Here is a 123,507-nt window from a genome sequence, read left to right as displayed (position 1 = left end):
GCTGCAATTGTGAATTGTGAGATGCCCTGTGACTCCGGAGAAGAGCAACATGTAAATCAAAAATTAAATAATAAATAGATGAAAATAAAGAGTTGGCAGGCTTGGTCCTTTACGTCTCTGTAGGGCCGTGGCCCCCAATCAACAAGCAAATTTCTTAAGCAGAGTAGACTTAACGCTACCTGTTAAGAGATCAGCCCCTATGGGTCAACTGTCCATTGAAAGGGGCCCAGTTGTAGTTAAATAGAATTTACTGTTAAAGACGAGCATTTATTTATTTTAAAAGCTGTACAAAGCAGAAGAAAACAGTTTTGCATGCATGTGCTAATCAGGGGTAGGGGGAAAATAACATTGTTGGGATGTGCGTAGATGTTAATAGGCCAAGGAATCCCCCCTAAAAAAAGACACCAAGGGGTTTGCAGTAAAATGGGGACAGAGTATAAAAATAAACTGAGCCTGTTCTGTGTTCCTTCAAGAATCTCATTTGATTAACTCTGATGCCACTTCGCATTTGAGAAAGAAACTAAGCTATGCCTATTGAACATGACTTCTGAACTAACTCATGCCACGGCAGGGGGGAAATGGAGTACAGAAGCAGATCAGCTGAAAAGATCTTGCCTTTGCTTTATCCCCAATCCTTCCTCCCTTTCCCTCTTGTCCTCTGGTGTCTCCCTTTGCCCTCCCTCCTTCCACTGCTGGGGGAAAATTCTTGGGGAAGCCCATATTTGTGGATATAAATGCTTTGCCAGGGGGTGGGAGAGGAGAACCCCAGCTGCTGTTCTCTCGGCTCAGGCACTGAGGTGCAGAGAAGGAAGTCATTGCAAAGAACAAAATGAGTCACCCTAGCCTTGGCCTCACTCCCTGACCCTTTTCCAGGCAGTGATGTGACCCGATAAGTGGCGGAGGAGATAGCTTTCCTCCATATACTGCATGCATGCAAGGCTTTATGTCATAACAAGCCTGCCTCAGAATAATAAAACTGGAAGGTCTTCCTGTTTATGTGGATCATGCAAGAGTAACCATCTCTGCGTTCAAGTGGGTAGCCGTGTTGGTCTGAAGTAGCACAACAAAAATACTGAATAAGTCTTTGTTGGTCTTAAAGGTGCTATTGGACTCTATTTTTGTCATTTCTGCATTTGTTCTGTTTATCCAGTATACTTTAATTCTGCCTTTCTTCCATGGAGCTCAGGGCAGTGTACTTGGTTCTCCCTCTGTTGTTTTCCCTCCCCCCCACAACAACCCTGCATGGTAGGCTAGAGAAAACAACTGGCCCAAGGTCGGCCAGCAAACTTCAGAGCAAAGGGCAGTTTTGAACCTGTGGGGTAGGTGAGGCTGAGAGAGCTCTGACAGGACTGCTTGGTCACAGCAGCACTATCGGGGCTGTGACTAGCTCAAGGTCACCGAGCAGGCTGCATGTGGAGGGGTGGAGAATCAAACCCGGCTTGCCAGATTAGAAACTGCTGCTCTTAACTACTGCAGCATGTTTGTTCTCAATGGCTCTTGCTTGATCTCTCCCCAGCAGCTCCTTCTCCTGCCTTTTGTCTGCATACAAAGCAAACTAATTGTTACAGCCCATCTCCAGACAATGCAGCTCAGATCCCCTAAAGAAAATGGGTGCTACGGAGGGTGGACTCTCTGGCATTGTACTCCACTGAGGTCCATGTCCTCCCTAAATCTCCCCAAATCTCCAGGGGATTCCCAACCTGGATCTAGCAATCCTGCCCCACCCTAACCCTCTCTAAAGTAACCAAAGACTTCTGCAAGACATTTAATACTCAACAGAAAACCCTGTGCAAGCATCAGGTCATGTCTGACCCTTGGGGTGGCGCCCTCTAGTGTTTTCATGGCAGACTCAATACGGGGTGGTTTGCCAGTGCCTTCCCCAGTCATTACCGTTTACCCCCCAGCAAGCTGGGTACTCATTTTACCGACCTCGGAAGGATGGAAGGCTGAGTCAACCTTGAGCCGGCTGCTGGGATTGAACTCCCAGCCTCATGGTCAGAGCTTCAGACAGCATGTCTGCTGCCTTACCACTCTGCGCCACAAGAGAAAACTAAACAATACAAGTAACTGTTGACCCACAAGTCTGTGGTCCAGGGCGACTCTTTCTTCCATGGGTCCCACAAAAACCTTCTGGAATCTCACTCTAAAAGAGACACTCCTTGACCTCTCCCTGCCACATACACAAAACCTCCTGGGGCATTGCAAAATCAGCTTGGGGGTGGGATGAAGCTTGCACTGGCATGCCTATCTGTACAAAATGTCCTGACTTCTTTTAATGTCCCCCTGCATACTGCTGCCAAGATGCTTTTGGGGGGAAAGATCACCATTGCACCCCCTCCTCTCACCTCCTGGAGATTCCCACTCTTGCAGTAAATGCTCTCAACAGAGGGTACAAACCTCTTCAAACAGCACATGCACATGCGCACACCCCATATGCAGCTTTCTCTGAGTGTTGTTTTTCCAACCAGGGATATGAGTCTTGCGAGGCTTCCATACTTCACTAGACATTCTTTTTCAATGAAATTAACAAGATGGGGAAAGTAAACAATGGTGAAGGGGGGAGAATCTTCTGCTAAGATGGCTACTGGACAGTAAATGCAGCTGGGAGACTCTTGTCTTACGATTTCAAAAACATACCCAGCATGAAACTGACCAATAAGGTGGCAGAGGAGGAGGAGGAGAAGGAGGAGGAGAAGGAGAAGAAGAGTTGGTTCTTATATGCCGCTTTTCTCTACTCAAAGGTGTCTCAAAGCGGCTTACAGTCACCTTCCCTTTCCTCTCCCCACATCAGACACCCTGTGAGGTTGGTGAGGTTGAGAGAGCCCTGATATTACTGCTCGGTCAGAACAGCTTTATCAGCACCATGCATGTGGGGGTGTGCAGAATTGAACCCGGCTCTCTAGATTAGAAGTCCGCACTCTTAACCACTACACCCAACTGGCCAACCACATGCTCTCCCCAGGGCTAAGAGAGAATCTGCTTTTTCTCATTGGTGTGCAGAACACACACTCCATGATTCCAAAGAATAATTTGTTTTGTTTTTTTTTAGTGCAAATTGCAAGCACACGATTCTAATTAAAAAGCATACCCAGTAGAATTCAGTGATAATCTCAAATAAGATGTGCATGCAGAAAGGGCCAGAAAAGCACAGGGACAAGCCCACAGCCAACACTGAAGGGAAGCAAGTAGCTCTTATTCTGGAGTGTAAAAAAGTCAAGGGAGTGAAGTTCATGCCCCCAAGCTCGGTTCTGACCTTTTCAGTAGCATTCTTTACCATGGCGAGGGACGCTTCTCTCTCTCCCAGCCAAAAGAGGCTCCTTGGCATGGCTTCTCCAGGCCTAATTCTCTTAAGTCAAAGATCTTTCCAGCTGCAAGGAGGACACGCATCTTACAGAGTTGGCAGTGAGGGAGAGGGGAATTGGCTTTATAGGTTGCTGCCATCTAAAGCAGGGGTAGTCAACCTGTGGTCCTCCAGATGTCCATGGACTACAATTCCCATGAGCCCTTGCCAGCATTTGCTGGCAGGGGCTCATGGGAATTGTAGTCCATGGACATCTGGAGGACCACAGGTTGACTACCCCTGATCTAAAGGTCAATTCCCTTCCACTCCTCTTTCATGGGCCTCTTGCTTTTCTCTTTTTGAGTCATGGAGTCCATCCATCGGTGTTCAGCTGCACTTTGCAGTTCTACCAAGGCCTTCTGGCAAGATGCAACTCTACATTTCTGTTCTGGGCACCATCTGCAACTTTGGTGAGTGAGTTTTCCCCCACATGTCGTCATCTGGTCTCTTGGGTTTTGCCATTGCTGGAGACTCCGTCACAGCAGAAACCCATCTTCCTGGGCGCAAGAAGATAAAGTCTTGCTCAGCTAGAAACGTCTACTGGTGAATTTAATTATCCTGCTCTATGAGATAAATACATAGATGAACTATCTCCTTCTGAATAAAACTCAGGCATTCTGAGTCAGGGTCTGTCTGTGCGTTCTACTCCTCCGCCTCCTGCTTCTTGCAAGCAACCGCTACTTTTCGGTAACTTCTCTGCTTCGCTTTGAGCCATCAAATGTTATTATTCCAGAGTTAGTTATTTTTTCCATTTACATTAGTCATAAGGTTTGGGAGTCTGCTCCAAGAGCTCTGTTCCCAGATTCCGTGGGAGTTTTAGGACCAAACGGCAATGAAAGCGTTTCTGTGATGGCATTTCCAGTCTGGCATGTTTTGCAGGAGCCACCACGAAAGGGGGCCAGGGAGAGACAGTCCAATGGACAGAAGGGAGAGAATGGACTGGAGAGACAGTCCAATGGACAGTCCAATGGGCCAGGGAGAGACAGTCCAATGGACAGAAGTGGCTCTGGGGACTGGGAAGCCAGGCATTGTCCCTACCCCATTTCCCTTCAGGCTTCAGTGACGGATAGGAGCCTGTCTAGGAATGCATCATTCTCTGCTTGTATGACTTGAAAACATAGCAAGTGTCCTTTGATAACTGCCTGAGGGAACCTGTCTCTCTTGGAATGGGCAGTCCAGAGGAAACCTTTTTTTCCCCCACGGAATCATGGCGGCTCTCAGCAGCTATGAGTTCAGCCACACAAGCAGCTGTAAGAAGTGCTTGATATGAGCTGGGTGTGTGGTGGAGGGAGGGTCACTTTTTCACCCTCTGTACCAGGGGTAGTCAAACTGCGGCCCTCCAGATGTCCATGGACTACAATTCCCATGACCCCCTGCCAGCGTTTGCTGGCAGGGGCTCCTGGGAATTGTAGTCCATGGACATCTGGAGGGCCGCAGTTTGACTACCCCTGTGCCTGGTTCGAATTTCGGCACAGCTTTAAGCCCCGGGAAAGGGAGAAATCCATGCCCGTCTTTGTCCAGTCTCGGGACCTGAAGCAGGTGGGAGTAGGGTGCTTGAAAGAAGTTGTACCCAGCAGCTGCTCTACATCTGTGGAGAACAGACAGCCCCAGGGAACCTGAACCTAACTCTTTAGCAAACAGGAACATTTAGTTTGGACTTACAGCAAAGCTGTGAAAGGAAGATTGTGCTGTGGATCTCTCACTCGTACATCAGCACTAGAGGAGCTTAGTGCGCAGAGAGGGTTATCTTCTTCCTTGTTTTGGGGGTAAATAAAGGAGGACACCCCCTGCCTTCCTTACATTTTCACACTTTTGATGTCATTTCTTAAAGCATTCAATAGACTTCCAATTAGAAAAAAATGTAAGCAAAGCTGGAGACCGAAGATCCTTGTTGTTGATTCTTGTGGCAATGCGGTTTTTGTTGTTTTGAATTTCACCGTTCCTGCCTGCTTTTCTCCTCTGCTCTCCATTTTATCCTTGTGACCAGGGGTAGTCAACCTGTGGTCCTCCAGATATTCATGGACTACAATTCCCACAAGCCCCTGCCAGCATTTGCTGGCAGGGACTCATGGGAATTGTAGTCCATGGACATCTGGAGGACTCAGGCTGACTACCCCTGCTTGTGAAAACACAAGGTTAGGCTGGCAGAGGGGGACTGGCTCAAGGTCACCCTGCATGCTTCACAGTTAGAGGAAGAGATTTTTCTCCTCCTCAGTTCTTGTCAAAAGTCTTAATTAGTTGCATCTCTTCTGTATACTGGCTGCCAAATTTGCCAGTATAAAGAAGTCTGAAAGATCTGCTGGCTACTGAATTTCACTACATACATTTTGGTGTAGTACAAAGCAATGTTATTAGAATAGATATTAGTGGTTGGTGTAAAGGTTGGCATAGTTGGTGTAGAGCCAGTGTGGTGTAGTGGTTAGGAGTACGGACTTCTAATCTGGTGAGCCAGGTCTGATTCCCCACTCCCCCACATGCAGCCAGCTGGGTGGCCGTGGGCTCACCACAGCACTGATAAAGCCATTCTGACCAAGCAATAATATCAGGACTCTCTCAGCCTTACCCACCTCACAAGGTGTCTGTTGTGGGGAGAGGAAAGGCAAGGTCTCACTGGCAGTCTTCAAGCAAAGGCTGGATATACACTTTTCTTGGATGCTTTAGGATGCTTTGGGCTGATCCTGTGTTGAGCAGGGGATTAGACTAGATCAGGGGTAGTCAAACTGCAGCCCTCCAGATGTCCATGGACTACAATTCCCAGGAGCCCCTGCCAGCGAATGTTGGCAGGGGCTCCTGGGAATTGTAGTCCATGGACATCTGGAGGGCCACAGTTTGACTACCCCTGGACTAGATGGCCTGTATGGCCCCTTCCAACTCTATGATTCTATGATTCTAAGGTGATTGTAAGCTGCCTTGAGACTCCTTCTGGTAGAGAAATGTGAGAACCAACTCTTCTTCTTTTTCTAATTCAAATTTGCTTGTTTATTTTGAAGGAACCCTAAACCGAGTATTTGTTTCAAGGCAGTCACTAAATTCTGCAACAATTATGACTGTTAACCATTACAGCAGTCTGTGGTCCAATTTTACCGTCTCCGGCATTCCACAGATTTGATTGGATTTCTCTGAGATTTAATTTTGTCGATGAATTAATTCTTTCCCTGAATCTTAATTAACTCTTTCACTGTAAATATAGATTTTTCTTGCTTTCTCATTTCCTATTGAATAGCCTCCCGCATGCTGTTTAATATCCTTTCAGATCTTAGATCTCAGTTTCATTTTGAAGTTGCTCTTATAATCATTAGCATCTTTCCCTCCAACTCTTTTACCCACTGTCCAAACTTCCCTGAAAAAATATTAAACTTAGTAACAAATAGTTCACCTGTGCCACCCTCCAATGACTCATTCTGCTTCTTCCCCATTTAAATTTGCTTTTTAAATTTCTCATTTCTGTACCCTTCCATGTCCATCAAATATCTTCCCCAACTTTCTTTCTGGTCATTTGTGCAGGGAATGGCTGTCTCATACAAGCTTAAAATGAATCAGGATGATGAAGGTGAAAGGGTGCCTCCAACCAGTGGTTTTGATTTGGAAGCACAGATGTTCAAACCCAGAATTTCCTACAATCTTCCTTTAGTGTCCTCCTTCTTACCGTGGAATGCTCAGAATAGCTACATTAGCCCAATTCACTGCCAAAGTGCCCCTGGGGAGACGTGAACTTTAAAATAAATGGCAATTGTTGCAATATACTAGCAGTCACTAGAGGAAATGAAACATTACCATCCAGTCCTAAGGAACTGTTCTAACTGCAGAAGCCCTGCGACTGGGGTAAGCCCTCAAGGACCCACAAAGACCAAAGAAATGAACCAATAAATGGAAGCTTTTATGTATTTATGTAGTGCTTTAGGACTACTAGGCTAAGAATGTCTCCAGGATCAGCAGGGTGCTAGTTCTAGTTGCTGAACAATTCCAGGAGGAACAATGTCTGGAAATTGGTCCGCTTGTTCCCCTTCTCCTTTGGCACTTTCCCTCCCTCAAAGTGGAATATGATTTTTCTCTCCACAGCATCTGAAGAAGTGAACTTAACTGACAGAAGCTTGTCCTGGAATAAATGTCATTTATCTTTAAGGTCCCACCGGTCTTCTGTTTTCTTTCATCTATTGCTCTCTCCATCCCACCTTTCCTTTTAAGAGGAATTCTCTTTTGAGGATCATGGGAATGAAGCTCTAACTCCCACATTTTATGGCCACTTTCCGGGTCCCTTGTTCTAGTGTTTTGGACCACTGAGGAAATCCTGGAGCAAAAATAAGCACAAGTTGTAGCTGAATGGATACCCCTGGCAATAAGGAATGGGACAAAACACAGGCTAGATGAAAGAGTGACCATTCCCTAGAGCAGGGGTGGCCAAACTTTGACTCTCTGGATGTCCATGGACTACAATTACCATGAGCCCTTGCCAACTAGAAATGAAATATGGGCAAAATTCTATGGTTTAACCAAAATCCAGAGTGTCCCTGGATTCCGCCAGCAATTTATATACTTCTGAAGAGGAAAACCTTGCTTACCAAAGTAACAGGGGCTCATTGTAGTTGTAGTCCATGGGCATCAGGAGAGTCACAGTTCCTTGCCCTAGAGAGTTGTGATGTTGCAGCTAAATGGGGAATTTTCACGTGGGGCCCAGGCCGCTACTAAGCAACTAGGTCTCTTTTGTCAGGAAAAGCTGCTTAGAAAGCCCCTGACTTAGAGCTGGGCCAATTCCGCACTCATAGGATAATTCACTCTCAGTGTGCTTTGGCAGCTGGATTTTCCTGTGCAGAACAGGAAAACCTACTTCTAAAGTGCATTGAAAGTGCTTTATCTATTGTGTGCAGAATAGGCCCTGGTCTGAAGAGATGGATGGTGCCCCTTTTGCTGTAACTTGGGGTCTTGTAATTGTAACTTGGGACCTCAGCAATGAATAACGGGAGAGACACAAAAACAAAGAACTTCCAAAAGTCATCTGGACAAGCCTGAAGCCCTTGAATTAAAGTGACCTTGAGTCTTGGACGTGGCAACCAGCAATTATCATGAATAAGTAAATAACCCGCAAGCCTAAATAGACAGGAAACTAAAGGCAGCTGAAAAGAAACCGGAGCCTTCAATGAGTGCTGTAGAATCAATCACAAAACCTCATTGGCTGAGCTGACTTGTGTTTGGGCTGTTCAGGCAGCGTGAGGACACTGAGGTGATGGCTCAGAGGGGCTCTCAGTTTGCCCTGCATCCTTTTATGCATCTCTGAGGAGAAAAACCTTGCTTAACCCAAGAAAATAGGTTGACCCTCAATAAACTCATTCAGAAACTCTAGGCGGTCTAATGCAAACTGGAAGCCAAGACAGTTTTTTTATTGGTGAATAATAATCATCATAATAAGAAACAACATCAAGACTTTCAGAGGAGGGAGGAAGAATTCTTAGCCAATCTCACCTGTATGTATATGACCTTCTCTCTTCCATTTTGTCCTCACAACAACCCTGTAAAGCAGGTTAGGCTGAGAGAGCAGGGCTGGCTCACAGCCACCCAGTGAGCTTCCATGGCAGAATGTGGATTCGAACCTGGGCTTCCCAGACTATTGTTGTTGTTGTTGTTGTTATTGTTGTTGTTATTATTATTATTACCTATCAGCAAAGTCGTCTCGCAGTGGTTACATAACAATAAAAATCCCACATAAAACTCATTAAAATTATGTTTCCCAGTGGCAAAAACCTATCCTCCCCCCCCCCAAATCAACTAGCTCCCCCACTGTGTGCCATGGAGGTAATCTACAGGTGCCATCTGGTCTGCTGGTAATCTAACCTGCAAGGGCCCATCTGATCTTCCATGCCATGCCCTGACCGCAACCGTAGACCTGGCAAAAGATGCCGGTCCAGCTCCCTTAGCCACAGCACCATGCTAAGCATCGCTCCCGACATATCCTCTGCTTTTGAAAAGAGGACTGATGTAATGGGTGGGGACCCTGCTTTCCATGTGGAGGTTAGAGCGGCTACACAATGCATCTGGTCGCACATAAGGCACAAGTGGCTCATAGCTTCCTTGCACAAAAGCAATAGCTCGAGGGCCAGATCACAAGTAACTTTTCTCCCAGGTCTGTGTGATCAAACACTTATTTTTTTTCCTAATATTACTATTATAATTTCCTTGCTGGGCTTGTTTTGCCATTGACAGGATGCAGGATTTCTAGGTCCCTAAAGTGCATCGACATGTCCTCCTATTTTTAGGAATGATGTGGGTGACTCTCGACTGTTGGCACCCAATACAGTCCTGGGGGGTCCTTACAGGGGGTGGAGGTGGGTGTTGGGCGCATCTGACCCTTGCAAGCCACAAATGCCCTCAGTTGAGCCTACCGTTGTCTGTTTGCAGGTAGGCAGGGGTGAAAGGCCATCCAATTAGCCTGTCCAGTGATTCATTATATAATGATTGTCATAGGATTCCTTCGTGTTCAGATGACTCCACTCATATTTTCACTCTCCCCTAATCAGCTCCACTCCCCTCAGCCAAGCTTGCCTTCAATTAGCCGTGTGCCCGACTGTGTGTTTTGAATTCGGAGATCAATTACAGTCCGGAAATGTATGGCTCTGCAATGAAAGCATGGCCAAGGAAGCTCCCAAGAGGCGAAAGGGGGTGTTAGATGGTCGTGATGCTCTGCTATCGCTTTAGCAGTGGCACAGCTTTGCAGATAACAAGAACTGCTTATTTGACAGCTGGAGACATGGCTCTCCCCAACCGGGCAAGGAACTACAGCACATTTTGGCTTTAATCTTCGGGGGGGGGGGAAATATTGGCTTCTTCCACATGGGAGCAGGAAAGGGTGCCCTCGCCGTGGAAGGGGGAGCAAGCAGAGAAGGAATGGGTGGGGACTGTGCAATCCCCCCCTTCCCAGAAGGGCCCCAGTACCTTTTCATTGCAAGGTTGAAGGCACTGTTGCTCATGAGAGTCCATGAAACTAATCAAATTTGACGACAAAATCATGCCAGTGTGGGCAAAAGAGGGCAAGCAGTTGAGATGGAGAAATGAACCTTTTCTCAAGGACTGCAAAATCACCAAAAAAGGAAGGCACAACTGAACATGCTAATTTTTTTTTAAAAAGGAGAGTTCTGAATCAGTCCTATTTATGGGAATGACTCTTGGAAAGAACATTTCTTCTTTCTTGGGAAGTAGGTACAAATGCCGTGACTTTCAGTTTCAGATTTCTACGTAGTTCCAAGAACTGCCCTATTATGCTTGAAATAATCTCACTGTAACATTCCCTGGTTGTTTCTTTCTTTCTTTCTTTCTTTCTTTCTTTCTTTCTTTCTTTCTTTCTTTCTTTCTTTCTTTCTTTCTTTCTTTCTTTCTTTCTTTCTTTCTTTCTTTCTTTCTTTCTTTCTTTCTTTCTTTCTTTCTTTCTTTCTTTCCTCCCTCATCACTCAATGGATTCAATGTTCCAAGTGCTTAGTCCAACTGTCATCACATTTCATTGCTGCACTTCTTCCAAGGAACCAAGGCTAGCCTGATTGCGTCAGTTCACAGAGCTTAAGCAGGGTCAGCCCTGGTTAGTACTTGGATGACTTGCAGAGGCAGGCCAGGGCAAACCACCTCTGAACCCCTCTTCCCTTCTAAACCCTACAGCAGGGGTAGTCAACCTGTGGTCCTCCAGATGTTCATGGACTACAATTCCCATGAGCCCCTGCCAGCAAATGCTGGCAGGGGCTCATGGGAATTGTAGTCCATGAACATCTGGAGGACCACAGGTTGACTATCCCTGCCCTACAGGGGTCACTCTAAATTCCCCCCCCCTTGCAGACACCTCACACTTTGATTCCCCTGCCAAGCAGCCTTCCTGCTAAGATCTGCTGGAGATGGGCGGTGTGGGGATACAGGAGACTGAACCCTGCTCTGGGGCTAACAATATACTTTCCCCATTGCCTGGCCCAAACAGCTGCATCACTGAAGGTGGTGCCAGCAGACGTTGAAAGCTCCAGGGAACAAGACACTGTTGCTGGCGACGAGAGATCACAAGCCAGAGTCTCTGCTGAGCACAGGGCTCTAATCTCGCACCATGGGAAGCAAGATAAGCTCTGCCCTTGATTACAGCATATCAGCATTTGCAATGGAAAGTCCGCTTGGCCTCCGTCCTCTCCCGGAGCCCCTGTGCCTGCAAGCAAGCGACGATAAAGCTGATTCCAGCTGGCACTCACAGGTCCTTTTATGGCGCTCCCACCCTAGCTTGTTTTGCTTCGGAAAAGTGAAGCCGACGGCCGAGGAAATCTCATGTGAACAGTCATGCAGCACAAGCTGAGATTAGTAAGAGCGGGGCCCTCACTGAAGAATTCCAGCACACTTTGAGGCACTGAACTCTGCAGGCCGAACCCGGCAGGGCTAAGCGCATAAGGGAGCATAGGTGCTGGTCTTGCAGGCTCACATAACACTCCCAGGGGCTGTTTTGCTTCTGTCCAGTAGGGAGATGCTGCCGATGGACAGGGCTGTCAATCTGGAGACAACTCACAGCGACCCCATAGGGTTTTCAAGCTGTCCAGATGTAGTTTGCCATGGCCTGGCTCCATGTCACGACCCTGGACTTTCTTGGTGGTCTCCCATCCAAGTATTACTACCTAGCTCCTACCTAGCTCCCAAGGTCTGATGAGATCAGGGTAGGCTGAGCAATTCAAGCCATCTCCACACCTATCTTTCTGTGCTGCAACCAGTAATAAATGTGTGGATTTCCAGCATCTGCAGCAGAACCTCTGTCTTTCATAGGAAAACAGTAAAGAGTTTCTTTCAATCATGTATCTAGCTGCTGTTTCTAGCCACTGCCTGACTGAGTGGTTTGCTACTTATTTCTCCAGCTGGCTGCTGAGCAGTATGCTGGAATAGTTCTGGATGGGAAGTCTAGAACTCAGCAGGCAGTGAGAACACGGGAGCGTTGGATACTGCCAGTTGCACTGAACTATGCTGCTTGACTGGGTGAGAACAAGCTTGGTCTTCCCGCAATCAGTGGGGTGTTCAATCAAAAAGCCATCTCCCTGCCTGTGACTGGTGAACTTGTGGGTATTTGAGCATCCTTCATTTCTAGGGTTGCCAGATCTAGGGTGGGAAATACCAGGAGCCTTTGAGGGTGGAGCCGGGAGTGGGCGGGACTTGGGGCGGGGAGGGACTTCAGTGTTCTATAATGCTATGGAGTCCACCCTCCAAAGCAGCCCTTTTCTCCCGGGGAACTGATCCCTTCAGTCTGGAGAGGAGCTATAATTCCAGGGGATCCCCAGGTCCTACCTGAGGCTGGCATCCCCAGTCATTTAAGCTCCATGTAATTGTTAGATAAAAAACTCATCTTTGCTGCTCACATCAGAGGGCTTCCAGTGGAGAGAGGAGAGAGCAGATTCTCCATCACAGCCTATTCCTTAGGCAGCTCCACCCAAGTCCCTCTGCCTTCCCTCCCTTCCTGCCTACATGCCTAACAAAACATGAGTTCAAGGCAAATAGTGTTAACTGTTCATTATAGCTGCTGATAAAGGTTAAAAAAAAAAAACAAACAAACCTCCCGGCCATCTTGATGCTTCAAGTGCCCTCTGCAGGCAGCAATCAGTGTGCAATTTCGGTTCTGACCTCACTAAATATTTGCAGCGGCAATAGTTTTTATGATGTGCGTAAACGTAGCCGCTTGTACGGTTCACCTCTAACATTGCGTCTTGACCTGACTTATGCCCCACTTAGCTTGCTTGAAGTTCCCCCTTCCTCCCCCTTCTCCCCCCCTCTCCCGCTCGCCCGGAAATGGATTTTATTCAGACTGTTTCTTATGAGATTATTTGGGGTCGTAAATATTGCGGTGTGTTGTGATCCTGTTGCTCTGCTGCTCACCCTTTTAAACGTGGCTTCTGAATTATACATGGCGCTGTGGTGGGGTGGTCGGGGAGCAAGCAGCGGTGGTGGGACTGCTGCTAACCCACAACTCCTTTTTGCACTTCCTTGATAACAAGAGCTTTCAGAACATGGTGTAATTGAGGTTAGCATCGCCCTGCCAGCAGCAGCAGTAGCCAATGAAATGGAGTGAGGAGAGGAGCAAAGAAATGCCGGGTAAACCACAATCTGCATAGTAACAAAGTCATAATTATTCTGACGGGTTTTGCTGCTTGCACTGGAATGAGATCTTTCCATTCTTTATGGTCCGCTTTCCTCACTGGGATTCGAGGCAGATTGCACAGAATGGATCGATACAATGGACGGGATGGGACATTCGATAAACAATGAAATAGAACAGGGTTGGTAGAAATGGCCAGAAATTTAAAGAAAGTTGAACTGAAACAAATTATAAATGCCAGCATGATACATTGATTGAGGGGTGGCCAGACTGTGGTTCTCCAGATGTCCATGGACTACAATTCCCATGAGCCCCTGCTGGAACCAAGCTTGTTCCCTTTCCAGGGTCTTTCATATTACCTACTGCCATGACCTCCTACTGGGAATTGTAGTCGATGGTCATCTGGAGAGTATGGCCACCTCTGCATTAAATGATGCAAAATTCCATAGCGGAATCCAACTGGTGGCAAACTACACAGTTTAGCTTCCAGTCTCTAATCCTTTGTCCAAGTAAACTTTGTGACTCATTTTGTACAGTGTTCCCCTATGACCTCCTTTGAAAATCCCTCTTGAATAATTCAGTTTTGCATAGACTGAAGAAAGCAAGGAGAAAGATGGCCTGTAAAGATGGATTTGTGGGTGCCGGTAACATCTGCCTTCAAGGGCCACCTTAGAATTTCCATTCGCATGGAGCGCGCTGGTCTACATTTCATTCTGTTGGCATATTGCACAGCTACCTTCAAAATGCCCCAGGCATGAATAATAACTGAGCTGTGAGTCATGCGCAGGCAAAAGTCAAACTCAAAGGCAGACTTCACATGACACAGTCTGGGTCAAGCCTTAGATGAAATACTCTACAGCCTGTTTCGCAGGGTACCTGCCTTTTGGAGAGCTCTCAAGGGCACAGTGCTGCACATCTTAAAAGAGACAGAGCAAAGGATAGCACGACCTCATGCAAAGCTTGGATCTCAGGCATTTATCCAGCAACGCAATTGGCAAGCGTCATGCTCGTTGGCAGCTAGCATCAAGCCAGCGGCTCACATGAAGCTGCCTCATACAGTCTCTCAAGGTCAGTATTTTCCACTCAGACCACCAACAGCTTTCCAGGGTCTCTCATATCACCTTCTGCCAGTTTCTTTTAAGGGGAGATGCTGGGGATTGAGCCAGGAAGCTTCTGCATGTGTACTTGGTCATTGCACCAAACCACTGGAACTCTTTCCTCAGGGAGATTCATCTTCCCCCTTGTGTTGCTATCTTCTGCGAGAAAGTGAAGGTGCTCTCAGTTTTGGGCAAAACTCTATGGTTTGAAGCAAATTCTGCCATAGAGTTCTGCCTTAAAGTCACAGCGTTGCCCCAGAGGGTGCCAGAAATCTCCCAGAAAGTGCCTCCCCATTCTGTGCAGATGGACCTGGCAACCCTAGTAGGGACGTGAACCTGGGTATCCCTTGTCCTTGCTCAGCCCTCTACTGCACAACCCCTTAAGAATGGCATTTCTGTGCAACTCTGGATTGTGTGCAATGGTGGGGCAATCACCAACACTCTTGTTTGTGCTGCTAAGATTTGCTTTGCTTTCTGCAGAGTTAGCGGGGCTTTGCCACCAAAATTCAGCAATGGGCCACTTTGCTTCTGTGCTCCAGGTGCTTCTGGGGTGCAGCTCCTCCCCCCAGACTATCATGTCTCACTGGCTTCTAACTCTGGATACAGCTCAGTGACTGCCCTGTTAAAGTCATAATTCTAGCATGTTGTCTGCCCATCCGTGTCCTTCTGCCAGGCAAAATAACGGCCACCAGGAGCTTTGGCAACAGAGCAGCAACACATAAGAGCCTGACTAGCTGCTCCCAGAGGTTCCCAAGTGCTCGTCTCTTGTCTTCCGCCAGACACGCAACCTCGTGCAACAAAGGAGAATAAACAAGGAGCCTTGGGAAGCCACAGCCATGAAACCATGAGCAATTTCAGTGCCATCTGAGGATTCTCAGCACTGGGATAGGAAGCCAGAAAGGGAGCACAGAGACATAGTGGAGACAGCTAGCTAGAAGAGCCATGATAATAGTGAATGAAAGACACAGCAGCCACGTCGTTTCCTGGTCTCAGTAGGATAGGGTTGCTGGACCCTCTGGTAGAGGGGGGGGGATCCCCTGCCACCAAGCCCTCCCCCACCAATCAGCTGGCTGGTGGGAGCTTGCCAGGAGAAGCTGGAAGGCCCAGGCTATGTCTCTAGCTGCTGTGCCCTGGAAGTGTTGTCATCATGCCAGCCAAGTTGTGGCAGCAGTTTGGTGTTTGGCCAAACTCACTTTGTAGAAGCCATTTTAACCATGGATGTTTTTCCTGCTCAGCTGACACTTACCCTACTCTCCTTCAGCCATTAGGCCCGAATGATTCTTTTACCCAGACTTTCAGTCAAAGGGCTGATATGGTAAAAGTTGTTTTTACAGTCTGCTTGTGGATTGAGAACTGTGTTATGAGATGCGTTCTAAGCTGCTAAAGGTGGTGCTTTGGGGTGTAGGGGTTTGTTTGTTTTTTGCTGCTTTGGATAATTTAATTATCCTTGTACAGTTTTATGTTTGATCTTTTTTTACTTAAGAAGCTACCACAAGCAAACTCTTTAGACAGGGAGTACAGAAGTTTCATGAATAAACACACACACACAAACATACATAGATTACTCTTAAGCATGATTTCCATACAAAAGAAACACCTGCATAGTGCAGGGGGTTGGACTAGATGACCCATGAGGTCCCTTCCAAATCTATGATTCTATGATTCTACCAGCTCCAAGGGGGAAACTGTGGCACTCCCCTCCACAACAATCCAGTCAACAGCTCTGCATAGTTTGCACCACAAAAGCACAGGACATTTTAAAATTATCGTCTTTGGATTGAGCATGAAGTGGTGGCCGTAAGGCAGCACAAGGCAAATAGCACTCGTTAGGCATTATTTTTGAAACCCTTTAAAACCCCTCTATTTCCCCTCACTTTTTACTCATTTCCAGTCGTCTAACAACATGAGCTCTGTAATATCCTATTGCCTGGAGGCATGAACTTAATCAAACCAATTAGCAATTTAATCTTGTTAAGAGCCACGGTAATTGCTTTATTATGAAATCAAACGACAATATGAAGATGTCAGCTTAATAGCTGATAATAGTTCCCCCTTGATAAGGAAGTGAACGGTTCAACGCGTGGATGGCTTATTTCGCATTCCACTCACCCACCCCGTCTCTTTCTAATGGGGATTCATTCCTCCAGCTGCACGGGGATCACTTTCATCCAAATGTTCGTTTTGCTTCTGTTGGGATGATGAGAAGATACCATCATTGACAAGGAACAGAGGCTTTTGGTTCCAGACCTTCCTTGACCTGGCGGTTTTTAAAAGTGCATGGAGCAGGCGTCATCAACTCAATATCCATGGATAGCATGGTACCCTCTAACACCTTCTTGGAGCCTGTTAAGTATTTTTGGGACATGGGAAGGGGTGGGTGAGTCTTGTGCCCAACAAGGCTTCTGATTGGCCACTAGAGATAGCCACTGGTTGGCTGTAGAGATGAAAAGGTATCCTGTGAAACGGAACTTCTGCTTGAAATGTTGAAATGTTGAAGGATTAGAATTGCTGCCTGATTATTTGTGGTTGGCTCCTTCCCTTGTGGCAGCCATTTTGTAGGAGGCTCCACACCTTGCAGCAGCTGTTTTGCTGTGGCACCCACAACCCTGTATCAGAATTTCAAACACATATGCTTCTTTTAGGACTAATGGCATGCAAGCATGCAAAACACTTTATACTGAGCATGACCATAGGCACATCAAGGACAGTGCTGTCTGATAGTGGCTCTTCAGTCTGTTTACTATAGCATGTGCCTTTTGGAGAGCACGCTAGGGCACATTGCTGAGTGAGAAGAGATGGAGCAAAGAACATCGCAACCTCCTACAAAGCTCTGACCTCAGGCATTTAGCCAACGATGCAGCTGCTAAGTGTCATGCTAGTTGTTAGATAGTGCCCTCAAGCCGGCCGCTCACATGAAGCTGCCTCGTACTGAGTGAGACCATTAGTCTCTCAAGGCTAGTATTCTCCACTTGGACCACCAGCAGCTCTCCAGGTTCTCATTTCAAGGTCTTTCATATCACCACCCTCTGACCCTTTTAACTGGAGATGCTGGGGATCGAACCTGGGACATTCTGCATGCCAAGTAGATGCTCTACCACTAAGCCCCACTCCCCCCCAACCACCATAATATTTTTGGATAAACTGGAACTAGGTCCTTCATTGGCCTCAATAGTTTTCCCCACATTCACAGAGCTGCTGTCCTTTTTAAGATCCGAGGGGAGTCATTTTCAGTGCAGAATTCAGCCCTGACTCTTCCCCTGTCAGTGTTTAGAAGCTGAAATGGCTGGGAATTATTCACGAAAATTGGGAGCAACATGTGGAATATTCTAAGCATGTACTGCTCCAAAGTACAGGACATAACTCTTCCTCAGAGCCATTCCAGCTTCTAGAGGAACCCTTCCCACCATGCCACAGTCCTTACAGCTGATGTGTGACTGGGGGAATACAACAAAAATAGAGTCCAATAGCACCTTTAAGACCAAGAAAGATTAATTCAAGGCATGAGCTTTCGAGTGCAGGCACTCTTCCTCAGACAAAATGGAACAAGGATCATGAGCGTACAGATATAAAGAAAAGGTAAATTAGTGGCTTCAGTCTCCAGGTAGCAGGTGATGTGAAAGTCCTCTGCCTGAGATCCCAGAGAGCCACTGGCAGTCTGAGTAGAGATCATGCAGGCTCTATACTATCAAGTCACCTGGTGGTTGCTTCATGGTTTGGCCCCAATTAATCTCCCCTCTAAGGCCAAACCAACCCTGGAAAGGGGCTCTGCTTCCTTGCCTTGCTTTTACTGACAGAAACCAAGACTTGAAGGCTGGCAATGCCACTGTGGTTGCCCAGCAACCCCTATAATGACCACTGCACAGAGCATTTATTTCTTAAATAATACACCCCCACTAACACACCAATGTATTTATTTTGTTTTACATTAATATTTATATTTTTCTGCAAACCTGGGATTTCCTTCCCTGGTCTGTAGAGAGATCTGCATGGCCCCAATCTTTGTATTTAAGTATCCACAGGTGGAGGCATGTTGCGAATTAGATATATCAATCCTTGTGTCTTCTCGGTATTGCAAGGGACAGGGATGCACACAATGTCAGTTATTTTGCTTTGGCTTTGCCCACTGTTTGCTCTGCCTTCGCACACCTTTGCTGCCTTGCCCTCTGCCTTACCAGTTCCACTGGGCATCCGATGTCACTGCCCAAAAGCCTTACAGGGGCATCAATTTTAGAAAAACATGAATATAGGGAGGAGGAGAAACTCTATAATTGTGTGTACATTTTAGCCACATTCTGCCCTCTGGTGGTAATCTAGCAACCCAGCATCTGTGAAAGAAGAATGTTTTATGAGAGAAGGTTGAAGAAAATAAGAACAGACCTGTGTGAAAAATAATTTTGGTATTAATACGGAATATTCCAACTGCTGTCAGTGATAAGACACTGCAGTTCTGAGGACAAATTATTATTGCCTTTCTTTAGGAAAATAAAAGAAATTATCTAGAATACGTTTCAGAACACTGCCTAGAGTAGCGATCCCCAACCTGTGGGCCGCGGACCACATGTGGTCCTTCGACTAATTGGAGGTGGGCCCCGAAGGATGCCTTCTCTCCCCCCCGGCCCTTTACTTCATCACCCCCAGTCCTTTACAACACAGTTCATTGTTGTGGCGTGTCTGCATCTTATTTACAACCACTCTTCCTTCTAACCCTGACTCTGATCAAAGTAACTAAGTTTTACAAAATATATTATAGATTGACTTACACAAACATGCTTAATGTGTGTATCTCTGATTGTCAAAGTCTTATATCTTAATTGTCATTCTTTGTACAAGTCACCTTTGACTTATGACAATCCGATGAATGACTGACCTGCAAAACACAATTATAGTCATTTGTCTATTTGAAGATATTTGAGGTTGGCTTAACCATTTTCTGACAGGAATCTCAAAATTGTCAGTAATTTCAGAACACACAGAAATCTGAAATTTGGTACAAATGCTATTCAGCGTAGGCTGAGCTAAGACAAATGTGCTGGGACCAATTATGGGAATGCCTGAATGCATATTTCCTCTACAGGGTTGAATGACCGGGGCGGGGCGGGGCGGGGTGGCTCGACCAGAGCTAGGGCCTTTTCAACCCTGGCTCCAGCCGGGTGGAATGAATTGCCAGTCAAGATCGGGGGCCTGCTGAAGCTATCACAGTTCTGTATGACCCGTAAGATAGCACGATTCCACTGGGCTTATGATTGAGGCCAAAGTGATGAATAAAAATGGCCCTCTGGCTATTCTCAAGTTCATTCTTCATTCATTTGTAGGAGAACTTGATGAAGAAAATCTCGCCACACTGAGTTTCCTGGAAAGATTTTCACCCTGGTGTCCCTGTGGTGGGAAATACGTTATTATGCCATTCTTCCTTCTCTGTCTGGGCTGGCTGTTTCTCAAAGGCCAGTTAACAAATACCTTCTTTTGGTTTCTGTCTAAACTATGCCTAGAACACTCTAAGAAACTTTCTGTTCCCCGTTGTTCAGACCAATTCAAATTTACTTGGAGAGTTGGCCAGTTCTCAGGAGTTTACCTGAAATTTCTACGCTTTAATTCCTTTCAGGTGAAGGTATAAACTTAGAGTAAGGAAGTAGGAAAAAAGGATGGAAATAGAACTATCATGCCTTACAAGAACTGTATTGTCCTGCTTTGAGGCGCCCTTCCTCTACTCTTCCCTGGATCCAGTGGGAGGTTACCAGTCTCCGGGTGGGATCTGGGGATCCCGCAGATTTTTACAGCTCATCTCCAAGCAACAGAGACTAGTTCCACTGGAGAAAATGGCTGCTTTGGAGGGTGGACTCGATAGCATTATAGGGTGGGTTCTCTCCCCACCCTAAACCCAAAGTCTCCAGAGGTATCTCCCAACCCAGAGCTGGTGACCCCATCCCTCCCACGGTTGGGGGGGGGCATGGCAGGGGTGTGTGGGTGGCCCTGGCCCTCTTTGTCCACACCTGTGCTGATGCTGTGCTGAGCTTGTTGGGAGCACAGTCACTTGGGGGAACTGGAACTGCACTAGGCTTAAAGCCATAAAAGCTGATGTATGTGTGTGGGGGGGGGGGGGAGAGGAGGGGAAGGAGAGATGCAGCAAGCTCAGTTGCACTGTTAGGGATGACGCAAGTGGGAGATATGGTGGAGACTGGGCTTGCTGGTGGGGAGGGGGATAGCTGAAGCAGTTCCAGGCTCACTAGCCATGGACAGAATGGGGGGGGGAGTAATGGAGTGGTTTCCAACTATGGTGGTGGTGGTGGGGCGCTGTGGCTAAGAGGGAGAACAGATCCCCCTGAAACTATCATGGGGTCCCACTTATTATGAAAGCCAACTGGGGTGTGGCAGCTTGGCCAGTCTGTATTTTCTTAATTACATCTGTATTTTCTTAATTAAAACATGTTCAGGGGTCAGCAGTTGATTTACTCTGCTTCATCTATTCCCAAGGACCACAGGGCTACATTCATTGCCCCCAGCCTCCGATTTTATCTTAACAACAATAATTCAAGGCGCATTCTGCTGGAAAAGAGTCAGTACCCTAGGCTTCATAGCTGATAGGAATCTGGTTCTGCCTAAACTAACCAGTTCTACTGCCTTACCAAGGTTATTTGAATTCAATGGGCATTCTTCAGGTCATTATCCTCCTGCCTGAGGATAATGCTGCTTGTTTATCTTCCAGGCATATTTCTGCTCAGGACTCCTGGACCTTGTGATAGCTTATTGTGTTCTATTAGAGAAATGACAAAGAGATCCAGTAATTACATCTGGATATAAATAAGTGCATTTATATTGGCTGATATAAATTGTGGCACAGAGTGGCAAGGCAGCCGACATGCTGTCTGAAGCTGTTTGTCCATGAGGCTGGGAGTTCAATCCCAGCAGCCGGCTCAAGGTTGACTCAGCCTTCCATCCTTCCGAGGTCGGTAAAATGAGTACCCAGCTTGCTGGGGGGTAAACGGTAATGACCGGGGAAGGCACTGGCAAACCACCCCGTATTGAGTCTGCCATGAAAAGGCTAGAGGGCGTCACCCTAAGGGTCAGACATGACCTGGTGCTTGCACAGGGGATACCTTTACCTTTACCTTTTTATATTGGCTGAATCTCTACATCAGGCAGTAGAGGGAGCCATTGAGATATTTTTACCAGTTGAACAAATGGGCTTCAAGCTGGGATGTGGCCAAGAGCGGCAAAAACCTGTTCCTTGTTATGGAACCGGATTTGTTACGGGCAGAGAACGGGTATACTCCCCTAGTTCCACCTTCTTTTCTGAACGAAAGAACCTGCCTCGTGGCCTCTAGGTGGCAGCAAAGAGGAAATATGTGGCACACCAGTGATTTCTTCCCTATACACCAGTAGTTGATGTGAAAACATCCTTATCTGCGCACACAGCTAAGCTGTGCAATGAAAGCAGACTACGGAAATGGGGGTGGAGACCCCTGCAGCCACGCACCCACAGGCTACCAACCGACTGCCACCGCCACCAACTGCCATTACCTCAAGTTGTCACTCAGCTCTGCCCCAGCCGCAGAAAGTGTGTGCCAGCAGGGTGACAAGGAATGCCGGGGGTGACCACCCCCCGTGCCACTTTTAGGAGGGCTGGGGGGTGGGAGCGACCAACTTCCATGCTGCACCTCTGCTGCTGAAGGGCTGCGGTAATCACAACCTCCGCTGCTACCTCCACCAACTCTCCCATTGCTGTCATTCTGCTCCAGCCAATCGGGTTGCACTGGCTGTGACCCCTACTTCCTCCTCTACTGCCGCCTCTCACTGCCTCTCCCACTGCTGTCACTCCACTCCACCACAGCCACCGTAAGCGTGAGACAACTGGGCAAAGCGGAGCCACAAGGAGCGCACACGGAGGAGAGGAGAAATGCAGGAACTTGCAACAGAGCATTTAAGGAAGGCAGCTAGTTAAATGCATTGCACTGAAGCACTCTGGTGGAGCACGACAGTAATGGCTGAGGGTGGGAAGGCAGGCAGGTGAGAAGGGGGGACTGCAAGAGAGACAGACACTGGCGGGAGACAAACTGTGCTGCACTTTGTGGACGAGGCTCAGCTCCTCTTATCCATTTCCAGCCTGTGCTTGAACTTAGCTGTGCTCCACAATGCCTGTTGTAGACATTTTGCTACAGCCTTCTTGGCCAGAGGAGCAAACTGGGCTCTGCCAGCTTGGCAACAATGCTGTACAATGAATGGGCAGCTTCTCCTCCATTTGCTTTCAAGCACAGGATCTGTTTCCTTTGCACCTGCTCCTGATCCAATTCACCATTCACCCTAGGTCACATGCTTGGCTGACATAGAACCTTGTTGAATGAACAGAAAGGGGAAAAAATACCAAAACCTTTTCATATACCTGTCATTCCAGTCAACATTTTGGAAACTGGTGTTCCTATCAGAATGCATATACAGACAAGGCTACATGGAAGATAGAGGGAAACCATTCTAAACCAGCCAACAATAGAATGGATTGTCCTTTGTTGTCTGTTTCAATGTCCTTTGTTGTCTGTTTCAGTGATGGGAGGCAAAAAAGCCAACTCAGTAATGTGATCTCCAGTTGAAAGGGGTTATTGGGTGTTCAGTCATGCTTCAATAAAAATTCTGGCTCAATACACATATATGAAGGGACAGTTTATACAAAACAAGTCCTTGTTGCTGATTATACCGTTTTCATTCAGACTCAATGGTACGTGATTCTAATACATACATTTAATACCAGCTAACGCCCCATGAGCCTGCCGAGCAAAACTGGGAAAGTTTGTGGGCATCCAGGCCATGAGCATGTTATAAATAAGCAGGGATCTCCCAGACCTCTTGCTGGGCTACTTCACTTACCAGCCAGGCCACTCACCTTCAGAGCCACTGCCGACAGCTACGTGGCTCATGCAGCAGGGGCAGTTCAAGCTGCTCCTCCCCCCAATCCATCTTGGCCTGCCTGGTACAAATGGCAATACACACAGGAGGATGTATACAAACATATAAATCTTGCTGTTAACAAAAGAATCGCTAGGTTCCTACTAAAGGTTAACATGAAACACAACCAGCAGTTCTTGTCTTCAGAGTCTTTAATATCATCAAAACAAGACTAGGCTCCTAGGTAATATCTAGTTTCGTGGTGAGACTTCTTCAGCTTTGTAATAATAATTGCGCCGAACCAAAAAAATTCAAACAGAGCACAAGGTCTCTTGGGAATAGAATAGAGGTCATAGGAGCATAGGAATTCTTCTGTTAACTGCAGGGTTTATTGAGCCACATCTCCCCTCCCCTTTGATACATGTGGCAGCAACTCTGCCTCTCTGCTACTCCTACTGGTTCCTAGCTTGACACTTGGCAATGGCCCCAGCTGTCCCTTCATGCTTTCTGCCTGGCTGGCACATGTGAATCCATCTCTCCCTCTCCCCCTCCCCTCTCTCTTGCTAAACTCAGTTCTCACATCTGTTGTTCATTCCTTTATCATCTATATGCCAACTTGCTGATATTTACATGTCTGACCAAATCTTAACTGTATTTAGTACTCGGTTCCTTGTGCATCTTTAATTAGCCCTTCCTGGCAACTAACTCCACCCCACCTCTTTGTGAAATTTAAGGAAATCTGTTATTGATGTAACTGTTGGGGCATACACCTGTATATGCTAAGGCTCTCAGTTCCTGCTGGTACCCAGAGTTGAATTTTGTTTGCCTCGGGGCACCCAATGGACTCAAACTTATTGCATCTGTTCATGAATTCTTGTATTTGTATGTGGATTTATGGCTATCTACAGATCCTGATGACTGCCTTAATCCAATCTTAGCGATTATCGCCCCATTATTTATGCAACTTGACTCTAGCTAGCCCTTCCTGGCAATTAACCACCAACCACCACCATCTCTCTACATATATGTTGAGGATATTCTGTTTCACTGTATCTGATGAAGAAGTGTCCATGTACATGGAAGCTCATGTTGTGAATAAAACTTTATTGTTCTTAAAGGCTTGAACTTTGTCCTTCTCTGCCCAGTTTAGGTGGCATTGGCAGTGCCTGCTCTTCCATCTCTCCCACAGCCAGCCCAAACAGATGCTCCATTATGATGTCTGGGCATCAGCAGACAACATCCATCTCTTTGGAGTGGATTTTAATTTAATTTTTTAGTTCTTTGTGCCACTTTTAGCATACATTGGCCTCTCAGTTCAGTTTCTGATAATGCAGCCTTGTCTGTCTAGAAAGTTCCCAAGCCCAGCAATAATTCTGAGTCTAAATGGCCTATCTGTTTCACATAATATATTTCCGGTAAGAGCTTGGAGGAGCAACATGTCTCATGGCTTGTGCCACTCAGCGCTTAACACCCACTCAGGGCGGCTGTCCCACCCCCAAGTGCCTCCTCCTCCAACCAGCTTGCCTGTCTGTCCAGCAGCCAGCCAATTGCCTTCCATCCCCCACCCCTGACCACCCCGTCCTCCTTCCACTTCCCTCCGAGGCTCAGAGGCTGCAGCTCCCTGCTGCGTGAGAGCTGCCCTTGCCAGTGAGTTCCCTAACAGCTGCCTGCAGCCTTTCCAGCAGGCCCTGGGGGTAGTGAGAGGAGAGGGAGAGGCCATCCACAGAGTTCTTCCACACACACACATCCTAAGGTGACCAGATTGTCCCACTTTTGGAGGGACACCTGGGGGCACCTGGCAAATTGTACTTATGTTGAAATTAAAAAATATATATTACAATACTATTTTTGCGTTCTATGCGTTCTATGAAACTCCTTGTTGCTCCATATAGACCAAATTTTTAATCAAGAACCCCCCCCCCCGGTCAATGGTGTCCCGCTTTACCAATGTTAAAATCTGGTCACCTTAACCCATCCCCAATCTAGCGCCCACTGTATTCCTGACTGCAATGGGCTTGGCCCCTCATTTTTAATAATAAAAAAGAGTTGGTTCTTATATGCCACTTTTTCTCTACCTAAAGAAGTCTCAAAGCGGCTTACAATCTCCTTTCCTTTCCTCTCCCCACAACAGACACCCTGTGAGGTGGGTGAGGCTGAGAGAGCCCTGATATCACTGCTCAGAGCAGATTTTCTCAGTGCAGTGCTGAACCCAAGGTCACCCAGCTGGCTGTATGTCAGGAAGCGAGGAATCAAACCCGGCTCACCAGATTAGAAACCACTGCTCCTAACCACTACACCAAGACTTGTTTGTGGTTCCCACAATGCTTGCCATCCGTGTTTCATTCAGCCTCCAAATAAATCCACATGGTATTAATCCCCAAATATGATTTTAATTCATGAGCGCACTAAGTTCCCGTTAAGTAAGTTCCCGTTAAGTACGTTTTTTAAAGATGTTGATCCATCAGATGGTTTAAGGAAGATTTATTTACACATTTTTTCCAGAAATGTACCGTATGTTCCAGAATAGTGTTGTGTATTGTGTAGGTTCCAGATAGTGATTTCCTTCAACAGATTTATGAGGATGGTGACCCAATGACAGGATGGTCCTTTTCATGAGATTGTCCTGGACCTCTGTGTTTAGCTGGAAATTATTCTGGAAAAATAAAGTGGAAAAAACACCATGAGATGTATACAAAACAGCAATGCCCCCCCCCCCTCCCGAGGAGCTTATGCTCCAGCACACAAAATCTGCTAAAGATCCTTGGCCCCAGAGTGGCGGAACTGGCCTCAATCAAAGTATGTTCCGCAGGGCCTGAAAGTCAGAGTTGTTTTGCCAGGCCTATAGTTGAGGCCTATAACTGGCCTCCCTAGGCACACATAGAATAACATCTAGATGCCACACAATTACATGGGCATAGCACTTTATACCCCTGCCCCCACATTGGAAAAAGGCAGGAGCTCCTGGGCTTTTAAATATAAAGTTGTTTTGCTCCAGTGAGTCCGACCAGAACCAAGGAGATGAAATTAATTGAAAAGAATTATCAGATAAACATCCGGAAGAAGATCCTGACAGTTGGAGCAGTTCCTCAGTGGAACAGGCTTTCTCGGGTGGTGGTGGGTTCTCCTTCTTTGGAAGATTTTAAGCAGAGGCTGGGTAGCCATCTGATGGCGAGGCTGATTTTATAGACTTAGGCAGATTGTGAGTGGGTGGGCAGGAAGGGATGTGCCAGTGCTTGACTCTTGTGGCCCTTTCTTGCAGGGAAATGCCAATTGCCACTTTGGCGCTGGGAGGCAAATTTCCTCTAGGCCAGACTGGCCAGGGATTCTGGTTTGGGGGAAGGCATCATCTGGACAGGGAATTAGGTTCACTGTGGATGGGCAGGTAGTTATAAATTTCCTTCATTCTTCAGGGGGTTGGACGAGATGATCTTGGAGATCCCCTCCAACTCTATGATTCTATGAAATACACCTTTTAGAATGTCTTAAAAGTCACTTAAACCAATATGAGAGCCAATGTTCTGTTGTAGTTAAGAGTGGCAGGCTCTAATCTGGAGAACTGGATTTGATTCCCCACTCCTCCACTTGGGCCACTCACAGTTCTCTTAGAACTGTAATTGCAGAGCAGTTCTATCTCAGCTCTCTCAGCCCCACCTGTCTCACAGGGTGTCTTTTGTGGGGACACTCAAGTGGGTAGCCATGTTGGTCTGAAGTAGCACATCAAAAACTGAGACCAACAGCACCTGTAAGACCAACATGTATTCAAGGCATGAGCTTTGTCTGAGGAAGAGTGCATGCACCCCGCAGGAGCTGTGGGGACTGAGAGCCACTTTGGTGTAGTGGTTAGGAGTGTGGACTTCTAATCTGGCATGCTGGGTTTGAATCTGCACTCCCCCACATGCAGCCAGGTGGGTGACCTTGGGCTCCCCCAGCACTGATAAAGCTGTTCTGACCAAGCAGTGATATCAGGGCTCTCTCAGCCTCACCCCCTCACAGGGGAGAGGAAAGGGAAGGTGACTGTAAGCCGCTTTGAGCTTCCTTCGGGTAGAGAAAAGCAGCATATAAGAACACTCTTCTTCTTCTTTGATTTGTGGGGGGGGGGGTGTGGGGAGAGGAAAGGAAAGGTGTTTGTAAACTGCATTGGGACTCCTTTAGGTAGTGAAAAGCAGCTCTTCTTCTCTTAAAAGCCCATTTAATTCCCTCTCATGGTATGTGATTGGTGCTAATGTGGTAGAGTATAATGCAGTGGTTCATTCATTCATAGAATCATAGAATCATAGAATCATAGAGTTGGAAGGGGCCACACAGGCCATCCAGTCCAACCCCCTGCTCAACGCAGGATTAGCCCTAAACATCCTAAAGCATCCTAAATTCTTGTTGTAACTTTACAGCAAGAGTCAGCATTAAGTCATTCCAGTGAAACCATTCTTGTTTTTGTTTTCCGTCATAGGGAATGGAGTTTCTTTGCAAGGAAAGTGCATACAAAGAACCATTTGCTGTGTGTTGGTTACCTTTATGGGGAGATACACATTGCCGTCCACAATACGAATAACAACACTTCTTGTCTCCTTTGCAATCAAAATCACTTGTACACTGATTGGGTCCTGGAGCGGCACATCTGACAGAATCCGGTGGGCAGACACCATATTTTTCTGCAATTCAAAAAGATCACAGCAGAACACTGATAGTTCCTCTCTGGAGAAAATCCATTATGATCCTCCAAGTATAGATCAAGGCAATCAGTGACCACAGAAATCACTACAGTTGAATGGATCATAATGAAGATTGTACATGCAAGAGTAAGATTCTGCATCATGCCATTTCAAGCCCTGAGTCATAAGATGCTTTCACAAAGATGTTTTGCTCCCTCATGGATTCCTGCCTGCAGTTCTGTTTTGGAGACAATCCATGGGATGCTGTGTTTTATGTGTCCTGTGTTTTCGGATTTGAATATGAATGGTTTGATTTCTAATTTTTTTTTAAAAAATCTTTTATTTTGCCTGATGACTAGAGGCTTGTAAGCGGCTGTGAAAAACTGTATTGGCTAGGAAGCATGTGAGAGAGGTTTATAATAAAATAAAGGCACGCAGGGCAAAGCTTAAAACTAATAAACTATTAACACGCATCCAACGCCAAAGCCTCGATAAACCTACAGGGCTTAGATTTAGAGGATTTCTTCTGCAAATCCATAAAGCAACAAATACGCTCAGCACGATTCCAGTCCTGTAGCGCCTTAGAAACCAGCAATATTTGGGGGGGGGGGATGAGCTTGTGGGAATCAAAGCTCCCTTTGTCAGATATTCTCAGTTACCTCTCACTGGTTCCACACAGCGTTTGGCGCAGCGATATTCACAGCATTTCCATCCTTTGCAAATCAAATCAGATTTACACTGATCAGGCTCTCGACGAATGCAGACGTAAGGGTCTTCTGGGCAAACCAGTTTGTATCCTGCAACCACAACGGATCAGAGCAGGGCATTAATTACTTTGATTTCTTTGACCACCCCTCCTGGCAAGCTGTCCTGGGGCAGCCAACAACATAATAGTTAGAACATAAGAAGAAGAAGAAGAGTTGGTTCTTATATGCCGCTTTTCCCTACCCGAAGGAGGCTCAAAGCGGCTTACAGTCGCCTTCCCATTCCTCTATAATAATAGAATACAATAACAGATTAGTTAAAAACAGTAACACACAATTAAAATACCCCTCTAAAGCATTTCTTCTTCCCAGAAACACAATCTACCATATTTTAACGAAGCTGGTTAATGTAGGTATAAAGCCATTAAGCACGTACTGTGATTCCTGTTATTTGGATGGTCAGTAGGCAGAAGAATGATGCATATCTCCAGTGACAGCCTATTCCAGGAGTGGCCAGACTGTGGCTCTCCAGATGTCCATGGAATACAATTCCCATGAGCCCCTGCCAACATTCAACCCTACTCACCCTCTATCTCCTCTTTCTCTTTCCCCGAAAGCTTCCATGACCCCTTGTCCTTTCCTGCTTCTTTTTCTCCCTTCTGTCCAGAAGTAAACGGATGAGACACTCCAAAATTTCCCCTTTCCCTCCTCCTGGCAATCCCCATATCCTCTTCCCTTTCCCTGCCTCATTCTTCCCTTGTCAGCCAATCACCAACTTACCTTTTATCTGACACCCATCCTATCTGTATCCCATCTTTCTCCACAGTGGGAACCAAAGCAGCTTACATTATTCTCCCCCTTTTTTTAGTCTCACAACCACCTTGTGGGGTAGCTTAGACTGAAAGTATGCGACTGGCCCTAAATCACCCAGTGAGCTTCAGCAGCAAAATAGGAATTCGAAGCTGTCTCCCAGATCCTACTGTGAAGCTCTAGCCATGACACTAGCTTGGTGTTCATAGGATGAGTGCTGTTGAATAGCAGCAAGCAGCCAGGCCTAACGGAGTCATGCAAGCTGGGGGAGTGTCTAGTCATCATGGGTTTTGTGGAGAATAAATCCTTCATTAAAAAAAAATTAGTTCCAGATTTTCTGGAACCCCAAGTCTGGAAAAAAATCTCCTTTCTCTCAGCGTGGGCCCAATGTGGAAATTTAGGTATCTGCAAATCTGCCCACACTTGAGAAATATGTATATAGATAGAAAACAGTAGAAGAATAGCAAGGAGGGCATAGAAGTTGCAGGCTGGCCAGGCAAATTCCTTGCTTTGTCCTGGGCCTTGCTTCATTCAGAAAAGAGATCCGTATCTGAACTATTATTTTATGGAAGGACATCTGAGGCAGGGAAATAACAAGTGAGATGTCAAGGAAAATAACAAATGGAACAATCAAATTTCTACAATTCTATCAACAGCCCAAATATCAATAATATGTGTTTTAACAGCTATGATTTTTTTTCAAAATGTATACATGTAGTAAGTGCTTACATTTTAAATTCAAAACCTTTTACTTCCTTAACATTATTCATAAATTAATGAAGACTAAACACGATATGAGTTGAGAACCTGGGGACATCAGAACTACCAGTCACATAAAAAACAACAAGAATAATTTTTAAAAAATCACCTGCTTTTATAAGATTTTATACAAATGAGATGGGCAGAAGTGTGCCTCAACAGAAAGACCACCTGGAGAAATGTCTTGAGCTGAACCCTGTTTCAAAAGGACTAGATATGGCTACTATCCAGCCTTGGATAAAAAGGAAGGCTCTTGGGGGGTGGGATGGGGTGGGGAGCTATACTTACCTGGCTTTTGGCCTTGTGTGGAGGGCAGCTTTGCCCACAAGACGAGCCCCAAGACTAGCAAGACATCAAGAGCCTTCATAGTTTCATCAGGCTGAGATTCATTTGCCAGAAAGAAGCATGAAGGAGATTTATAGTCTCCAAAAATGAGGTGTGGCTAGGGGAAGGAAGAAGAAAAGTGGCCTCACTAATCTCCATCCATCTGATTGGTCTTTTTCATTCTATAGCTTGGCACAACGGGAGAGTGTGTGCATCAGCCAGAACTGGAGCTTAAGATACAGTTGTTAACCTCCAGGTGGGGCCTGGAGATCTCTTAGAATTACAACTGATCTTTAGACCAGTCATTCTCCACCAGGGATCCTAGTAACCCTAGGGTTACTACAGTTGGGGTGTCAGGAGAACAGACTGTCTTTCTGTCTGGTCTGTAGGGATCTTGTTGAATTCAATGGAAAAAGAGTGGGAGGGAGATCTCTCAAAGTTACTAATGATCTCCAAATCATACAGATCATTTCCCCTGAGGAGAATTGCTGCTTTGTAAGGTTCCCTTTATGACAGCTGAGATGAATGCTTCCTTCTTTTGCTCAGGCCAAGTACCATATGCACAAAAATAAAACTGACTTCTTATTTAACAAGCTTTTATTTGATGATGCCATGCACATTGCCATGCACATTGTAAACATGTGACTTCCAGGATGTGGCAGGGAGGCATGGCCAGATGACAAGACTTCTGGGGTTACTTGAAGCCTGAAGAATATTTCAGGGGATACTCCATGGTCAAAAAGTTGAAAAAGGATGCCCTAGACTATGTCTTTCACTTCCACTGGAAAAAAGAGCTACTTTGGACTCTATGGCATTATATCCCTTTGACATCTCTTCTCTGTCCTCCTCAGACTCCCTAGTCTCCTGGAATTTTCCATCCTTGAGCTGGCAACCCTAGCTCAAGAAGTCACAGGTCACTTGACGCTTTTCTGAAACCTTTAGTGTTAACCAGACCAGAAAGGATCTATTTCCCTTGTTGCTTATTTTATGATACCTTTCCATTTGTGTGCATTTTTGAATGTTTCAATTATTCATTGCAGATGAAAGGCAGTCTTTGAGCATCGCTTTCAGTTGCCAAGGCATATTGTATATTTGTGCTATTGTTAAAGTGTGTACAACTGACGTTAGCTGAGAGACTATAATCCAAGAGTAAACATAGTTACATGAAAGTATTGTAAAGTTCCTCAAATGCTGCCTTTCCATACGTAGTGTGCTATCGTCATGCTAGCTCCACTTAGGCGGTGTTACTACATTAGTCTATTCCCATGTAAGAGCTGGAGGGAATTGTCTTGCTTCAGGAACAAGAGCTTTGCTGATTTGATGCTGGAGGCTTACTGACATATTTCTCCTGTCTACCTTTGCAGAAAGGTAATGGCCTCACAAACCTATGCTATTGAGTGTTCTCTTTTCTGATAACTTCCAGCCGTGCCCTTATCACCCTGTGGACAGCAACTATTCCCCAAAGCCTCTGGACCTTTGGTGGTCTTTAAGCAATGGCTGGACTTATCCTGGCTGGTTTAGGCTGATCCTGCATTGAGCAGGGGGTTGGGCTAGATGGCCTGTATGGCCCTTACCAACTATGACCTGGTTCACAGAGGATTAGGCTGGAATGAGATTGCCAAGCCTTCAGGTGGTAATTCCCAAAAGATTGCTGTATTTAGTAAAATGATGCAGGAGTAAATAGCATTTGTTAGTCTAAAATGTATTTCAGAATAGGCTTTTGTGAGTTAGAGCTCATGGTGGTATAACAGCCAGGTAGCAAGTGGGTAGATTCTAGCTCTGAATGTTCCTTTGCATTAAAAAGTCTCCAATCAAACAAACAAACAAACAAAAAACCCTTTAATTCAGCTAGGGGACTTTGCTTACCATGCTGTCTTTAAAAAATAATTTTGTGGAATTGACTAGGAGCAAAGCCCATTGCACCCAGGACACAAGCTTGGGCTGTGTCCTTCCTGGGTGCTCTCCCGCCTCCCCCTGCTCAGTCTTGAGATCCAGCAAGGTGAAGCGGTTAAAGAGTAGCAGACTCTAATCTCAAGGGCCAGGTCTGATCCCCAACTCCCCCTCCATGTGCAGGCAGCTTGGTCACCAACCTCCAGTTGGGGTCTGGAGATCTTCAGGAATAACAGCTGATCTCCATGCACCAGTTCCTCTGGAGGAAACAGCTGGAAGGAAGGAGGAAAGAAACAAAGAAGAAAGAAAGAAGGAGGAAGGTAAGAAGAAAAGAGAGAGAGAGAGAGAGAAAGGGAGAAAGGAAGGAGAGAAGGTGGGAAAAGAAGGAAGGAAGAGAAAGAGATAAAGAAAGGGGGAGGGAGGAGGGGAAGGGAGGGAGGGAGGGAGAAAAAATAAAGGAAGAAAGGGGGACAAAGGAAGGAAGGAAGGAAGGAAGGAAGGAAGGAAGGAAGGAAGGAAGGAAGGAAGGAAGGAAGGAAGGAAGGACCAGCTCTGGGATAGGAAACACCTGGCGATTTTGGGGATGCAGCTGGGAGTGAGCAGGATTTGAGGTTGGGGAGGGACCTCATAATGACATGGAGTCTGCCCTCCAAAGCAGCCATTTCCAGGGGATTCCCAGGTCCCATCTAGGGTTGCCATTCCCCAGTTGGGACCTGGGGATCCCCTGGTTCAGCATGTCTTGTTCCCAGTTCTGGGCATTAAGAAACTAAGGACCCCCCCCAAAAAAAAAACAGGTCTGCTTTTATATGACTCCTTCAATCGCTCGCTGCTGCTTTTTTCTCTGGGCTGAAGCTGCTGCTGGGGCATGGCAGCTTTCACACAGGAGAGATCCACAGCCAAGCCCCCCTTCCCTCCATTGACTGAGGACTCCTCCCCCTCCTTCTTTAAAATTAAGTCCTGGTAGGTGTGCATTTTAACACACACACTCACATGTTCCATCTTTGCTTTTCTAAAAAAAGCCACTCCAGCTTTCAGTTTACATGTTTTTAGACAAGGGAGAGTTCCTTCACATAGCATGATGTTATTCTTCTGTTCACTTAGCATGCACAAATATGTTATCTACTAGTATCAAAGCCCATTTTAAAAATGGGCTTTGGAAGGGGCGGCAGGCAGGAGGACATGAGAGGGTGGCCCCAGCTCCCTGTGGCCCACAAAGCCCTCCAGTGACAAGGATTTGTGGCCCGCAGGGAGGGTCCAAACTGCCCCCCCCCCCGTCTCCCTCCCAGCAGGAGTGTACCGGTGGGCCACAAAGCCCTGCCGCTGCCTCTCTCCTCGTGGGTGGAAATGGAGGCCGCAGCCACAAGGCTTCTAGCAGGTAAGGAGGGAGGGTGGGAGCTGGAGTGGGAGGGCCAATCAGGGTGGACCTGATTGGACAGGGCCCTGGACAGTCTCCTCCCAAGAGGCTGTTTCCCAAATATAAGGAGTGAAATAGTGTTAAGGATGACAACTTTAGTCTTTTGTCACAAGGGGGCAGAATGGAGCACAGATAGATCAGCTTCTGGCTCTTTGGCTGAGTTTCAACAGCATCCCTTCACAGTGGATGTCAACAAGTGGATAAAGTTGTGGGGAACTCTGCCCTCCCCCCCACCACACACATGCCTTCTTCCAGTGTAGGCCAGGAATCTTAAAGACAGTGGAGCGAAATGAAATCTGAAAGCAGAGTGAAAATATTGTGGCACTATCCAGTCAGCTCAAATCAGAAATTTGAGAGAAAATTCATTCAGATTAGTTATATTGCCAAGATTAATGATCAGGACTTCATGACTGCTGCATAAAGATAGTTTATTGCATTTTAAAAGTTCCAAGTTTAGAATGCAAAGAGAATTAAGATACCTGATTCTTCCTTTATAAAACTCCCATTTATGCAAGCTTGTTTCCTGTTCCAGAAAAGCTACAGGACTGAAAGCTAAGCTGTATTTTCGGCTTGCAGAATTAATAGTCTAAGTCTAAGAGGCTGCTGAATTTCCACAGTGATTTCAGAAGGAAAATAGCTTTTGGAGGTATAGAATTTTTGCTCCAGCACTGGAATAAGAAAAGAAAAAAAAAAGGACATGCATTTCAATAGAAATCCAATAAGATACAAATGGTTTGTTTGTTAACTTTTAAAATTTATTTTGCAGAAAGTGAATATGAAAAGATCCCACTAGAGTTTAGATTTTATACAGTATAGTTCATCAGCAAAGTGTGATTTTAGGTCGTGGGGATTTACTTGGAGGGTGAAGTGATGAGCATTTTGACTTTCCTCTCTTCAGATTAAGGCCAAGAAACAGCTACTGATTGCCCCTTCAGACTCTGTGGCCTTCCCCCTGGGGTCCAGGCTGGATCGGTTACTGCCGAGGATCCATTCAGATGACACCTTCAGCTGGAATTGTCTTCTGCCACCGGGGTTCATTGGCTGGTGGTTCCCATTTGCAAGGACATTCATGAGGGATAGCACAGGATAGAACTGCTTGTTCTTGGCATCCATCCGTGAAATAAGACTTTATACTAAACAAAAAAAAGGGGAAAGTATGATAAGTCATTTTACCATCACAAATAGTGACTTTGGTGTGGAAGATATCCCCATTCTGCAGTCTTTGAGTACCAGAGGGATTATAGCCAGCTTGGTGTAGTGGTTATGAGTGCGAGCCAGATTTGATTCCGTGCTACCCCAGCTGGGTGACCTTGGGCTCGCCATAGCATTGATAAAGCTGTTCTGACCATGTGGGAACATCAGGGCTCTCTCAACCTCCCCTCCCTCACAGGGTGTCTGTTGTGGAGAGAGGAAAGAGAAGGCGAATATAATCCACTTTGAGACTCCTTCGGGTAGAAAATAGCGGCATATAAGAACCAACCCTTCTTTCTCTTCTTCTTATAATGACCCTCCTCCCCTGCCTTGTAGACTTTATCTCATGACATCTAATTAGCTTTTTTGTGAAACTCTAAGATCTCCAAGAGCAGGGGTAGTCAAACTGCGGCCCTCCAGATGTCCATGGACTACAATTCCCAGGAGCCCCTGCCAGCAAATGCTGGCAGGGGGTCCTGGGAATTGTAGTCCATGGACATCTGGAGGATCGCAGTTTGACTACCCCTGTCCAAGAGCATCAACACAATAATCTAGTAGGTTGGATTTGATAGCCCTACATTTCCCAGATCCATATGGCACCCCACAAGCAAATGTTATTGAAGATTACATGTATTCCAATTCATGGGCAGACTCAACTGTTTGAGGAAGAAGGAAGAATTCTAGTGAAGAAAAATGCCTGCAATGACAGCATAGGATGAATCCGATTTGAGCCATGTCCGAATGAATGTTCTCCCCATGTTGAGGGAAGAGCACACTCTTTTCTGAATGTGAAGGAATCGGCCATTAATCTGTCTATTTTAATGTTACTAACATTTTGTTTATTGGCTTGTTTGTAACCTGCTTTTTGACCAAAACTCCCAAATCATTTCACAATATTTGGTGAAATAGAAGAAAGCAGAGTTCCTAAAAAAGAAAAGTCAACCTGAAATCCCCCCCCCAAAATGGAAACCATTAAAACCATTAAATAAACAGGCCAATGAGAAGAAATACGCATAGGGAGGGATAAAAGCCCCAGCGTGGAGGTAGGAAGAAGGCTGAAATACTGACGTTCAAATCAATCAAAAGGACCAAGAGCAAAATATAACATAATATAAACAATCAGCTATAATTCTCTGTTATTAAAATTATACTTTTAAAATCAAGTACTCTTAATTTTAGAGCCTCTTGTGGTGCAGGGTGGTAAGGCAGCCGACATGCTGTCTGAAGCTCTGACCACGAGGCTGGGATGTTAACAGATATTAGCTTATATCTAGATTTATGCAGTTTTTTAATGACTTTACAGTGTCCCCAATATACCCTTAGGATCCCTCTACCAAACAATCATTGACAACAGAGAAGGCACACCTGGTCTTCTTCAGGGCAGGTGCTCGGGAAGCGTCATTGGACTCTAAGCACATAGTTAGCAATGGGTCTATCCCTCACCCATTGCAATGTGACTCATATATCATTCCTAACTGAATTATGCATCAGGGTTGTGGCTGTGTGGGACTGGATCTGCAGCCATACTGAGCTTCAGTGTAATAGGCCTTCGCAGTGAATAATGATGAACTCCCCTGTATGAAGGGAAGGAGCGGGGCAGGAAAACATTAGGATATTCCTGCTCCATCCGGGATAAGCATCTTCTTCTGAAGAAACAACATCTACACTCCAGGGAAAAGATAGCCAAGCCCTTTGGCATCTTCATGTCTGATGTTACTTCTGGTGGCCCTTGTTCCCTCCCTTGAACGTCAAGAATCATCTTGTACATCTACAGATATCAAAGTTCTGTTTCCAGTTTTCTCTGCCATTGTTTCCCACTTCCTAAAGACAAGCTTTCTTGTGAAGATGGTGAGCCTCAAGGGCAAGGATTCTTATTTCCCCTCCCCTTTAAGAACACACACGTCTGTGTCAGGTGAGGTTTCTGTTGAGTCACACCTGACTGGTGGGTTTCCATCACTTTCCTCTGCAGAGCCTTCCTTAGTGGTCTGACAAGATCAGGCTAGAATGGGCTTCGAAGATGAAGGAAAAGAGCCTGGGTTCTGTACCCTGCTTTCTCCTACCTGCAGGAATCTCACAGAGGCTTACAATTGCCTTCCCTTCCTCTCCCGTCCTCTTCCCGTAACAGATGCCCTGTGAGGTTGGTGAGGCTGAGAGAGCTCTGAGAGAACTGTGACTGGCCCAAGGTTGGTCACCCAGCTGGCTGCATGTGGAGGAGCAGGGAATCAAATCCAGTTCTCCTGATTAGAGGCCACTGCTCTTAAACACTACACCAAGCTGGCTCCTACACGCACACATATACAAAGCAATATCATCTACAAAGAAGGTGAAACATTAAAATGAAAAAAGGAATAATCAGAATTAATCTCTTAGGCATTTCCGTCTGTCAAGATGACCACACGAGACTATGGTGATCTGCACCTGTGATGATCACAGTGCTTATGATGGCATACCCATCTCTTCCCTGGGTTCAAGTATCTTAGTGGTGATGACCAACATTTGCACATCACTCCAGACCCTCCCAACTGGATTGAGCAATGGCACACATAATACTTTGTGCTTGCGGCAAAAAGATGCAGATTTGTACTTCTTACAATCTGGAGAATTCCAGCCAACAATTTAGATGGCTGATTACCAAACTCATAATGACTCTCTTTATTAATATTCATCACAGAGGAGGGAGGGGAGGTTTTGATACTGCTAAGAGAGCTCATTCTTGATTCTTCTCATGCAAGCCATAACAAGTCCTCCTACTCTCTGCCATGATTGGCATTCCATAAGAAAACCGTCTGCTCCCCTTTTCCCTAGCCAGCGGCCTTTGGGTCTTCTTGAACACCCTGGGACAGAAGGAGCACCACTCCTGTCCTTGCAGGAAAAGCCCTGTGATCTCCCAGCTGTGACCACCACCAGCATCAAGGGCAACGGCTGGCCCTGCTTCAAGGTAATATAGCAGTCACTTGCGCTACAGTACCTGGATCAACGCAGTCTCTCCCACATATTGTTAGGCAGCACTTCCTTGGCCCGTAACAATCAAAGTCATAATCGCAATAGTTAGGGGGGTTGATCATCCTGCATCTTCCAGGAGGTACTGGACAACGTCCCGGTTTCTCTACAGCTGAGGAAAGAAGCGCAAAATGAAAGCTAAGTTGATAAATGTTGTGTTTTTAGTGCTGAGATAGGCTAGCCAACTCGTGAACTAGTAGCACTCCCTTATAGTAGCACTCCCTTATACCTTCTCTCCTGGTCTGCAAATACAGGTGGTAGACTTGGCCGAGTGAAGCATTCCCTCCAAACTGCTCCTACATGAAATCCATTAGGGCCTCATCTTTCCCAAGGGGCATTCCCAGCTAAGTCATGAATGAAACAATTGCCACTGATTGACTTCATTTATACTCTGTGAGGGCTCAAAGTGGCTTATACCATTCTGTTTCCTCCACTGTATCCACCCAACAACCCTATGAGGTCATGTAGGCTGAGCGGGTGGGGCTGGGCCCAGCTTCCATGGCAAAGTTAGGGATTTCAACCTGGGTCTCCTAAATCCTCTTCTAAAACCCTAACCTCTACACCAGCGGTAGTCAACCTGTGGTCCTCCAGATGTCCATGGACTACAATTCCCATGAGCCCCTGCCAGCAAATGCAAATGCTGGCAGGGGCTCATGGGAATTGTAGTCCATGGACATCTGGAGGACCACAGGATGACTACCTCTGCTCTACACCACACTGATTTGGACATGTCTAGGCACTGGGCACACCATGTGGTTGACACAAGGTGATGCGTACTTGTTGCTAACAGGTATATAGCTGGGTACTGGAAAATGCAAGCTGCTTTGCCACTGTGCAAGCAGTCTCATTGGGAGATGTGCCTCTGTGTGCTCTGGTGAAAAACAAGGTCTGCATCATCCATGCTTAATCCAAAGAATCCATAACGGATTTCCGAATTGTGCTAAGTCTGTTTGTGAACTTTTCTAGTTCTTAGAAACTACAGTCGACATGGCTAGGGATGCCAACTGTCAGGTATATGACATATCCCCATTTCAACTGTTAGCTCTGGATTTAGGCTAATTTTCTTAAATAAATGAGGTGGATTTGAGCCCAATAGCACCTGTGAGATCAAGAGTTAAAGCTTGCCTTGGCATATGAGCTTTCAAGAACCAATGATCTCTTCATCCATTACAAGGGAGCTTTGACTCTTGAAAGCTCCTCCTCTCCAAAATCTTGGTGTTCTATGGAATCCTGCTGTTCTATGGAAGATCAACGCAGCTACCTTCCGAAACTACATTAAATAGACTAGACATTTTGAACCAGGAGGTTAATTTTTTGTTGACCCCATTTCTTGACCAGCTTAGCTCTATCTCCTGATTTGCCAAAACCTACAAGAAGTCACCTCCTGCCCCACCCAAATCTAGAAGAAGAAGAAGAAGAGTTGGTTCTTATATGCCACTTTTCTCTACCTGAAGGAGGCTCAAAGTGGCTTACAGTCACCTTCCCTTTCCTCTCCCCACAACAGACACCCTGTGGGGTGGGTAAGGCTGAGAGAGCCCTGATATCACTGCTCGGTCAGAACAGTTTGATCAGTGCTGTGGTGAGCCCAAGGTCACCCAGCTGGCTGCATGTGGGGGAGTGCAGAATCGAACCCGGCACGCCAGATTAGAAGTCCACACTCCTAACCACTACACCAAACTAGGCTCATCCTTGGAATTATGTAAACATGTCCATATCTACCCACCAGAGTCTCACCAGGCTCCATTCACACCTGAAGTTATTCTCCATGACTTCCTTTCACATCTATCATTTCCCACCCCACCTCACCAGAATACTGCAGTGATATAAGAAGCGGGACACCCAGCGGGAGTACCGCGGGAGTACCCAGCTTGCTTGCTGGGGGGTAAGCGGTAATGACTGGGGAAGGCACTGGCAAACCACCCCGTATTGAGTCTGCCATGAAAACGCTAGAGGGCGTCACCCCAAGGGTCAGACATGACTTGGTGCTTGCACAGGGGATACCTTTAACTTTACCTTTAAGAAGCGGGACAGGAAAACTGCCATTTTTAAAGCCTCCTGATGGCATGGAGAGGGAGAATAGTGGGTTATGAGAGAAGTCAAATGAAGGAGATTTGTGTGGCAGGTTTAAAACACATCCCTTCCCCACCGACCCCCCAAAAGCATACAGATCTGCTTTGACAGCGATCTTTCAGGAAAGGCCACAGCAAAGCAGGTTTGGGAAAGAACAGAACAAAGCAGAGAAAAACATAAAGAAAGATGATATTGTATGTGTGATCCTCTGGAAAACAATGATCTGCTTTGGAAGCCAAATCAAATTATAACAGCTGTCCACGTGAAGACGAAGACGAGTTGGTTCTTATATGCTGCTTTTCTCTACCTGAACAAATCACCTTTCTCCACAGTGGGAACCAAAGCAGCTTACGTTATTCTCCCCTCTTTTTTAGTCTCGCAAGCACCTTGTGAGGTAGTAGAAGACGAAGAGTTGGTTCTTATATGCCGCTTTTCCATACCCGAAGGAGGCTCAAAGCGGCTTACAGTCGCCTTCCCTTTCCTCTCCCCACAACAGACACCCTGTGGGGTGGGTGAGGCTGAGAGAGCCCTGATATCACTGCTCAGTCAGAACAGCTTTATCAGTGCAGAGGTGAGCCCAAGGTCACTTAGCTGGCTGCATGTGGAAACCCAGCTCACCAGATTAAAACTATGTACTCCTAACCGCTACACCGCGCAAGAAGAGTTGGTTTTTATACCCTGCTTTTCACTACCTGAAGGCTTACAAACGCCTTCCCCTTCCTCTCCCCACAACAGACACCCTGTGGCTGAGAGAGCCCTGACAGAACTGCTCTGTGAGAACAGCTTTAACAGGACTGTGACTAGCCCAAGGTCATCCAGCTGGCTGCTTGTGGAGGAGCGGGGAATCAAACCAGGCTCTCCAGATTAGAAGCCGCCACTCTTAACCTCCACACCCAGCTGGCTCTCTTTGGTAGATCCCAAATCATGCACCCTTTTAAAAATCATTGCATTAAGTGACATACTAATGAGAAAAGAAATCTCAGTTTTTAGCGAAGGTCCCGAAAGACCCCGCATTTGCTTTGGGAACTTACCATATGGGATGCTTATGCCAGACGCAGGCTGCATCTCTGCCCAGAGGACCAGGAAGCCCACCATGAGGATGGCACTTGGAGTCTTCATTCTGCTGGCGGGAACACGATCTAAATGTAGTTCAAGTCTGAACAGTGCTGGTATTTAACCTGCTGTATTGGAAGGGCTGGGTAAGGAGGCAATAATTAATTGACTCCTCACATCCTCATGCTTGACAGGTACCGCTCGCTAATTGAGGCGTTCAGCCAGTGTGTGCGTGTGTGTGTGTGTTTTTTTTTTTTCATGTCTCTTCTTGTGACATGGATACTAAAATAAATTGGATGATTATTTTCATAACAGAACACTTAACACTTCCCTGTGCTTGTGTGCCTGAAGTCTCCCCCTCAGTCTCTTATTGTGAAGAGAGGAAAGTTCACGAGCCATTCTGAAGAGCAAGAGGTGATAACTGGATTGTATCTCTTAAGCCTCCACCCGAAGCACTTAGTCTCATATCACAAGGCCCATCTGACATGAAGCTACTGTGGGGGTTTTCCAATTGCTGATTAGATTTTTTTTTGAGCAGTTAAGTTACGTAAGTTGCCGTGTGCCATTTTGGTAGTCAGGCAGAAGGAATCTTTCTTCAATAAAAAGTTGTTTTACGTTGAATCTTGGTGAGCAGGGCTGTGGCTCCATGTAAGAGCCTCTGCTTTGTATGCAGAAGGTCCCAGGCTCAATCCCCAGCATCTCCAGTTAAAGGGATCATGCCCTTGGGGATGTTAAAGGCTTTGTCCTGAGATCCTACAGGATGACTGCTAATCATAGTAGACCTGGTGTCCTCAGTGTGGTGCCTGTGGATTCCCTGTCACCTACCAACACTTGTCCTGTTCCCCCAACAAGTCTTTTTAGAAAGTGGGAGGGGCCAAGTGGAGCTGCCACCCAGCAGGGTTTCTCATTGGCCACTGGAGAGTTGATTGGCTGGCAGATTTTTTTAAAGTTGCATCAGCAGCAGTTGCCACCACAGTACAAGGATTTTCATGGGCTGCCGAAAGATGAGCTGTATGTATACAAGAAAATAACCTTAAGCAATATGCTTATTTGAACCGGTGTCCTGTTAAACTGAGCCTGAAATATTCCAACTATAACTATTAGAGTTATTTCACTCCCTGACACTTTATGGTTGGCTTCCCCCTCTTCTAGCAGCCATTTGGACTTGGTTTACCTTATGCAGCAGCCATTTTGTGGATGCACCACCCCCCTGTGTCAGAATTGTAAAGCTGTCTTAGTAGACCATACATTGAACATGAATCAGCAGTGTGACTCGGTGGCTAAAAAGTGGGATTTTGGGCTGTATCAAATGGAGTATCGCGTCCAGATCACGGGAGGTGATGGTACCACTTTATTCTGCTCCAGTTCAGCCTCACTTGTGTTCAGTTTTGGGCACCCCAGTTGAAGAGGGATGTTGACAAACGGGAACGCATCTAGAGGAGGGCAACAAAGATGGTGAGGGGTTTGGAGACCAAGACGTATGAAGAAAGGTTGGGGGAGCTTGGTCTGTTTAGCCTGGAGAGGAGACCATCTTCAAGTATTTAAAAGGGTGCCATATGGAGGATGGAGCAGAATTGTTCTCTCTTGTCCTGGAGGGACAGACCAGATAAAAGGGATGACATTAATTTAAAAACATCAGGAAGAAGTTCCTGACAGTCTGGGTGGTTTCCCAGTGGAACAGGCTTCGTCGGGAGGTGGTGGGTTCTCCATGTTTGGAAATTTTCTAGCAGAGGCTGGATAGCCATCTGACAGAGAGGCTGATTCTGTGAAGGCTTAAGGGGGTGGCAGGTTACAGTGGATGAGTGATTGGGATGCGAGTGTCCTGCATAGTGCAGGGGGTTGAACTTGATGACCAAGGAGGTCCCTTCCAACTCTAATATTCTATGATTCTATCATCTGTTCACTGCCACCTACGTGCTGCCGGTCTCCTTTCCAAATTGTGTGGCTCTCAGGACTTTAGCTGCTTGTGTAGCTCTCATTGCTTTTTTCCTAAGATGCAGCCTCTGGCCCAGGGCCCAGCTGCAACTGCAGTCCTTCTCTTTTACTATGTCCTTAGGCTCCTGGTTCCTACACCTCTGCTGTCCACATGGGTGCTGGTCCCTCTGTGGCAGTAAAAAGTGGGGTACAACTGGTGGCAGCTTCTTCTTCTCAGTGTAAACCACTTCATAGGAGATGGTACATCACAAATTCAGAACTGTAATTCTGGATATTATCCTTAAGGGCTTGGCATGCATGCTAACTTGCATCGGGGCGCAATGAAACCCAAATAGGTACTTCTCATGACGCGAGATTTCAAAGCGCTGGGAGGTGCTTTGTGGAGAAGGAGGGAGATGTGGTACGTGGTCTTTTCCCTACATGCTATTTTTCCTTTGCTGCCCCCATTCCATCGCCAAGCTGCTTTCCCTGCTGTGAATTTCCAAATGCAAGCCACATCTGGAAACTGGCATGGTGGGAGCATCTAAAGAATGAGGGAACAGCAGGGGAAAGCTTCAGGGGTAACGGGGGTCAACATGTAGAATGCCTGTCACATACCTCTAGAATGTATGCGTTGTTTTCCAGGAAAGCAATTAAGATCAGTGCTCCGTATTCCTGCGTGACATTAATCATTGCATAAGGATTTAAACACAACACACGCCCATCCATAGGAACAAGGCAGGGAGAGCTGCTTAGATAATCTGAGCAAGGCTTTTTCATCAGGTGTCAACAACAGCAAGGTGACACACAGTACAAAAGGCAAAGCCAATAAACTTGTCTTAGGTAGCTTCCACATGAAGGTTTGCTCTGTGTTGCCCATCAAAATGCTGGGTTTTGGTAGGAGAGCTTTCCCAAGACATCGTCATGCGGTCATTCAGGCTTCCCCTGACGTTGCTGCATTTCCCCCCTCACAAACAAGGATTTTCCCTATGTGGAAATAACCTGAGTCAGCCCATCGATTCATGTAACCTCATAGTTTCTCCTCTGATTTTGGCAACTCCAACGTCTTGGGCATGTGTCTCTCTCTCAGTCTAGCTAGCTGATGTTTGTAACTGGAAGTTAAGCAGGAGGCCACAAATGTATACCAGGGATGAGACACAGAACCAGGCAATGCCAAACCACCTTTGAACATCTCTTGTCTTGAAAGGACGTAGATAAAATTGAAAGGGTACAGAGGAGAGCGACGAAGATGATCTGGGGCCAAGGGACCAAGCCCTATGAAGATAGGTTGAGGGACTTGGGAATGTTCAGCCTGGAGAAAAGGAGGTTGAGAGGGGACATGATAGCCCTCTTTAAGTATTTGAAAGGTTGTCACTTGGAGGAGGGCAGGATGCTGTTTCTGCTGGCTGCAGAAGAGAGGACACGCAGTAATGGGTTTAAACTTCAAGTACAACGATATAGGCTAGATATCAGGAAAAAGTTTTTCACAGTCAGAGTAGTTCAGCAGTGGAATAGGCTGCCTAAGGAGGTGGTGAGCTCCCCCTCACTGGCAGTCTTCAAGCAAAGGTTGGATACACACTTTTCTTGGATGCTTTAGGATGCTTTGGGCTGATCCTGCGTTGAGCAGGGGGTTGGACTAGATGGCCTGTATGGCCCCTTCCAACTCTAGGATTCTATGATTCTATGAACCCAATGGGGTCACCATATGTCAGCCATGACTTCACAGCCCCCTTCCCAAAAATGGTCAGTGTTGTCTACTTTGACTGGCTCTCCAGGTTAGCATGCAGAGGTCTTTCACATCAACTACTGCCTCATATTTTAAGCTGTAGATGTAGGAGACCGAACCTGCATAGAAAAATAGACATTCTGCTACTGAGCCACATCCCTTCCCAAAAGATTGGTCAAAGATACATCCACTAAAGAAACAAGGATTCAACCTGTTCTGAAAAGGGGTTACATTCAGAAGTGGTTTAAGGATTTGGGGGGCCCTAGCACAGTACAACTGCAGCCGGAACAACCAGACTGGGAGTTGAGGGGTCCCCCACAGTAGAAAGAGGTGCCATTCTGTGTGTGGAGAGGGGAGGAGAGAGGCTACAGGCCTGATCCATGGGGGGGGGAGGCACTGTGTGGAGCCCCTGGAAGCGCAGGGCCCATAGCACGTGTTGTTGTTGTTAGGTGCGAAGTCGTGTCTGACCCATCACGACCCCATGGACAATGATCCTCCAGGCCTTCCTGTCCTCTACCATTCCCTGGAGTCCATTTAAGTTTGCACCGACTGCTTCAGTGACTCCATCCAGCCACCTCATTCTCTGTCGTCCCCTTCTTCTTTTGCCCTCAATTGCTCCCAGCATTAGGCTCTTCTCCAGGGAGTCCTTCCTTCTCATGAGGTGGCCAAAGTATTTGAGTTTCATCTTCAGGATCTGGCCTTCTAAGGAGCAGTCAGGGCTGATCTCCTCTAGGACTGACTGGTTTGTTTGCCTTGCAGTCCAAGGGACTCGCAAGAGTCTTCTCCAGCACCAGAGTTCAGAAGCCTCAATTCTTTGACGCTCGGCCTTCCTTATGGTCCAACTTTCGCAGCCATACATTGCAACTGGGAAGACCATAGCCTTGACTAGACACACTTTTGTTGGCAGGGTGATGTCTCTGTTTTTTAGGATGCTGTCTAGATTTACCATAGCTCCCTAGGACAAGGGTCTTTTAATTTCTTTGCTGCAGTCCCCATTTGAGGTGATCTTGGAACCCAGGAAAATAAAATCTGTCACTACCTCCATTTCTTCCCCATCTATTTGCCAGGAAGAACGTGTTACATGTGCTAAAGAGCAGGATCGCAGTTTGAAACTGTTGCTAGGGAGGCTGAGGGGAAGGGAATGAGTACCATTGTGCCCTGCCTTTCCCAGCTAACAGGTTGCGAAGTGGGGGTAGCAGCTTTTCCCCAACTTCCCACAGCGTTGGGGGACCAGCTTTTGCAAATGTGCAGTGACCAAGAGCAAGCAGTAAGGAGATCAAGTAAATGATGCTTCCTAAGACCCAGGGACAGAGGGGGCAAACCGAATGATCTGGGTATTCTAATGACCCTGCAGCAGAACTCATTTCCCTTAGTGCAGGGGTGCAAAAGTAGAGGCAAGAAATGAAATCTATCAACTAGGGCCCATTATTATGCACACATTGGGTAATGCACTTTCAGTGTGCTTTTGCAGCTTGGTTTTCCTGTGTGGAACAGGACAATCTACTTCCAAAATGCATTGACAGTGCATTATCCAACGTGTGCATCATGGGCCTAGAACTCCTGTGCAGCTGCAAAACTATTGGTGTCAAGCAACAAACCTGAGAGAAGGGGTGGGCCAAGATCCACGTAGGCTTGGCGTGTCAGTAAGACACAAGCCTTGAAGAACTGTGGTTGCCCAGTGAACACGCTTGATGCCGAATCCCTAATTGGGACACTGAGAAACCTCTCTTCCTCCTACCGTTCATCATTTCCTGTTTGTCTTTCCAAAGCACCGAAGGTGTTTTTACCTGCCTGCATGGCTATGCATACCATGCATGCAAGCAGTAGAAAAGTAATTATCTTCTAATTGCCAGTGTCCTCAGAACAAAACCACATCCATCTTTCAGCTTTATCCAAACCAGCATCGACCAGAAGTCTTGATATTTAATTGGACTGACCTTTCTCCTATTTCTCCTTTATAGTTGAACTATAAGCAGCAGCTAATAATATTTCCAAATCTCTACCTCATTTCTGGTTTTAGCTTTCACCTTTTTGAAGCCTGTGGGCCACATCTAACCACAGTATGTAATGTGGGGCCACACTTAAATTTGTTCCCTGCATCTTATTATACTGTGTCTGTCTAATTTTCTACCTTCTCTCTCACCTACATTCTTCTTCAATTTTCTTTTCCAGGGTTTCCTGGAAGAAAGGGGCAAAGGTGCAAAATTCCAGTTTGGCCTTGGGATGGGGTTTGCTTTGGGGTGTTTTCATTGGGATTGGGTGGCACGAGAGGGAACAAAGGGGAACTTTGTTTGCTGGCTAGAGGCTGTGAGGCTGAAAGGCAATTTCTTCTTCCCCTTAAAAAGTGTCATAAAGAAAGACAAAGCGAAAGGCTGTGCTGCTTCTTGTGACTCACCTGAAATTAGGGTCTGGACCCTCCCTTTGGAAACTAGACTTGTGACCCTGCAAAGATCTGCAGGTGCAGTTCAAGGGGAAAAAAACAACAGAAGACACAATAATCACAGATAGCCAAGCTCTTTTGAGAATACTTTAAATCATGCTTTATGGAAAGGACTCCCATCCTTTCCCAGATATACGGCTCTTTCCATCTTCAGAAATGTGACAAAGGATCCTTTTCTAGTCGCATGTAGAGAGCCGTAGCAAATTTAATCTGAAAACATACAAAACATGGTGGGAAATGACTTCCTAGAAATTGTTATTGCTTTGAAAAAAAATATCTTTAAAAAGAGCAGAAATGCGGAGCAACTCTTTATTATGGTGATTTTTTTAATGAGCAAGGCCACTTTGTCTTAGATCTACTCCTGTGTAAGTTTACTTTGGGATACATCACTGGGGAAATGGAGAGGGCTCAGATGTATTTCAGACCATTTAAGCATCTGTGTTTGGAACATCAGAAGACGCCGTACGCAAATCACTCCAGATCATTCTATCACAGACATCAAGAAGTCGTCCGCTACAGCTGGACTTGGGCACGCCCAGTCTTTGGAGGCTGATAATTTGTCCCCATAACAGATGAGATATGATTATTCTGTCGTGACATAGTTGAACAAATGGTGCCTGGTCTGACACTTTAGCAGCTGCCTATTCTGTTCCCCTTTCCCCTTCCACTACAGGTCACCCTAACCTGAAAAAATGCATTTCTTATTAGGATGACCAGTGTGATGGGAAACCTCCTGCCCTTCACTGGCTGGTGACGTAACTGTTTGCCAGTCCAAATGGTTTTAATATCTTACTGATTGGAAATTGTACTGAGGATTTTAACTGTATTGTACATTAACTGATGTCAACCACCCTAATAAATATCATAAATAAGAAATGTGACCATTTGCCAAGTTCTACTGCCTCTTGTGCTGCAGAGTGGTAAAGCAGCCATCTGAAAGCTCTGCCCATGAGGCTGGGAGTTCGATCCCAGCAGCCGGCTCAAGGTTGACTCAGCCTTCCATCCTTCCGAAGTCGGTAAAATGAGTACCCAGCTTGCTGGGGGGGGGGGAACGGTAATGGCTGGGGAAGGCACTGGCAAACCACCCCGTATTGAGCCTGCCATGAAAACGCTAGAGGGCGTCACCCCAAGGGTCAGACATGACTCGGTGCTTGCACAAGGGATACCTTTACCTTACTGCCTCACACCTTTGTGTGGGGGAAATTGCTGCACTGGGTCCACACAGCGAAATGCACACTGATAATAACAGCACTTCTTAGCTCCTGGGCAGTTCTCGTCAGTCCCACACCGAGGAAGGTAGGTTGTTTTACATCTGAAAGGATCCGGTGGGCAGAACCCAGTTTTTTCTGCAATCCAAAACACCATAGAATAGCATCATGAATAAACAGCTATTGAATAATTCTAATCCAACACGGTGAAATGTGTTCCTTCTGGGAGTAAGCTTTCCCATTCCCCTGGATTCAAACTTTGCTCTGTTGCTTCAGACCAACACGGCTACCCACCTGACTCCACTGAAATAATATGTTAAAACCACAGGGGGGAAAGGAAGAAGGATCAAAGCAAAATCGTTTTTTTCTGCAGTGGCCATTATGAAAAAGGAAATGATTTGCATTTGTCCTCCTAGCTATAGACAACCGCAGGAAAAAAGTTTGGATTTCTCTTCCTATTCACTATTGAGGAAGATTGAGATAACATTTCCTGTGTTACTACTTTTCAAAAATTAACTAACTTTCACCCATTTGGGAAACTCTTCCAGGACTGTCAAGAAAACCTGGCCTAAGGAAAGGGGGCAGAAGGAAGCAGAAAATGAAGCATGAAGAAAGAATTGCAGGTTTAGTTTGCAGGGAGAAGAAGTGAAGCAAAACAGCAAGAATGAGAAATGACAAATCTTCATGGTTTCTGAGCATGCTTTCTGGACACCTCTTCATATCACTAATCAAGGGATGCCGTCACTTGCAGAACATTTTATGGGATGTGTTAGCATTTCTATTTGGGATAATACAAATGCTAACACATTGAGATGTTAACACAAATGCAAGGCTGGTTTTCTTTTGCTCCAGGTATGCCATTTAAAAGAGAGTGTGTGCCTTAAATTGGCATATAAGTGACATGCAGGGAATTGCAATTTTGCGTTGTTCATCTAGCCTGTGCCTTGGGGGTGTAAAACATAATTTCCTTTTGGAAGACATTCAGAGACTGAAATCCCTTTGATTGCACTGACACCCTGCCAGGGAATTGTCACAACTGTCATTAGTTAATTATATCTATAATAATTCATAATTATAGAAGCTAAACAGGATCTGCCTTGTTTATTTCTGGGTGGGGCTGGCTGATATCATTGAACGGCGGGGGCTACTAGGAACAAACTCTCAGGAAGAGTGAAAAATGAACCTGACACAAATCGGTGCTCACTTTGAGTGGCCAAAATCCAGGTGACACCTGGAGACCTACCGCTATTGAAATTGATCTCCGGATGATCAACGTCAGTTCCCCCCTCCCGGAGGGATGGCCACTTTAAAGGGTATGGCATTATACTCTGCTGAGGTTGATCCCCTTGACAAACTCTGCTCTTCCCAGGCCCAACCCAGAGCTGGCAACCAGATGGTGATTAGGGATGCCTGCTGCCAGGTGAGGCCTGGGGATCCCCTGGAATTACAGCTCATTTCCAGACTACAGAGATCAGTTGGTCTGTAGAAGATGGCCACTTTAGAGCAGGAATGGCCAAACCGTGGCTCTTCAGATGTCCATGAGCTACAATTGCCATGAGTCCCTTCCATGTCCATGGACTCATGGTCCATGTTGGCAGGGACTCGTGGGAATTGTAGTTCATGGACTTCTGGGGAGCCAGTTTGGTCACCCTTGCTTTAGAGGATGGACTCCATGGCATCGTATTCCACTGTCCTCCCCAGGTCTCCAAGAGTTTCCCAACCTGGAGCTGGCAACCTTAGTCTCTCATCCTCGACCAGAGTCCTGGGGGGATCCGGCAACCCTGCTGGTGATTAGGAGGTTCAAGAATGCCAGTTCACAGCATCTGTGTCCAATTCAGCAGTCAGAAGCTCCAAGACCAGCACTAAACTCCTCAGGACTTGGATGCTAAGTGGCGTCAGCCATGAGTAGTACTTGGATGGGAGAGCACCAAGGAAGACTAGAGCACCTGTGCAGAGGGAAGCAAGGGCAAACCAACTCGGCTCATTTTTTGCCTTGGCTGTGTCTTGACGGCATCAAATTATTATTGTTATTTTTCATTCAACTGTAAGCGCAAAATCTGCAACACAGATGAATCTACTCTATTTTTATCGCATTTATATTTTACATAATGATCCTCACTGTTTTCATACTTTTTTGTAAGTATTCTTTCTTTCTACTATAGTTATCTCCCCACATTAGTTCAGTCACATTAGCCTTTCCCCTTAAGTTATGCTTCTGGAGTTAGTACCTCACATATCAGGAGAGCATCCCTCTAAAAACGGGAGATGGCCACTTTCTGTGAATAGGGCATGTGACACACATTTTTTTTCAAACACCCAAAACAGGTGAGAATGGCCAGAATTGAACTAAAGTAAAGGTAAAGGTATCCCCTGTGCAAGCACCAGGTCATGTCTGACTCTTGGGGTGACGCCCTCAAGTGTTTTCTTGGCAGATTCAATACGGGGTGATTTGCCAGTGCCTTCCCCAGTCATTACTGTTTACCCCCCAGCAAGCTGGGTACTCATTTTACCGACCTCGGAAAGATGGAAGGCTGAGTCAACCTTGAGCCGGCTGCTGGGATTGAACTCCCAGCCTCATGGGCAGAGCTTTCATACTGCATGTCTGCTGCCTTACCACTCTGCGCCACGCTCTATTGAACTAAATGAGCACTTGAATAGATGAGGGTAGAGCTGAGTTGAGAAAGTATCCTTTCCCCAACCTCGGGTCTAACAGTTCCATTCCTGTTGTCACAAATGTTATGCAATTGCATTGCAGAGAAGACCACAAGTTCTTGCAAGAGCACCAAGAACATGTGGGTGCTGAGCTGAGTTTTGCAATGTTCCACTAAATGGCTTAGGTGAGCCACACCCTAATTAATTAAGGATGATTCCACAAGTCTATGATCCTCCATGTACCTCTTGTTCTGAATGCTGTAAACACAGCATTAACACAGCAGCTACCTGGTATGCTTTTTTAAAATCTTGTAATTGCTAGGTTACTATGGCACAACATTCGAGCGATCTGTTTGCCACGATCTGCTATGTCTTCTAAAATATGGGGGTGGGAAGAGCAACCACCAGTGCTGACGTAAGGAAAACAGTGCCACTGCGGATGGGACCTTTTCAAAAAGATCATATACAATCAAGTTTGGGAAATATCTTGGTAAAGCAGTAAATGGACTGGAAAGTGAACATTTATGGGATAATATTGTGTCAATACATGAGCCTCTTGTGGCACAGAGTGGTAAGGCAGCCGTCTGAAAGCTTTGCCCATGAGGCTGGGAGTTCAATCCCAGCAGCCGGCTCAAGGTTGACTCAGCCTTCCATGCTTCCGAGGTCGGTAAAATGAGTACCCAGCATGCTGGGGGGTAAACGGTAATGACTGGGGAAGGCACTGGCAAACCACCCCGTATTGAGTCTGCCATGAAAACGCTAGAGGGCGTCACCCCAAGGGTCAGACATGACTCGGTGCTTGCACAGGGGATACCTTTACCTTTACCTTTTTATTGTGTCAATGCTCCAAACCGAACCATTCCAGTTTCAATGGTGAAATGGCTCCAAAACCTTAATCTGGAACCAATGTAAGAATTACCGTTAGGTTTCCTGTAATCCTTTTTACAGAACTAGAATTGTTCAGTGGACAAAGACCATTGCATGAATTAACCACATGGAGAAAAAAGCCCCAGGAAATAAATGACTTCCCCATCCTCTATCCTCTGCATTCTTATTTCAGGCAAGAACTGCTCTGAGATCTTACCTCCATTACAAGTTGTAGAGGGCAGTTCTATCCAAAGAGCCAGAAGCCCCACAAGGAGAAAGGTAGACAGAGTCTTCATGGTGCTGAACCAGTTGGAAGTGTTCAGAACTGAATTCGGCTGCTGTTTAAATAGATGCAGGGAAGGGGTCAGTTGTGAAAGTATCCCATTTCCAAACTTCCTCATACAATGACATTCCACTTTGGACACATGGTTGCAACAGCAACAAGCATCTGAGCTACTGGCAGAATAATTAACAAAGCAACAGTGCACAGTCTGATTAAAGAGTAGATAAAGGTTTATTTAGGAATTTATATACTTGATAAGGAAGAGGAGAGACACAGAGAGGTTCTAGCTGAGAGAGGATAAGTTTGCATGTTGCACTTCCAAGAAGACGGGGAAAACTCCCGAAAGAATAGCAATCTGGAGACAGACAAGGAATGAGACTTAACAGCAGAGAACAGGTGCTGTCCCCAGACACAATCCTAAATGTCTTCTTCCTGCCCCTTCAGGGTCTTCTTTTCTTCTTTGTACACCAGGCATTGCCTTTCCCACCACTTCCAAGAACCTCTGGGCGTGAAACCCTAATTACAGCCTTTTTATTATCTCATGAAGAAATCTCACCATCTTCCAGGAACCAGAAAGGGATGGAGTTTACCTTGTAAAATTGTGGGCCTTTGTATATGCTAACCTTGGACACCAGTGGTTCAGAATAATTTCACCTGTGGGTGTATTTGAATATTGGAAGGTAGGGATTGGCACAAACTGGAAAAAGGTGGTTGGTTTGGGGTGTGCTCTCACCCTGTTTGCAAACCATGGACCATCAACAACTTATAGCTGCCTCACTAACTGAACTAGGTTCATAAGACAGCAGAACAGCTCCCTGGCATGCTAGAAACACCACATTTGCAGCTGAGTCTCCTCTATCTGTCTTCCTAGTTTGGTGAGGATTAGATTAACAGGGCCTACCTTGTGCCTCCTCAAAGAAGGGACCCCCAGGTAGAAAGGATTTTCTTTGGAGCACCTTCTTTCTGTAGAAAGGACTTTCTTAGGAGCACCTTCCATGGGGGGCGGTAACTTGAACCTCGTTAATTCAAGTCTCACCAAATTTGGGCAGCATGAGTAGGAGAGATATCTGGAGGCAACCTATGGCTTTGATGTTTCTAGCTTGTTCAGGATCCATTCTATATACTATTGAATCTTCTTTACCTGGATCTGTCAAAATTACAGTCATTTTGATAGACGCAGGTTCCGGAGCATATACGACAGATCCTGTGTAAGCTACAGACATCAAAGGGACCTCCCCCGGATATTCCTCTACATGTCCTCCAAGTTGTTGCTTTGAAGTCATGTAAATGTTTTGATTGAGTGGAAACAGTATTTCTGGAAATGTGTTTGATCACCAACCAGAAGCAGATGCAAATGTTTCCTAAAGGGGAAGGATCTCATTGGCTGAAGTGTATCATCTGATGCTATAGGTAAAATCCTATAAATGGGAATGGGGTTTAGATCTCCATCTCTTCCTTTTATTTCTCTTTGGCTTTCCCTTTGCTCAAGCTATGATTTCTGCTATATAATTCTGGTATAATTTGAACTATTCTGCTTCTCCCTATCATTGGATTGCAGGCAAAAGGTTTGCCATCTGTACTGTAGGTGCTTTATGTATTATAAATTATCATCATCAATAATAATAAATGTATATTCTACCCCACACACATCTCAGGGCAGCTAGCAACATCATTAAAATACAATATATTTTGGGAATAAAGCATCCTTATATTACATCTGGTTTAGTTACTGGAGAGCCAGCTTGGTGTAGTGGTTAGGAGTGCGGACCTCTAATCTGGTGAGCTGGGTTTGATTCCACACTCCCCTACATTCAGCCAGCTGGGTGACCTTGGGTTCACCACAGCACTGATAAAGCTGTTTTGACTGAGCGGTAATATCAGGGCTCTTTCAGCCTCACCCACCTCACAGGGTGTCTGTTGTGGAGAGAGCAAAGGGAAGGCAATTGTAAGCCGCTTTGAGCCTCCTTCGGGTAGAGAAAAGCGGCATATAAGAACCATCTCTTATACTGTGTGAGAATCACCTTGTAACTCATGGGAAGGGGGTTTATGCAACTTTGCCAAGTTTTGGAAGAGATTGTTTAGTATTCCAGGATTTGGGGCTAGGAACAATATGCTTGTTTCAGTCCTGACATGGTTTCTCTGTCCAGTGTTAAGAAAAAGAAAGATTCTTGGGGTAGAGCTTGTACAAGCCTGATAGGTTGGACAACAGATATGGAGGTGGGGAAGTCCTGTCCCTTTAACAGACTTAACATCTTACAATGAGCAGCTGAAGCTTTGTGTGACATAGAGGGAAATATCCCATAAATAACTTCCTATTAAGTAAAAGGGACAGGGCATTTTCCCCCAAGGCCTATGGCAATCCTAGTTAGGATTCAAAACTGTGTTGTGAAAGCTCCGTGGATGAGCAAGGTAGAAAGCAATTAGCCCAGTGATTTAATTTCAAAATTGGGAGATTCTTGAGTTGTACCTGTCTTCCTCCAACCTAGAAATGAACCTAATATCAGTAGGTGAATGTGTGTGTAGCCCTGACCTGGGTGGTCCAGGCTAGCCCAATCAAAAGCTAAGCAGGTCAGGACTTGGGTGGGGAAATTACAAAGGAAATCAGGGTGGCTACACAGAGGCAGGCATTGTTAACCCTGCTTGAATGCCCTGCAGAGTTGTCATAAATTGGCCATGATTTGAGGGTTCTTTCCGCTTCCAGATGTGTGTGGCTAACTGTGTGTTAAGGAGAAGGCACTCTGTGAGTGCACAGAGTGTTCATACAGAGAACTCACCACAGATTATCTGCTTGCTTTTTTGTAGTGAAAGGTGAAAGGGCTTTACAAAATTGCCCCTCCCTTCTCCTTCTGTGGTAACATTCTGGCCCTGACTGATAGACCTCTTCGGTCCTTTAACCCAGGGGTAGTCAACCTGTGGTCCTGCAGATGCCCATGGACTTCAATTCCCATGAGCCCCTGCCAGCGTTTGCTGGCAGGGGCTCATGGGAATTGTAGTCCATGGGCATCTGCAGGACCACAGGTTGACTACCCCTGCTTTAACCCTAATCTCAGAGGTTGGGGGAGGGGGAGAAAGCAGAGGAGCCTGACAGCAGTGATTCATTAGTAAGGAGCTTCAGGTTGGAAAACTCCCAGAGATTTGGGGGTAGAGTTTAGAAGGTGGGGTCACGTGTGAGAAGGACCAAGGCTTCAGTGGGGTGTCATGCCACGGAGTCTCTCTGAAGCAGGCATTTTCTCCAGGGGAATGGATCTCTGTAGTCTGGACATCAGTTGTCATTTTGGAAGATCTGCATGAAGGCTGGCAACCCCATTTCTGAGTAAGAGGCACGGTGTAGATGCTCAGAAGCATACCTCCATTCACTCAGAGCAGAAGGTCAGCTATGCGTTGGAGCAGGACAGCAAAAGAAACAGGCTGGAATTCTGGAGCTCCACACTCCCTTCTTGTGACATGCTTTTAAAACTCAGTTTATGCCTAGTTTGACTTAGAGGGTGAAGCCAGGGAGCCCATGTCCTCAGACCTGTTGTCAGCTCCAGGAGAATTACAACAGATTGTATGTTATGTACACCTATGTGCTTAGGGTTCGCAGAAAGAGAGCTGCATGTCAGGGGAGAATAGAGTAGCCAACTCAACCCTCCCTCTGAGGCAGCAGCCAGCCACTTTGCAAGGCTTTTCCATAGATGGTGTATAGCCGCTTTAAAAAGTGATGGAATTAATAATAATGACATTTTTCCTCCACAGAAGTGCCTGAAATAAGTCTTCCCTCGAACAGCGTTCTGAGTCTTTGATGTGTCAGCACCATCTACTGGCTCTCAGGAGAAACAGCAAGCAATATCTCATCGGAGCAAGAGTCAAGGAGGTATTTAGTTAGTTAATTATGCCCCTCTTTTCTCCCAGATGGAGAGAGTGTTCTCCCTCACTCACCATTTAATTCTATATTGTGATGTAAAGTTATAAGATGTCTGTATTTTGTTCTTTGTCTTATCTTTTTCTAAGCTGTTCTATCCTATATTCAAATTTAAAAAAATCATTGAAATGAAGCTCAGCAGTGGAAAAGCACAGGAAAAAATTCATCACCAGCTCGCCTGCTATAATGCCTTTTAAAACCAGGATCCTTTCTGTTGTCTATCTGCAGCTCATCAAAGACTACCCCTCAAATGAAGGCTCTCCAAGAATTTCACCCCAGTTAGATGAAGGGGGGGGGGGTAGGATCCAGAAATGGGTTGCACTTTTTGTTGTTTTAACATAACACAACACAGACACATGCAAACAAAACTTTGGATAACTTTTTCTTATTTCTAGAAATTCAGAAAGGAGGATCCCTTGAGTGAGAGTTACAAGTCCTAAGCATAATCCTCAGAAAAGTTAGTTTGAAATGGTCACACTGAAACCAACACGAATGAACATAATAACGACCCCCCAAACAATCCAATCAAAAATATTTTATGAACAAACCAAACTCTGTGCATATTCATAATGCCGTCTTTCCCCCATTCTCATACCTTTCTTAACAAACCAAACTACATCCTACTTAGTAATTTTTTAAACAAAAAGAGTTCTAAGCCTTCTTCCCATTACAGGATGTGGATGCCAGTAATATGGTTAATCAATAATCATTTTGGAGGGTGGCCATGTTGGTCTGCCATAGAATAGCTACATTCCCATCCACATGCCCCTTAGTTTTTTGGGGGTAGGAACTTTCAAGTTCCTTTCATTAGATAAATGTGTACATTAACACATTTCCTAAATGGGGCTGGCCTCTGTTCCTCTTGCACTGGTTCTGCAGAAATCAGGAGGGGGGGGGGGATCAAGAGTCCGACAGTGTGCCTGCCCTCCACGGATCAGAACCCACCGGCTCTGGATCAGGTACAACATGCTTCCTTTAACAATCAACAAGCCATTTCTTTCTGTATAAACATTCATTATTTATAACCACCAAATGAAATCAGATATAGCCCCATATGCAAAAAGGTGTTGTCAAACTTGCCACGTTCTTGCAAATTGGATTTGACTTGCAACAGGGCCCTTTGAAAAGGAGAAGTTGTAGATGTGGATAACATTAAATCCCCTTGTGGGTCTTTTGATTGTGAATGTAGCATGTGGATGGCAGCCTCCAGGTGGAATTGCAGCTCATCTCCAGACTACAGAGGTGAGTTCTTCGGGAGAAACTGGATGCTTTGGAGGGTAGACTCTATGGGATTGCTCCCCACTGTGGCATTGTTCTCAGGCTCTATCCACAAATCTCCAAGACTTTCACAGCCTGGATCTGGTACCTCTACCCCCCATCCCACACAGGTGGGCAGAGAGGACCTAGCAACTTTAAGCAAAGTAAGAGAGGAAGGGGGGCTTGCCTGGGGCTGACTTCCTCCTCACCAACATGTTCAGGGACTGTACTCCTTCAGATGATGTTCTCATTCTGCTTGCAATTAATTTATCTGCAGAGGATGTGGCCCTTTCAGGAAATGTCCAGTGAGTTAGGATGGCCCTGAAGAAAATTCAGATCTTTCCCCCTCCTTTGTGTCTCTTCTTTTTCTCAGCTAAGACAAGCCAACAAACACAACTGTATGTGTATGCCATTGGACAGCATGCAGCAGAGGAGGGACGATGAATCCACCGACACTCCAGGAGGATTTCTTCATCAGCCAGTGCCTCAAAAGGTTATGCTGGGGGTCGAGGGAAACAAAAACAAGATGGTTTGGTAGTTATAGAGGCAAGAAAACATTGGTTAAACATAAAGGTACCTCTTCAGATTTTCTGTTGGAAAACCTTGAGGCCTAATCATATGTCACCTTTTCTATGGTTGTTATCTCAGGTAATTTGCAAGAACCATATTTGTCACTGTATCTGAAATGGGAAGGCAAAGTATGTTATGTAGCAGACAGATTTCCCCCCCTTCTGCTACTGCCCTCCCTGGCTGCTTTTGTCTTCCCACCAATGTAGTTTTGTTGTTGTTGTTCTTTAATCATCCTCCCTCTATACTGGGATGAGTGAGGACTTCCACACTGATGGCTATGACCAGTCAGACATGGCGCTTACAAACTACCTTTATGTACCCCTCAAAAATGTTACATATGGTTAGGCCCTCCAGAGCCACCATGTAAAAGCATGGAAACTCTGCAATTCCCTCCTTCCCAAGAGCTGTCATTGATGGTAGTAAGGTTGACAGCTTGACTTAATGAAAGTCTTGTCCAATTGGTCTAGGGTTCACTCATAAATTATCCTTCCAAGGACACAAATGCCCCTACAATACGTAAGGTAACCTCTCTGTTTTCCAAGGGCAATTTCCTACATTTTCTAACTTTCTTCACTGTGTCATGCACATGATAATTGTGCACACCCAAATGTGAGATAACATGCAATACACTTTAGTCATACCGAGTGGGAATCTGCACACTCTTCCACAGTTGAAGGAAGAACAACATATCTGGTTCCTTGGACAATCGTAGTCAGTGTAGCAGTGACGGATTCTTGTTGATGAACATAGAAATGGCATTACGGGGCACAGCCTAGGTCTCACTGGAGTAGAGAAAGATTAGAGTTAATATCCAACCAGCAACTTTAAGTATATGTCAGCTTTAGGTACATAGTGAAGTGCAGCCATATTATCCATATTTGGAAATTTACTAGGTCAGGGATAACCAAACTGACTTTCCAAGTGCCAGTGGACTACAATTCCCATGAGCTCCTGCCCGCAGCATGCTCATAGGAATTGTTGTCCATGGACATCTGGAGAGCCACAGTGTAGCCACCCCTGCACTGGTCATAGACTGACACCTCCATGTCTTACTCTGTTGAATACTATTTGTTCCTTTTCATAGGCAGAGTTTAGCCAGTTTTGAAGCCCCCTGCAAACCAAGAAGATATCTCTAATCTTGAGCAACTGCTGTTTTTAAAAGGATTGTCTATTATTGTCCCCAGTTTCTGCACAACGGACACAATAAGAAATTTCATGTAGAAAGATGGGACATGTCGTGTCCTGGAAAAAGAAATAGGAGATACCTTGTGGGAGTCGGCAGATCCTGCCACAGTTGTATGAACAGCACATTTGGCTTCCTGGACAGTCATAGCTAGAGCTGCAACGATCAATTCCTGGTACGGTACATCGGAATGGATTTCTGGGGCAAATACGAGGTATCACTGAGGTAGAAAAAGAGCGTTAACCAGTGTCCAACAACGAATATTAGCATGCATGTCTAAGGACAGATGCCTGACCTGGATGGCCCACAGGAGGACAGTCTTGTCAGATCTTGGAAACTGAGCTACATTCCTCAGCCCTGGTTGGTATTTGGAAGGGAGACCAACTAGGAAGCCCATGGGTGCTACACAGGCGATGGGAAACGACCTCTGAATGTCTCAGTTGCAAGCTGATGGTACTTTCTACCCCCAAAGATATACAGACTGCAGTACCTCCATATTGCCTGGGCTACAAGCCACATTTCAATGGCAAAGTACTAGAGAGGTGCAACAAGAACGGTCTAATCAAAATTCAACCTGACCTCGTCTGTTTTTTAGCATCAGGTTATAAATTAATTTGAATGAAATGACTTCTGATGTTTGGTAACAGAACAAATTGGTCAAATCTGGTTTCATTTCCCCAAGCAGCAGGAGGATAAGCAAAGGGGGAAGAATTACTGTGCAGAAATGTAATGGGCAGGGATGTTGTTTGTCCACAACTGTTTTCCTGCCAAGGAGGATCATCCTGGTTCAATTACGCTGCAGAACATTTCCTGCAATCACTGCTCTTTCTCAGTGAGTGGCGTATGACTCACTCAGTTCTGTATAATCATGAGTCCAGTTTGAAAGTCCTCGTTTGGTTTATAAAGCGGGGTGGTGGAGGTGGGGCTAGAGTCCATAAGTCTTCGTTCAGCCTCTTATAGGCAGCGCAGCAATCTTGCAGGGGACAAAAGTGAAGATGCCACTTGTGCATGCTCTCAAACAGGCACATGTTAAGTCCTTGTGTTGCCCCTCCCCCTCCCAGTATCAGAAGAAGAGCTCATCAAGGCAAGGGAAAGGTTTACCTCCAATTGCAAACCCACTTGGGTTGGTTTGTTTTCTGTAAACAACAACAACAACAACAACAACACCCTCCCCACTGGACACTTGAGGATCCCAGAAGAGGATGGAAAATTCATTCCCACACATCAATTAATGCACCCACTCTGCAATTCAATTTAATCAGCTATACAATGGGGACATTTCTACCTACCTGCCTGGAATTGGGAAAGAAGGATCCCTGGGGATGATATCCACAAGAATTTAATTCCAATTGGATGGGAAAAGCTTAAAACTAGAAATTTATTTCCCATTGAAATCATTGGAAATAACAGGACTCACTGACTCATAATTTTTAAATTAATCATTAAAATCAACTAACCTTCTGAAATGACAGCATGCATTTTTTGGATTCTGCTAACAGCCACTAAAGTGCACACTGATCCTTACAGTCCTGACTGTCTTGCATGTGCTTCCTATGTTCCCATAGCTATTCAAATTGGTGATGAGCAAACAGCCACTGATAGACATCTGTTGCTATTAAGACTCTCCTAATGACTTCGTCCAATTTTAAATATTAAGAAAATGCTTCTGATTAACTAAGACATGACTCATAAACAACAGCACTGAAGCATCTTACTATTAGGTGAACTGAAACATTTGCCTCAGGTTGTGGATTAGGCATGACAATCCCCCTTCCAGTCTATCCATCACTCCCACCACTGGGGTTTGCCATTTGCCTGCAACTGAGCTCCCCTCTGTGGGACAATGGGGATAAATAGGGGTGCAAAATGGTGATCTTCTAGGCCTACAACATCAGTTCCAACTACATAAGAAGCGACATTATCATGCCATAGACGGCCTTAGAATTCACCAAAAGCTGAATGGCTTTCACTGTATAGTTTGGAGAGACCCCTAGCACGAACTAGAGCAGTGGTCTCCCAACCTTTTTGCAGCTGAGGACGGCCTCCAGGGGTGGGGGAGAGATGGTGGCCCGGGCGCCGTGCACGCGTGGCAGCTGCATGCAAACGTGCATGTACAGAGTTGCTGTGCATGAGCGTTTGCGCCAGCAGGGGCGCTAACGTGCATGCACGGCAGCTCCGCGCATGCGCGTTTGTGTCCGCCGGTGTGCCAGCAGCCGTGCCTGCCTCTTCCCCCCCCCCTCACAGCAAGAAGCTAGCTGGGCCGTGAGCGAAGTGGCCGCTTCGCTCACAGCCTGACGAGCTTCTAGCTGCGGGGAGGGGGAGAGAAAGGCACGGCTGCTGGTGGCCCGATACCGGGCCGCAGACCGGGGGTTAACAACCCCTGTTCTAGAGAAAGATCTGAGTTCAAATCGATCTGAATTCAGCAGGATCCACAAGGGAATAAACAAAGTAAGTGCAGAATCAGCCCAGGCCGCTCCCATCTAGGTATTTTTGCTCTACTCTGCCTCTCAAACTAGAGAAGGTTCTCCACCCCAGAATATCCACACAGAGTTACCCTGCAATTTTCTTCATCTGTGGTTTTCCTTGCTTTGCTCCAATGCTTCCAAAACCCACCTTGCTCCATTTTTTTCCCAGGAGGAGCATAGTCAAAGCTGGTTTGCCTACTACCTAGACAGGAAGATGTGGATTTCCCATCTTCCTCACCCACATCAGCACCATTTTGCTGTTCACTCTCATCCACCATTTCCTCCTCTAAAGCATTTTAAAAAATTGGTAGTTGCTACGTTGCTATGGAGTCCATGTAGCTATTACCATTTTTGTAACGCCCCTTTTTGTGGTGTGCATGAAGGTATTGGCAGGAACACCAAGAAAAACACTGAAAATACCCGTGCAAGGCCACCCCATTGCCATTGCAAGAGCTTTTGCATTTATAGCAGCAATGAGTGCATAACAGAGAATAATCACTGTGCGGAACAAACCAAATTATTACATTAGTCCTTCCTGCAGAATTCAGAACTGCTTCTGTGTGCAAGGAGAACTTCCCTGCTGACCTAATATCATGTAATCAAGTTCTGCAATCACAGGGTTTGCTGCCCCATGTGCTCTGGATGCAATCTCCAGCCCAAGAGCTGTCCTCGTGTCTTACCAAATGCAATTCCAGTACAATCAGTGGCGGGTAATCCTATCCAAAGAGCTAAAAGACTCCCAAGGAGCAAGGCAGTCCTTGTCTTCATGGTGCCTTCGAGCATCAGGTATGATGAGTATCCAGAACAGAACAAAGCTGGTATTTATGTGGACAGAGTCAAACTGATTATACTGCTTCTCACCTTCCTCACACCTAGTATCATTATAATTTTCATAAACTTTAAATAATTGCATTGAGCAGAGTTCACATACTTCATGTGTTGTTGTATCCAGGCAGTGTGTAGGTGTTCAAGGTAATGCTGCAGAACAGACGCCCTTCCTTCAAAGAACTTTGGTGAGCCACAATCTAATTGCAAGTCAATGCCTTCTAATGCATGAAGAAAACATTAAGGGTGAGGTTTATCTTGTCAAAAGTGTTCCTATATGCAACTAATACCGGAGACGGCAGCACTCCCAAGGAAGAGACCAAAACAGGCAGGGAGATATTTGTAAGCTTGTTGCTCGGGCAGAAGTTACAGGTTAAAGTTGTGGCATCTATACCAGCTGTAACATATGAAATGGTGCCTTCCTGTTGACTTCACCTTTCCAAATATTTCTTCCTACCAGTGACCAAAACTGTTGGAGAACCGTTGAAAGGATATGACCAACTGAATCAAAGCGTACTTAAAAAATCAACAGAAAACAGCTACTTTTATGGATTTGCAGCTTTAGATCTTCTGTCTGCACAACCATATTAACCATAGAAGCAAGTCTAAAACAAATTTGAGATGGGTCAATAACAGATGCATCATTCAGTTAAGTGCCTGAGCTTTGATCCACCATCACAGGCCTGACCTTTTTGTGCTCACTGGGAAGATTGGAAAGAGGATGACAATTTGCTAGACATATTTCTTAAGCAGATGTTGGCTGTTTTCACAAGGGGGTGGGAATAACTGGCCAGGGCCCATATTCCTCATCCCTACACTGCTCAATGCTCTCCCCATTCCCACCTACTCATCCATCACTAAATTCAGTCACTATACCAGAAAACTGCGGAATTGCAAATGTGGCACCAATTTGTAAAAATAGATCCAGAGGGGAACCAGGAAATTAAAGGCCAGTTAGCCTAATGTCTATCCCAGGCAAATTATTAGAAACTATAATAAAAAAATAGAGGGACAAAACTTGTTGAGGGAAATGCAGCATGGCTTCTGCAAAGGGACATCCTGCCTCACCAACCTTTCGGAGTTCTTTGAGAAAGTGAGCAAGCTTGTAGACAACAGTGAGCAGGTAGACACTATATACCAAGGCTTTCAAAAGACTTTTGACAAAGTTCCTCACCAAAGACTACTGAGTAAACTTAGCAGTCCTGGGATAAGAGGATGGGTTCTCTAGTGGATTAAGACTGGTTAAATAACAGAAAGTAAATGGACAGTTCTCACAATGATGCGAAGTAACCAGTGGGGTCCCACTGCACTGACTGCAGTAAGATGTGTTAAAATTGTAATGTTTTGCATTGAGATAAGTTTTAATGTTATTTATGTTAATTGTATTTGTGACTATTGTTGTACAGTGCCCTGAGCTGGTCTGAGAACGTGGTATTATATAAATTAAATACATAATAATTTAAAAGGCAGTTGCTTTTTTGGCAGAAATGGTGGCATGAGAGCTCTAGCACTGCTCCTTATGGAAAAACAGCCTGTATTGCTAATTGCTGTGATTTACTAATTAAATCTACTAATTACAGACATTTTTGCATTATGACTAACTGGTTCACTGTGCTTGGAAATCCCTGCTGTGTCATTATAGGCAGCAAGGTATAACTCTTCTGTTTTGTTTCAGGAAACTCCAGCTCCATCAGAATCTAGAGCATTATGGAAGATAATCATTTCCAGGACTGTTTTTGGTAAACAAGAGGAAGTCATATCCATCTCATTCATACATAGTACAGCCAATTTACATGCACACCCAAGTTATGTGATTAAGGAATCAACATGGAATTAATGGTTTGTTTCTTCAAAACTTTTGCAAATACACTTCGGAGATCCTGCTTGACTCAGTAAAAGCTCTGTATGTGCCATCCCTCCCTCCAGAGTTTCTTCTCTCTGTTGTTTGTTTTCAGACTATGGTTATTAACAAAGATGATCATAGAGTGCTTTTGGCCTTATAGAGGGCTTTTTCAAAAATTATAGATTAATAACGCTTATTGGCCAATTGACTGATCAATTCCTGGGTTTATCTATGGAAATCGGAATCCAAACTACAATTGGGAACAGAGCAAATTCTTTTTTACGTAAGGATGGAAACTATTCCCTGCTCAATAGGAATTGGCATCTGTAGGTTTCCTGTAGACATGCGTTTGTATTGTGGAACCAACCTTTTTGTCTTCCACATCTAAAAAATGTAATCTAGACCTATTATAAAAGGTAAAGGTATCCCCTGTGCAAGCACCGAGTCATGTCTGACCCTTGGGGTGACGCCCTCTAGCGTTTTCTTGGCAGACTCAAGATGGGGTGGTTTGCCAGTGCCTTCCCCAGTCATTACTGTTTACCCCCCAGCAAGCTGGGTACTCATTTTACCGACCCCGGAAGGATGGAAGGCTGAGTCAACCTTGAGCCGGCTGCTGGGATTGAACTCCCAGCCTCATGGGCAAAGCTGTCAGACGGCTGCCTTACCACTCTGCGCCACAAGAGGCTCTTAGACCTATTATAAGCCACATCAAATTTAATTGTCTTTCAGACATTGTTAATGTATTGATCAAAGCAGATTAGTATTTCTTCAGTACCCTCCCAGATAATAAAGATATCATCCACATATCTTTTATAAAGAGTAATGTATTTCATATAGAAGTTATTTTGCTGAACAAAAAAGTTGTTTTCTAATTTCTCCATTTAAACTTGCAGCCCATGGCAGTGTAAGAAACTTGACCCCAAAAAAGCTATTCTGTAATTGAACAAAGTGTTTCCTATGGCATAATTCAGCCATCAAGCACCAAAAAGATGAAGGTGGATATGAATTCTGCTCTTTCCTATTAAACATCTTATGCAAAACAACTCATCCTATGAGATGTTGGTGTAATGGGAAACAACATGCAAATAACACCTCCTCAATATATAATTGTATACTGTTTGTGTAAAATCCATTGTATCCCTTAAATAATATTGGGAACAAGTAGTTTTTTTTTTAAGATCATCATGGGAAAATGTTGTAGTTCCAGAATTGATCCACAGCCAAAGACTATGGGACTGAGAGCACCTTTATGTATTTGGGGCAATAAGTAAAACTGAGGCACCCTTACCTTTGTTTATAGGAGAAAATTGCACATGGGTTCATCAGTGTAGTTTTCAACCAGGCTCTCCTCTAAGAGTTGAACAATTTCCATTTTAATTTTCTTTTTTGAATTTTCAGCACTCTTTTTGCATTATTCAGTAGTCTATAGACTTCTCTGACAGAATCTTCTCTATTTTACACTACAACGGGGTCTCCCTTATCAGCTGGTTTGAAAATAGTATCACTTCATTGGGAAAGCTGTTCTAAAGTTCTTTTTTCTATTTTGAAACAGGAGATTTTGATATAGCACAATGGTGGGATTTTCTTTATTGTGTTCGTATTGCTATGAAGCTGTTGCATTTACACATGTTTCGTTTTCAAAGTTCAATATGAATTAATTAGTACATTTGACAAGCCTCAGGTAATTGGTCCCAATGATATACTATTAATATATGGTTATGAGGACTGAAGTAACAGTAATCATCTTAATATTCCATTTCTTCATCTTGTTTCTCGTCCATCTTTAAAAAAAAAATAACCATGTTCCTTTTTGAAACCCAAATTGCCAGCTACACAAAAATCGATTTCCTACTGTTTGGTGTAGTCCCAGTTTGGTGTAGTGGTTAGGAGTGTGGACTTCTAATCTGGCATGCTGGGTTCGATTCTGCGCTCCTCCACATGCAACCAGCTGGGTGACCTTGGGCTTGCCGCGGCACTGATAAAACTGTTCTGACCGGGCAGTGATATCAGGGCTCTCTCAGCCTCACCCACCCCACAGGGTGTCTGTTGTGGGGAGAGGAATGGGAAGGTGACTGTAAGCCGCATTGAGCCTCCTTTGGTAGGTAAAAGTAGCATATGAGAACCAACTCTTCTTCTTCTTCTACTGCATATTTTATTTTTCTACTGCACAACATGTGTCCTACGACACATTAGAATAAACTCTGCTTTACTGTCTCAGACTATGGCCGTTGTTTTAGTTTCCACAGCTTTGATGCACTTCTCTTTCATGAATCTGTGTTCGTGGCCATCACTACTTTCACTGGCAGAGAATTGCACTGTTTAATTACTCATTGAGTAAATAAGTGACCCTTGGTGGGATGTCATAAGAGATAGAAGTTTTTTTACCAGGGTTGCCTAGATCATAGATTCCATTCTTGTTTCCTTTGTTACTACCAGTCTTCCACTACAGTTTTATCATTGCTTTTCTTTAATGCCATTATTGTCATTATTTCCATGCAGTTCTTCTGTTTCAGTAACACGAGTGGTCAGAATTGAACAAGGCATATTTAAAAGCGCATAAGGAGGGCTGGACTGAGAGAGAGCTTATATAATTATATAATGTATAACACTGGCAGGCACTCCCTTCCTCCTCCCTGTGTCAGCCCTCCCACCAGGACTCCTCCCTGCCCCCAAAAGTCCTGTCATGGCCTCTCCAAGGCAGGGAACTCCCTTCCCCCCCCCACCCCGCCTCCCAGGCAGCTCCATCAACTTCTCCTGCCAGTGGTCAGGTGCTGACTGGAGGCGATTGTGCCAGAGTGCCCCTTGCCAGGTTTGTTGGGGGCAGGTGCATGCAGGGCCGGGAGAGGCAGCTGGATAAAATTAACAATGTTCATAGCCTCCCTGCCTGAAACTGACCATGGCTCGATTCCTCTTCATGAAATTGATACTTTGCTGGAGAGGGAGATGGGGAGGTGGTGTATGTGTTGCACTTGTGCTACTTTGGAACTATGTTGTAACATAATCCTGTTCCAATTTTTAAAAATACACTTGGGAGTGGAGGAGGGCAGAAAGAGAGACAGCATTGGTTGGCTCTCAAATCCTTTTGAGGTGCAAAACAGTGGAGGAAGCCAACGTGACACTTGAGTCCCACTTTAGGACACTGTGGATCAGGGGTAGTCAAACTGCGGCCCTCCAGATGTCCATGGACTACAATTCCCAGGAGCCCTTGCCAGCATTTGCCAGCGAATGCTGGCAAGGGCTCCTGGGAATTGTAGTCCATGGACATCTGGAGGGCCGCAGTTTGACTACCCCTGCTGTGGATTCACGTTTTCTCAGGATTCACAAAACACACGGCAAACAGGGAGTATAGTCAGGGCTGCACCTGAATCAGGAAATATTACTGTGAAAGTAACAAAATTCTGCGGAGCTTCATGGTTGCTGCCATGAAGTTTTTAGTCACTGCGGGAACAGCCCAAAAACTAAGAGAGCAGTTGATGCAACGGTTACACTAGAGACTATCCCTCCCACTGCCCACCTCAGATAAAAGCTTGATAAAACAATAAGAAAACCACAAGGAACAAACTCTAGTCATTTCCAACTTAAAAAAATCTGTACGCATGTCACCAGATGCCCAGGGCCTCAAAAAGACAATGAATCTCCATCCAGAGGAAGCTCACAGCCTGTGTTTGCCTGTGCATGTGTGCTGTGCCATCAAATCACTTTTGACTTATGGTGACCCTGAGTCAATGTCCTCCAAAGTGTCCTATCATTAACAGCCTTGCTTTGTACACCAAGGCACCTGGCTTCCTTGATTGAGTCTATCCATATGCTGGGGCTTCCTCGTTTCCTGCTGCCTTCAACTGTTCCTAACATTGTTGTCTTTTCCAGGGACTCTTGTCTTCTCACAATGTGCCCAAAGTACAATAGCCTCAGTTTAACCAGCTTGGTAGTAGTGGTTAAGAACAGCAGCTTCTAGTCTGGAGATCCAGGTGTGATTCCCTGCTCCTCCACATACAGCCAGCTGGGTGACCTTGGACTAATCACAGTTCTGTTAGAGCTGTTCTCACAGAGCAGTCCTCTCTCAGCCCCACCTACCTCACAGGGTGTCTGTTGTGGGGAGAGGACGGGAAGGCGATTGTAAGCTACTTTGACACTCCTTCAGGTAGTGAAAAGTTGGGTATAAAAACCAGCTCTTCTTTTTCTTCTTCTTCTTTAGCTTCCAGGGAGAGTTCCGGTGTGATTTGATCTAGAACGGTCTAGGCAGCCCTAATGAGAATGTTCTGTCTCTCTTCATCTCCCACCAGAGGGCAAATGGAATGGGTGGAATAGAAATACTCACAGCAAGGCCTCTGAAGAACACCAGATACAAATGGGGGTAAGATGGTTCTGAAAAACACATCATGATGCAGCTGTGGATTTCTAAGCAGGTAAAATGGCCATCTTGTAGTGAAATGGTTCAGAAATGGTTCTTTCGCATAGGGATAGGGCTATAGTTCACAGCTATAGTACTGTGAACAGGACGTACTGTCTGTTGCTTAATTATGTTTCTACTATGTAATTTCTGCATCTGTTATGTCATGTTTCAATGCTCATGCTTTGTTTCCGTATTCTGTAATGGTCCCCTATGCCCGTCCATACCATGACACCCACCAACCTTTTTCCTGATGCCTACCAAATGTTTTAGAAAGTGGGTTGAGGCAAGTGAAGCTCTTGACCACCAGGGCTTTTAATTGACCACTAGAGATCTGACTAGGAGGGCAGATTTCATCGGCAGCTGCCACCACAGTGCTGGGTTTATTCTCTCACTCTGCTCTCCCAATGTATTGTTTAAATTACTCCTCTTCTCCCTAGCACTGGAGTTTCTCGGTCTGTGGCTCCACCTCATGTGGCAGCCATTTTGTGTCTGGATCCTTCTCCTGCAGCAGCCATTTTCTAATTGTCTCTGCCAGCCTGTGTCAGAATTCCAAATGTGCCCACAGCCTTGAAAGGTTGGGAACCCCTGGATGTCCCATCCTGCTAATTGTTTTGGTTTACACCATGTGATCCGCCTTTGAGTCATGGTGAGAACGACAGACGATGAATAAAAAGGAAATCAGCATCATTTTTCAAGGCCCCACTGGAAAGAAAAACATTTTAGAAATCTTCAGCAAGTTTATTTGAGATAAAAATTTACATACAATAAAAAAGGCGCTTGTTTGAAAAATATGACTGCCCTGCTTTCAGAAAGAAAGATATATACAAACACGCATAGATAGAATTTTTCTTTTTAAACTATTTGATAAAAATAACAGACTAAACGACAAATTCTCCATCAATACTGTCAAAGTATTAGGCCAGTTGTGGGGAGAATAGTTCCAATCAGAAATTTGGCAGGTTTTGTCAGGAGGTGGGGAGCATCTTATATTCTAGATATTTTTAAAAATTATATTTTTATTTAAAAATCAGATACTGAATTTGTGTGCATCTGAAGCAAAAATCTGTCGTTAAACTTGCTGCAGGCACTGCCATTCACAGTGACAGAAGAAATGCTCTTCTGCTTAATAACACGAGAAACTTCCGGGCCCAAACAGACCATAATAGCGAGGGACGTGCTTTTCTAGCAAGGCATTTTGTGCTTTGGTGTTCCTGGGTTTGTCGTAAAGCCTGGGGGCAGCTTCCATTAATGTCACCCAATCCCAGTAGCTCTTGAGGATGTAGTAGGCCCCACTTCATGACGATTCCCTAACATGTCCGCTAGTTCGGTCTGCACCCATTGCTCAGCCCTACTGCCCATCTGGGGCAAATGAAAATATTATTCCCATCAGGAAGCGTTGCTCTGTTTTTCAGCCCAGGAAAGGAGAGGTTTCCCCTCCATCCCCTCAGGATCTTGTGATATAAGAACAACCATTTACAACAGATCTAGGAATGTCAACAGTGAGCTAGAGGATGCGTCTGAACTCCGGCTCCCGGGAGGCTGCTTGTTGTGATTACTTTTTGCCAGCAATCTGGTTTTCCAGCTGCTCAAGTCTGGTAGTCATCTGAGAGAGTAGTTGCATTAAGGAAATCAATATGATCAAACAAACATTTACTGCACATAAAAAGGGAACTGCAGGCCACAGCCGTACAGAGAGCCAGGTTGGTGTAGTGGTTAAGAGTGGCAGCCTCTAATCTGTGGAGCCAGGTTTTATTCCCCACTCTTCCATATTCAGCCAGCTGGGTGACCTTGGGCCAGTCTCAGTTCTCTCAGGGCTCTCTCAGCCCCACCTACCTCACAGTGTGTCTGTTATGGAGAAAGCAAGGAAAGGCGATTGTAAGCTGCTTTTGGAACCAACTCTTTTTCTTCTTCAAGGCAAACGCAATGGAGTACGGGAAAAGAGATGCTTGGATGATTCACAAGCAGTAAATGATCACCATTTCCCCCTTTGACCGTAGGGCCCTTCAGCTCGCTGTGGAATGTTGATCCTTTTATGGTGCAATTTTTTATCCCACATAAAGGGCATTTAAAGGCTACGCCAGAATAAAATATACCAACTGCAAGGACTTTTTTACTATCTGTAGAACCTTGGTCCTTTTATGGTGCTTCCTTTGGGACCACTTTCACTGTATCTGAAGGAGTGGGCATGCACATGAAAGCTTCTATCTTGAATAAAATATTGTTGGTCTTAAAGTTGCTACTGGACTCAAACTTCGTTTTGGGACCGATTGGTAGATTTCATTCCTGCCTTACTGCTGCCACAATTAACCTTCTGGAATTATGAAGTGGAGAAAGCAGAGGGAGAGAACTTTCCCCTCTTTTGTCATAGAAGCAGCAGGCACCCAAAGAAACTGATTCCAGAGAGATGAAAAGGCAGCACTTCTAATTGGTGGAATTCATTGACAGAGAGTGTGGCGATGGACATTCATTTAGTTAGCTTTGGAAGGAAATTAAAACTAATGGAGGAAATTTCTGTCAATGGCTACTAGCTCTTTTGACTGAAGAGAGCATCCATGTTACAACACAGAAATTCAACTAATACCAGTTCTGGGGAGCAACAAAAAGTCTTTTGGGATCTTGTGGTGTGTGAAATACAGTGCTGGGCTTGATGGACCATCAATTTGATCCTGAAAGACTCACATTCTGAGAGACTCACAAACTGGAGAGCCAGTTTGGTGTAGTGGTGAGGAGTGTGGACTTCTAATCTGGCATGCCAGGTTCGATTCTGCGCTCCCCCACGTGCAACTAGCTGGGTGACCTTGGGCTCGCCACAGCACTGATAAAGCTGTTCTGACCGAGCAGTGATATCAGGGCTCTCTCAGCGTCACCCACCCCACAGGGTGTCTGTTGTGGAGAGAGTACAGGGAAGGCAACTGTAAGCTGCTTTGAGCCTCCTTCGGGTAGGGAAAAGCGGCATATAAGAACCAACTCTTCTTCTTCTTTTTCTTCTTTGTGGCAAAGAGAGGAGTTATAAGAGGTCAGGGTTCTTTCATTGAATGAAGGGGGACTTGTGTTCTGTAAACTTCTGGTTTAATAAAATCCCCATTCCTTAAGGTGAAGGGGTTTACTGGGGGGCAGGTAACTGAAGATAGTCACAGCCAACTTCTTCATTTGAGGGAGGGACTGAATCCTAACAGGACAAGCTGTTCAGGGACCAGTTATAACACTACTCCCATACTACAGTGTGGCTGGACCCCATCTGGAAATGTTGCAGACTCATCTAGTAGGGAAGGATGCTTTCTCTGTTTGGATGCAACTCAGCACAAATTTTGCACGCTTCCATTGTCTGATTCTGAACAGTTCCCCACGTGTCTGACTTTTGTATGTCCAACCCACTGTGGAAAATATGTCCCCCGTAATACCCTATTATCCCAGGCTTCTCCAAATAAAAGCCCCCAAATACAAGCAAAGCACAGCAACATTTCTGTTGAGCCTGACTCCTGTATCCCCTTGCTTTATACACGTCACATCAAAAAGGATATGTTTTTCAGTCAGGTCTTCCAAGATTGCAAGAGTGCTTGACTGGAACTGCACAAGGGCCTCACATTCACATGGGTTACGGAATTCAGTTTCTCCTTTGCCTTCCTCTGAAAAATCACAAAAACCCATTAGAAATGTTAGCAATGATCCACCACTGATTCCCAACCGCATTAGAGGCTCCTTGGCTCCTTGGGGGGAGACTTCAAAAGATATTTGGTGGGGGGGAAAAACATTCCCCATGTGTAATATGAATGTAACAGGACAGGTTTGTTGAGAGGGCAATACCAGATGTGCACAAATATCTGGAGCAGACCTACATATAAACACCCTTGGATGGATGTGTTACAGCAAACATCTGGCATGCTTAACCTCATTGAAAACTGAGCTTGGATATAGTGTCACTGTGGTGTGATGGTTAGAGTGTCAAACTAGGATCTGGGAGATCCAGGTTCAAATCCCTACTCAGTTAAGAAAGCTTGCTGGGTGATCTTGGGCCAGTCACACTAAATAAATACAATAAGAATCTAGGTATCTGCTTGAGTAGGTAGACACAAGTAGAGTCAAATTCCAAATTTAATTTTTAAAAAGACAGAGAAAAGATTAGAGGGAAAAGATAGGCAGGAGCTGAAATTAGAAAATGTTGCAAAACGATTAACTTAATGGTCCATAATAATAAGGCAACCCGACATTGTAGCATGTCTTATAAGAAGGAGACATTCTCTATGCCCAGTTAACTACTAAATAGGTTAGTTGAACAGAACATGCAGAATGCATAGGAAACTTTCTATTGCATCTTCTTGGCTTTGACTTTTTGTTTTTTTCCATACGTAGAAGGGACACCACAGTAAATTTAGCAGATTATTGTAGGAGGATACCAAGTTTAGTGCTAAAAGATTGGGATATGGAACACCTAATGAAAGGCAGAGTACTGAGCACAGACTGAACAACCTACACACGATGGAAATTAATAGAACACATTGTGCAAATTTTTGAAACATGCAACCTGGAAGCCACCAATCACTTACCAGGACAAATGTTGAGTTTGAGATTGTCAACAATGTGGGTCATAGTATTGAAATCTGCTGAGTAGGAGAAGTGCTGATCCACTGGCTCGGAGGCAATTTCTCTCAGTTCGCTCTCAACAGCTTTGCCAACGCCAACAGCAAACATGACAATCCCTGCAGAGCCAGCAAGACACAATGGAGCAAAATTTACCACTATACAGGGTGGGCATCTGGCCAGCAAAGCTGTTTGGACTTTAGTGACACTCCAGTGTTCTGGAATGGCATTCAAAGCACATTGCAGGATGATCCCGGCACCCAAACCTGAAAAACAAGTAGCAGGCCTGTATACATCGGTGAGGGCACTGGGCTGGTTTTGGCATCCCTAGATGCTGGTTTAGAAGGGGAATCCATCCTGATTTGGAACATCTAAGACCCTGATTATTTACAGAAGCCAAATTCAGATTCGACAAAAACTAAAGAGCCAATACTATTGACCACTGATCTTTACCTCCAATCTCAGTATGACTAGGAATAGATGTATGGGTGAGTTGAGCATTACTACTCTCTCAAAAAGGGATTTCTATCTGTACAGTCCAGCAGTCAAGCTATTACGGAAGCACACTGAGTCACTTTCATATATAAGACTTCTTTGCAGGTCAGGGGACACCAGGGCCTATTCTGCACACAATAGATAATGCACTTTCAATTCACTTTAAAAGTAGATTTTGCTGTTCTGCACAGGAGCTGCCAAAGCACATTGAAAGTGCATTATCCTATGTGTGCAGAATTTCTGACTGAGCACAGTGCTGGTTGCCTGCAACAATTTTTTTTAATTAAACATTATTTAAAGTGGTTCAGGGACAGTAGTGTATAATGATTAAATATAGATTCAGGTGGACAGTGGTGTTGGTCTTCAGCAGCAGAACAAAGTTTGAGTCCAGGGGCACCTTTAAGACCACCTTGAATAAAATGTCGTTGGCCTTCCAAGGTGCCACGCAACTCACATGTATTTTAAAACCTGGAAAAGGTAGACAGCTTGCCTGAAATACCAAAGTATGAGAGAGACTGACTCCTGAATCAATATTCAATTTGCTAGCCCATGCCTCTATCCCCTGTGTTGCAAGGAGGGGCCAAAGTCATAGGTGAGGGAGCCAAAGTAGGCCTGGTTTGATATGTATATTTGAACGCAACCAAAGTCTTTGAATCAAGCCTCCAAATGCCAATCCTCAGTCTAGACAATGAACTGGATTATGACACAAGAGACAAGATTGCTGTAGAAGGGACAATCCAGGATAAAGCAGAAAGTGTCTGCTTTGGTCTGGTCTATTTTCATTTCACGCCTCAATAGCTAGGGAAAAGCCAAACTTGAAGTCTGGATCCAGATGACTGAATAACAGAGAAACACAAGTTTGGCTGATAAGCAAGCAATCCCAGACATAACACTGGCGAAGGATGAAACCGTTCTCTCCCTACTCCCCCCTTTGCCTACTGTTTGACTGCAAACCCCAAGCTGCTTCTGTTCTTCTGGGATGAATATTCTCCCGGAAAGGCTGCTTTTGCCATCACATATCCTCACTCCTGGAAAGCAGTGCAGTGGCCTCAGATTTTTCTAGGCAATGTAATCTGAGAGTCTGTGCCTTTTCCCTCTGGCAATAACAAGAGGAAACCAGAGAATTCACTAATTAGCCACAAATTCCGGACACTGTCCAGAAACACTGAGACAGCTCATTGGGCTGGCGTGCTCTAGCAAACTTTTGCTTCACCTGCCAACAGTGGAGAAGTTCTGGACGGTCACCATCATTAAAGGCAGACACTAATCATCTTCAAATAATGGCCACTGGTTTCAATATGTTTATGGGGAGTGCGGACAGAAATATGCCAGCTCTGATCCTCCTAACGGCACAACATGCATGCTATGATCCTGTCATCTATGCATGTACAAACTAGGGATTCCTCCAACTCCTACTGTTCTGCCCTTGGTTCTGCTCACTCATTGTGAACAGGGAGCCAGTTTTATACCACTTGCTTAGCAGTTTGAGGCTGATGGATTTTTCACAGATTTCAGCAGCGAAACTGGTGGTGTTTCACTCATGGATATGCTCATATAGCCTGATGAGATTTTTAATTATCTCTATATGCTATCACTGTACACGAATCCACAGCAAGCAAATCAATTAGCAGGAGATTACAAACACTGTTTAAAAACCATTTGGTGCTTGTTGTAGGGTTGTGCTCTCACATATTTGCACAGTCTAATGGGGAGTGTTGTCCTCCTTCCATGTCATTTCATACCTAATTCAACCATCTATGACCTTGGGGGAGAACTGATCTCACCTACAGTGAAGATACAAAACCACCCACATGGCAAGGAAATGAAACCCTGCCACCACAAGGAAACAAAATCCCATCACTTTGGTGATTGTACAGCCACAAATGCATGCCAATACTCATTGAGCCCAGATTATGATAAACCAAACAGATGGCTACTGAACAGAGAATGCTTGTCTGGCAAATCTGCTTGTTGTGAATGTAACAGAAACCCTTCTGCAAACACATACAGTGTCCCTGTTGTGATTCTGCTTTTTAAAATGTTCCAGATCATGTGTGGACTTTGTATGTAGACAAACACCATGCTCACAACCCAGTGATCAACATTGGCAGCTATGGGGTCTACATGCTCATGCATGCTTCTCCTCTACATGCACTGATTTGTGAAGGAAACCATTGACGTGCCAGACGCTACCCTTTGGACAATTACTTACAGAGGGTTTAAGGTTGGATACACACTTTTCTTGGATGCTTTAGGATGCTTTCGGCTGATCCTGCATTGAGCAGGGGGTTGGACTAGATGGCCTGTATGGACCCTTCCAACTCTATGATTCTATGATTCAAAGGCATGGCAGCACCACAGAGTTAAATCATTCCTTCTCCAAGAAGCATCATGGGAATGGTAGTTTTGAGAAGGAGGATAGACATCTTCATTTTATTTATTAAAATATTTATAATCTGCTGTTCCAACGAATAGGGCTCACAGTTGTGTGCAAAGAATGCCAAAATACAAACTAATTAAAATCACAAACTAAATTGTTCTATAAGAATTAAAACATAATAAACTCAGACCGAGTACACCAGCCAAATTCAGCTAAAATACTGCCTAAGTGCAAAGGTTTTACCACCTCATCTGGAGGCAGCTAGAGATCCAGTAATCATTACCATATTGCCAGTTAGGGGTGCCAACCCATAGCTGGGAAATTCCTGGAGATTTTTGGGTGGGGCTTGGGGACCTCAGGGCACCCTCTGAAGCTGCCATTTTCTTCGCGGGAGCTGATCTCTGTCATCTGCAGAACATCTGAAATTCCAGGAGCTACCGAGACCTCATTCGGAGGCCAGTGACTCTAATGTCAGTAAAGCTACATAAAATGTCCTTTAATGAACTGACACTGATTGTACTTCCCACAAAAGATGGAACCACAAGGAGGAGCTGTTGGGAGGAATGGAGTTGGTGTGCTGGCACGTCTCAGAGAATATTCAGGATCTTCATCAAACTACAATTCCCAGGATTCTTGAGGGAATCCATGACACTTAAACTGCCAATATAAAGCTGTAGTAGATACTGCCTCAGTGCATCTTCAGGAAACATCCTGTTCATTTTTTACACTAAACAGGTCTCTACCCGTCCAATGCTTTCCAAAATGAAGAGGTGGGCCTTGTTTCAAGACTGGAATGATTTTTATGGACAACTATTGGCAAATAATTTAGTCCCATCAATGTAAAGACCAGATTATTGACAGCTGCATTTAAAGTCATTAGCTTGATGTCTATGTCTTAGTTAATGGAAATGGTCTGCACTTTAGTAGTTTTGTTGAGTCATGCTAAAGTTTTATTTAAAAAAAATCTGCATCCACATCAGGCTTATAAATATCTCCTGGCCTAGCTATCTGTGGCAAGCAAAAAATGATCTCCAAATCAAGCACGGTGGCTTTAAGAATAGTTGGTTCATAAGTTTCCCCTTTTTGACACAAATTGCTTGCAAAGATGCAGGTAGGGCTGGGCTATTTTGCAAGGAACATGGTAAATACTGATTAGTGGTAGGGTTGTAGAGCTATTAATAAGGCTCCCCAGCATGCATAAATCTCCACATACCCCCTCCCCCAAAGTAATCTTTTTACCAAACCCTCACCTGACTCCTTTGATCTCCTGGCCCAGTCAGAGATATCATCTTGAGAGCGCCCGTCAGTGAAGACCAGCCCAATCCTGGGGACATTCTGGGACAGAGGTCTGGCCCCTTCTGCCTCAGAGAAGCTGTGCTCCAACATGTGTTTGAGGGCCAGCCCAGTCATGGTGCCCTTCTCCATGTACTGCACTCTCTGCACTGCCTTCTTGACGTCTTCTGCTGTCGTGTATTGGTTGAGTGGGAACTCTGTGCGGACGCGGCTGGAGTACTGGACCAACCCCACCCGGGTGCCATGAGGGGACACATCCAGGAAGTCCACAATCTGGTTTACAAACTGCTTCACCAGCTGAAAGTTCTGAGGACGGACACTCTTGGAGCCATCAATCACCAGCACCAAATCAACATGTCCAGTTTTGCACTCTATAAACCAAGAAGAAAGAAGAGGTCAGTGACTGGAGAAAGCATTGGCCTTGCCTTCAAAAAATAAGCATTCAGGGGCCTTATGAATGTCTTTCCCAAATCCTTGCTCCACTTCCGCAGACGCTTGATGGCAGCAGGTCAAAATGATTTCCAGATGTTGCTGCTTTTCATCATATCTCAAAATGTAGTATGATCTCCTGGCATACAAGAATTCCCAGGAGTAATCCCCGACCTCTCTACTTATCTCAGGAACTAACCACTGAGGGAGATGGTGGAATTGGAATGTCAGAACAACCCAGGAGCTACATAACCACTTTTATCTCCTATTATTATTATTATTATTATTATTATTATTATTATTATTATTATTATTATTATTAATCTATATGTCTGTCTGTCATATGACATGTGTGTTATGACATTTGAAAGTGGTTTGCCGCTGCCTACCATAGTCCTGGTGTTCCTTGGTGGTTGCCCTTCCAAGTGCTAGACAGGGTGGACTGTGCTTAGCTTCCAAAATTTGACGGGATCAGGCTTGCCTGGGCTATCCAGGTCAGGCCACCATAGTAATGGCAACCCCACAAGAGCCAGTGGTGATGACAGATAGATGCAGGCTCATTCATTGCCTTGCCAATGGCTGGGACCAAGTCCTTGCAGCAAGCTAGTGGTATTAGGACTTGGTTCTGCTTGCTCCCACTGGGAAATTTCCCAGTAACTTACAGGGCCAATCCACCTGTTTCAAATAGAAAGGGAAAGGTGGTCTGACTCTAAAGCCCATCACTACCACTTTGTTTGGAATACCCAATGTAGATACGGTTTCATGAGATGTCCTCACTGACAACAGTTTTGAGTTGATCAAAGAGTTATGTTCCAGATCATTCTATACCAGGCACATCTGATACTCACTGTTGCATGTCTTCTTATCTGCCTGAAGCTGCTGACCCTCTGGGCAAACACAGTGGTAAGAGCCTGCGGTGCTGACACATTTAAACTCACATCCATGCTCTACGCTATTGCAGAGGTCACTGGCTGAAACACAAATCACAATCATCATTCCACCAACCTCACAGAGGGCATCATCTTGAAACACATGCAAGGAGGGACCATGTGTCCATTAATCAAGGATACCACAATCCCATTGGTTGTCTCTTTTTAAGAATATCCCATCACTACAAAATCTATAATAAAAAGATCCATCTATCTGTCTGCATGTGGTACACAGTTTAAAACTGGTCACCAGCTTCAGGATGATTATGGGAGCTGCAGGGCCAAACATGAAGGGAATCAGAAGATCCTGGCCCATGGATCCTCTGGAGAAGGCCCGACTGCTGTTGTTTTGCATGGGAAACTACAGTCATCTCTGGCTTGCATAACACATCAGAAAATAAAGCTTGGGATTTAAAAACTGGCCACCAGTTTCATAGTGATGATGTGAACAGCAGTGCCCAGAACTAACAGAATCAGGACAACCTGGCCAAGGTTATGTCCACACACCCCACTTCGGGCTATTTGCAAAGGAAGCTCAAAACAAAAAGTAAAGGTGGGGGTCTCAGAATTGGTCTCCAGGCTCAGGATAAACTTGGGACCCAAATTCAAATCCCCACACTGCCCTAAATCTTGCAGGATGACCTTGGGCCACTCATTCTCTCACTGCAAAACCTCTCAGAAGGCTGTTGTGAAGACAAAACAGGGAAGGAGAGAATGTTGTAAACTGCTTTTGATCTCCCCTTGTAAGAAAAGGGGTGTTCAAATGTAATTCTATAACAGTTGCAATAGAGGGGGGGGGGGTCAGGATATTGGAAGCCAGGAAAGTGGAGGCAGCTCAAGGAGGGAGGCTGGCATGTACCCCCTCCACCAACAAAGACCCCTTCTGATAATTTGCAAATTAACAGGTCTCCTCAAGCTTGATACACACCGGAATAATATTTTAGAAGGAGCAGCAGAGGAAGGACTAAAGGAAGCAACTCTGTTAAAATAATTGTAGGAGAAAGATATGTCCAGCACCAGTTTTGGAGTAAACCTGCTGAATATGCAGAGGCACATCCCCAATGAAGAAGAAGAGTTGGTGTTTATATCCCGCTTTTCACTGCTTGAAGGAGTCTCAAAGCGGCTTACAATCACCTTCCCTTCCTCTCCCCACAATAGACCTGCTATGAGGTAGGTGAGCCTGAGAGAGCGCTGACAGAAGAGCGCTCTGTCAGAACAGCACTACCAGGACTGTGACTAGCCCAAGGTCACCCAGCCGGCTGCATGTGGTGGAGAAACCTGGATCGCCAGATTAGAAGCCCCCACTCTTAGCCACTACACTGTGCTGGCTCTTGCAAGCCTACAGGGCTGGGGACTAGAGCAAGCAGGTGGGCTCTAGTACCCCGTGTGGCTCAAGCATGCGGCTGTTTCCTCCTAGCTGTTCTCGCCTTTGCCGCAGTCGTCACTTACCCTGACAGGACTTGCCATCAGCCTGCAGAGTGTAGCCATCCCGACAGCGGCAATAGAACCCGTTCACGATGCTCACGCACTCGTGCTGGCAGCTGTGGTTGCCGAAGTTGCAGTAATTGGTCACTGAGAGAGCAGGAGGCCAAAAGGAAGGCTGTTGAGGTCACACTGGAAAGGGGGAACTATTTACTAACACAAGCTTTTCCCAGGTCCCTTTGCCCTTCGCTCCTACAAAATGCCTCCTTTCCTCTTAGATTCAGGTGGGTCTGAAGGAGCAGAACAGAATTTGAGTCCAAAGGCCACTTTAAGGCCAACAAGGTTTTATTTCAGGTGTGAGCTTTCATGTGCACGCACACTTCCTCAGACAATGGAACACAAGAATCATAAGAGTACAGATATAAGGAGAGGATAAATTAGTAGTGGATTAGTAAACAGTGTCACAACAAATATGCTCCATGATAATGACGACTGGATTGTTCCTTGCTAGAATAACAAAAACAGTCCTTTGGGCTCAGTTGTCGTTCACAAACACATAGGGGGCATAAAAATGTTAAGGTTAGTGATTAATGGCAGATGCTTTCTCAGCAGCTTCTTAATGCTGCACATTTGTTGTGACGGTGTTTACTAATTTACACTAGGCTCATCCTTAACAGTGGGTTAGGTAAGTTTATTTGATGCTTTCCAGATATTGGGGACTCTTAAACCCTAAGAACAAACATAGACAGGATAATCAAGCAGGCTAAAGTAACTTACTGGTACACGTCTTTTTGTCCTGGTTGAGGTAGTAGCCTGTCCGGCAGCGACAAGTGTAGGAGCCAAGAGAACTCACACACTGATGCTCACAGCCATGTCTCCCATCAGCACAGGCGTTAATGACTACAGAGGGGGGAAATAACATTGTCTGAGCCTCAAACAAGAAGGTAAGCCTTCCATTTCTAACAAGGAACTCAGGAGCAGCTATTTGTACTTCATAGAAAGCCAAAGTCCAGCTTGATTCTCTGATGTGTCTACCTGTTTGATGCACATGCTCCCAAACGTCCCATTCGTTCTGTACACATGTAGGCATACTTTGACAAGGGTATACGTTAAAAATCCATAATGTGTTGGGGGACGGGGCGAGACAAATTCCATCCAATGTATCACCATGGAGTTAAGAAATCTAAGTTATCAAAACAGAGCAACAAAACAAAATTAGAGTCCAGTGGCGCCTTTAAGACCAACTAAGATTTATTCAAGGCGTTAAAAGCTCACACCTTGAATACAACTTTGTTGGTCTTAAAGGTGCCACTGGACTGATTTTGTTTTGTTGTGCTGCTTCGTGCCAACAAGGCTACCCACTTGAGCTTCTCAAAACAGGGTATTTCATTTGTGGATACAGCTGGGCTTCATTTTGTATTTTTTCCACTTGGATACATATATCCATTTTTGAGTCTCCCTAATCCCCAACAAGAGCCTCTTGTGGCGTAGAGTGGTAAGCGGCAGAAATGCTGTCTGAAGCTGTCTGTTCATGAGGTTGGGAGTTCAATCCCAGCAGCCGGCTCAAGGTTGACTCAGCCTTCCATCCAGCTTGCTGGGGGGTAAAACGGTAATGACAGGGGAAGGCACTGGCAAACCACCCCGTATTGAGTCTGCCGTGAAAACGCTAGAGGGCGTCACCCCAAGGGTCAGACATGACTCGGTGCTTGCACAGGGGATACCTTTACCTTTAATCCCCAACACCATTTTTTTTTTTTTTTTGGCACAAGGATATCTACACAATGCAATCTACAATTGTTTATCAAGAACCACACTGTTCTCCACTCCGGCACTAGTTCTGCATGGAACATGATTTTATAAAATGAACACATCTGGTGAGTAATGAACGCCTGACGCTGCCTCATACTGAATCCAGTCCATTAACTACAGTATTGTCTACTCAGACCAGCAGCAGCTTTCCAGAGTCTCAGGCAGAGGACTTTCACGTCACCCCCTGTCTGGTTCTTTCACCTGGGATGCCAGGGATTGAACATGGGACCTTCTGCATGCCAAGCAGATGCTCTGCCACTGAGCCACAGGCACTCCCCATTGTTGATTCCTGAACATCTTTCCCAACTCCGTGACATAAATGTAGTGAACTCGAATCCACTCGATGTGCAATTTTACTGTAAACGAGGTTTAGGAAGAAGAGTCACCATCCTGTGTATGCCCTAATTCCTGGCTGACTGACACCGTCGTTTGAATTAGAAAATGGTACACTTACTGGAACAAGTCTTCCCGTCAGCGTTGAGCTTGTATCCTGGGTTGCACTGGCAATAAAAAGAGTCAGGGATACTGACACAAGTATGCTGGCAGCCATGGTCCATTTCTGTGCACATATCAACCCCTGCAAGATGCAAGTTTGCCATTGAAAACAGGGATTTGTAGTCATGACAAACAAGATTACCGGAGCAAATACAGTAAGACAAATTTGGAAGGGTCTCTTTTCATTCAGTACTATCTAGTTCTCCACTACTGAGCTTGGGGGAGGGGGGATGCTTCTATGGGTTAATAACAGAATCTGGCTCTGTCCAGCATTGATTGGCTAGTACCCATACAATAGCCAAAAAATCATACTCTCAATCCCCAGAGCAGATTTTTACCCCATTAAAAATCTTATTTAAATATTTAATAAAGCTACAAACAACTATGTAGAGATGACACAAAAGGTATTTTAAAAGGTAGGCAATGCCCAAAATGTAGAAAAATAAATAGCCATACACTGGGTTGGATCCCACACATGATTTTCATGAACGCAAGGGGAGGCAATTTCCGTCAATTCCTCCTCCTGCAGCACAATTCTGACACCCCTTCCCTAACTATGTTGTTCCTCAGGGTTTCCTGCCCCTTGGGAGTAGCATTTTAGGCTTTGGTGGGATGGGGAGATGTGAAAGTTGCATGTCTCATGGACAGAACTCTCTTCTGCCCGCAGTCATCATCCACGAACCTAACCCACTGAATCAGTGCTCCATTTGTTGGTATGTTTGTCAATGGAACTGCCAAGCCAGGAGAAAGCTGGGTTCACACACTGCAGCTGCGGGACATTTGTAATCCTATATCATTCAAAAATTTTGCTACAAGACTTCTATCCTTCCAGCACTAAAATATTTCATGTCGCCCACATAATATCCTTCATCGGGTAGGCAATGTCTTTGACTTCCCACAAAACAGCAAGTCACGGTCGAGACGAGAATCGGCTACACTGAAACGATTTCAATGTCTTAGTACAGGGGTAGTCGACCTGTGGTCCTCCAGATGTTCATGGACTACAATGCCAGCAAATGCTGGCAGGGGCTCATGGGAATTGTAGTCCATGAACATCTGGAGGACCACAGGTCGAACTACCCCTGTCTTAGTAGGCAACAGGCAACAGGACTTAGCCCCAACACTCACCACACAACTTATCCTGGAACTGCTTCCCAAATTGTTGGATGAGGTCAAAGGACTCGACCAAGAAGACATGCTCCTCCAGGGGAGGAGAGGCCATGGCCCGCAAAGAGTTCATGTCTGCCCGTTGCACACCCACAGCATAGATTTCAATGCCAGCCGCTCGGGCCTGAGCAGCCACGTCCGTCACGCGGTCTTGGGGCCGCCCATCTGTTACAATCACGGCCACTCGGGGGATCTTCTTGTGCAGTGGGCGCGCTCCCTCCTGTGTGGTGAAGGCCACGTTCATGGCATACTGGATGGCCAGCCCTGTCATGGTGCCTTGGGCCAATGGGACGATGCCGTTGATCGCCTTCTCCATGTCAGCCCGGTTGAAGAAGGTCTTGAGGGAGAAGACATTTTGGACCTGGCTAGAATACTGGATCACTCCGACCCTGGTGGCATTGATCCCTATTTCCAGGTTGTTAATGATGTCGATCATGAAGCGCCGCATCGTTTCAAATTCAAAGGGACGTACGCTACGTGAGCTGTCAATCACAAAGACAATGTCCAGCGGGCCTGTCTTACACTTTGCTCCTGGAACAGAAGAAAATAAAGACCTGGTTTAACAATTTTTAGACAATGTCGAAGGCTTTCACGACAAGAGCCCCAGAAGTCTACATGAGGTCATTTGAACAACAAGCCGTAAAACAGAACGATGGAGACTCTTCCTTGTGAAGAAGACAGCGGTCCAATCGGGTGATGGTACTTTTTGGCAAAAGCTCTTCTTCACCAATTGTAAACCAAATGTAGTGTTTGTAGAGTCCTTTCACACTTTTTTTCATTAAAAATTAGTATCATATTTGCTGTTGGGCTTCAAAAATAATAGGTAAAGGTAAAAGGTAAAGGTATCCCCTGTGCAAACACCAGATCATGTCTGATCCTTGGGGTGACGCCCTCTAGCGTTTTCATGGCAAACTCAATATGGGGTGGTTTGCCAGTGCCTTCCCAAAAATAATATTCAGTAGTAATAATGAGGATTAGAAGCCTGGTAGCACTTTAAAGCCATCATAGTGCAGCATGAAACAAGGGTCTGGGAGACTCAGGCTTGATTCTCTGTTCTGTTACAGAAACTTGCTAGGTGACCTCAGGACCGCCAGTCTTTCTTGGCTACTGAACAGGGAATGGCCTAGTAACTTACCTAAAAGTTTTGGTCGGGCTTCTAGTGCGGTAACGGCCAGCAAAAGAAAAGCAGCAACGTGTAGTAGCTTCATGATTCACTTCCAAGGTGACAAATTCCCAGGAGGTTGGCAGTGTTTCTGGAATAACAGCAGAGTATCTGGTGAGGTTCTGCAATATTTCACAAGGCAAAGACTTGCTGAGTAGGCTGGTCAGGCCTCTTGCTCTGGAGGCAGCATTCCCACCAGCAAGCCCCATAGTGTCCACTGTCTCTCAAGTAGCAATGGGAGAACTAAAAACCAAATAATACCCTGCAGTAATCTCACCAACACCACTAACTTGCATCTGGGTAAAACCAGGAAGTAGCACAGGGTAGCTTTAGGAATCACTAGAAGCTCTACAGCTTGGTGTAGTGGTTAGGAGCGTGGACTTCTAATCTGGCGAGCCGAGTTTGATTCTATGCTCCCCCACATGCAACCAGCTGCGTGACCTTGGGCTCGCCACGGCACTGATAAACCCTTAACATAAGGGTTTCAGGTATAGTGTTTGGACCCTTTAAGAAATGCAAAAAACTGTCACAATCTTGCCGCAACTTTACAACTTCAGGAACTTGGATAACCAAGTAACTGCACAAACTACTTTTAATGGATGGGCATTCCCCCAACCCTTCTTTTTGTGGTTGAGCAGTGTTACTGCAGCTATAGTGCATTACAGATCTCCATGACAAAGAACAGAAAGAGAGTGGTCTGGCTTTCAGAGAGGAAGCAGAGTTTGATTTGGCAGTTGGACAAACCTGATTTCAGCATATAAACCAGGAATAATTTATTGCAATAAAGCACCTTGCTTTACCTAGCCTCTTGTGGGTAGAAGCTCTTTACAGAAAGTCTAACAAACAGCCATGTATTCACAATATTATTTATTTTATGGAAGGAAGTTGATGTTTCAGTTAGCATAGCGGAATGGCTAGGCAACTGAACCATGATCTAAGAAATCCCCTGCTCAAATCTCCCTTCTGTCAGGAAGTCACTAGGTGGTCTTAGGCACATCACACTCTTTCAGCCTCCCCATGTGCAATACCGGGGCAATAATAATCATCTAGCTTGCATGGCTATTGCAACAAAATTCCAGAGTATCTCTAATCACAAGACCCTCTTGAGGTGCAGGGTGGTAAAGCAGCAGTCATGGAGTCTGAAAGCTCTGCCCATGAGCCTGGGAGTTTGATCCCAGCAGCCGGCTCAAGGTTGACTCAGCCTTCCATCCTGCCGAGGTCGGTAAAATGAGTACCCAGCTTGCTGGGGGGTAAACGGTAATGACTGGGGAAGGCACTGGCAAACCACCCCGTATTGAGTCTGCCATGAAAACACTGGAGGGAGTCACCCCAAGGGTCAGACATGACCCAGTGCTTGCAGAGGGGATACCTTTACCTTTATCTCCAATCACACCTCAAGGATATACTTAGGTCCATTCCGCACGACTTTAATATAGCACTAGTATTACATTTTGTTTTCACCACTAAAACTACGTTCCGCATGGCGTCGTGAGCAATCTGCAACACTCCTGCAACACTAGCACGAAAATCGCTTTGTTTAGTGATTTCCGGGGAATCCAGAAAAGTGGATTCACCCTCAGAAAATCGCTACACTCTTGCCAACAACCTACAACACTTGCAAAAAAGATGCGTTCTCAATGTAGCGGTTGCAACAAAGTCCCTCCCCCCTGGCTCTCTCCTCCGAACTTCCGGTGAAGCAATCGCCATTTTTTTCCTTTCGGAGCAGGGAAAGCAATGAACCAGCGAGGCTTGATTCACCCAGCGAGGCTTCTCCAGCTACAGTCCCTCCACAGAAGTGCTTTAAAGCTCCCCTAAGTCCCCAAGCACAACACAGCCCCCTGTTCACCAGTTCCCTTTAATTTCGGCCAAAAATCGCGCCTGTGCAGGGGGGGGTGATTTTTTTTTCACTTGGGGGAGCGTGGTAACGATGACTCGCCAGCTCACACGCCAGCTAGATGGATCTCTACCTTGCGAGGAATCAAGGCATATTCGTTGAAACGTGTGTGTTTTTTTTAAATTTTAAACTGTGCTTAAAGGGAAAGGAGCTTTTGGGGAGCATGATAACAACCGCCCATTGGCTTTTCCGTTTGATTGACGGCCAGGGGCAGGAACAAGCACAAAAAAAATCGCTTCCTTTCTAGCGATTCCTGCAAGACCGGAAACCTGTGGGGAACTAATGAAACGCTACTGGATTCCACTACAAATGCAGGTATGCGGAACGCCGAGATTCCACTATTTAAAATGGCGCTTCCGCTTTGTGAAATCAATTGGCAACATTGGTCCTTGTGCGGAATGGCCCTTATTGTTTGAATATGACTAATTTTGTACACAATATGCTCGATTGTGTATGATAGCCATTCATATTTCCAAGATTTAAGTGTTTGCAATCCAATAATGTTTAACTTGATATCCAAATAATTCAATGTACGTATTTTAATAATATAATAGCATTCTCTGTCCAAATCATGCACTTTCTTTTATTTACTATAATTTGTGTTTTCAGTTTTTGACTTTCGCCCCTGCTTTTCCCATGGAAAAAAAATTAAAAAACATGTACTAAGGAAGAGTAGGGTGCTGCACTTTGCACCTCTCTGGCATTGGATATTTTCACATTTTTACGTGGAGAAAACAAAGACCTTTATTTGCTAAAATTTCAAAGATTTGCGAAACAGTACCATCTGGTATACTAAGTTCTAAGTTATGTCTCTTAAAATTAAAAAAACAAGTTTGTGACTGATAAGTTAGGTGTTGCACATAATTCATTTTTGCCCAAAACTTCCCTGCTACAAAGTCTCCAAACATTTTGCATCTCTCATCATAATCCTTTGTGCGCACACACTGACATTCCCTATCCACTTACAATTATTTATTCATTTAAATGCATCGACATTTTGCTTGTTAGCTACCAAAATGAAAGCCAAGGTTTTCATCAGCCAGGCATTTTTGTATGCCCCATCCTTTGCGTTTCCAAATAAATTGGCCAAGTTGGCACAGAAGAATTTTACAGTGCTGTACATGAGTAGGTTCTTAGTAGAACCACAGCCAACATGCAGCCCAAAGAACAGAATATAATCAGCAGTGGACCCTTTCAGGAACGATATAGCTAAGGAAAAAGGAAGGGACAAGCAAAGGCAATCATGACAATGTATGAAAGCAAGGGCAGTTTAAGAACAGGCACCGTGCCCAGTTCGGCAGCACATGAATACGATTAAATTTCAGGCTATGAAAAAGGAATAATAAACATAATACTGGATATGTAATATGAAGGAGATAAAAAAAGAAATGACAAGGCTCCAGTTCTTTTGGGGAATCAGCCACCCTAACTGTGAAACATGCCAGTCCTATCAGTCAGCCAAAAATCATATTCTCTCCCTGCCTGCATCCCTCTCTTTCCTCAATCAAGTACAAGATACTTTTCTTAGTATCTTGGTGGCCCCAGGATGTTGATTTCAACGGTTTCCTGACTATAACGACCATTTTGGATCAGACAGAGAGGCATTCAAGGAGTGATAGAAGGTATCCTCATTTTTCTGCCCTGAAAACAAATGTCTTGGATTCGGTGAATTTGAATTCTGATTGTTTGCTTCCTTTCATAAATTCTGTCTATTTTCATCTTCCCAAAGTCATATAGCAAAGAGGGTCATGGAAAGGTGTGAAATAGCGGGCAGCAGGACCCACATGTTAGGATAAAGGATCTGAAAGACTTGTGGATCTACAACAGAAGAAATAAAAGTAGTGACACCCGGGCTTTCACAGACGAATTGTCAAAATGACCAGTATATTAACTTGACACTGTTCCCCCCCCCGACACACACACACACACATATGACCTGATCAGCCAGACCTTGAGTCATTCTGATAAATCTACAGGCAACTGATTTCATTGCTGCTCATTAATAATTGTACGCTTTTTTATATATACAGACTATAAGCAGAAGAAGCTTGGCTGGGTGGATATTTACCACAGAACAACAGCCAAGGGATAGGGTTTATGAAACTCCTCACCCTACACTTACCAGTAGCCTAAATGGGCTGTTATTTGCCACGTGATATTATTTACCCCCATGCCATGAAAAGCTTCATCTGCCCATTTCCACAGGTCAGGTCTCTGACAGGACATTTTTTTCTGCCTACTGGCAGCCCATCTCTCATGCTATATATATTCCCCCTTCAACTTTCAAAGTCTTCACCTCCATGCCTGCAGTCTATAAAAAGAAAACAAAGTCCCTAACCAAAGCTACACATAATGTATAAATCCACTTTGAATTTGCTTACAAACCCAAGAATAAAATCTGTGCTTCTTTGGTGTAGTGCTTAAAAGTGGTAGCTTCTAATCCGGTGAGCCTGATTTGATTCCTGGCTCCTCCACATGCAGTCAGCTGGGTGACCTCGGGCTCGTCACAGCACTGACAGAGCTGCTTTCACAGAGCTGTCTGAGCTCTCTCAGCCCCACCAACCTCACAGGGTGTCTGTTGGGAGAGGAAGTTAAGGCGATTTGGGACCCCCTTGGGTAGTGAAAAACATTGTATAAGAAACCATTCTTTTTCTCTTCTACTCTACATTGGAGGTCTTTGGAGGTAGAGCTCTGAGGATCTCGTAAGGTCTTGGAAGCCAAGCAACGTCGGCCCTGGTTAATATTTGGATGAGAGACCTGAGAGGAACTCCAGGTAAGAGGCAGACGACAGCAAACCACCTCTAAACACCTCTTGCCTTGAAAACACGACAGGTTTTCACAAATTGCTTGTGACTTGACAGCACTTACACACACAGGGAACTTTTCCATCTGTCCACCAGGGCCCACTGTAATGCAAGGTAGTTTGCTTTGATTCTCTCCCTGTTGGATCTGAGGAGGATTTACTAATGGGGAGAGAAAGAGGAAGAGACTGGCAGAAGCATTATAAATCAACTTCTCACATGTAATTGACAATAATATTGGGACCGTCTCTTGCGAGCACAGGTGAAATAGGCAACTCTAAATATGCCTGCATAAATTTCATGACTGTATGGGAAGGGTCTGCGGAGGTTCCTAGCACCTCTTGTTAAAGGGACAGAGGGATTAGGGAAAAGCTAACTTGAGCAACAGTCTGGCTCAGTGTGGAGTAGTTTCATAGACTGGCAAAGAAAAGGAAAATCCATTAGAGTTTTTTTTCATATAAAAGAGGCAAGATGAACATTGGCTGTGAAATGTGGGGAACTGCATGCTACAAAAATCCACTTTGTTGGATCCAGCCATCTTGCTTGCTTGCTTGTTTATTTGGTGCTCAGTCTTGTGGTGCAGAGTGGTAATGCAGCAGACATGCTGTCTGAAGCTCTGCCCGTGAGGCTGGGAGTTCGATCCCAGCAGCCGGCTCAAGGTTGACTCAAGCCTTCCATCCTTCCGAGGTTGGTAAAATGAGTACCCAGCTTGCTGGGGGGTAAAATGGTAATGACTGGGGAAGGCACTGGCAAACTACCCCGTATTGAGTCTGCCATGAAAAAGCTAGAGGGCGTCCCTCCAAGGGTCAGACATGACCTGGTGCTTGCACAGGGGATACCTTTACCTTTACCTTGCCTAATTCCCCTCCATACTACCACCACTACCAAAAAGGGTTGGGTTTTTTTATCCATACAAGTCTCATTACCCCTGAAATAGCCTTTAGGAGACCCTCCTTCTTCAACTGAGGAGACCTAGTTGGATCCAGCCCATTCATCCTTAATTACAATGAGAACGAGAGGCCTAATTTGAGAATTACAAGTTGTAAAGAAAACTCTTCCATTCTAAATTTTTGATGGCGTATCTTTCAAGTGCTCAGCTCTTTTCACCCCACTGCCCTCTGTAGTGACCAAGGAACCAAAAAGATATTACATTAGCCTAAATAAACTAAACAGAAATAGTGCCACAGGAAAGACTATGAGAAGGCCCTGAAGAAAGCTTGGGGGCTCAACCCTAAAATCTACTTGCAATGTAAAGACTCATCTATGGAACACTTATCATAATGAGAGAAAGAGTGCCTCTGGGCATACAAATACTGTTTCATCAATAAGTAACTATAACCAGTTCTCGGGTGTTTGGAGCAAAGAGAACCTTCCCATATGGGCCTTAGTAGCTTTCATATGGGCCTTAGTAGTTTTAGTAGTTAATAAAAAGAAATCACTGATGCTCATATTTGGGGCTGGTGTGTAGCATGTGGAATGTGGTGCTTTAGTGTAGCTCAACAGCCCCCATGTCCTCCACAAATTTGATGTTCAACTCAATATAGCAACGGGGGCCACTCCTCAGGCTATGGAGCAATATCTAGCATACCCTACCTTGGAGGGGGGTGGACAGCTGCTGGGATGGGGGGGCAGGAATTATGCCACCAATCTTATCTTAGCTCACATTTTGTCTGTTTTGTTTCACAGGGTAGGGCTTTATGAGGTTTATTGGGGATTTTTATATATTGTAGCCCACCAGAAGTCTCTGGAGAATGGCGGGTTAAGAAGCGAATGAATGAATGAATGAATGAATGAATGAATGAATGAATGAAATAGAACTATCAGAAGAAGAAGAAGAAGAAGAGTTGGTTCTTATATGCCGCTTTTCCCTACCCGAAGGAGGCTCAAAGCGGCTTACAGTCGCCTTCCCATTCCTCCCCCCACAACAGACACCCTGTGAGGTGGGTGAGGCTGAGAGAGCACTGATATCACTGCCCGGTCAGAACAGTTTTATCAGTGCCGTGGCGAGCCCAAGGTCACCCAGCTGGTTGCATGTGGGGGAGCGCAGAATCGAACCTGGCATGCCAGATTACAAGTCCGCACTCCTAACCACTACACCAAACTGGCTCTCAGTGAATGTATTAAACCCTATCCAAACTATTGGTTACTTATATTGTGCCACATCACTCTCCTGCATCCCCACAGACAAGATGCTCTTCTGTGTGAATACAAAAAGATAATTCAAAACAGAGAGTTGCCCACACACAAAGACATGGCTGACATGGGCCTATTCATACTAAGATCCTGACACCCAGCAATAAGATCTGCACAAGTCCTGCAACCAAAACATTTCAATCTATGGAAAGAATTATTGCAAACATGGATGCAGGTTCAAAAGAGTTGGGGACCCCAGCATTAATATCACTTTGTAAACAAGACTACTAATATTCACACGCACACATCTTCTTAGCTCCCATATAGGAGGATGGTATATAAATTGTATGTATGTATGTACGTATGTACGTATATATGTGTATATATATATGTGTGTGTGTGTGTGTGTGTGTGTGTGTGTGTGTGTGTGTGTGTATAGTGGTGTAAGGTGTAAAACAACAACCCCAAAATGTACTGGAAGTTATGCTTAATCGCAACAGGTGACCAAGAACTAATGCATTGGCCCATTCTACTGATTTTGCCTAGAAACCACTCTTCATGTGAGACCACATGCTAAGCACAGCTCCTCTAAATAGCCCCTAATCACATTATGCCTTGTTCTGTGTTGCCACTTTCAGCTAACAGACTTCTATTTACCTCTACTGTTAATCTAAATGCTTTCTTTGTGCACATACAGTGTTCTCAGTGTGCACACACAGTATTCTCAATGTCAGGTCTCTCTCCATGTGTCCCACAAGTAATTCCGTATTCATCATGTCTGTCAAAGCTTTTGACACAACTTTGTCTCAAAGCCAAAACAATTTTAAAGGAAAAAATTAAAAGCCTTACTTCATACCGTGGTCTGTCAAGAAAACCAGCCATTCTTAATTTACTGGGAACTGAATACTCCCAGAAGGTTGTCGGGTGATCCCAGTTTATTCTGGACAGCAAACTGTTATAGCCAGGAAGGTCTGTATAGGCAGATATATGCAGAAAAGAAAACAAGGCCCACCGGAATCTGAACTGCCCTTTCCAGCATTCCACCAGAGAACTGTTTTTAAGAACAAAAAACATCTCTCTAAAAATATTTTCACCTGATTTTTAGAGGTCAGAATTCCTGTAGACATTGTTGAACTCCTAATATAAATCAGACAAATGAAGAACTGATAAAGTCATCTACATCCAGTATCTATCTTTAAAATTCGCCAAGTTTCTTAGGTATGAAAAACAACACCCATGTTCCTGATTCAATGATTTCACAGCAGTTCAGTAGGCAACAGAGTTTACATTGGAGGCCTCAGCAAGGCTATTTTGATTGCTCCAAGATTAAGACCGCAATCCTGAGCATCCTGACTAAGGAGAAAGCCCTTCGGTTCTCAAGTGGGATGTCAGGCTGCATAGAACTACACTACAGAATATACAGCTCATTTTAGAACACCTTCACTGGCTTCCAGTTTAGATTCAGTTCAATGCGTGTTCCTTGGTGGTTTTATAGCTCCTCAAAACCAGGGATCCATCTTCCCCAAAGGACCGGCTCTACCTGTAGAAACCCATATTCAACTTGTGATCCCATCCCAAAAGGTCCTGTTGACAGCACCTTCTGTCCAACGGTCCATTCTTTGAGTCGGGCTGCCTGACTGGATTTGCAAGGGTTCTCCATTGCCAGATTTAAAAGACTGTTCTGTTCCATATATATTTAACTGTTGTTGGTTTGGTCAACAATCTGCCACTCAGGCTGAATTGTTCAGTTTGATTCACTGTGGATTCACTTTTTAAAAATATTGCATCACTTGGTTCGATTATATGCCATTTCATACTTCAAGAAGGTAAAAAGTACATTGTAAATGTCGGGATCTGCAGAGCCCAGTCTAGCCCTGCTCCGTATTTGGGTGGGAGATGACCAAGGAATGCTAGGGGCATGATGCAGAGGCATGCAATGAAAACATTCGGCCCACTCGTGAGCACTGTTGCCATGCAAGGATCTGAATCCTCGTGTTCCAAACTGAAGCTGACTTTCCCCTGTCCTGGAATTCACTGGGGGATCCTGGGACCTGCCCCTCCCTCTCAAAGGCTTGTTGTAAAACTAAAATACGGGAACAGAGAACTATGTCTGCTGCCCCGAGGACAAACACGTAATATGCAGACAAACAAAAGACTGAACAGCACATTTGTAAGAGTCACCGTGGCAATTAAAAATGGCTGTTTTCCAGATGAAAGCCACATTAAATCATGTTCACGTGTTCCAGATTTTACACTCAAGATAAATGAAAGGCGTTCTCAGCATCTCTTCAGAAAGCACCCTTAGGGTTGGATTTTGCACTCCTGCTTGGACAGGAGCTGGGACCAGACTCCAGTGGTTTGTGTCATTTGGCAGAGCACCAAGCCTCATTCAATATGCTCCAAGGATAACTACAGAGCTGGGCATGTGGGTTTGCCGAACCTGGGATCAACGCATCATTCAGTTCGCCTTATCCCCTCTATGACATAGCTGAAAGAAACCTGAATTGACACAGAAGGCTTTCTCCTGCTCAACTCTGTTTTACTGTACTACTTACAGTGGTGTGTTCCCCCTCCCCTTTATATATATAAATAAATCAAAAGAGTGAGAGAACCACAAAATAGTTCTGGGCAGCGATGCCGTTTCTTAAAACCTACTCCTGTCCAAACCACACCTCAGTGGTCAACTGGCACGGAGCCTGCTTTTGTCTGGTTCCAGGTTATTTCATAAGCCCCAGTCAGAAAAAGAGAATACATTCTGAAGGAAAAGTGAAAAGTAGAGAAAAGAACACATTATACTTTTTTTTAAAGAACCGATTTTTGGATGAGCAAATGTTCAATAAGGGAACAATCATACAATAAACATAGTGACTGATTTTATAGTGTTGTAGTAAGCATTGGTGGGGAAATGTTTGGGATGCATTCGTAACTTATTCAAAAATGCCAAGTGCATGTATTATTGGGCCCATCATGTCTTTGTTAAACAGCTTAAGAAAACAGTATTAAGTATTAAGAAAACTATACTATACTAGTATTAAGAAAACTATACTACAATAAGCCTTTCAATCACTGATCAAATAATGAACGAAATGTTGGAAAGTTCATATCCCTTTAGTAAGAAACTATTTTCCCCATCACAAAAGTCAGAAACGTATCAGAATATTGACCACAATTTTCAGCCGCTAAACAGGATTAGCTCACTAACTGCTAGAACAACCTTGCTTCCCTGCTAGCCCTAACATGGGTTTAGAAACATCTTCCCTTCATACACATTTTTGCACATTTTCATTGTAATATCCAATGTGAATGCTATCAGGCAATGGGACTCAAAGCAGGGATGTGAATAAGCCCTTTTTTGCTTTCCTTTTGTTTTTTTACATTGTTGTTCTGGCCATTTTGTTTCACCCATCTTACATTGGTGGTGTTCCCATTTTGCTTATTTGTATTGTGGTGTTTTATGCCAATTGCACCATTTATACCATGTTAGATGCCATTTATGTGCAGCCGAATGCAAAACACATTTTAAAATATGCATGGAACTTCCAGTTTCCAAATATCTGGAGGACCCAATTTAAGTTGGGACTGTGGCACATGGACCCAGGGAGCCTCTTTCTTCCCCTCACAAACCTGAAATGGCCTGGGGCCATTACTGATGGGCTACATGTCCCTTCTATGGCTGTTCTGGATTGGAAAAATGTGTGGCCAGAGGCAATAATCATTTCCCATGCGCACTGTTGTCCTCATTCAACCAGGCCTTAACATACTTGGAAACTGAATTCCCAGCAGGAACTCACAACTGACTTATAACTGAGTGAAATTCAAGCCAGGGATCCCAGACACAACACATGGAAAACAATAATGTAACAAAACTGAAAACTGGGCTTAGCAGAAAGGGATCAGAATGCACTAGCATGACTGTCCCTTTCTCTTGAACTATTTTCCAAATTCCTAATAACAAATCAGTTTCCAGTTTTTTTTCTGACTCAAGACAGGAAAACTTTATACCTGAAATACTTCCTTTAAGAGTCACGAGGGTAACAATTACCCTGGCTCAGAGGAGCAGCCAACTGCCTATATTTTTTCGTGAGACACTGACACAGGCATTCCTCCTGACTGAACTCAGAGCAGTGACTCTTGCAGAGATACAATATGCAGGCTCCTCAGGGGAGGGCAATTCTTCTGCAGTCACACTACATGCAATCACCCCTGACATAAGATGTCTGCAAAGCGATCCATATTCTCAAAAGGGGCTAACAGGGGAAAAGCAAGGACACAGAGGGAAGGTGGTACTTTGGGTTTCCCACAAACCTTTCTCTTTATTTCTCATGGCACATGGTTTTGGGATTACTGATCTAACAGCAATTGTCATCCCTTCATGCTCTGGCTTGGCAGACAGCAGTGGGAGACGTGTGGGAACAAGCTGCAAAGAACAGATGTGGGGAAAGATGTGCAAATATTGAGCAGGACAGGAAACATAGGATACTAGCAGGAGACCTTGGAGATTAAAAAAAAAACAACGACACCCTCCTACAAAGCCAATGGAAGTCAGAGGGGTTATTTGAGGCAAAGGCCACGAGGATCTACATTGAGGGATAAGGATATTTATATTCAGGTGAAGCTGTTTCGGAGATAAGCCGTTCCATGGAAAAACAGCCCATGATGCCTTTGACTTTTGCAAAGGCATGAAGGGGAAAATACAGAAATCAAGTAGCCAAAAAAGCTTATCTCTGCCAACAGCCTCTTGGGTATGCATAAAAAGAAACAAGAGTAAAGGCAGGGAGCAAATGGAGGCCACAAGTACTGCATTTCAATCCCTGGAACAAACTAGAAGGATTTCCTGGTCACACCATGGAACCAGGTAAGTTGGCACAACACCCAATAGAAGCTACAGCTCCTACACTCACTGTGCTTATCCTGGAACGCCTTCCCCTCTTCCCTTTTCACCCTGTCTGTCTGGACTACCCGCCAAGAGTACTGAGTTTCAGGAAAAGCAGGAGGCTTTGGGTTTCAGTGTGGCCTCCCTAGCAGTCCTTTTCCTGGCTATTGGTCAATAGAAATGCCTTAAATATTCCCTTTCTGACTCACATGTGCAAGTCCAGCAGCCTGAATGCTGTCTGCAAGACAGATATAAAGAATGGTCTATAGCCAAGTGTATGAATGCATTTTATAGTGCTGCAAAGTTTGAGCCTGTTAGCACCTTTAAGACCAACAAAGTTTTATTTGAGGTATAAGCTTTTGTGTGTATGGACCTGAATCTATTTTACAGTACCGGAGGGCAGGGGTAGAGTCCAGGGCTTCATTGTTATACTGGCTATATGTATGCATGTGCTTGTTGTTGTTGTTATGTGCGAAGTCGTGTCCGACCCATCGCGACCCCATGGACAATGATCCTCCAGGCCTTCCTGTCCTCTACCATTCCCTGGAGTCCTTTTAAGTTTGCACCTACTGCTTCAGTGACTCCATCCATCCACCTCATTCTCTGTCGTCCCCTTCTTCTTTTGCCCTCGATAACTCCCAGCATTAGGCTCTTCTCCAGGGAGTCCTTCCTTCTCATGAGGTGGCCAAAGTACTTGAGTTTCATCTTCAGGATCTGGCCTTCTAAAGAGCAGTCAGGGCTGATCTCCTCTAGGACTGACCGGTTTGTTCGCCTTGCAGTCCAAGGGACTCGCAAGAGTCTTCTCCAGCACCAGAGTTCAAAAGCCTCAATTCTTTGACGCTCGGCCTTCCTTATGGTCCAACTTTCGCAGCCATACATTGCAACTGGGAATACCATAGCTTTGACTAAACGCACTTTTGTTGGTAGGGTGATGTCTCTGCTTTTTAGGATGCTGTCTAGATTTGCCATAGCTTTCCTCCCTAGGAGCAAGCGTCTTTTAATTTCTTTGCTGCAGTCCCCATCTGCAGTGATCTTGGAGCCGAGGAAAATAAAATCTGTCACTATCTCCATTTCTTCCCCATCTATTTGCCAGGAATTGAGAGGGCCGGCTGCCATGATCTTTGTTTTCTTGATGTTGAGTTTCAAGCCAACTTTTGCACTCTCCTCCTTCACCCGCATCAACAGGCTCTTTAGTTCCTCTTCACTTTCTGCCATTAGAGTGGTATCATCTGCATATCTGAGGTTGTTGATATTTCTCCCTGCAATCTTGATCCCAATTTGTGACTCCTCTAATCCCGCCTTTCTCATGATGTGCTCCGCATACAAGTTAAATAGGCAAGGCGACAGTATACAGCCTTGCCGAACTCCTTTCTCAATTTTGAACCAATCCGTGATTCCATGTTCAGTTCTCACTGTTGCTTCTTGACCTGCATATAAATTTCTCAAGAGACAAATAAGATGCTCTGGTATTCCCATCTCTTTAAGAACTTGCCACAATTTGTTGTGCTCCACACAATCAAAGGCTTTAGCATAGTCAATGAAGCAGAAGTAGATGTTCTTCTGGAACTCCCTAGCTTTTTCCATGATCCAGCGTATGTTGGCAATTTGATCTCTAGTTCCTCTACCTCTTCGAAATCCTGCCTGTACTTCTGGAAGTTCTCGGTCCACATATTGCTGGAGCCTAGCTTGTAGGATTTTGAGCATAACTTTGCTAGCATGAGAAATGAGTGCAATGGTGCGGTAGTTTGAACATTCTTTGGCATTACCCTTCTTTGGGATTGGAATGTAAACTGACCTTTTCCAATCCTGTGGCCATTGCTGAGTTTTCCAAATTTGCTGGCATATTGAGTGTAGCACTTTTACTGCATCGTCCTTTAAGATTTTGAATAGTTCAACTGGAATGCTGTCACCACCACTAGCTTTATTGTTGCTCAGACTTCCTAAGGCCCATTTGACTTCACATTCCAGGATGTCTGGCTCCAGGTCAGTAACTACCCCACTGTGGTCATCAGGGATGTTAAGCTCGCTCTTGTATAGTTCTTCTGTATAATTTTGCCACCTTTGCTTAATCTCTTCTGCTTCTGTGAGGTCCCTACCATTTTGGTCCCTTATCATACCCATCTTTGCATGAAACGTTCTCTTCATATCTCCAATTTTCTTGAAAAGATCTCTGGTCCTCCCCATTCTATTGTTTTCTTCTATTTGTTTGCACTGTTCATTTAAGAAGGCATTCTTATCTCTTCTAGCTTTTCTCTGGAATTCTGCATTCAATTGGGTGTATCTTTCTCTTTCTCCCTTGCCTTTCACTTCCCTTCTCTCCTTAGCTATTTGTAAAGCTTCCTCAGACAGCCATTTTGATTTCTTGCATTTCTTTTTCTTTGGGATGGTTTTAGTTGCTACCTCTTGTACAATGTCGCGAACCTCCGTCCATAGTTCTTCAGGCACTCTGTCTATCAGATCTAATTCCTTAAATCTATTTGTCACCTCTACTGTATATTCGTCGGGGATATGATTTAGTTCGTACCTGAGTGGCCTAGTGCTTTTCCCTACTTTCTTCAATTTAAGCCTAAATTTTGCAACAAGAAGCTCATGATCTGAACCACAATCAGCTCCTGGTCTTGTTTTTATTGCCTGTATAGAACTTTTTCATCTTTGGCTGCAGAGTACATAGTCAATCTGATTTCTGTGTTGACCGTCTGGTGATGTCCATGTGTAGAGTCGTCTCTTGGGTTGTTGGAAAAGAGTGTTTGCTATGACCATTGTATTCTCTTGACAAAATTCTACCAGCCTGTGCCCTGCTTCATTTTGTACTCCAAGGCCAAACTTGCCTGTTATCCCAGTTATCTTTTGGCTTCCTACTTTAGCATTCCAATCCCCCATGATGATAAGCACATCATTTTTTGGCGTTGCTTCTATAAGGTGTTGTAGGGCTTCATAGAACTGATCAACTTCATCCTCTTCAGCAGCAGTGGTTGGGGCATAGACCTGGATCACTGTGATGTTGAATGGTTTGCCTTGGATTCGAACTGAGATCATTCTGTCATTTTGGGGATTGTATCCCAAGACTGCTTTTCCTACTCTCTTATTGATTATGAAGGCTACTCCATTTCTTCTGCGAGATTCTTGTCCACAGTAGTATACCTGATGGTCATCTGAATTAAATTCACCCATTCCTGTCCATTTTAGTTCACTGATTCCTAAAATGTCGATGTTCAGTCTTCTCATTTCTTGTTTAACCACGTCCAGCTTGCCTTGATTCATGGATCTGACGTTCCAGGTTCCTATGGAATAAAAATCTTTACAGCATCGGACTGTCTTTTCGCCACCAGTTACTTCCACAACTGAGCGTCCTTTCGGCTTTGGCCCAGCCGCTTCATTCATTCTGGCGCTACTCGTACTAGCCGTCTGCTCATCCCCAGTAGCATATTGGACACCTTCCGACCTGAGGGGCTCATCTTCCAGCGTCATATCGTTATGCCTATTGGAACTGTCCATAGAGTTTTCATGGCAAAGATACTGGAGTGGTTTGCCATTTCCTTCTCCAGTGGATCACCTTTTGTCAGAGCTCTCAGCTATGACCTGTCCGTCTTGGGTGGCCCTGCACGGTATAGCTCATAGCTTCACTGAACTACGCAAGCCCCCTTGCCACAACAAGGCAGCGATCCTTGAAGGGGGCATGCATGTGCTATCAAGACTCAAATGACTCAGAGCGATTCCAGCAAGGGGCTTTCAAGAAGCAGAGGTAGCTTCCCATTGCCTTCCTCTGCAGAGTCTTCCTTGGTGGTCTCCCATCCAATTACTGACCCTTGGTGATCTCCCATCCAAGTACGTCTTGGAGACCAAGACGTATGAGGAAAGGTTGGGGGAGCTTGGTCTGTTTAGCCTGGAGAGGTGATGACTGAGAGGGGATCTGAATGGCCCTCATCAGAATTCCATTGTCAGAGTTCCCAAACAATTCTTCTATGTAATAGGAGCCCCAATCTAACTTGAGATGGTGGCATAGAAAGAGTTAACCTCCTTCTTCCCATGCAGTTGCCTTGACTGTGAGTAGTCTTAATCTCTTAAAAGGAGTCTCATCAAGAAATTTGTTTTTAAAAAAATCATCCCTTTGATTAAAAGCCTGGGTGAAAGTCAATGATGCAGTTGGATATCTAGAAAAGAGAGTAGAGTAGATGCCAGAAAAGAGCCATGGCAAAAGGCATTCCACATGCAATATATCACCACCCAAAAAGCCCTGGATTTGCTTGCCACCTTCAGGTATCCTGACTCCCAAGACATTAAAAAGATATGAATCTATCAGAATCAACATTTTGAATTGTGCCCAGAAACAGACCAGCAGCCCATGCAGATCTTTCAGCGCTAGTGTGATAGAGTCCCTGTACACCCCCCTGGCCTGGATCCCATTTGGACCTGCTGACATTTGTGGCCCTGTGTGAGGATCTTCAATTGCCCCGAAAAGCAAACACTTACTTTAAAGCAAGGACTTCATTCATTGAGCAGAGAAAGACACTCATTCAAACACTGGCAAAACTGAGGCCAAGATGCAGGTCTTCACATATATTCCCTTCTGCCCTCCCTCCTGTGGGAATCCCAAAAAGCGGGAGAGCATCACATAGTCAAAACACTCCGATAAGGGACTCAGCTCCCAGACACGGGGACAGGGGAACGGAGATGGTGAGAGGTGGAAGGGAGGGGAGGGGAGGGGAGGTGGTATGCAGGGAGGGAACATGAGGGGCTATAAACTAGGCAAAAGAGAGAGGCTGCCCTAATTCCTACAAGGCTAAATTCTACATAACAAACTACCTAAACATCACTCAATAATGGCAGAAATAACTGAATTCTGGCATGCTGGAGGGTCGAGGACACACAGAGCGCTCTTAGCCCCGGTATTCCAGACATTGCTGCCTCTGGACAGAAAGATTCTACAGATGACTCTAACCTCCATGGATCTGTCTAGTGGTGGGAAGTACAAGCTTGCTGCAGTGGTTAAGAGTGGCAGCCTCTGATCTGGGAAGCCAGGTTTGATTCCCCACTCCTCCACATGCTGGGCGAACTTGGTCCAGTCCCAGTTCTCTCAGAGCTCTCTCAGCCCCACCTATTTCACAGGGTGCCTGGGGTGGGGAGAGGAAGGGTAGGCAACTGTGAGCCACTTTCAGACTCCTACAGGTAGTTAAATGCAGGGTCCAGAAACCAGCTCTCTCAAGCTGTAGCCGATTCATGGCTACCCCATGGGGACTTTCCTTGGTGGTCTCCCATCCAAGTACTAACCAGGGCTAACCCTGCTTAGCTTCCAAGATCTGACGAGATCCTCCTCTTTTGAAGCCACCAATGTGTGTGGCTTTCACTACATCCAGTGAATCCCATTATCCATTCAAGGATCGTACATGAAGTCTGCACACAGGCTGGGAGTTGCAGGTTGCTCCTGAGCACTCACACAGGCTCACTGTGCACACAGAGGTCTTCTGCAAAGGCTTAATGCATTGACCACTACACATGTTGGCGCAGCCTGGCTCATAACATACCAGTGTGAGCACATTCCGAGCAGTTCCAAGCGAGCCACGTATGTTGGCTCACCCAGAGCGATCTCTCTGGACCTCTGACAGACGCCTTTCCCATCTCTCCTGCCGCATGGGAGAGGGTGGCATGCAGTGCGGAGCTCTTCTCTGCTCAGTAAAAGAAACAAAGATGGGAATTTGTCAAAGGCTGGGCTGAGATCACAGCTTGAGGTATTGTGTAAACAAAAAAATAAAGAGGACAAGCCAGTGTGGGCAGCGCCCTGTGGACAACTGCTTTGCTTCTCCGCTTCCGAGAGCTCTGCAGCGTGCAGCAACTAATAGCCTAGTCAAGGCTCTGCACAAAATGCTTCCCGCTGGGCTGGTGATTATTTTTCCATCTCCCCCTCTGCTCAACACCCCATTCCCAGCCAGGCAGACCACTGCAAACGACTGAAACGTTAACCTGTCTTTGCTTCTAACACAGTGACAAATTGTTTCCCACGTGGAAATCCTGGGTTAGTCTCCCCCCTTGCAGTGAGGATCTTTGGAGGGGGGGGGGGAGAGAACTGAACAAAAAGCTCTTTATTGTGCAGAAAGATCATTTTACCTTTCATGTACTGCAGAGCAGAAGTCATTTTCTTCTCATTTGGAACAGGCTTTGCTTTAATGTACTCCAGATCGACTCCCACAAGCAAAGGATTAAAAACAGTACTCTTTATCACTAATGTGTTTTAACTATTGTGGTGCCAAATTGGAGAGAAGGGACGAGCTCTTTTGGCATGAAAAAAAGCACGTTGTTTGTTCCCCGAGGGGGCCTAGAAAAACATCCTTTTCATACCCCAACTGGCGGCAGCTTCTATACAAATTAACTTTCTTTCTGGCAGCCCCAGTATTGTCATCGTAGCTAATAAGACTTACCTGTCCAATGACATCACTGAGAGAAAGCCAAGCAAACTCAGAGGAGAATCCTTGCGGATCTTAAATATATCCGCTATTTTGCATGATGAAATCCCAGAGGACCAGCTGCAATGCCAGATACTGGAGAGGAGGGACCATATGGTAACACAGATGCAGCTGAACAAAAGATGTCCCCTTTGGACCCTGTTCAAAAGACTGCCCAAAAGGATGCTACCCAACTAGGTGCAGATGTTATTCCTGTGGAGAAAAACTGTCTGCACAAATGCATTTTTGGGTAACCCTTACTTTCAGTGCATTCTTTAAACAAAAAATATGCAGGGTGATTTCTGTGCAAGCTTTCGCTCCCATGATCCTCTTGCCGGTTCAGACAAGATCCTTGCAATCTCAGCATGAATCACAACGTGCTGTCACAGCGACCCCAGGAAGTTCCATGTCATGGCAAAGTTCTTGAGGCATGAGATGAGCAGAGGTGGTTTGCCAGAGAAGGAGATACTGTCCACAGCCCTTCTCCAAGTCTTGACCCAAGGTCTAAAGCAGGCGTGGCCAAACTGTGGACTACAATTACCATGAGCCCCTACCAACACAGAAAAATAGATAAAATGGAAAGGGGGAGAAAAGTATCGTAAACCAATTTTGATCCTTACTGAGTACAGATTGTCTAAGTAATCTATGATTGAGCTGCCATCCAATCTTCTAGACCCCCTGCCTGCATCAGCATCAGCATCTGCCAATCAGATCTCCTGGGGAAATTACATCATATCCTACCTAATCCCAGGATAGGATTTTATTTTTATGGGCAATAGTAGAGATTACTATTCTGAATTTTAACAGTAATTGTGTTTTCAATTTCTATGTAATTGAAATGTGTCGTGATCCGCCTTGAGTCAGCCGAAACATGGCAGAAAAGAAGCTTAATTTAAAAAGCATAAATAAAAAATCCCTACTCTCATATCACCTCTTCAGCACCGATATACCAAGAAAAGGCTGCTTTACAAGGGGGCAAGTGCCGCTATCTTTCTCTTGACCACCAAACCTGCAGTACAGTCCTCCTCTTGCACGGTTGTGTTTGTGCAGGATGAAGCAATGGAGCAATTGGATGCTACTCCGCTTTTTGTGCCATAGGGCATGAATTGCTGCCTCTGTGCTACAGCTCAGAAGACCAAGCCACCAGGCACCAGTTAGAAAGCCATCGCCGTACTTGCAAAAAAAAAGAAAAGGGAAGAAAAGGCTGCTGCGTTCTTTTTGACAGCGAGAAAACCTTGTGCAATATATTTTGATGGTAACCGCACTCATTCTAATTAGCCCATTCTGTTGGGTAATTAATTTTCTATTCCGGAGTGTTATTGGCACTGGCCCCCTTGGCCGTCCCACGGACGTTCTGCTTTTCCATCTGTGTCCGTGTCTCTGTTGGATCGAAAGCATGGCACAGCAGTCCTGTGCACTAAGCTGGTAGGAATGCAGGCCTCTTGCCCAAGTTCCTTCGCAGACCGAGAGGAGTATCTAAATCACGGTCTCAGAGCAGCTTGCAAGTGGATTTACTGTGCCCTGTGCTCATTAGCCTTTAAGCAAATGGTGGCATTTGCAAGGATTCTACAAAGGGAGTCAGTCTTGGTGAAAGGATGCTGGGTGGGTTTTCTTTCCTCCCCTGAAATTTAAGCGGAGGGGAGAGGGTTGCCTGAACATTAAGTTACCTTTGTCTGTGCAACTTCAACAGGGTCAAATGTTTACTTAACCAACAATATTGACCCAAATGCAAGACTAATTTCATGTGTTGAATGTAATGTGAGAATTATTCAGCATCACGCCATACATGGACTGTATGGGCATTCACTGTAAGGTGTGAAAGGGGCTATCGAGTTCCCAGTTCTGTTTCCTGGTGTTATATTCATGCATGGGAGCGAAGCAGATGGCAGTAAGGCGCACCAAGAACAAAAAAGCCCTGCTGGATCAGACCAATGGCCCACCTAGTCCAGCATCTTATCTCGCACTGTGGCCAACCAATTTCTAGACACCCAACAACAGGGCATAGAGGCCAAGATTATCCCCTGATGTTGCCTCCTGGCTCTGAGATTTAGAAGATTAGTGCCCATGAATTTGGAGGTTCCCCTTAGTCACCATGGTGAGTAGCCATCAATAGACTAATCCTCCATGAACCTATCTAATGGCCTTATAAAGCTGTTTATTCCTGTTGCCATCACTGCATTCTCTGGAAGTGCATTCTGCATTTTGCTTATGCTCTGTGTAAAGAAGTATTTCCTTTTGTCAATCCTGAGCCTATTGTCCATCCTGAGCCTATTGCTGGGGGGGTAAATGGTAATGACTGGGGAAGGCTCTGGCAAACCACCCCGTATTGAATCTGTCATGAAAACGCTAGAGGGCATCACCCCAAGGGTCAGACATGACCCGGTGCTTGCACAGGGGATACCTTTACCTTTACCTCCGCAGGACAATGAGCTCTCCCCCATTGTAATAACTGCCCTGCCACTTCTCTTGCTGAAAGAAAAGGGTAGGGTGTGGGATCTGCTAGCAGGGGTAGTCGACCTGTGGTCCTCCAGATATCCATGGACTACAATTCCCATGAGCCCCTGCCAGAATTGTAGTCCATGAACATCTGGAGGACCACAGGTTGACTACCCAACATCTCCTCTGTACATTTCTATTCCAACCTTTATTTTAACAGGTCTATTTTAAACACCTATTCATTTTGCCAAGATGTGTGAAGGTGAGGGGGGAAAACCTTACTTCCAGACGCTAAAAAAAAACGTTACACGATACTTAAAGCTCTGTCTGTGTTGCAAAAACCCACAGAGGGCTAATTCTTCTACTCCATAAGCAGGGCAACATAGAAGTGTGAAGAGGCAGTTGCAGAGGCCAGACTCTGAATGAAACCTTTATGAGATCCCCGATTGAAACTGAGGTGAAAGACGTGAAGGGAACTGAACCCACATGTTCAAAGCGGTCATGGTTTAGAGGAGCCGGGGACAGAATTGCTCAAATCCGGCTTCAGACTGTCTTCGGGAAGAGAACCCTGACCTTCCTCAGAAGACTGCCACTGGTTCCTCGATGAGAAAGAACATTATCAGGCAATACTGGCAAATTGCCCTGAAAGACAAGGATACTCTTGATTTTGCCTCTGCCTTGCAACGGTTCGAGTGCTAGATCTAACCTCACAAAGTTATTGTTGTGATGATAAAAGGAGTCCCCGCTGATTTCTTTGGAGGAAGGCCAATATAAGATGTACAGACACAGAATTAGCTGCGATCTTAGGAAGTCTCAGACTTAAATCTCTATTCCCATCTGTAAAATGAGGATAATAAAACAGGCAAACCATAGAGGCCCGCATGTATTACACCAAGGTAATGTGTGTGCAAAGAGATTTGGACACAAACGCCATAATCTTGAGCAGCATTGTGCTCTCCTAAACTATTAATTTCAATTAAGAAATATGTAACATTACTTAGGATGGCATCTGTTCCACTATAAATTTCTGGTAAGGCCTTGGAGGAGGAGCAGGTCTCATGGCTTAAGTGCCACTCAGTGCTTAACACCCATTCAGGGCGGCTGTCTCGCCCCTGAGTGCCGCCTCCTCCTCCAACCGGCTTGCTTGTCTGTCCAGTGGGCAGCCAATCGCCTTGTGTCCTCCACCCCTGACCACCCCCTCCTCCTTCCACTTCCCTCCGAGGCTCGGAGGCTGCAGAACCCTGCCACATGAGAGCTGTCCCCGCCAATGAGTTCCCTAACAGCTGCCTTTCCAGGTCTTGCAGGGAGGGAGAGGAGAGGGAGAGGCCATCCACAGAGTTCTTCCACCCCACCCCCCTAATCTAGCGTCTGTTGTATTCCTGCCCCTAGCTGTAATGTAATTGCTAAGTACTATTATTAATAACAATAAAAATAAGAGTATAGGGCTGCAGTAGTGTATTTGGGGTGTTTTGGGGTGTATCTGCAGGGGTTATGCTGCACTCTCAATTCACGTTTGACAGCAATGAGTGCTGGATCATGCAAAATTTTTAGTGTGCATGGTTCAAAAAGATGAAGAATATCCTACATAGGGCATCAGAGGAGATGTGTCTTTAGCATGGGTAGAATAGGAACTTCCTGATGTGTTTCAAATAATCTCCACCAGTGTCCGGATTGGGCTCATTTGGAGACTTCCTGCTCAGTTGAGCAGGCTTCCTCTCTGCTTGCCTCCAGAACAGACAGAATGAAAGAACAGAACAGTTAGACCAACTCTGGTGTTTCTTGACAGCCCAGGAAGGGTTTGCCAAATGGTTGGACATTAATTTTTAATATATTTCTAAAATTTGTTAAACATTTACTGGGTGATGTGGCCATATATGACCATGTCGGTTCACCCACCCCTCCCAAAACAGCCAATGATTGGCCTGGAGAGGGTGGGAAGAGTCCCCGGTGAGCATGCACCCAGCTATGCCTCTCAACAATATTCTACACGATTGCACCACGATTGAAGCTTGAAGAATGTTTCTGGGGTTTCTCAACAGTAAAAAAAGGCTGAGTTAGACAGGCATCTCTCTGTTTCGCGTCAAAATATAACTATTTTATTATTTTCAGTAGCCTGGTGTGTCGCCCTCTTTGCATATTTAAACTCTACCAACAATGGGCACCAGCAGGTCTGAAAAGAGTCTCCTGCCAACTGAGCATGCTCCTTAGAACATACTCCAAAATCCTCCATAACACAGAAAGTTTTTATGCCAGTCAAGTCAGTGTGAAACAGATTCCCTCAAGCTAGGAAGTCTGGGAGCTACAGTCTTACAGTCCTGTCCCATCCAACTATAGCCCTCCCCTTTATCACTAAAGAATTAATTAGTGGTCTATTTGGAAACAAGCACCAAAATGGATCATTGCAGCTAGCATCCCATGGCTCAAAAACAGTAGCCTGCAGCAGAGCCATCCCCTTTTTGTGGGCTTTCAAGTCAGGCTATTTGGAAGGAGTGATTTGAGGAATGCAGCCTCCAACCACCATGCACAAATTAGGTAACTGGTGTACTCTGGTCGAAACCAAAAACAGACATGTTTATGGCAAGGACTGTAATTTGCTTCATGTTAAGACAAGGCTAATTATTGATCCTTGGAAAGCCAAAATTTTGCACATCCAATGCACCGCTCTGCAAACATTGCTGGATGGCTTCGAGGAGTCCATTTGGACAGATGAAGCAAAAATGTTCACTGCCAGTGGTGGCAACAAACAGATCGTGCTTTAATGCAGTAGTTTCATTGCAATAGAAAAAAACCTGAGGTCACCTGTGATCCTGGATAGCTGCTGCTGGCATCTAGAAATCTGAAACATTTCTTCAGCTATGTTCTGGGCAGTCGCCTAAAATCTAATATTGGCTCTTCAAAATTCTAAATTTCCATTCCAGCTGCTCAAGTGTGGAAGGAAATACTAATAGGAAGCTGGGACTGGGGTCACTGGATGAAGAGGACAAAATTGTGCCTGGTCCCCATGATGCTATCCTTGACCGTTTATGCACTGGGAACTTCACTGCCCCAGCTCTCGTGCAGGAGCATAAATCCGGGCCGGATGAGGTGCACCAGGCCAAATGCTCCCCCATGTGGGTGCAGGAAGAGGTGGGGCAACCTGTCATGGCTAAAACTCCAGCCTGCAGCCCGGCATGAAACCTCCAGTGCATAAACGGTCCTTGAGATGCCAGCTGCATACAATACAGGCTCTGCATGTCTCTTCCTACTGACAACAGGAAGGCACTTCTATCTACAGATTATCTAATGCAAGAAGCGGCCTCCAAAGTCCTCATCTCCCATGGGCAAAAGGGATCCTCAGTTCTCGGATCCATGGTCAGTTTTACATTCAATAAACTCAGCAAGCAACTCATAGAATCATAGAGTTGGAAGGAACCTCAAGGGTCATCTCGTCCAACCCCCCTGCACAATGCAGGACACTCACAATTGCTCACAATTCCCTTCCAATACATATTTAGCACCTCTTACCAAAGTTACTAGGAAGTCCCAAACTGCCAAACCACTATTGGTCTTCAAAAGGCTTGTCCTCTGCATGTTCAAGCAATCATAGGGACTAGAAACTTAACTTTGGACACTTGCATACTGCATAGGAATCTGGAATCCTGACTCACGATGTAACTACCTGTGCATTAAAAATTGGTTCCCCTGCTCCTTCAGTTATCAGTTTTAATTGTTAAACATGCATTTTTTTTAAACTGAATTTTACTGTATAGGCATCCCTGAGCAGGTTACACCCTTCTATGCCTGTTAAAGTCAATGAGTTTAGAAGGATGTAAATTTTTTTAGGATTGCACTGAAAAGCACCCCAAACTGAAGCTGCCCATAATAAGAAGTATGCAAACTGAGAAATTCTTCTTTATTTTCCCCATAGCGGCCAACCATAATTCAAAAATACCAGCAAAGTTCTCATTTCTTCAGATGTTTTCATCCCACATTTCAGAACCAGGCAGATTTATTTTTTCAAAATGAGGTTAGACACATAGCTAAGAAATCAAACAAAAGCATCTTATTGGGAGATGCCGAAAAATGTTTCGGTTTCCTTTGAGAAGTCTTACAGGAAACCTCAAGAGACATCTTGTGTTCTGAGCAACCAGAAGATAAATGCAAAAGGAATTATTTTTAAAGACTGGTGAAAGAGAAAGCTCCCACCAAATAACATCTGATGAAATGCTTTTTAAAAAGGGGGAAACTGTGCTCTTCAGGGAGGGCAGGGGCCATGTTACAGCTTAAGCACTTCTTGAACAATGGTTCTTCCAGATGGCTGAAAGAAAAGCCCATTTGCTTGGGGAGATAGTGTCATTTTACTAAAAAATACCACCCGCTCTTGCCTGCATTCCAGACAGGAATTCATATTTTATGTGGGGCCAATTCGACCTCTCAAGCAAATCCACTTACTCTACCAAACCACCCTCTGAGATAAATACTTAAGCTGAGTCTGCAAGCAAACCCTACTGATTTGCTTCGGAGGGGGAAAAGGACTCTTGTGTTGACTCGCAGGTTCTCAATGCCAGCCTCATGGCTGTATTACTACAGCTTTTACAAGATTTCATTCTTAGAGGGCTGGCAACTCCAGTATGAGTGGTAGGCGGGTTTTGTAGGATAATTTATTGTGCCAATTTTAATCACTGGGTTTCTGGGACAAAAGCCCCATTGACTCCACCAGCATGGAGCCAGGCCTTTCCTGTCTGCCGCCTTCTCGGCATTAAACCACTAGACGATTTTGGTAACCGAGGCTCAACAGAACACGTATCTGCTGCACAACAGTCCTTTCTGCCCTGCCATTATACATGGGGTGGTTTCCATCCAGTGACAGTTCACCCAATTAGAGACGTCTTTATAGGCTAGGGTCTCCATCCAGGTCCTCGTGTTAAGCACACCCATTCTCCTGTAGAACATGGACAGCTATTATTGGCAAGAAAGAAAGAAAGAAAGAAAGAAAGAAAGAAAGAAAGAAAGAAAGAAAGAAAGAAAGAAAGAAAGAAAGAAAGAAAGAAAGAAAGAAAGAAAGAAAGAAGCAAGCTGGCAGAAGAAAGTTGTTTGCCCTGCCTTAACTTGTAAAACTTTACACTCCAACACCAGTTAACTTTATCAATTCATATTGTTCTGATTAAATCAAACAGTTGGACCTGATTAACCATATAGCAGTTTTAAAAGGGGGGGGCATTAAACATGAATTATTTTTAGTATATCTGCTCTGAACTGGCTTCCTTCCTTCCATCTCATTGGAATGGCTCTTTTGAGACTGCCTTTATTAAAAGCACAGGGCATGATTCTTTTCACCCTCAAAGCCACTGTTTATTGAACTGCAAATTTAATTTGCAGGTAACCTGACACATTTAATTGATTTAAGTGGACTTTAGCAGCCTAAATAGCTCAGACTAGCCAGAGCTTGGAAGCCAAGCAGAGTTGGCCATGGTTAGGATTTGAACGAGAGACCTCCAAGGAAGAGCAGGGTTGCTGTGCAGAGGAAGGCACGGACAAGCCACAGTTGCCTCTCTCTTGTTCTGAAATACCCATGAGGGATTGCCACGTTTTATTGGGACTTGACTGACAGCACTTAACTAAGGATTCTTTAGACATACAACAGCCCAATGGTACAATCTGAACAACAGCATGATGTAGGGGTTAAGAGCACGGACTCTACTCTGGAGAACCGCATTTGATTCCCTGTTCTTCCACATGCTGGATGATCTTGGGCTAATCACCGTTCTCTTATGTCTGTTCTTGCAGAGCAGTTCTGTTAGAGCTCTCTCTAACAGCCCCACCAACCTCATAGGGTGTGTGTCATGGGGAGAGGAAGGGAAAGGCATTTGCAAGCTGCTTTGGCACTCCTTTAAGTAGTGAATAGCGGAGTATAAAAAAACCCAGCTTTTCTTCTTCTTCTGAGGCCCACTGAATAAACCTGAGTAGAGTTGCTCTACAAATCACCCTAAAACTTAAGAACTTGTGTGGCCAAATTCATGCTTCAGGTTCCCGCTGCATTGGCCACAAGGGAAATAAATAGTGTAGGTAACATCATATCCCACCTGCAACGGCTTAATCCTGCTTCGGTCACAGTGCTCCGGCACACAAGCACAAGAAGCCGCAGTGACCCAACAGTCAGATGCAGCAAACAATCTCGTACTTACAGCTGCTTAATGGATGTAGCCGGTGCACATACCTTGGCGGAATACCAAAAGCAAGCAGCTGCTTGCACAAACATGCCTGCCACGTGCACTGGGGGTTACCTGGTTTGCAGGAATCATTTCAGGAAAAATGCAAAGATGTCAAAACCAAACAGTTAGGCATGAGTCTGACAAACAGAGCTTGTTTTGTTGCAAGCAACGCAGTGAAGCACAAACCAGTCTTAACATTCGGGAAGCGTTTTTTAAAAAATGCATCGGGACAGCTACAAAAACATTTCTCCTTGCAGATAAGCAGTGACCGAACACGTGCAAATTATCTTAAGTAATAAGCACAGATTACGGACCACAACAACAACATCACTAGGCAGATCAGGGGATACTGGGACAATAAGGAATGGATGCAATTTCTCACTAAGATGCAACAAGGAGTATATTTCATGAATACCTGCAGAAGCACTATGTACCTTTCTCCCACAAAGAAAGAAGTGAAATAGAGAATCCTTCTGGGTCACAACAAAGGACCATGAGCAAAAATTAAGCTGGAGAGCTGACTCAAGGGATCAGTGAAAGGAGCCAGGTGAAACAGATCCATGTTCACTACATTAAACACTTTCTCCTTGACTTCTTTCCACCTTCTTAATACACATTACCTTTAACATCCATTGCCCTTAATAATTCTAGAACAAAAGCATAACATTAATCATGCCTTTTGTCACGACTTGATCCATGCCTTCTTCCTTCCTTATCTAGTAATGACTCTTTCATGCCTTCAAGCTAGTGTGTTGTGGTTGGATCAAGATTAAATTTTCTGCCGGTTCCTCCTCCTGGCCACCCCTCCCCCCCATTTGCCCCTCATGTCTTTCCTGAGAATCCCACAGAAGCATCTGAGGGACATCACCTGCCCCCTGATCCCTTTTATCAAGAGACACCAGGGAATGAACCTGGGCCAATCTTCCTGAAAAGCAGATGCCCCATCAGGGAGAAACACCCGCATCTAACCATCAGGGTGAAGCAGCCCACAGTCAAACATCTGCATGAAAGGCTTCAGCATCACAGTTCCTCCAATGAGCATGCATGCATGCACCCTTCGATTCCCTACATCAAGGGTAGTCAACCTGTGGTCCTCCAGATGTTCATGGACTACAATTCCCATGAGCCTCTGCCAACAAATTGTAGTCCATGAACATCTGGAGGACCACAGGTTGACTACCCCTGCCCTACATCACAGGGCAAGAACTTTGACTGCTTGAGGCCCATTCCACACACATTAAATAATGCACTTTCGATGCACTTTAGAAGTGGATTATCCTGTTCCGCACAGGAAAACCCAGCTGCAAAAGCACATAGAAAGGGCATTATCCAACGTGTGCAGAATGGGCCTCAGTTTTTATCAGCCCCTTCTGTCTTCAAGATCCATCTCAGGTCTTGCAATGTCACCCAACTGAGACTGACTTCATTAGCTCTCTCTCTCTCTCTCTCTCTCTCAGAGAGCTTACTCTACACGCTCTTGTACTTTCAGGATAGGACTTCTGCACTGGCAGGTGTAGAAAACGAGAGGACAGAACAAACAGGAATTATTTATCCATTCCCCACCACCACCATTTCTCCTAGCCCCCAGAGTGTCCCATACGAAACTCAGGACACAGTTAAAGCTCACCAGGAAAGGAGCACCAAAACAAATTCCAGCTCTGTGTTCTTGACCTTCTTGCAGAGAAGGAGGACAAGAGAGTAAATAACAGGCAGCGCATTATTATCTCAGAGAAGCCTAAAAGAACAGGGACACCCAGACAGGCAACAGGGCCCATTACGGGAATCAAAGAAAGCTGACTGTCCATTCAGAGGCAGCTAATATGATAGCCTTTAACTAAAGGCAGAGTGTGCCTTTAGGGGACACTTGACTCATGGCAACACCCACCATGATGCTCTCAGAGGTAAAACATGAGCAGAGGTGGGTGGCCACTGCCTTCCTCTGCACAGCAACCTTCATTTTCCTTGACGGTCTCCCATCCCACTACTAAGCCTGACTGGCCCTATTTAGCTTCTGAACTCTGACAAGAACAGACTCACCTGGGCCACACTGGCTGCCCACTACCTGTTGTCAAAAGAAGATGCAGAACAGTGGGTCAGCACCAGGGACTGAGAGGAAAGAATTGAGGGAGAGATGCTGGCTGGGTGGAAGGCTGAACGACGCCCATGCGCAGGGTGTGAAGGTGGTCCTGGACACTCTTTCCAAATCTCCCTCCACCCTCACATCACACACACACACACACACACACACACAAACCCTCCTGCAGCCTCTGGGCTGCCGCCTTGAACCACTTCCCGCCTTCTCCCATTTCCTCGATGTGCTCCAGAGGTAAGGTGACCAGATTGCCCCACTTTTGGAGGGACATCTGGGGGCACCTGGCAAATTGTACTTATGTTGAAATTTAATAATATATATATTACAATACTATTTTTGCGTTCTATGCGTTCTATGAAATTCTTTGTTGCTCCATATAGACCAAATTTTAATCAAGAACCCCCCCCCCCCCCGGGCAATGGTGTCTCGCTTTACCAAAGTTAAAATCTGGTCACCTTATCCAGAGGAGAAGCAAGGAAATCCTCGGGCGGGTTTGGAAGGTGTGCGGGGCAGGGAGCCCTGCGGGGAGGGAGCCCTTAGAAGGCGGCTTCCCCCGGCACGGAGCCCGGGGGCGCGCCCTGGCTCCTCCGGGCGGGATTGCCCGGTCCCGCGCTCATGGCTGCGCTCGTGCCCTGCAGGTGCCCTGGAGCCCCTCACTCACCTCGGCCGGCCGGGCGGCGCGGAGAGGCGGCTGCGGAGCGAGGCGGACGGCGGGCGGGCGGGTTCAGGTAAAGGCGGCGGGGAGGAGGCTGCTGCGGCGCCCGGCGGCCCCTGTGCCCTTCTGGTCTCGCAGCCGCTCCCGACTGAGAGCGCCCCGAGCAGCGGCCGCCGCATTTAAGCGGGACCGCGTCGGGGAGAGGCCGGTGGCGGAGGGGCCGAGCCCTCCCCTGCCAGGCTGGCGCGAGTGGGGCTGCCCCATGGAAAGCGGGTCGCCCGAGCTTCCCCAGGCCCCACCCACCCAGCCACCCATCTGCAGGGGCCGGCGAGGACAGGCGGGTGGCGCCACGCGAGGGACCCCCTCCCTTCCCGTCGGAGGGCTGAGAGGGCTCCGAGCCCCCCTCGTTATCAAAGGAAACGCGTGGAAGTGGAGGTTGGGCGAAATCAGACTGCCAGCTTATTCATAGGAACCTGAATGTCTATAAAGTGGAGGGAGGGGAGCGTGCCGGACTTATTCTGGAGTAACTACCTCCCGGGTTCCCTGCTCTCAATTGAATGAGAAGAAGAGTTGGTGTTTATACCCCGCTTTCCACTGCCTGAAGGCGTCTCAAAGCTGCTTCCTCTCCCCACAAGGCAAACTATTAGGTAGGTGGGGCAGGGAGAGCTCTGGCAGAACTGCACTGTGGGAACAGCTCTTGCAGGACTGACTGGCCCAAGGTTGCCCAGCTGCCTGCAGGTGGAGAAGGAGTGGAGAATCTCCCCCTGCTTGCCAGATTAGAAGCCGCTGGTCTTAGCCACCCTACCCTACTGGCTCCAGGGCTGTAGTCCTTCCTATCTACCCCCGAAAGTCACACACATAGGGCTGACTTGGAATCAAAAGCCACTGTGTCCAGGGACACGTTTAAGAGCGACAAAGATAAACTTTCCTTGGAAGAAGTGATCATGCACACGAAAGCTTCCACCCAGAATAAAACTCGGTTGTTCTCAAAGGTGAAACTGGACTCAAACTTTGTTCTGCTGCAGGCCAGCCCAGCTACTCACCTGAATCTGTTTGTCAGTAGAGGTTGCAAAGTTGGGGTGAAGCTTACCAAAATGAAATTCAATAGGGGCAATTGTAGAAATGTCTATTTTAAAAAACCTTATGTACAAATGTTGGCTGGAAAAGACCTGGCTTGGCAGTAATGCATCTGAAAAGGGTTGTGGCCAGCCACGAGCTGAATGAGCCAGCCGTGTGACATGACTGCACAAAGGGCTACTGGGATTCTGGCCTATACTAAAAGGAGCATAACATCCAGCTTGTGACAAAGAAGCTTTCCACACTATTTTGGGTCTAGTCACTTTTCACTTTCAGAACTGTGTCCGGTTTCCAGTTCTGGGCCATGCGCTTTAAGAAGGGTGCAGACAAATTGGAATGAGTTCTGAGGCAGGTTAAAAGGATGATTTGAGGTCTGGGAAACAAGTCCTGCGAGGGAAATGAACTGGATGTGTTTCAGGTGGAGGAGAAAGGCTGAGAGGCTAGCACTGTTCAGTTACCTAAAAGGCAGCCATGTGGACAGCGACTTATTTGGTGATGCTCTGGAACACAAGGCTAGATCTAATGAGCTATTGACAGGAGAAACTTCCTAGTGGAAAGGGCAGTCTGATGACATAATCAGTTACCTGGGGCTTCTTCTTGCTGTAAGTTTAAGGCCAGAACCTGAACAAATATCAATCAGGAATGCTTAGATTTCCTGCACTGAACAAGAAGTTGGAATAGAAAGCCCTTTCTAGGTTGGATCGGGGTCCCCAACCTTCTTGACCCTGCAGGCATCTTTAGTATTCTGATCTGACATTCTGACAATTCTGGCAGTAGTTGCCTTGAAACACCTACAGGGTCACCATAATCAGCTGTGACTTGATAGGACTTTCCACCCCCACCATAAGAAGCAAACTTTAGGACCAAACAAGCAATGTGAGAGTTCTGAGATTTAAAGCTCTACGTGTGCTAGTCAGTTGTCAACAAATATACTGGGGGTGGCAGCAATATGAATCACAGCCAAAATTATGGGAAAGGGCAGTTAACTCGTTCCGCCTGTGCCATTTCCCCATTCAGATATGGTTCCCCAAACTGAGTTAAACCCTGATATGGAAATGGATATACGGGATGCAGATTAATTTTTTTTTTTTTTGCCTTTGAGGTATAACAGATGCTTTGGATTGAAGAAGTACCAGAGGGTGAGGGTGGGAAAAGCATTAAATCCCTCCCTTTTCCAGTGATGCGGCCCAAATTCATATTGGGAACTCTGTTTACATTTTAGGGTCAACATGTCAGGCATTCCAATCTTGGAACTCCAGTATTTTGGGCAGTCTGGTCCTTTTTCTGTCTCCAAGATCCTAATATATCTTTCACCCATTTGATGTATCTGCTCCAGCAAAAGACACTTGGCCTGCCTTTAGCCTCCACTTCCACCAGCTAAGTTGAGTTAAACAGAAGCAATTGTGCGTAAGTGTGAAGGGAATCCAGCCCAGGATCTGCTGAAATTCATGTGATTCCTCTGAATGTAAAGGAGGGTAATTTGGGCATCAGCAATATTCACAAGCTCTTAGAGCACTTGGTCGGCTGGCGCAGGGACTGGACTTTAATAGTATGTCGTTGCTTTATGTAGCAATGTGCTTAATTGCATGGAATTTCCTCAGCAGGTCAGAATCAGGCTTCCATCTAATTTGCCTTAAGATCTTCATGCCCGTGCAAGAACAGAAGAGGAGGTGGCAAAGAAGACTGTGTTCAAGCAGAAACATCAATCATGAAATGTGTCCATCAAATTCCAACTTTACATAATTGAAAAATTATTTGCACCTTCTTGACCTTTACTTCACATCTGTACAGGGCAAGGGAAGGGCTTTGTTTTTCTTCCTTATTCATCCCTTGGTATGTGTTTGAAAACATTTTTCAACAGGGAAGGTATGGGAAGAGCATGTAAAAGCATCAGGGGGAAAAGGGCATTAAAAACTGAGGATGGTGCATTCAGACATCAGAACCCAGGATCCTGGCTCTGAGTTTTAAGTAAAGTTCCAAATATTGTGAGATCTGACCAAATCAAGCCTGAACTCCCCCTTGAAACTAAAATGACTGAGGCTACTGAGGTATTTTGGTCCCATTATGAGAAGACAAGAGTCACTGGAAAGGACAATAATCCTATAGGAACAGTCGAAGACAGCAGGCAAAGAGAAAGACCCAACATAAAATGGATTGACTCAATCAAGGAAACCACAAGGAAGCTATCAGTTTGCAAGACCTGAGCAAGGCTGTTAACAATAAGACATTCTGAAAGATGTTATTTCATAGGGTCGCCGTAAGTCAGAAGTCATTGACACACCTACAGGATAAATTAGCTTTAAAAATAGCCAGTTTGGCTTGATTAGCTTTTTACCACTAAGAACAGTAGGATAAATTTGAAAATATGTGCTCTCGGTCACAAGTGAAAAGGCAATTATTTCCCCAAAGTCTTAGGAAATGCAAAGGATTTCCAAGATAGATTAGGCATTTTAAAGACCTGTTGGTGTCAGCATGAAAGATGAATGCACAAGAATTGTATTTGAATGTGGATCTGTCTCAGTCTGCATATATTTACAAGGTGAAACTGACGATGGCAAATACCTTATTCAAGTCACCACATTCTTTATTCCAGTCCATGAGTCAAAACAGGTTCCTAGTTATTATCGTTTTCCTTCTATTCTTCCTCGGTGGCTCTATAAATCCAAAGTATCCATAATGTATATTATAGTATATAAATAAATGTTATTATGTTCTTATCTATGTAGCATACCTTGTAATCTAATAAAGTATTTTCTACATTGTTACATTTGTCAACCTTTCTTGTCTGAAAACACAAAACCATACCTAAATAACATGATTCAACATTTGCAATCATACAATTCTTTAACTTTTTTCTTTTTTATCCATATGGGGACTTCCCCTTTAAATGGAAAAATGCTGACTCACCCTTAAGGTAAAGGTATCCCCTGTGCAAACACTGGGTCATGTCTGACCCTTGGGGTGACGCCCTCTAGCGTTTTCATGGCAGACTCAATATGGGTGGTTTGCCAGTGCCTTCCCCAGTCATTACCGTTTATCCCCCAGCAAGCTGGGGACTCATTTTACCCACCTCGGAAGGATGGAAGGCTGAGTCAACCTTGAGCCGGCTGCTGGGACTGAACTCCCAGCCTCATGGGCAGAGCTTCAGACAGCATGTCGGCTGCCTTACCACCCTGCACCACAAGAGGGTCTTACTCACCCTTGATAATGCTAAATTACAGATAAAGTTGGAGACTGATTGGGACCATATAGACTGTGACCACAAGAACCCCAATTTCTTTTGAGAATATTTTTTTAAAAACCCTCTAGTTTGGCTTGATACTATTAGCTAATAATTATGGTTAAAAAAAGGTTAAAGAATTGTATGATTGTAAATGTTGAAACGTTATTTAGGTATGATTTTGTGTGTTTTCAGACAAGGAAGGTTGACAACTTTAATGATATAGAAAATACTTTATTAGATTGCGAGGTATGCTACATAGATAAGAATTCACATGATAACACATTTATTTATATATTGTGATATAATATATATTATGGATGGATACTTTTGATTTATAGAGTCACCGAGGAAGAATATAACTCAGAAAACAAGGAACTTGTTTTGACTCATTGACTGGAATAAAGAATTTGGTGACTTTAATAAAGAATTTGCTAGCAACAGTTTCACTACTTCTGCTTGTATTCGACTGATGGGTCATTTTTCGTTATATTGACAAGGTTGCAACTCTCAGTGAAGTCCCTTGGAGTTATTTCTGAGTAATCATTGCAGAACATACGGCAGCTAGGGATCCCCAAAGATTCCCCCCTAGAGATTCCCCATCCCCCACCTTCAGAAGTACATACATAAGATGCTTGATTAGAATAGGTATAGTGCTAATATCTTGCAACGGTACTTTGTCCAGTTCCTGGAAACACCCAGAGCAACCTGGGCACGCTGAAATTTGTACCCCTAGTCCTCAATATTTAATCTGTCCTCCTTGATTCTTATTTCTCGTATTGGAGATAATAATGCTAACCTGTCTTACCTGAAGATTACTAAGCCAAGGTATGCAAAATGGTTTGATCATGGGGGAAATGTGTAAGTGCTCTGCGCAACTCTTCCACTAAAATCATTGGGATTTTTAGGGGATTAATTTGGGCTGGATTAGACTCAACGGGCCATTTTTTTTCTTGCCTTGTTTCCTTGCACTATTTTTCAAAGCCAAATCAGACCAAGGATTCGCTGCCAAAACAAAAGGCTTTAGAAATCCTGCAATGACATGAAATTTGCAGACATGACGGAGCAATAACACAACACAATATTCAAAGCTTTGTATGGATTCAGTAAAATGTCAAAAACCATGAACTGTTCCTTGTAATATGTACCATGTGCCAGAGATCACAGATCCTGGTCTGTTGAGTTCCCCTAAGCAATTCCCCATTGACTTTGCCAAATGTAGATTCAAACCAGATGATGGACTTTGGGTGGTCCCCTAGAGATTCAAAATGTGGAACGCCTTTAAAGATGCAGCATTCAAACAGTTCAGATAAAACCAACAGATGGCTGTAAACAGAGGGTGAGGATAGCTGTTGCATACTGGTAAGAGCCAGTTCTTGTGCCCGTGGGCTCTTTAGGCATTACGAGGATGGGGAAAGGGCATTACCCCCACAAAATGGCTGCCAAGGACAGGAAACACCAGCATTCACAAAATGACTCCATGAGGTCTGAAGTGTAGTCACAAATAATTGGAAGTTTCTTAGCCAAGCATCCTTCTGTGATGGAGGCAACTGTCTCGAAATGGGAACAACCAAAGATGGTGCCTGGTGTATTTTTCTGAGTTCCTGCCCACATTCACTTCCTGCTCCAGTGTAGTATGGGAAAGCCAGGAGTGGCCTTTTGCTTTGAGGGAGAGAAGCTTTGGAAAGAAGAGTAAAAGGCAGACATCACAAAACCATAGTGACCGTTTGGGAATCACTCAATTTGACAGTTTAATATCAAATCTTTGCTGGACATAGTTTTAAAGGGCATTGAAGGGGAAATTATGAGACACCTGCTTGGACCCTATGAAACCCTTCTGCTAACAGTGAATCCTTCCTCAGTGCAAAAGCCTTGATCCTGCATGACAGGCCTACCGGAGGAAGGCATCACTATTAGCAGGATACATTCCTAGCATCCTAAACCATACTTTAGCTGAGAAAATGGCCCCCTAACCTTGCATCTGTTGATACGGCACATGGATTGATGCTATGCTTACATCAAGGTATACTGTTGTGGTGTACTCCGCATGAGTCTTCCCTTGCAGTCGTCTTGGAAACTCCAGTTAGTGCAGAACACAGCCCAGTTATTATCGGGCACTAGATGGAAAATGCATGTGACACCTATTCTATAGTCCAGGTTTTCTCTGGGGCTTCTTGATGGCCCTGGAAGGGCTTCCTGAATGGGTAGGAGTTAATTACTTGAGTGTGTGTGTGCGTGTGTGTGTGTGTGTGTGTATATATATATATCTTTAACCCTCCCCCCGCTCCAGAGGAGCGGGAGGAATAAAGGAGTAAGGGCAAGTGGGGAGGAGTTAGGGCGGGCCCTGTCCGGGATAAAAACTCGGAGGGCCCAATCAGGAGCCGCGAAGCGGCTCCTGATTGGGCCCTCCGAGTGTCACTCGAGGGCCAAGCAGCCAATGGGGAGCCGCACAAAGCGCGGCTCCCCATTGGCTGGTTGGCCCAGCCTCGCCTGGGCCGGCCAGCGAGTTGCCGCTCAGAGGAAGAAGCCTTCCCCAGCGGTAAGTCCTCCGGCCGGCTTCCCCTCGCCCAGGGAGCCTTCTGCCGGGCCCTGGGGCAGGCTCGCCTGCCCTTGGGCCCGCCAGAAGGCCACAAAGCCCACTCCCGAAGTCCTGAGCCTTCTGCCAGGCCCTGGAGCAGTCTCGGCTGCTCCTAGGCCTGGCAGTAGGCCGCGGAGCCCACCGCCCCCGTCCCGAGCCTTCTGCCAGGCCCTGGAGCAGCCGAGCCTGCTCCTAGGCCTGGCAGTAGGCCGCGGAGCCCACCGCCACCGTCCCGAGCCTTCTGCCAGGCCCTGGAGCAGCCGAGCCTGCTCCTAGGCCTGGCAGTAGGCCGCGGAGCCCACCGCCACCGTCCCGAGCCTTCTGCCAGGCCCTGGAGCAGCCGAGCCTGCTCCTAGGCCTGGCAGTAGGCCGCGGAGCCCACCGCCCCCGTCCCGAGCCTTCTGCCAGGCCCTGGAGCAGCCGAGACTGCTCTTCGGCCCGGCAGTAGGCCTCAAAGCCTGCCGCTCCCGTCCCGAGCCTTCCGCCGGGCCCTGGGGCAGCCGAGACTGCTCCTCGGCCCGGCAGTAGGCCTCAAAGCCTGCCGCCGCCTTCCCGAGCCTTCTGCCGGGCCCTGGAGCAGCCAAGCCTGCCCCTGGGCCCAGCAGAAGGTCCCAAGGCCACCTACCTTCCTCTGTTCCTCCCTTCTTCCCAGCATTCCCTTTGCCCTTTCCTTCCTCCCAGCATTCCCTTTGCCCTTTCCTTCCCTTCCTCCCAGCATTCCCTTTGTTTTTCCCTTTCTCCCTTCCTCCCTATCTTCCATCTGCCTCTTTCTGCTACCTGTTTCTCTCCCTCTTCTTCTGTCTCTATCTTCCTCCTTTTCTTTCTGTGTTTCTGTCTCTCTCCTTTTCCTCCTTCCTTCGCCCCATCCCTCCACCATCATGCTAGGGCCCACTGTATTTTGCCCACAGTGGGCTTAATATCTAGTCTAGTATATATATAATTTGTTAAACATATCAGGGTGATATGACCATATATGGTCATGTTGACCCACCTCCCTTCCCAAAATGGCCAATGGTAGGCTTAGAGGGGGTGGGAAGGGAAGGAGCCCAGGGTAGGCATGTACACAGCTAAGCATCCCAACCATGATTGCACCCCTTTGGGGGGTTCTGGAAGCCTGAAGAACAGTAAAAAGGTTGAGAAAGGCTGCTCTAGACACTCCATCAGCTACCAATCAGTTACCAAGTTCAATTCAAGGTTCTGGAAATCACCTGATGGTGGCAGAAAATGCCATCAAGGGACAGATGTTTTACGGCCAGCCTGCAGGGTTTCAAAGCAAAACACATTCAGAGGCAGTTTGCCATTGCCTGCCTCCACAGCACAACTATTGTATTCCATGGTTGCCTCCCACCTAAATGGTAGCCAGGGCTAGCTGTTGACTTCAGAATTATTCTCAAAGGCAGCTCCATATAATGCATGTTACAGCAGTCTAGCCTCAAAGGTTATCCTGGAATGGACAAGTGAGTTCAGATCAGAAGAAGAAGAAGAGTTGGTTCTTATATGCCGCTTTTCCCTACCCGAAGGAGTCTCAAAGCGGCTTACAGTCGCCTTCCCTTTCCTCTCCCCACAACAGACACCTTATGAGGTAGGTGAGGCTGAGAGAGCCCTGATATCACTGCCCGGTCAGAACAGCTTTATCAGTGCCGTGGCGAGCCCAATGTCACCCAGCTGGTTGCATGTGGGGGAGCACAGAATCGAACCTGGCATGCCAGATTTGAAGTCCGCACTCCTAACCACTACACCAAACTGGCTCTCAGCAGACCACATTAAAGAAGGCAGTTTCCTTGTGAGAGGAAACAAAGACAACTCTATAGGTCACTGACCTTGTTGCCTTTTAACTAATATGGGAGGAGAATCTAGCAAAAATTCCAGACTTTTAAATTGATCCTGCCAGAATCGGTTTGGAGGAACCAGAAGGTACACCAAAAAAGGTACAATCCTCAGAAAGATTTATCACTTCATACACATGTCCGAACTCGGGCAGAGAAAAATATTAAAAACAAAATATTTTCAAGGATCAGCTGGTTGGCATTTCAGAGAAAAAAGGGGCCAAAGAAGATTTCAAAGGATTTGTTTTCCTGTGTGACTTAAACACCCCTCACCTTTTGTCTCCCAGGCACCTCCACTAGTTATGACTGAAGCTGTAACAAAGGACAATGGGCCCTTTTATGAGAGGCT

General features: G+C 45.4%; 3 protein-coding genes across 4 annotated transcripts; all 3 read right to left on the bottom strand.

Moving 5' to 3' along the window:
* Window positions 1-25,861: 25,861 nt before the first annotated feature.
* On the bottom strand, window positions 25,862-52,409 carry WFDC5 (WAP four-disulfide core domain 5). Its single transcript, XM_077336231.1, has 7 exons — window positions 52,284-52,409; window positions 48,517-48,685; window positions 47,047-47,077; window positions 30,606-30,696; window positions 28,704-28,841; window positions 27,904-28,044; window positions 25,862-26,048 (listed from the first exon to the last, which is right to left on the bottom strand). The coding sequence occupies exons 1-7, from the start codon at window positions 52,360-52,362 to the stop codon at window positions 26,044-26,046; spliced, it is 654 nt and encodes a 217-aa protein (XP_077192346.1). The 5' UTR covers window positions 52,363-52,409; the 3' UTR covers window positions 25,862-26,043.
* A 6,181-nt stretch (window positions 52,410-58,590) lies between these two features.
* LOC143836683 (waprin-Enh1-like) lies at window positions 58,591-62,493 on the bottom strand. The gene is made up of 3 exons (XM_077336229.1): window positions 62,406-62,493; window positions 59,343-59,480; window positions 58,591-58,859 (listed from the first exon to the last, which is right to left on the bottom strand). Exons 1-3 carry the CDS (start codon window positions 62,491-62,493, stop codon window positions 58,648-58,650), a joined length of 438 nt encoding a protein of 145 aa, XP_077192344.1. The 3' UTR covers window positions 58,591-58,647.
* Window positions 62,494-69,503: 7,010 nt separating this feature from the next.
* Window positions 69,504-114,742, bottom strand: MATN4 (matrilin 4). Of its 2 annotated transcripts, none has more exons than XM_077335472.1 (11): window positions 114,464-114,742; window positions 84,919-85,036; window positions 83,745-84,314; window positions 82,576-82,698; window positions 81,090-81,212; window positions 80,340-80,462; window positions 78,810-78,932; window positions 77,490-77,903; window positions 73,331-73,483; window positions 72,310-72,412; window positions 69,504-70,399 (listed from the first exon to the last, which is right to left on the bottom strand). In XM_077335472.1, exons 2-11 carry the CDS (start codon window positions 84,989-84,991, stop codon window positions 70,339-70,341), a joined length of 1,866 nt encoding a protein of 621 aa, XP_077191587.1. In that variant the 5' UTR covers window positions 84,992-85,036; window positions 114,464-114,742; the 3' UTR covers window positions 69,504-70,338. The 2 variants fall into 2 exon arrangements, with proteins under 2 accessions (XP_077191587.1, XP_077191588.1); XM_077335473.1 differs by lacking the exon at window positions 114,464-114,742 and adding an exon at window positions 114,258-114,394.
* Window positions 114,743-123,507: the final 8,765 nt, after the last annotated feature.

The sequence above is a fragment of the Paroedura picta genome, chromosome 4 (genome assembly GCF_049243985.1).
Source record: "Paroedura picta isolate Pp20150507F chromosome 4, Ppicta_v3.0, whole genome shotgun sequence".
NCBI lineage: Eukaryota > Metazoa > Chordata > Lepidosauria > Squamata > Gekkonidae > Paroedura > Paroedura picta.
Note: the sequence above shows the minus strand (reverse complement) of the source record. Positions and strands in the feature narration are given on the sequence as shown.

What these genes read in the sequence shown, in the direction of transcription:
- WFDC5 (XM_077336231.1), bottom strand. Translation starts at nt 52,362, where the DNA reads ATGAAGACTCTGTCTACCTTTCTCCTTGTGGGGCTTCTGGCTCTTTGG. An exon ending in CTCTACAACTTGTAATGGAG is followed by an intron (nt 48,686 to 52,283) that starts GTAAGATCTCAG and finishes TTTGGATTGCAG; the next exon opens with AAAAAACTGGGTTCTGCCCA. An exon ending in CTGTGTGGAACCAGTGAGAG is followed by an intron (nt 28,045 to 28,703) that starts GTAACTGAGAAT and finishes TTTGAATTGCAG; the next exon opens with AAAAATATGGTGTCTGCCCA.
- LOC143836683 (XM_077336229.1), bottom strand. Translation starts at nt 62,493, where the DNA reads ATGAAGACAAGGACTGCCTTGCTCCTTGGGAGTCTTTTAGCTCTTTGG. An exon ending in TTGTACTGGAATTGCATTTG is followed by an intron (nt 59,481 to 62,405) that starts GTAAGACACGAG and finishes TTTCTACCTCAG; the next exon opens with TGATACCTCGTATTTGCCCC. An exon ending in GATCTGCCGACTCCCACAAG is followed by an intron (nt 58,860 to 59,342) that starts GTATCTCCTATT and finishes TCTCTACTCCAG; the next exon opens with TGAGACCTAGGCTGTGCCCC.
- MATN4 (XM_077335472.1), bottom strand. Translation starts at nt 84,991, where the DNA reads ATGAAGCTACTACACGTTGCTGCTTTTCTTTTGCTGGCCGTTACCGCA. An exon ending in GGACAAAAAGACGTGTACCA is followed by an intron (nt 80,463 to 81,089) that starts GTAAGTTACTTT and finishes CTGCTCTCTCAG; the next exon opens with TGACCAATTACTGCAACTTC. An exon ending in TTGGAAGACCTGACTGAAAA is followed by an intron (nt 70,400 to 72,309) that starts ACATATCCTTTT and finishes CTTAATGCAACT; the next exon opens with ACTCTCTCAGATGACTACCA.